The sequence below is a fragment of the Argentina silus genome (genome assembly GCF_951799395.1).
Source record: "Argentina silus genome assembly, chromosome: 1".
Taxonomy (NCBI): domain Eukaryota; kingdom Metazoa; phylum Chordata; class Actinopteri; order Argentiniformes; family Argentinidae; genus Argentina; species Argentina silus.
In genome coordinates this window covers 35,132,649-35,275,653 of record NC_139655.1, presented here as the reverse complement: position 1 = coordinate 35,275,653, position 143,005 = coordinate 35,132,649, and the positions used below count along the sequence as shown (strand labels likewise).

The following is a 143,005-nucleotide window of genomic DNA, read 5'->3' as shown; positions in this document are numbered from 1 at the left end:
GGCATAGCCATCAGAGTGGGCCTGAAGAAAACGATATTCTATAGTACCCTTCAATTCAAATGAAACAAATTGACATTTGATTGGCAGGAGAGTCTTTAGTTTCTTTTGACTGTAGCTCTCCTGTCAACATAGAGGTAGGTTTAAAAACATAAAAATAAAGATAAAAAAAATTAAATTGAATACATGAAGTTCACTGGTCCACGTTTTGGAAACAATCAATTTTAAGCATACAATATTCATTATAGTAGTACTAAAAACGTACAGTTAATAAATCAAGCTAGAAATGGTCAAGTTACTTTGTAACGAAAAAAGTACAACCAATAATAAATACAATTTTATGACCAGTACCAAAAATCTGAGTAGTAAAAATACTGCAACCACAACTGGAAGTTAATACAAAATATATATATATAATGTAAATGTGTAATATATTACCATAACATCCTCAGAAATGTTCAGCAATGGTAAAACAGTATCATCAATATTTCAAATTCACAGTAATTAATTCCAAATTAAAGTTGTCAATCATGACAGAATGTAAGTCTGAACAGTCGAGAAAGCAATATTACATTTTATAGTACAATCCATGTTCAATTATGCAATTCCATAACTCATTCTAAAAATAGCTTGCCACTTCCTTGAAGGAGGTTTAAATATTCCTAAATTCCTAAATTAAGATTCCTAAGAGGATTCCGCAGAATGTTAATGGAATACTTTTTTTTGTCATCCTATCTTTTGTTATTGTAGATTTTCCACAGGAAGAGGCTTGCTACCTCTGAACAACACCAGTGGCTACCATTTTCCCACTCTTCTAAACACCCTCTAGAAGGACATGGTCATAGGGTTGCCTAGTTGCTGCATCAAAACACATGAGGTGTTGCAACTTCAATTAGCCCAAAGACCCTTCTACATTTACCCCTTTTGCAGGGATCCTTTTTTCCCACTAATATAATAATACAAATAATTGTAGCGAATTATCCAGTCAGAATAATGCTTTTTCTCCCAAAATAGAAATTAATTTTAGCCATCTTGATGATTAATTTTTACAATCATGAGTACACAACGCTTCCAGTTTAGAGAAAACCATGCAACCAAAACATATCCTCAGTCAACTGCCCAGACAAGTAAGTGGCTGCACTTGTTTTACAAACACAGAGTGGCTGCTCTATTGTTATGCAACAGAGCCCTCTATTGCACCAAGTCAAAAGTACATTTTTTCTCAGGATCATTCAAATTGCCTCACTTTCACTTGCGAGCTGTTCCTTTGTTTATGCTAGCAAAATGTTTTAGTCTCTCATACAATATCTGATATCAACATTGAATAACCTGATTTACCAGTCCACACTTTTCACGATCCATCCCCCTCTACCTCCACCTTTTTCCCTCTGCTTAATGCTGCAGAACTACTGGTTCACCCTCTCCCAATGGCAGTTACAGATAGGAGCCTTGAGCTCTGCTACCAGGATAATAATCTCTGGATGACTCAACCCAGCCTCTGCATCGATATTCTCTACATCACAAAACCTCTCAATGGTACATTGGCTGAACCAGGCTTATAGAAAATAAAAGCATGGTTTAAACTGTAGAACCTAGCATGTAGAACATAGAGGAGAGTTGCCTCATCTTGTTAATGGATTTTTTGGGAAGTTCCGTCACCCATTAAAAAATGTGAAAAAAACCCTATAAGTTCAAAACCTATAACTTTTGATTGTGGAGTTAGGCAGGCAGAAGGGGAATGCAACCTACTCCAACCCCACCCTCGTGGCAAACCATTGGTGTCATGAATGTCCAGCGGTTGGTTTCGGCATCGTACATCTCTACAGAACTCAGGTTGGACTGTCCATCGTAGCCGCCCACAGCATAAAGCCTGCCACAGTTCGCTACTAGTGAGACTCGGCTGCGCCGTGTGTTCATGGCCACTAGGTGGCTCCACTGGTCCGCCACCGAGCTGTACAGTTCCGCCCCGCTGAGAAACCCAGAGCCGTCGTAGCCCCCGGCAACATATAGCTGGCTGCCTAGGGCTGCAGCACCGTGACGGCAGCGCTTGTTTATCATCCCGGCAACTGGGTGCCACAGGGCCGTGTGCTGGTTGTAATACTCCACCTGTAGGATGGGAGGTATAATGGCAGTAAATCCCAGTGTCAGTAACATGGCCATCTAGTCTATTACACCATCACATGGTTTGCTTTCCAATGAGCACCTTCTGGCCCATTGGGGTTCCTGTAGCTTTGACCCTGAACGTATTATACTAATATTATTTTTTTTAGCTATCACATTTTTTTAGCTATCACAAAAAAAAATGTAGCTGGAGTGGGACTTATTAGATTTCATTATTATTTTGATCCATAAGACTACAAGATCTTATGAATTTGTTTTAAAGAAGTGTTACTGAATGGCCTATCTTGTTGGGGTGTGCAGAGTACTTGGATAAACAAGTATTTTTATGGATTTGGGATGTTTTATGCATCCAATCATAATAAAAGTTAATTTTTTTGTTATTATCTGGAATCTGAAAAAAGGTTTAGATGCCGCAGCTCACAGTATTTAGTTTACCAATAGTTTCTATCGTCTTCTATAGTTTCTATGCGCCTTGTAAACGCCTTTCATTTTCTCTGATCATAGGTATCATCGGATCACAAACATAAAGAACATAAAGACCCAGTTAACGGAAACCGATACAAGTATTGCCAGATCAGCACACCCCTAGCATCCTGTAGTCCTGTGGCAAAGCCATTCTCTGCAATATGACAGGTGTATACAAAATTATATTCTGACCGTGTTGAAAATCTGTAAACCATCATGGCCACCCGATACGAAAATCCTTCCATCAAAAACAGTAACCCCAGCTGCACTGCGACTCGCACTCATCTCTGTCACTACCGTCCACCTGCACAAGGACATCAAGAAAAGCAGATGGGAAAAATAACACATACAGATCAGGGTTTCAATCAAATCCATTTAAATTCAGTCAATTCAGCCTTCAGTGTTCGCAGGGGAAATGGTCCTCACCTGTCAGCTTCTGGAGAGTAACATTCTACAGAGTTGAGAGAGGATTTGCCATCATAGCCTCCGCAGACATATATATGCCCGTCGACGACAACTGTTCCCATTGCACTGCATTCAAGGAAAATGGGGAGAGTCAACAGCAAAGTACATTTTGTTTTTGTAGACCCGTATACCAAACCAAATATGTCCCTTTTAACTGCTTACACAATGTTTTTCCTTTACAGTACAGTACTCTAGATTTACAGTACTCTACCTGCAGTCGATAACCCAAGTTTTTAGGAGCATATTTCATTTTTGTATATAAATAAAACATAAAAAAATGTATAATGGGAACAGGGACACACAGAGAATAATGAACATTGTTTATGAAGTTCAGTACTGAGTCCATGTTGTCTTCTACACAGATACAAACATTATTAGGGAAGGGGCAGGAACCCTATTGTTATTGTTTATTGTTTTCCGTAAAAAAAACGACTGTAGGCCACACCTTATACTAGATATTACCCTAACTGACCTGATGGTGGCACTGTAACTTGCAAATCCATAGAAAGTCAGTGGTACATGCTTGACATGTTTGCCATAGTGAGAGGAAACTTTCCAAGCGAGTTAGTCGATCCCCTCTGTTTATATAACAAAACTGATGTTCAACCCAAAACGTGCTCCTCCAAGACCGTAAGACCGAACAACAGCCCACGGTGCATCAACATGTACTACTGTGAACAGTACTGTACATGGACATTGTCATATCTTGCTATGTTAATGTGATCTCTGTCAAAATAATTGTAGAATATTTTCAACATAATTGTTGAAAATATGAATTTTATCTAAAAAACAATGTGACCCATAATAGTAATACGAAAATTGTGTAAAATGTTTAACATTTTCATAGACCTGCAGGACCTCAACCATACTCCAAAGTCTGTGTTGTACGAGGCCTTGAGTCATTCTTACCTGCGTTGACTGTTCATACTAGCAACACGTGTCCAAGTGTCTGTTTCTGGGTTATAGACCTCCACTGTGCTTAGCCGTGATTGTCCGTCATATCCTCCAATGGCGTAAAGCAACCCGTTGACAACTGCCACACCCACTCGACTTCTCGCAGTACTCATTGGCTGACACCGTTCCCAGCAATTTCCAATGGGGTCAAACACTTCAACTACATTTAACGAGTCACCTGGATGCAAGAATAAGCGCACAACATTTCACATTTACATAGACCTCCACTGTGCTTAGCTTATATATATATATATATATATAATATATAATTATAATAATATTATATATATATATATATACACACACACATTATATTATATTAAGTAAGTAAATATATAAGTAAATATGCTAACCCAGTTTTTGAGATAGCTCAGCATTTATCCCACCATGTGAGAAAGCATTTAGTGTGCTGTTTGCTGTTTTTTTTTTTTTTTATCCCAATGGGGAAAATGTTCTGTATGAACCAGTCACCATTTTGTTCCCTCAATCTCATCCATGTTATAATGTCATGCTTCACCTCAAGATTTCTGTTATGCTAGGCACTGTTTATTAGGCGTAAGGGATAACAAAAAAAAGTGTTACCTGCGCTATTTAGTCCACCAACTGCATATATGAGCCCTGCGATTGAGGTGCAGCATCTTTGCCGGGTCTTAAAGGCAGGCAGGTGAGGACGGCGCTCTGGCATCAGGTGGAAATCCTTTGCTTCATCAACAAGATCCCTTTTGGACAGAACACACAAGATTGACAATGTATGAGGTTTGCAGTTTTTAAAAGCATATTAGCATGGAAGCCACTTGTAACAAATGTGGATTTCTTATTTACAGTATCCCTTCAGATCTGTGGGTGGTGTCGAGGGTTTGGATGTGATTGAGCCCAGAACAGAGCATGTGAGCGGAGTGGAGCGCCAGTGGAGCGGGGGTATTTTGTCTGGAGCATGGAGCACATTTTGAAATAGCTGGAGTGATAGCTTTTTCTCGCGCTCCATTTCCGCTCACCTCACAAGCTCATGGGCAGCAATTTCAAAGCAAATATGGTCTGGTGTCACCTTCACTAGTTAAATATGGTCTGGGTCACCTTCACTAGTTAAATATGGTCTGGGTCACCTTCACTAGTTAAATATGGTCTGGTTTCACCTTCACCAGTTAAATATGGTCTGGTTTCACCTTCACTAGTTAAATATGGTCTGGTTTCACCTTCACCAGTTAAATATGGTCTGGTGTCACCTTCACTAGTTAAATATGGTCTGGGTCACCTTCACTAGTTAAATATGGTCTGGGTCACCTTCACTAGTTAAATATGGTCTGGTTTCACCTTCACCAGTTAAATATGGTCTGGTTTCACCTTCACTAGTTAAATATGGTCTGGGTCACCTTCACCAGTTAAATATGGTCTGGGTCACCTTCACTAGTTAAATATGGTCTGGTTTCACCTTCACTAGTTAAATATGGTCTGGGTCACCTTCACTAGTTAAATATGGTCTGGTTTCACCTTCACTAGTTAAATATGGTCTGGTTTCACCTTCACTAGTTAAATATAAGTGTCATGTTAACAATAGATGGTGGCTCTCTACCATTTTAAAATGACATTCTTGAGCAGCACCATTTTCCCTGTGAGCGCACGGGAGCGGAGCAGGGAAGTGGACTCAGAGTGGAAGAGCGGAGTGTAAACAAATCCTTGTGAGCGATTCGTTTACACTCCAGAGCGAGGAGCAGTTTTTCCGACCACTTAACTCCACTCAAATGTTCTGGCCCAGAAAGTCAGTCAGTTACCTGCATTTGTGGCAGCATCGCACCAGTTCATCCTGCTGAACACAATCCGCTAGGAAATGGGGCCGACAGAGGGGCAGGCGGGTCTTGGAGAGCAATTCAGGCAACCGTGGTTCCCGCTCTTCACGTTCGTGCCTCACCCACGCCAGAACGGCTTCAAACACCTGGTATGGGGATGCGAAGCAAGAAGCGGAGGGTCAATGACGTCCTGACCTAGGTACACAACACTTTGTCCTTTCCTCTGTAGCTGATTATTGTAATTTACAGTTATAAGAAATCTGAGTTTTAGTTTGTCAATATGTTATTGCACTGACTATAATCCATCAAATGAGACCAGTTGTATGGTTCATAGGGCTGGGCGGTATACTGTTTTATGGATGAATCCACTCTGTGATATGTATTTTGACTATACCTTCAACACCAGTTTTGTTCCTCTTCTCGTAACACGTGCAGATTGTGTGCCAACGGTTTAGTTCCTAAATTTAACATTAATATCTGACTCACTGACAACATTCAAACATTAGCTCTCATCCGCGACACACAGTGCAAAATAGCAGAGATTAGGCGAGAGACGTATTAGCGGAGAATTAACATTAATGAATAGGCACAAACTGTCAGTTGAGAAGTAAGGAGTATTTTTTTTAAATCAAGAGGATATGTAGAAAGATATGAGCTTTCCTATTAGAGAAGTTCACAATATATCGCTCCGACCGGAAAAATATAACAATATGTACGTATTAGGGCTGAAAAGATTAATTTAATAACTCAAATAATTAGATTACCAAAAATCCTCGATTAGAGTTGTCTGCCTTGAGTATTCTGTTTTTATTTATTTTTGCTGGTTTTTATAACAAAGTGCTAAACATTTTAGAATTTTTTTTTCTAAATTGGTAATGTTAATTTAAAAAAAAATTCTGGTTCTAATCATAGACATATGTCTAAGGTTCTAAGATGCAAAAGGCTATAGCCTACATCATTTATTATCTTTCTCTCAATAAAGCATTTAAAAAAGCAGTGTTTTCACAAGTATCGACAGAATACTTGATTATCAAAATAACAGTTGCAGCCCTATACTGTATGTATCGCTATTCGATTTGATGATAATGACACAAGATTCATCGCCCTCATATATTGCGCATCACTGACCTGTTCTTCTGCTTTGACGTTCAGCTCATCACAGCCCACCAGCTCCAACACCTCCTCTGGCTGGAGACTGAGGAACTCTTCAGAAACAGACACCTCCACAAAGTGCTGGTGGACAAAACTGTTGGCAGCGTCATACAGCGTGGTGCACATCATGGTCTCTGCAAACTGCCGCACACCCAGACAGTTCTTAGGATGAAGTCTGGGATGAAATAAAAGGAAGAGAAAGTCACTCCGAAACTACACTGCAAGCTTTTTAGTTGTTTTAACACTCGAAGCATAAAAATGGGTAGAAATCGAAAGCACAAGCCACTTCATGAGTTGTAAACACTTCAGACACGTGCAGAAACACTAGAAATAGACTTGACATGTAAAAAGTCACTTGTAGCCGGGTGTAGCCTGTCTAATCACAGTGGTCCGTTTCCACTGCCATAAAAAACAGACGTGTGTGAGAACACACCTGTCCTGGAGGAAGGAGCAGCAGGCGTCCTTCACATTCTGCAGCTGTAGAAAGCTGGCTCCGATCAGAAGAGATTGGACGTTTTGTTGGTCGATGGCCACGTGACCATTATACGCAAAGTTTATCAAGGCTTCGAGCGCGCTGCAGAGGGGGGGAAACAACGGAGGCAGGTTAGTCACAACACACTGGAGGTACTGGCCACATTATGGTCCCATCCATAAACAACCCCCTGGTCCTCGTAGGCACTTCTAGGTCCTTATCTCAAAAAGGATTGGATCAGTGGAGGCTAGTGGAGGTAGAAATCGGAGGATGGGCTCATTGTAATGCAGGAATGGAATGACACATGGTATTTGATACTATTCCTCATTCCATTTCATTCTAATGCATTACCATGAGCCCGTCCTCCGATTTCGACCTCCACTGGATTGGATAGGTGGATAGGTACATAGCTATAAGCAATACAGGAAACGCTTCCACCCAGCTTATCAGAGGGGAGAGTGGAGCTACTACCATATTGCTACCAATCCAGTCCCTTTAGATCTACACAAGTGCCTACTGAGTATGGGCTAGGGGTTGTTTTTGGACGGGCCCATTCATTTTGAGGCCGTAAGTGGGTGCAGGTACGTTACCTAGGGTCCATGCCCTGCATGACGATCTCATCTTGCTTGCATTCCACCATGTCATTGGTGAACATGGCATGGAAGTACGGGATGGAAGCAGCAAGCACAATCCTGTGGGCGCTGAACTTGTGATCTCCAACCTAAATTATAGGTAAGAGGTGTTGTGAGAGTCATTAAATCAGGTTTGTGCTAAGAAGGATATAACCTCGTCCCCAGACTATTGCGTACAGTGCATGTAAGCCTGGAATAACACTTTTGTGGGAGAGAATTTACTGAGTAAAGTAAGATTAGTCAATCACACAACTGCGAGGTGTGGCTCGGAACAGAAACGTGTGGTGTGCAAACAGTGGGGGGAAGTGCTCATTCTAACCAGAGTATGCAGCGATATTGAGAAAACATGTTTCTGCATCTGCACACGAACACAACAATTTGTGAAGGAGGGGTAAAGGTTTGTCTCATAAGTTTACAGTAGCTTGCTAAATGTCCCTACACTACAGAAGCTTTACTGCATGGTGCAAACCACTAGTTATCCTCAAAAAGGATGGTTACAGTTTGCTAAAAAAAGTACCTAAAAAGCCTGCAGAGGTCTGGAAAAAGGTATTGTGGACAAATAAGATGCATATTATCATGTAATGGAGGAGGGAGTGTTAATGAGTGATTGCAAGTGGAAAGTTTGGGAAAAAAAGGCATCTGCATAAGATTTACAGCATACCACCCCATCTGTGAAACATGGTGAAGGCCTAGCAGAGAAGACACCCAGTGTCTGGTGGGGTCAATGGGTCGCAGACTCCAGGCAGTTATTCCATGCAAAGGATTGTCGACCAAATACTAAACATGAGTGCTTAATTTGGACATTTGATAAATATGTCCCATCACTTTTGGGTACCCTGAAACAGGGGGACTATGCATAAAAAGTGTTGGATGATGTATGAACGGTGTAACCAATATGTACACAAATACCATCAAATAAAAGCTGAGAATCTCTACTTTAACCTCATAGTAATTGTTTGATTCCAAATCCAAACTTGCAGTGTAGAGACAAAAGAAGAAGAAATGCTTCACTGTCCCATTACTTACTAAATGCAGTGTATATCAATGATTAGGACACAAACTGATTATGGAGGGAGAGATCTGTTTTCCTCTCAACGTTCGCTCGCGACACAAGTAATTAGGATATGTTTTGGTGTTGTCTTGTTGTGCCATCTGACGGATTGTATAACCGTACGTTATCTTACGTATATTAGGATGCGGTTTACACCGTAGACTTCGTGCCATAGGAGTCAAGCCCCTCGGCAGCCACGCTAGGGCTAGAAGCAGGGCCAAGCGGTTTATGGTCAGGCCCTGGAGTTCACTCTATCTCCATGTCCTCTGTGACTGTTTGCAGTGGCTTCACCGTCCTAAGCAGTATTATGATAAGCTGCATCTTAGGGTTTATACACCTAGCTACATCCATCTGCGTTCCATGAACGACGATAAGTTCCATCATTAATACTTCCGGTTTCATTTTTCGCGACTTCAACATAAGAGAGCGAGGTAAGAGATCAATGGAAAGTGATGGGATCACAATATTGTCTCATGTTTTCAGAGAAATAAGGAAATATTACGTAACAAAATGTATATACTTTTTTTTAAAGTCATTTTCATCATTATAATGTGTACTGTGGCCATACAGCTAATAGTGCCCCATCTGGACTGCATAAGGCACCTATAATGGACTGTACACAAATATTTCACCAAGGCTTAACTTGACATTTACTACCAATCTACTCAGCAACACTTCTAGAACCTAACACTAGTGAGTTTCGACCATGAGCTGTGTCATACAAAATGTTGATGGCTTTTTTTTTTTTAATTTAATTTTTCTTTTTCATATCCTCATTTACATACACCCACAGTAGGTGGGCGGAGTTCCACCCTTGAACGCAGATGCTTCAATCTCTCTACTGTGTCCCAGACCCTGCGGCCTGTGACAGCTGTGGATATATTATACGCACACACAGCTTTACCTGCATCATCAGCTCGCTTTCCCCTCTGGCTTAGTCATTCAAATCCTCCCTGTCTCTACCATGACCCGCATGCCCTCCTGGCCCATAGTAAAGACAAACTCCCAATCCCTTGATATGAGACAAATTGCAAGTCTTCTAGAGTATATTAGAGGCTATCTTGCTTGGAGTTGTAGAAATTGTCTGGTTGGCTAGTCGTGGTCAAAATTAGCCATGATGAAACGCATGACTTAATTTTGTACACTTTATACTTCTATCTGTATGTTTCATAATGGCTAGATCAAAACTATGGAAATGTAACAAATTCAGGCACCGATGACAACTAGCTATTCCTCCCACTTTAATTAGCTAGCTAGACTGTTGGTTTGCTCGCTGACTATGGCATCATTGGCTAAGCAAGCTAGCTAACTAGCTGCTAGGTTAGCTAGCTAGCTATTTAATTACAGAATATTGCGGCTTGGCAACTACCTTTAAGGTGACATCGCAGAGTTTCCCTTGTCTTCGTATCTCCTCCATAACAGCATATCCACGACCTGGTAAATCGTGGACAGAAAAATGCATCAAATCCTCCAGTTCTTCATATATCATATCACCCATCGTCATTGAGAAAAAGAAAATAGCGAATTTTTAAAACGCGCAAGGGGAAGGAGGAAATGATTGACACGAGACACCGTAGTCGGAATGTTTACTAGAGCGTTCGTTTCGGTCGCCCGGGCGACGGCCGGTGGTATTGATTAAATGCAGATTATTTCGATTTTCTTGCGGGCAGCGTCTTCAGGCCTGACATGCGACCGGGTCAAAGCTTATCTAAGGAGTATTAATGTTTCTCTCTCGTTCTCTCTCTCCCTCCCCCCTTTCTCTCTCTCTCTGTGTATACATTTTTAATGTAAAGAGTTTGCAAGTGTTTGCTCTTGATGCGTATCCTCTACTTTATGTGTTTTTCAAACTTATGGAAAAGTGTAAACCGCTGGCGCATATTTCTCTCGTATATGTATGATTTCTCTTCGACCTCAGCCGATCCAAAGACCTTTAATACGTTGACCAAAGGGCTATCCTATAGAGAGCCGAAGTAGTTTTATTTTTGGTACCAGAAGTGCTGTCCTCTCTATTCCTCATTAGCTGGATTTCCAACCTGTATTACAAGGGATCGGCTCAAATCATGCTCCAATGTACTGTATGTGTGATATAACTGTACAACAACACAGTTAGGAGTTGGTAACCGGCGAAGAGCTCTAATGAACTACATTTCCCGTGAGCCTCGCTCCGGTGCTGAGTTTCCTCTTAAACTGCACGCTTGTTCACCATGACCCTTTCTCCAACACAATCATCGCGAACATATTAAGTTGTGATCAGCTGCATATAGCAATCAGCTGCATACCTCTAGTCTAGGCATACAGGAGTGAAGGCCCAGGACACAGACTTCCCTCTTTCTCCCATATACTCTGGATAGACTGATAACAGTGGACATGTCGAACGACAGGTGTGAAACAGTGACGTCTAGCGGCTGAAACTCAGGTGAAACACTCATAAAATTACGAATATAACTCAACCCTTGCTCGTTTCGATCACAAAATTAATTTGTAATATTTATTATAATAACAATGTTTTGTTATTTTTGGGCTGAATCATATTATTTCACCTTATAAAAAGTATCACATCAGGTTTAGTGATGATGTCTTCTGTGCGCCAGTGTTTGGTCTTGGAATATGTAGTTCGTATCGTGCTATTTTTGTACAGTCTTGTACCCTTAACATTTTTACGAAATAATAATATCCTTGGTTGCTTTCCTGTAAGATTGATATGTCATTAATAACACCAGGGAAGTTTAAAACATTCAAGTCTTTGTGAAATCATTGATAACTAGAAAAAGAAGTTCCAGAAGAAACTTCGTGGTCTTACAAAGTTTTATTTTGGTAGTTTAAAGATGGGGTTGGATGCTAGATAGAAATATAGATTTGCTGAGAAGTTGAAAGAAAGTGAGAGTCTTATTTTAGTAGCAGATAAAGTTAAAGATGGTTTGATTGGTGGGTTGGATGGATGGATGAATGGTTGGTTGGCTTGTTGGTTGGATGGATGGATGAATTGATAGATAATAGATCTATAGATATATGTAGGTGAGAGAAGTTTAGATTGATGAGAGAGGGTAAGTATAGAAAGATCTTCATCCCGGGGAGTTTTTCCCTTGCCACTGTGTCCTATATTTTTCTCCCCTCTGGGGAGTTTTTTTTTTTTGCCTGACTGGGGTCTATGGTTCTCTACTAGTTCTGTGGAGTGGGTGTAGAGTTGGTTGGTTAACCGGATGAAAGTTTTTGGAGTTACAAAAAGCTTAATAGTTTGAAAAGTTGAATGGCTATGAGAAAGCTTTTTTCAGGGTTGATGATGATTTTCTGGGTAGTTGAAAGAAAGTGAGATAGGTTGCTTGATTGGATGGATTGATGAATAAATAGATGAAAGAGTGGATCGATAGATGAGAGAGGGGAGGTATAGAAAGCTCAAAACAATTAAGAGGTTAATCAGTATGGGTTATACTGAGTGAAGCAGTAGTGACTGGTGAAAGGAAGAAAGGATGATGCTAGAAAGGCTGGAAAGAGAGAAGGTTAGACAGATAGTATGTTTGAAGGTCATAGATAGATAGATAGATAGATAGATAGATAGATAGATAGATAGATAGATAGGATAAGGATAAGGGGTAGTTCACTGGAGTGGGTAGAGGGTTGGTTGGTTGAGTGGTTGAGAATGTGAGTTGATAGGTTTGAATGAGTTGGTAGGTTTAGTGGTTCAGAGTGGTTTTAGTGGGGTAGAACTAGTAGCCAAGAGAGTGCATTGTTGTGCAATCATTCACAACAATAAAAGTGTTCTGCAGGTCTCCTGTTGTTTTTATTCAAGAGTTGTGAAAGTTCCATAGCTGTTGAAGTAACAATGGGGCTCCCAGAATGTTGGCCTAAATCAACATTCCACCATGTTAACCGGAAGAGTGTTACAAAAAGCTTAACAGTAAAAAGAAAAAAAAAAAGAAAAAAAAAGAAAGAAAAAAAGTTAGAAATTGCATCTTTTGGTTTCAAGACCACTAATTGCTTCACTTTTCCTTTCCCATAGGTATGACTGATAAAGCAAGAGTGAGCAGGACGCAGACAGACAAATACATCTGTAACAAAGTCTGGAGATTACATTGAGTGACTCAAATAAAATGCACTCATTGTATCCATTCAATAAATGATTGTGCTGAATTTGAGAAGAACATTGTTTTTTATTATAATGGTCATCTTGTTATTCGTTGGTAATATCATTTGTCATTCATGGATTTTTGGTTAAAATGCTAGCAATGCTATCATTTGTGGTTCTTATTTTATTTTCATGTCCTCTGTTTAAGCTGATCTACCCCCCCCCCCTCCCTAAATTGCGGTTAGTAACACTGCCCAGATAAACAGAACCAAAGTTTGGATTTGTGAACTCTGTCCTTGTCTATAGACTAATTTCAGGGTCAGTAACCAAATATGTGATTTTGTCAAGAAATTGTACACCTGTGTTACACAACACTCAAAGTAGCTATTTGAAATCCTTATTATGATGCTGTTAAAACATCATATAAAGTATTAACCCTAACCCTTTGAAAGTAAAAACCTAACAGAGATTTGGTGATTTTACCTCATTATCATGATCGTAAAGTAATGGAGCATATAGACTTTATTGTTGTAGTTGAGTACAGTTCTCCACATCAACACAAACTGTTATTGGTTCATTAACACCCAACACAAGCACAGTGATGAAAATGGAAGCACAGTGAGGCACATAGGTGCTGTAATATGGGTGATACGAGCCCTGGATAAAATGGTACTACAGTGGAGTAAGCATATCAATAGTTGACTCAAAAGTGTCTAAAGCCAAGGACCATTTAAAAACACGATTTTGATATTTAAATGTCTACTCTGCTTAAAATGTTTTTATTTTTTTCAACAGTCATTTTTGAAGGTCATAGATAGATAGATAGATGGATAGATAGACAGATAGACAGATAGATAGATAGGATAAGGATAAGGGGTAGTTCACTGGAGTGGATAGAGGGTTGGTTGGTTGAGTGGTTGAGAGTGGTAGAGTTGGTAGGTTTAGTCAAGGCTACTGACTTCATTCCAGGAACTGCCCCAGATACTCTTCCAATTACATATGTAGAACATTCAAGTCTTAGACGACCTTTAAAAGTCTGACCATGGTGCAGCTACATCACCAATGTGTATCACCAAATACAGGCCAATTCTCTTTTACTATAGGCAGTTTTAATATCAAGGCAAGCAACAGCCAAACCACACTTTATTTTGAGGAATTTATTGTTTGGGGCAAATTATATCAAGAGCTATATAACAAGAGGTCCTTTGCAGAATAGATTTTACAATTAAAAAAGGTGTAACCGAATCAAAACTACAATCAGGGAAAGAATAGGAATAAAACTGAAAACAATACAAAAACAAATATCCAGTCCTTCACAGTAGGCCACAGTAATAATAAAAAACAAAACAAAATCCATGAGCGTTTCCTTGCCTTGTCTGTGTCCCGAAACGGGAGCATTAATAATATTAATATCAACATCAATAAAAAAATAATTACAGGTTAAAAAGAGGCCAGCATCACATACAGCAGTGCATGGCAGCTGTGTGTGTACATGTATGCATATGCGTGTGTGTGTGTGTGTGTGTGTGTGAGACCCGAGGTGGTTGTGGCGGTAGTAGTAGAGGGCTTTCTGAACAGTCTATGCGGAGAGGTCGCTGTTATCAAAACGCTCCTGGTCGTACACCTCAGCGATGACCTTGCGGCCTCCGAACCAGCGGTTGTTGAGCGCCTGGATGGCCTTGTCCATCTCCACTGCCATTGAGAACTCCACAAAGATCTTAACGATGACCTCGGCGTCATCCTCCTCACCCTGCTTCTCCTGGTAGATAATGACCCGGTTGACGGCACCAAACTTGCCACACTCCTCTGTCACCTCGCCCTCCAGGTCATCATCAATGTCCTCAGGGCCCACCATGTTCCGCAGAACCATTACCGTCGACTGAGGAGCAGAAAACATGTTCTTATTGTTAAAACAAATGACACAAGCAACACACGGTTCCATTGCCTGTGGACAAATCGTGTCAGGATAATGAGAAATAGGATTTGGGAAACAAAAATGTACTTGCTATTTATCGTTAATGTGGCATACAAGTACCCAACTCATGCATAGATTTCAAATTCAAACTCGCCTCATTAACAACTTCATCACCGTATGAAGCAGTGCGGACACACAAACTCAGACCCACCTCTTGTTTGCGGAGCAGCTTCTGCATGACCATGTGTCTGGCACTGCTGCCGGAGATGCTCATGTGCTCCTGTTCACTCAGTGGCTCCTGGCCCGTCCCGTCCTGCAACGCCTCTTCCTCTTCTTCCTTCTTCCTCACCTCTTGGGCTGCTGCCATTGCGACCGCCAGGACCGGCGGCGAGGCCAATACTGGGTTTACCAGCCCCACCTGAGGCAACACAGGCATGGCGGGCCGCGCCGGGGTCACCCCTGCAACAGAGACGAAGGGAGGCAGGACAAAACGGTCAAACCCCCCCGAGGTTGGACAGCCACAGAGGAGCCTCCCCAAGCCCCAAGCCAGTGGCCATAGTGGGGGGGAGGGGTGTAAAGCCCCTAGGAGCTTTTTCCTAAATAATTGGCAGGGTTGTGTGCTCCAATTTTAGCTCAAAGTTTCAATGTGCACCACAACTCCCCCGCAAGTACAAAGGAGCTATGGAACTGGAGCTAGCAAACATGGTCTTAGGAGTGATGCGTGTCCACTAGCAGGCTGGCAACAATTGTTTTCTTGCATAAGGATAATTCCACGTGATGTTTGGGGTTGGCAAAAGCGAATTGCAAAAGAAGCTCAAACGTTCAATAATGTATTGATGGTAAATATAGATTTTCTTCCCCAGTAACCATCATGAGGGTCAAAGTTCAGCGTGTATATTCGTACTTACATTGGTGCTTGTGGCAAACAGAAATTGTCATACGACGCTGTAATTTAGGGATTTAGAATTTAAATGCTTGGAGTATTGATTTAAATGGGAATAGGGGGGGCATGGGATGCAAACTCAACACTCTTTACTGCAGAGAAGGTAATGGATTCAAATGACCCACTGGCCCCGCCCACCACCCCTACAAACCCTGTTTGTTCATTCTGAATGGTCATGTTGATGCATACCAAAAGTCAACTCCACAAAACACACAGGATCTGAGACTCACTGGCCAATAGGAATGAGGGGCTATGTTTATGAGGGGAGGGGCTAGAAACAGTCCTCTTCACACTTGGTTGGTCAGTGTGCAGCAAAGGGGAGGGGTTAAGTGGCCACTGTCGGTGCGATTGTGGAGTAAAGAGAGGGAGGGGAAGAAAGGAGAGAGAAAAAGAGAGAGAGACAAGGAGAGAAGAGACAATAAAAGAGAAATCTATTAGTTGAGAGGTCCTGCGACAGACTACGTACAACTAATACACTGTGCAGGAGACAACAGCAACCTAAAAAAGGACTCAAGTACAGAGGCAATTCCAATTCAGACAAAATGTGTAGAGGGGTCTATATTGCAATGAGCAAGTGTAACATTCCCCTTCACGCTTTTTTTTTTTATTTTATTTTTTTAAACCAGCCACAGATCACTATTGTATATGTCATGTTCACAGATTAGTCATGTTCAAGAATCCCTGTCAGTCTGCATGTCTATCCACTGACTGAACTCAAAGGGACAATCATTTTGGAATGCCAAATATTTTTAAATATGAATGTGAATATTTATTACCTTCAATACAACATTATCTTACTACTATGAGAGCTTAAGTGGACAACGCCCATCTTATCAACCAGTAGTTGTTGACATAGGCATTAATAAATGTTAATGTAGGGCTTTTAAGTAGTTCTAAAATTAAAGTTTGTCAGATGTTGTTAAACCTCAAGTGGCTCAATCAGTATAGAGATGAACCACATCCTATGCTATTTGTTGTGCAAACAGTACAACACAGTATGCTTAACCCCAAATGGATGGAGAAGATAAGCACTGCCTCAATCCTTCTTATTCAGTGCTTACATTTTCCATTCATGTCTTCGTTGAGACATATAGCTCTATCTACACAACCAGTGGCACGCAACATTGATTCATGTTGACATTAGACCACTTTTGAGGTCTGAAAACATCATATTAACTTTGATTTTAGAGTGAACTATCCTTTTACGTGTAACACAAAGTCATTAAAAATGGGTCTCACATAAATATGTCAATAAGTCAAATGACCCCACTTGATTGAAAAATCTATCTTTAAAAAAAATCTAGACTTTAAAAAGCCTGCAATAAACATGTATGCCCACCAAGTTGATTTTGATAAAATGGCTGCTGAATGACAATGTAACAAACTAACTCTACATAAACCATGTATTATACTGTATAAATATATGCCCGTTACCTGCATTCATCAGACAATTCCCAGTGACCCCACATCCATCCAACCCTGAACTTACCTGAGCACCGAGCCTCTAGTTCATACACACCAACTCTGACTTTACTCTGGATAGCCCATGCAGTGAAGGCATGCCAATAAATGCACAATTCCCTCACAAGTAAGAGGTGTGTGTGAAGAAATGTCTTAAGAAGTAGTTCAGAAGGGACACTCACTCTCCCAGGTGATGTTTACCTTTGACGAGAGCCATCCCCACCCAAAAGACTAAATGCAGAAGACGCCTTGACCAGCTGACCTGCTCCACAGCTTACCCTATTCACTCCTTTGTCCACCCCATCTTTTATTACTCTCAATTGGTCTACAATACTGTAGAACACTTGGCTGCATCTCAAAAGTCTAGTGACATCCTTTTGTTGATGACTTTCCTTTATTTACACGGTTTGGTTTGAAACACTAAAGCCTTCAGGTGAACACAATATCACTGAAAAGCCGAGCAAAATGGCTAGGTTTCATTGCTGCCAAATCATTTTCGATAAGTGAGGTCACAAGGAAATAAAAAATAGGTAAGGAAACGGTACCTTCGTCCCACCTTCCATTCTCTCTTCTGCCCAATCCCAAACCAACCCCAAGCCCTACCACACTTGTACTTCTGAAAAGAATCTGATGGGTGTAAACCACCATATTACTTACACATACACCATATTCCAGTTCTTTCAAATGTACATGGGGTTATAAAGAAGTGTCCAGAGGTATGGCAAGGAAGGAGGTTGATTTTGCACCAGGCATTATTCTCCATGGTCCTCTGATCTCTCTCCCTCCTCTCTTGTTGGTGTTTGTTAGCAGAGATTACCCACATATTGACTGAATGCTCAGTTTGGCATTGTTGTTTCCCTGCACCTGTGGAGGTTTGTGAACAAATCTGTGTGTTATGCCAGCATACCTGTGATGACCCCCGGAGCTTGGGCGGCCATGACCGCTTGCGGCAGGCTGCCCAGCTGCTGAGAGAGGAGGGCCGGCCCGGCCATCGCCCCCAGTACTGATACTCCCACCGCCTCCTGGAAGACCAAATTTACTAACATAAGGGAACATTGCCTGGACACTGCCAGTCTCACAAAACCAAAAATAGCATTTGTTTCTGTCAAATAACTTCAGGTGCACTAGACATACCCTCCACAACCAACCCTGGCAAAGACTACTTAAATGAAGTCCCTGATTAAATATTTACCTGGGCAGTTATTTTGGCGGTGGCAGCAGCAGCCGCCACGGCAGCAGCAGGGGGGAGTCCTCCAGGGGTGGTGGGGGTGAGCAGGGGCATGGGAGGCGTGACTGCCTTGCCCACACGCAGGTACTGGCCCCCCAGGTCGAAGAGGTTCATGGAAGACACAGCATCCTGGGAGGACTGGGCCTTGTCGTACTCTAATGGATGGCAGACGGAAAAAGAGCTTTAAAAATATATATATATATTTTAATATTTCTTGTAAGACCACTATTGACATGGTCCCGGAATGTCGTTATTTTGCACAACATTATCCTAATAGGAATCTTAGATTTACTTCCTGGAATAGTCTCATGATGATGGATTTGGAAAAATTAAGTATGAAATGAAGTAAATCTGAGCTCACAACTAGGATGGTTTGTATGCACAAAGTAATTATATTTTGGGACCATATCAAGAGTGGGCTAATGAGAAATATATTAAATAGATATATTTTTTGTAAAATTCTGCTTTAACACTTAATTACCCATTTGTGGGTCCGATTTTACAGATGCATAACCACATTATATGGTTATAGAAAAACTATAGAAAAATTATAGACAAACAAAAACAACAAACAAACATGGTGGTTAAACGACTAACATAAACATCTCACAGAAGGCAGAAACTGACATTAACAAATGCACCTGTCGTACCCTACCCACAACATTCTGGGCTAAATGGGTCTCAATAGCGAGTGAGAAAGCATTTGCTCGTATCAATGTAAAACCAAGAGACTCAATCTATGATTGCTTCCTGTTTGCAGCACGTCTTGGCATGCACTAGCAAGTCTGCTTCGCAATCATTACATGAGGGAATTGCTGATCTAGTCCCTCAGTTTTACACAAGCACAAACTGGCTTGCTTTAAGAAACAGCACGATAGTGTACAAGCGGCTATGGAACGTGTTGGACTGGCAATCCTGGGCCTGGATTCTGATTTGGGAGTCTTTGCCTGCTGCCTGCCAACCAGTGTACACTTCAAAGGAAGGGTAGAGAATGGAGCTAAAGCCTGTGAGTGGAATAGGTGACTCTACATATAACCCTTCCTCTGCTGCACTGAGGGGGGGGGAGGGGGGGGGGCAGCTTTCCTCACCTATAAAGCCGTAGCTCTTGTGTTTCCCCGTTGTCGGGTCTCTCAGCAGGTTGCAAGACTTGATTCTACCAAACGCCTCAAACACGCTCTTGATGTCCTCGTCCGACAGGTCAGGGTGAACCGACGCAACGTAGATACGGTTGAAGGCACGTGCCTCTTCCGCCAGCTGGTCGATGATTGGCTGGGCCTGCCCGATGTTACTGGGTCGTCCCACCTGACGTGCAAATGGGTGAATACAGACTCTTGTGGTTATCAGGCAGAAAGATGTTTGTGGATGTAGTTATGATAAATATTATAGATAAAACTGAAGAACAGGGTAAATGACATATGTATGGAAAAAGTATTTCCCTGAAACATCTGATGGATACATTTCCTATGTATTGGATAAAATACATTGAGCATTTCACATTGGTTGTACCAGTGACTTGGTATTCAGTGATACACTTTGTATAAATAAAATAAAATGAATACGTTTTAAACTCAGAACCAAATTAAAATGTGATGACCATGCACGCAACTTGACTTTTTAAGTTAAAATCTGAACATTGATCTCAAGTTAGGATTCGATCTTTACTGAGCTGTATTTCAGAATTGGTGAATTCTTAGCGCAGTCTCTGAGATGTAGGCCTTCTTTATAAAGTGGACAGCAGAGCTCACCTTGGGGGCGCTCAGTGGCGTAGCACACTAAGGCTGCATACCATATCATCGCAAGGTCCCTGGTTCGATTCCGGCCATCGACATATCCTGCATGTCATCCCTCCTCTCTCTCACCCATCCTTCCTGTCAATCTCTACTGTCTCTATCCCAATAAAGCAGAAATGCCCTAAAAACATATTTAAAAAAAAAAGAAAGAAGAAGAAGAGCTCACCTTGATATTTCTCCCTCCCAGCATGACGGAGTTCATCTGCTCCAGGGCTAGCTGGGCTGCCTCAGGCACCTCATACTCCACAAAAGCAAAGCCCTGTAGGGAAAAGGAAATGGGTATTTACCCGGGGTTTATTCAGAGCAGTAAAACATTCAGAGGTGAGTTTCCTGAAAGATTATCTTAGTGCTACAAAGCGTTCAGCAAACTCAGCCTCGAGTTGAGTAAATATAGACAGCTGACTGTCTATATTTACCTGCAATTAAGAATAATGTCATTAAAAAGTTAATTCAATTCACACCCCTGCACAACTTTCAGAGATGCGAGTCTGAAATCTAAATATGTTTTCAGAATGAATACCCATGTCTTTGTAAAGTCCCTGAGTTGAATAGTGAATCAACTACACTCTGTTGATCAAGCCATCCGAGCAGACTGAACCAATTGCTCACATTTCTCTATTTCCATCCTGCCAATGACAAGACTGACCTTGTGCTTCATCGTGACAGAGTCCCAGGACATGTCAATGCTCTTGATGGGGCCAAAGGGGGCGAAGGCCTGCCTGACTGTGTCCTCTCCCAGCTCGTAGTAGATGGAGCCCACGTAGACTCGGCACATGATCGCTAACGCCCTCTGTCTCTGGGCTGCCACCTGCAGGCAGGGATATCGCAAATCAGTTCCCATTCTAGTTGTAAAAACGTATTGAGGCACAACTGAATGTTTAATTTCAGTCGAGAACAAAACTGAACCAATGGCGAGAGAATCTTTACAAACATAATGACAACTTACTGATTGTAAAGGCGACAGGGGATCTCCGAAGCCCATTGTCAGAGATGCCATCTAAGAGGAAAAGTTCTCATTAAATTCAGAAAATAGTATTGTCAACAAGGCTGTGCTGCTTATGAGAAACAAAATACAGTATAGTCTATGTCCAGTTAGTGGGTACCCTTGGGCTGGATATTAGCAAGGACCTTACGATACGATGCACATCACAATACAGAGGTCATGATGAAATAGTATTGCAATACATTGCTATTTTATGCATATTACAATACAGTATGGTGATTTTGCCAATCTATTTGATAAGGCAAACCACTCTCTTCTTCTTCTTGTCATCGCTTCGGTAGGTCGAACTTGTATACAATAGTTTGACTTTATCTTCAATGTTGCCTGTATTGGATATCCGATGAATTTATGTGAGGAGGCTACAGCCTGAAATGTTGCGGTGGGTGAAGGGGGGGCTGTTTTGCATATCACATGTTAAACAAGCAATTCTGGTGACTTTTGACGGGAGAATGGGTGAATGGAATATGTATATTAAGGAGGATGGGGGGAAGGGGGGTCCTGATTACAGCTAACCCATACTGCATAAGTCGTTGTATTATTCCTTCGCGCGAAAAATACTTCTTACAATACGTCTCTTCCTACAGTACAATACCCAAGTATTTGAGCAGAGTGGGAGTGAGTAAGTGTTAATGTTAAACTCTGAAACTCGGAATCGGGACAAATAGCCAAAATGCGATGTGGTGTGCAGTGACATACAGTAGGCGCCTGCTACTGTAGATTGCAGCGCATGACAAATATATGCAACGCTTAGCAGAGCTGTGTATAGGCCTTGTGTCAATAACCTGAGAGATGAGATCATTTCATGCGATAAAACTGCCCGTTTGGCTCTGACAAAGGTATATCTTCTCATGTGATATCATCCTCCGTCCGCGATGTAGCGATTACAATTGTAAACAAACATGGGTGTTTTCAAGTGCAGACGCATATCCCATCCTTCACAGCTCTTGTCACCACCTTGTGGTGGCTTTTGGCAACACTTCACACCGCGAAATTTCTGCAGCGGCAGGACTTAGACGTACCCCGCTGAAGTGTCTGCTTGGACCTATTAAACCCCGACCTACTGTACATTGCGATTCTGGATCAAGGCTCCCAGCCCATGTCTTCTGCAAATTCCATTTCTTTTACATTTACACTTTAGACATTTAGGTGAGCACCAGAATCTTGAATCTCTGATGCAAGCTGCTACCGGGAGACAGTGAAGGGTGCCAAGGAGGGGGGTGACATGGGAGCAGCTCAGTCTTGTTAAGGTTGAGCTTGAGGTGGTGGGCTAACATCCAAGCAGAAATGTCTGCAAGACATGCAGAGACACGTGGTGCCACCTCTGAACTGCTATGTAACTGCTATTGCCAAAGTGTGTTTCTCACCTGTAAATTGGTGAGCTGTTGCTGCTGATGGGCCAGCGTCTGTTTGACCAGCACACTCTTAATGCTCTGCTCCATGGCATACTTCTTCGCCTAGATAGAGAGAAAGACAGGGAGTTGTTTACCCCCAAGGTCTCCAATATTCCAGAGTGACTTGTATTCCTAGTGCTTACTGATATTGAGAACCCCTGAGCCCCCGGCCCGTTCCACTTCATTCCTGGAGCTTCATCAGCCGTTATTTTTTTTTTTAATCTGATTCAACTAACAACGTGCTTGATGTTTAGTTCAATAGAAAACATATGCATGCTGGAAAGGCCCCCCCAAGACCAGGGCCATGTCCAAAAACTCATACTGCCGATTGTTTACCAAAGATTTGTACTACATAGCCTATCAACCTTTTGCTATTTAGAGCCTACTGTTTAGTTCTGTCTAGTTAGCTCAGATTTGAGAACAGTTGTTGTGTGCGCCTTACCTTCTGCAGCGCCTCTTGCTGCTCAGGGGTGAGAGGTGGCAGGCCTAGTTTCGAGGCGGTGCTCTGTCCATTCTCCATCATCAGAGCCTCGCCTCCCTGCAGGCACACAAGAGCATGGTTAAGGGGAGAGGGAGGGAGTCCACCCCAAACCCCTACCAATGACACCACAGCAGAATTAACATGAACAAATCATAACCTACTCAATCCCCCACTGGGTTTCAGAGCAAACTCAAATACACTGTGTTGTTTGAGACTACTAAATGTTTGTGTTTAGATTTGTATAACATACATGATATGATATGTGCCATATCATATGATTGAATCATTTTTACCTTGTTCCATTGATGGATTTCTAGTTGACCAGCTGATGTTCCTAGCCAGAATGTCCCTGACAACAGTGAGTCTTGCTGGCACTACAGAGCCTGATTAAGTGAAATGTTACACACATGATCTCTCTGTTGTATCTGAATGTTAAACACACAGTATGCATGTACGTTTTAGAGAGGTCCTACTCCTAATTCTATCCATCAACTCATGTGTTGTGCTTTTATTACACTACCCATGTTTGAAAGAAAATAGGGGCTTCACCATCAAAAACCACTGCAGAACTTTTGAAATGACTTCTTCTCCAGTGCACAAGTGGAATTGAGATGTAGGCCTAGGCTGGCTGAGATGTAGGCTGAGGCCAAAAGCAGTTTTGAGCTTGCTCTGAAACAACCAGCATTACACATATATCCAACACAATGTGCAGGTAAAATTAGAAATTAATTACCAGTAACATTTTATGTTCGACTAAAGATACGGTTAGATGAACCTGCATAGTGTTTTTCCATGAGTTAATATTCAGACTAAAATGTCCCTGCTCCTTGTTTTTGGAGAACAGTGTAGTCGAGACTAGTGTAAGGCCTATGGGATTAAAGATGACATGCAGTAAAGATAAAAAAAATATAGCTAATTATTATTTTTCAACAGAGGAAGCACAGTCACTTCATCAAATATGGGTCCCATGGTGTGCAAAATGCTAAAGTGTGTGCCATGAGGTGCAGTCCCCTTATTGACTACTACACAGAAGAAAACTTTAGTACCTTGGCTCTTATGAACTCCAGAGTGGTGCACTGCCCCCCCTTAAGGAGGTTTGAACCCAACTAGTTCTGCCATTGGTTTTGGAAATATAGTACAGTCAAGAGATACGCTCTACAGCACAAACGACACAGAGAGAAACGACAAAAAAGAAAAAAGGAAAAGAAAAAACATAAACCTACTTAGGTCAAGAGGCACTTAGGTAAGATAGGCAACACAGTGAGCACTGACATCCAAACCGATTTAAATGTCTCGCTTCTCTTGCAGGTTGACGAGCTCACGGAAAGTGTTAGGCTACATGAAAATTACATGCCTTGAAATGTATATGTGCTTGTTGTAGCTGGATAAGACATTGACATTGTTTCCGAATTCATTCCAACTGAGTAAATAAACATATATTCTTTGCACTACCTTCTCAGTTTCCTGCATACCGATGCAACAAGGACTGTGTTGCACATTGATTTCCTATTCAGAACAAGAAACCTGAAAATCAACAATATTCAGCTTTCATTTCATAGAGATGAAGCTGAAGAATTTTCTGCAGGGAAAAATAATTAGTTGATCTAACCAACAAGGACAGATGAGAATGACAATTCATTCCAAATCATTGTGCTAAAGTCTCTAAATTAATATCCTACGATGCATAAGCCATTCACAGAGGATGTTGTTAATACAACACATGCTGCCCCATGTAAGCTAAGCATATTAGCACAATGTGTCACAACTTGTTGGCTGCACAATAAAGTGGTACCTTTCTGGGGACAGGGCTTAATAAGTTAACTTAACTCAGTGTGTTCTTGCTTGAGCTCAACATTCAAAGAGGCTCGACCCGCATCTAGAGATGCAGACTCAGTCACACCCAGGATGCATAATTGTTTACAATGGGAAGGCGAGCCCCTTACCTAGCACCTGCTCTTCGCTGGTGTGTCCTGCAGCAGGCGTTACCCGTGGGGAGATAATTAATTGGGAGAGCTTATACAGTTCAAAACAGAGTCTACAGGGAAAGAGAAATCCTTCAGATAAGTTAAAGCAATTCACCAAAGGTGTGTCTACTCCCTCAGTGTTGTATTAAACACAAGGTCGTGTTGCACGGCAAACATTGAAAATGCACAGATGTAGAGCACAGGCAGCGGTTGGGTTTCATCAGACAGCATTGCGTTTGGACGTGCACAATGAGTAAACTATATCTTTGTATTTACAGATTTTTACATCTTGAAAATCATATTTTCTACAACTTTAGTGACCGACCAACGATTTCATGGTTTGGGTGTAGCGATACTACTACTAGGCCTATATTGTATTGAATGCCGTTGACGTCCTACGCATACACGTCAATAACAAGCTTATTTGACATGTTTAAGACTTATAATAATGTTGTACTATGATAACTATACCAATATAAGCTAGCTACATCCACAGCCTCACCATCACGTCTTGTTGAAACATGGTTTCATTCACGTCTATGGTCACATTCCTTGACTAGTAGTACACAAACTAGCAGTGTGGTCGAAATTAACGCTAATGTGATAGACATTGCTAGATAGCTTAAGCCGAGCAGAAATACCTCCTAATAATGTTAACCATGTTCTAAAATATCGAACAAAACAAACCCGTTTTCTGCAAACTCTTTTTTTGTGTGTCCTCCTTAACCCCCTCTAGCAGAAAAATGAATGGAGGCTACTGTGATCATCATGACAGCGGATAGAAATAGGCTAGCTAGCCATCTTATCTTATCTTTGCTACGCTAGTAGTAGTAGCTAGCATGTAAGCTAAGTTGCCTGGTCGATAGCTAGCTGGTAAGACGGAGATGGTAACGTTATCTCAATCATAGCTAGCTAAGCAGTTCCAGTTCTGTGACATGACTATCGTCCTGAACTAACGTTTAGCAAGCTGGTTGATGAACTAACCACCCGCGAGTATAGTTAGATGCTGCAGCTAAATCATCCTCATGGCTTTACCATCCGCACAGTAGCTAGCTAGCCGAAGCAGCCCAGGCTAATATTTTAGCTTGTTGAAGCTAACACTGAGGTTGAGTGCAAGCTCGCGTTCAACGAAGGACTGGTTTAAATGGGGGCAGTAATCGTTTTTCATCCTATTGCAATATGATAATGTAAATTATTAACAAAGCTGAGCAATTTTATTTACCGCAGAAACTGCCACCGCCATGAAGCACACCTTCTATTACGTGCAGGGCCACACACCAGTGAGTCTGGAGTAAAACAAGTGGTGGCGCACGGAACGGCACGGTGCTGCTGTGGCTTGGGGCAGGGCGGAGACTGCGAAGAAGTTGGTGTGCGCTCCGCTCCAAAAGGATGTGTACTGTATCAGAAACCAAAGTCATATATATATATGGGAGGATATATATGAGACATGGGAGGATTACAAACCGCATAGTTGCAGGTGGGTGCGGATTTTGTGTAGGATCATCTTTGTACACAGGCGTTATTTGTGATGGGGAGGGGTACATAGAGAAATCAGACCTCTAAAATATGAAATATTGGCATAACCCTCCCTGAACTCTATATCAGAGCACCTATACAGTCCGAGACGACATACACTCACCGAACACTTTATTAGGAACACTATATTAATATTGGGTATGGCCTCCCTTTGCTCTCAAAACAGCCTAAATTCTTCGTGGCATTGATTCCACAAGATGTTGGAAACACTCCTTTGAGATTTTGGTCCATGATGACATGATTGCATCACGCAATTCCTGCAGACATGCCACTTTCAAGCTGTGAATCTCCCGTTCTACCACATCCCAAAGGTGTTCTATTGGATTCAGATCCGGTGACTGGGAAGGCCACTGAAGAACACTGAACTCATTGTCATGTTCATGAAACCAGTTTGAGACGACTTTTGCTTTGTGACATGGTGCATTATCATGCTGGAAGTAGCCATTAGAAGATGGGTAAATTGTGGCCATGAAGGGATGCACATGGTCAGCAACAATACTCAAATAGGCTGTGGCATTCAACTGATGATTGATTGGTATTAACGAGCCCAAAGTGTGCCAAGAAAACATTCCAGACACATTACACCACCTCCACCATGAGAAGGTGTACAGGTGTTCCTAATAAAGTGTTCGGTGAGTGTACATGCACCCTCACAAGAACACGAGATCTGCCGCTGTCCATGGCAAGGGGTGCTGAATTCAAAAGACTTCGGGTCAAGTTAAACCATAGCCTAGGTTGTCACGCAGCTGCCTCTTACTGCCTCTGCCAGCTGGGGCAAGATACGGCATATCTTCTGATGTAGGGGGTTAGTTACAGGCTAGATCACATATTTAATATGAAAAAATGAGGCAGACACATTTAAGAATCAATTCTTCATTTTATAAAAAACCGCGCACCCCCCCCCCCCCCCTCCTACGTGCCTGTATATGCACCTATATACTGCTTTGCACATTGTCCCAATGAAAATAGACGGGTAGCCCGACTGGCCGGTAGAGGGTACTGTTTCATTCATGTTTCATTTTGTATGCGTATGAAACAGTCCGCTGAAGTTTAAATGACTGATTCCTCAGCCACAATTACACATTATTGACTTCAGCAGATATCTGAAGTGGACATCAACTTCTCCTACACTATTGGGACACCCTTTTAAATTGCTCATGAAAGTTCTTGACGTTCTTCAAGTAAAGGCGTGAAAATGACTGATTAGTGGAAAGTAAATAAAATAATAGCCTTACGTAGCCTAATGGTGATCGGTTGTTTTGGGTCACGATCAGTGGAATAGTCAGCTAACACCACAACGAAAATGTTAATTTTTCGTTTTTGAATGCTGATAATCATTAAGAATTTAAACATTTTATTCATATGCATACAATGTATTTCTTTATGCTGCCGTTTTCCCACATGCTCGATTGAAAGCTCTGTGATTTGTTTGCGGTCGTCCTAATTGTTGTGAGTTGAAGGACCATGCCCATTCTACTCATTCTATTTTTATCCTAGTGGTTAATAGTAGTGAAAAGCGGTAGTGTAGTATTGGGACGCACCTATAGTCGCAAATCCAGTCGCAAATCCAGATCAACGTCGATCCAATCCCAGATAAACAATAATCTAAATAATCCTAATTTGGCCGGAGGGTCTTGTAGTCCTCTCCCAAGAAAGTAATGTATGCACCTATGGCCTGCGGGCAAAAAGTATTCCGAAACCTGTTGGTCCGGGTCTGGATGCTCCAAACCGTCTGAGGTATCAGTTCAGCAGTCCTATGGCCTGTGGGTAAAAGCTATTCCGAAACCTGTTGGTCCGGGTCTGGATGCTCCGATACCGTCTGCCAGATGGTAGTAGAGAGAACAGGGCATGACTGGGATGGCTGCTGTCCTTGATTATCTTCCCGGCCTTCCTCTTACATCTCTCGGAGTACATATCCAGTAAGGCTGGGAGCTCATGGCCTGTCATGACCTGGGCCATTTTCACCACTCTCTGCAGGGCCTTACGGCCGTGGGCGGTGCAGCTGCCATACCAGGCGGTGATACAGCCAGACAGGATACTCTCGATGGTGACGTTTGTGAAGATCTGGGGGGACATGCCAAATTTCTTCTGCCATCTTGACCACTGTTTGTTTGGAACATCACTAAAAAAAATTGTCAAACTGCAGAGGCTTCACTGCAAGGTGCAAACCACTGGTTTCCTCAAAAAGGATCGTCAGATTACAGTTTGCTAAAAAGTACCTAAAAAGTTGGAAAAAAGTGATGTGGACAGATAAAACAAATATTGTCATGTATCAGAGTGATATACAGCATACCACCTCATCTGTGAAAAATGGTGGAGGGGGTGTTATGGTTTGGGCATGTATAGCTGCCACTAAAACTGGATAACTTGTCTTAATTGATGATGTAACTGCTGACGGCAGCAGCAGAATGTATTCTGAAGTGTACAGAAACATCTTATCTGCTCAAGTACAAGCAAATGCCTCCAAATTCATTGGATGGCACTTCAACATACGGTAAGACAATGACTCAAAACATACTGCCTAGCAACGAGGGAGTTTTTCAGGGCCAAAAAGTGGAAGGTTCTTGACTGGCCAAGCCAATCTTCATATTTAAATCCAATTGAACATGCATTTCATTTCCTGATGATAAGATATAGGCAAAAAGACCTCAAAACAAACAAAGTGACAACAAACTGAAGATGGCTGCAGTACAGGCCTGGCAGAGCATCACCAGAGAAGATACCCAGTGTCTGGTGGGGTCAATGGGTCGCAGACGTCAGTCAGTTATTGCATGCAAAGGACTTTCGATCAAAAACTTAAACATGATTGCTTAGTTTGGACATTATATTAATCTCAATGTCAACTCACCAACCAAATATTAGGAGTGGAAAGAAGGAGAGTGAACACGTATTCCCCAGTTATTGTCCTTGGGGACTTTAACAAGGACAACTTAACTCAAATACTCCCTAAATATAAACAGTTAATCAAATGCCCGACCAGGGAGGAGAAGATTTGGATCACTATTACAGCACTATCAGCAGAGCTTATCATGCAGTTCCCCGTGCGGCTCTGGGACTGTCTGACCACGCTCTTATTCATCTGATCCCGGCATACAGGCAGAAACTAAAACTTTCTAAACCTGCTGTGCGGACATCTAAGAATTGGAGCAGCGTACCTTAGTTAACGGAGCTTGGTTTTCTCCATCTTTATTTTCCCCCCAGTGTTTGTTTGTATGCCGTGCCTCAGTTCGCTCATTAAAGACTCTCCTTGATTTACTTTACGCTGTCGTCTGAGTATCTCTCCGCACTTGGGTCCACTGCATGATCATCGCTAACACGAATACACAGAGTCTGTGATGTCATACATCAGCTTCTGTGAGGACAGATGTATTCCAACATGCACCAGGGTGAATTACAACAATGACAAGCCCTGGTTCATAGCAAGACTCAAACAGCTTCGTTTGGTGAAGGAGAGGGCTTTCAGGAGTGGAGACAAGGAAAGGTTTAGACTGGCTAAGTACACGTTTGGCAAGGAGATTAAGGAGGCCAGACGACAATACTCAAAGAAGCTAGAACAACAGTTTGCAGCTAACGACTGGAAAGGCCTTCGAGTGATCACAAACTGCAAAACCAAATCCCCCCACTCTATGGATGACCTCAGACTTGCAAACGACCTGAATGACTTCTACTGTAGATTCGACAGACAATGGAGCACTCCTGACTCTGACCCACACAACCAACCTTCCCCCACAGCTATCACACCTCTTCTTCCCAGCCTGGACAGAGACACTACCCCCCCCCTACACAATAGACCCAGACAGCCCCCTCCCCCCCATCGCACCTCTCTCCATCCAGGAGAGAGACATCAACAAACTGTTCAAGAAACAGAACCCTCGCAAGGCAGCTGGACCAGACGCTGTCTCCCCCTCCACACTAAAGCACTGTGCAGACCAGCTGTCTCCAATGTTTATAGAGTGTTTATCTTTAACACTTCACTGGTTGAATGAACGGTACCTGCCTGCTTCAAAACATCCACCATCATCCCAATTCCCAAAAAACAGAGGATCACAGGCCTTAATGACTACAGACCAGTCGCCCTGACCTCTGTGGTAATGAAGACCTTTGAGCGCCTCGTGCTCACCCACCTCAAGGCCATCACCAACCCCCTCCTTGACCCACTGCAGTTTGCCTATAGAGCCAACAGGTCTGTAGACGACGCAGTCAACATGGGACTTCATCCTCCAGCACCTAGACTCCCCTGGCACCTACGCCAGGATCCTGTTTGTGGACTTCAGCTCTGCATTTAACACTATCGCCCCAGCTCTCCTCCAGGGCAAGCTATCCCAGCTGAGCGTGCCTGAGCCCACCTGCAGGTGGATCACTGACTTCCTGACAGACAGGAAGCAGCAGGTACGGCTGGGCAAGCTTGTCTCGGAGCCCCGGACCATCAGCACTGGTGCCCCACAAGGCTGTGTGCTCTCTCCTCTACTCTTCCACACCAACAGCTGCACCTCTAGCCACCCTTCTGTCAAACTCCTGAAGTTCGCGGATGACACAACCCTCATTGGATTAATCTCCAATGGTGATGAGGCCGCCTACAGAGAGGAAGTTGACAGCCTGGCTTCCTGGTGCAGCCAGAACTACTTGGAGCTGAACGCCCTAAAAACTGTAGAGATGGTAGTAGACTTCAGGAGAAGCCCAGCCCCAACGCCCCTCTCATCATGTGTGACTCCCCAGTTAACATTGTGGAGTCATTCAGATTCCTGGGGACAATAATTTCAAAGGACCTCAGTTGGGCGGAGAACATCACCTCTACCATCAAGAAGGCCCAGCAGAGGATGTTCTTCCTGCGGCAGTTGAAGACATTCAACATGCCCCAGAACGTGATGGTCGAGTTCTACACGGACATTAAGTCCATCCTCAGCTCATCAATCACCGTCTGGTTCGCTGCCTCCACTGCCAAGGACAAATGCAGACTGCAGCGGACTATTCGGTCAGCCGAGAAGGTCATCGGCTGCAACCTGCCATCTCTCCTGGACCTGTTCCACTCTAGGACCAGTAAGAGAGCAGGAAAGATCATCGCTGATCCTTCCCATCCTGGTCACAACCTCTTCCAGAGACTTCCATCCGGCAAAAGGTTCCGGTCAATCAGGACTAAAACCTTGCGCCACCTGAACAGTTTCTTCCCCATGGCAGTGGGGCTCACAAACAAGCCCCCTGCCACTCACTGACTCTGGGACTTCCCCCCCTCCCCCCCCCACCCTGTCACACACACAATGCACTGACAGTGTAATTTAGAATTATTTAAAATGATTCTAATTTATAGTGTACATGCCCCATAACCATTTCACAGCCTCTAGCCTCATTGCCACTTAGTCTCACACAGCCTACAAGATGTATTGTTCTGCTGCTCTTTTTTGTAAATTTGTTATTGCTATTTTGTTAATATTTTGCTATTTTGTAAATTTCTTGTCAATATTTGCCATTTGTTTTTTATGTCCATGCACCAACCTCACCAAGTCAATTTCCTGTATGTGCAAATATACTTGGCCGAATAAAAGAATTCTGATTCTGATTCTGATCTGTCCCATTACTTTTGATGTCTCGAAATAGGGGGACTATGTATAAAAGTGTTGGAATCTCTGAATAGTGAAACCAAAATGTACAAAAATACCCTTAAATAAAAGCTGACCGTCTCTACTTTAACATCATAGTAATTGTTTGATTTCAAATCCAAAGTTTTGGAGTATAGAGCCAAAAGAAGAAAAAATGCTTCACTGTCCCATTACTTACGCAGGTCACTGTATAATGGATCCACACAGATATTTTACCAAGGCTGCACTTCATAATTTGTATCCATCTACTGATTAACATTTGTACTAAAGCAATAAGTTTCAACCTTGAGCTGAGTCACAGGAAATGTTGCTGGCCGTTTACTGCTGTCAAGATATCTATTTCTTTGTATGGTGCTATCCAAGGTCCTGAAAGCATTTCCCTTACATAATCAATAGGTACTGTTCAAGCAAGTCCAGATGCGATGACAAAACAGATGACTTATTATGAGAAAATATATTTAAAAGAAATGGAAAGATCTACAAACTCATCTAATGTACATTCTAGAAGTGTTGCCAAGCAGACTGGTACCAGAGATGAGTTGAAATGATTTCTGTACAGACCATTTTTCTGGGGCAATACCATTTCATCAGGGTAATTAGGATATTATAACAATTACAAACCGGAAATACTGTACCAAATATGATATGGTGATGATTGAATATATATTTGTTAAGATAATTTGCATATAATTGCACATATACTATGTTTAAATGCTAAATGGAGTTTAACTTGGGCGCTTTTATTTTGAAGAAATCCTCATTTACACTCATTGGTGGGCGGAGTTCCACTATTGGAGCTCACAGAACTCAGATGTGGATGTTCTCATTGGAGCCTCATTGGAGCCCGGGAGGTGACATGCAGAAATATATTATTTAAATTGAGGCCTCGACTTGCTGAAATGTGCCCACGAGTTATAAAGCATTCCCACAAATTGATATAAAACGTGGGAAGAAGTTATAAAACGTTCCTACGAATTGATATAAAACATGCCATAATTAATTCTATAAAAGGGTCTGCTTTACTTTGTTCGATCACTATATGAGATTATAGGACCCCAGGCTTTGATGTATGAGATACTCAATGATGCTTGGACCCCTTACATTTCTGAAATTTGAAGAGAAAATAGAAAAAAGTTATCTTCCAGGGAGGTATAGTTAGTTACCTCTTTGGATGAATCATGAAGTTGTGGGGCAAATGGAAACGGTTGAAAAGGTGCTAAAAAATGATTTTCTGAATCTGAAAACCCAAACAACATTTGCGTTACATGAGAAAAGAATGAACTAGAAGTGCTTCAGGTATTCAAAACATCCAAAGGTGCTCTAGAGTAGGGGAATCATAGTATGGATAAACATGAAAATGTATCCATGACAGGGTGTTTGTGTGGAATAAAACAATCCAGTTTCAGGTACAAGTGTGAATTTCAATATAAAAATACTTTATTTAGTGGGTTTAGAACATTAAAAAAAACCTTCGTCAGGCTGCATTATTTGGCTAGAAAATATTGAAAGAGAGAACATAAAAGGCAAAAAGACTTTAATTATTACCTCTTTTAATAATACAGCATTCATATTAATACATTATTATTGTATAATTTCACATAAGTTGTACAAACAAAACAAGGCAGAAGTGATTCATTATAATGAGTGAATGAGTGACTCCTACAGACTCCTCAAGCTTTATCTCCCTTTCCCTTTGAGGCCCTACACTTCACAAAGTGCAACTTCAAATCAGGATGATGTAAGCTCTTTCTTTCCAGTGATACATTTTTTGTAGAGTCAATTGTAACAAAGGCCTCCTCCACTTTCTTTACCATGATCAATGTCTATCTGTGTAGTGCTGAAATGTAGAGAATTGTGTTCTTTTTCTGGGGTTAAAAGGCACTCCACAACGGCTGGGTTGCAACTTGCTTGAAACTACAGCAAACTCATTTTACACAGGTGGTAGGTTGAGCAGCTGGGGATTATTATTACAAGTTGTTGGTTTACCATAATGCAACCCAGCTGGTTACTCCTGTTTACAAGATGGATAAACATGCTTGACTTGTAGGTCGACAGAGGCACCATGCAGTTACGGCCTTATTGAGCAGCATTAAAGATTAGTTTGATAAAATTAGTTTAACATTCATATATATTATGATGATACGGTGGTACTGAGAAACTAAAAGGTTATTCTGTGCATCAGAAACAATTCATACCAACATATGATAATAGCAGTATCCGTTATTTATGGGGGGGGGGGGGGGGGGGGGAAGAATACATGGAGGGAATCGGACCTCTAAAATAAAAAAAATTGACGACCCTCCCCTAAGCAAAATTCTTTTCACATAGCCCTCCCCGAACAGATTGACCCCTCCACCTACATAAAATAATGATTAAATTATATGATAATGATGAAACACAATCAAAGTGATGCTTACTGAACAAGGACTTGTTTGAGACAACTTTACAGCCTGAATGGGTCTTAAATTCTGAAGCATTGAAATATAGACACATTTTATAAAATGCAAATTGTATGGCTCTCCCCTTGACTGTATAAAAAACCCATATAACCCTCCCCGGACTGAAATGAAAACAGACGACCCTCCCCCAAATCCCTCCATGTATCCCCCATCATAAATAACGAATAGTCCTTAAACTAGAGCTTGTGTGTACATATCAATGTCTATGTATTTAAAACCTCAGTGACATAAATACTTGGATGGGACGGTCACAAAGAATTAATACTGACTTACTAATGGGAGGTCAGACAAGATTCAAGGTCAGAGAAGGAATTGCTGGATTCCGATGCTCACTTTGAAAGTAATACACCTGAAGTAGTAAGTAAGCAACTGATCATGTGTCAACTGATCAGAGTGTTAATGTACTAGGCTGGAACAAAAACATGTATACACTCCTACACGGCCCTCCTTGAATTGAGTTTGAGATATTTGCATTTGTGTCAAATAACATAACATTGATTGCTGGGCACCTCATTACTCTGGGCTTGACTGAGACTTTAGCCCCTGGTATTCTGAATGTTTAAAGGATATTGGAACACAGACTGAATTCAAGTTCATTCAACACATTTGTTCCTAAGTGAGGCACTTGGAGTTTGGATGGACGCAAACGCACAATGGAAATCAAATGTAACAGCACAGGGCTTGTCTCATATGACTCAGTGGGTGTTCATGAGAGAAGAGGTAATGGGCCTAAACCAACCACACAGGTGATATGGTGATTATGATACAGGTGGAATGTAACCAAAACAATGAGGACATGCATTCTGAATATGTGCATCTTGCTGGTAGCTTCATTTCATGCAGCAAATTAGGTTGTGTTTTGAGGGACACACACATTAGGAGAATGGTGAAGACCAAAATGCTAACTGTTTTTATGAATGCTAACAAAGGGGTGAACATTCTATAACAATAATCTGCCGCTGTCAAGCAACAACAGCTGCTGCTGTCTCACCATACTGCAGTAATAGCCTAAAATCAAAAGACGTAAATGGATGGATGGATCAGACTGGATGGATATGTGGATTGTGGCCTCCTTAGTCCCCGAATGTCCCCAAGTTCTTGCCATGGTAGTCCCCCACTGCCCTGTCTAAAATACCTACCGAACCGCACTCTTGCTCTCTCTATTCCTCACTGTCCTTTCTGTTCCATGGTCCGTATTTGAGGTTCCTCTTGGGCAGCAGCTGGGACTAACTATGTGTCAGAGCATCATGGCCATGCTAGTGGAGGACCCTGATGCCCTGGCCCAGTGCTTGCCCAGGGCGTCCTCCAGAAAGCCTGCAAGCTTCTCACAGTCCTCCTGGTGAAGTGAGAGACAAAAGTGAATGTGTAACATTGGTGAAGAGTGGCCCTGTCCAGAAATAACCCCCTTACAGTGGTGTAAAAAAAAAAACATGAATGAAGAGATATTCCTGATAATTAGTTCAGTGGTGGGAGTCCTCTCCCAGGAAAATGTGCATTGCATTTCATGCAATTCTACATCAACATTTCTAAGTAGCAGTTTGCTTGCTACAGAGTCACAACATCCCCGCTATCTTGTGTCAATTTAGTGCTATATTAAAGGCACATATTTCACTTGAAGAGAGCAGAGTCAGCGTGCACAAGATTCACATTGACCAAATATTGAGTTGTTTAAATGTGTTGCACACATTTAAAATTAACGTTGTTAAATGTTATTTTGATTACATTATATTTCCAATGTATCTTTTGATTATTATTGTTTTGGCTACACAGGAACCTACCCATGAATTACTTTAGTACACGCTGCGCAGGCTATTTCATGCAATGAACTATAATGAAATAATGAGTCTAGGCCTGATATAATACAGAATCGAAAGGGATTTTCCAAAACGATGTTTGTAGACCCATAATCACTAAATTGTATGCAGTTATGGTAAATATAGCCCGAGTTTAACAACAACACACTGACACTCAATGACATTACTTTCATATTTCTCTCCAATCCTTGATCCTGCCCGACCGATGTGTGCTGGTAAAGTTACGCCTGCGCTGATCCAATAGGCTACATAACTTTTCAGACGACGATAGCTTATAGGTACAAGTATCTATTTCTAAATGAAGATTACAGAGGGGAGTGTCTACATTTATCTTTGGTTTTCGTGATCGGATCCTTGCTTTTATGGCGGTTTGGTCTTGAGCCAGGGTATGGCAACTGGCCGTATTAGCTGGAGGCCTTATCTGTCTGTGTCATCAGTGATTATCAGTGAGTTACAAGCAAAGGTTGGATGTTGCACGAGGAGGCACACTGCCACGTTCTTCTATTTCAAGACGTTTTGTCCGCAAATGTCTCTTTAAAAAGAAAAAAGACAGGCAGATTTACAGGCAAGAGGAGAGGGTGCAAGAAGTAAAAAAAAAAAAAAAAAAAAGGTAAGGTAGCATAGGTAACAAGAAAACGGTTGCAGAATGTTGAAAAGGATGTAGAATTGCACAGAATGCACTACTAGAGGGGCACATTTTCCTCTTTTTTTGCCACTGCTGCCCTAGGACGTAGACACCAGTGTAAATCTCTAAGTATTGGACAGGTATAACTATATCAGAGAGCAAGGGGGAGGTCCATGTACTACCATATTGCTTATTCCTATCCAATCCTTTCAGATCTACAAGTGTCCAGGGTGACAGGGCTCAGGGTTATATCTGGAAAGGGCCATAACCAAAACCTTGTTGCTCTTAAATCAACAAAAGGTCATACATGTACGTCAGAAATATTGTCAAATCGTCATTGTAAAGATTGATTAAATAACAACTTACCTCACTGATCAAGGCGTAGTGAACGAGCTCACTAGCCAGATCCTTGGAGCTGTCAGCTAGATTTAAAACAACATCACACGGTAGAAATATAAGGATCCACAGATGAAGCTGACTAAAATTCAGACTAAGCTAAGAAGCTAAGAATTTGGTCACACGAATGAAAAGTCCTGGGTCGTGTTCAGAATGCACAAAATGTTTTGAAACAGAGTGCAACTGGGAGGATACTACCTGGATTTGTCCAATAAGAATGCAGATTTACATTTTACGTTGCAAAATGTTGTGCTTCATTGTGCCTTCTGAACACACTACCCGGGACAAGATCAGATAAGATTAACTTTATTGTTCCAGGGGGAAGAAAAAATTAACTGAACACACAATGCCGCAGCATGAAAACTCATTAACATCATATTCCCGTAATACATACATTGAACACATTTCCCGCTGCTAATTACGTCACACACTACACATTCTTCGTGTCAGTACACCTCTACTAAGATTTACATGTCGCCACCACACAATTTCATTTCCATTAAATGATCTCCAGGTTTCTGTCATCTCCGGTTTGAAGTGAGTGACAAGAGTGCCTAATATCTGTTCAGCTACTGTTGCATTGTGGGAGTCTATGAGGAAAAGCTGCTATTCAGAGTAGAGTACATTGGAAGTGTCTGAAATAATTAGGCTTGTCTGATAACGGTTTGCCGCTTGTGCAAGAAATATCATTGTTTTGTTCACTCCAACAACTGTTTTACAGACAAGTGGGTGCTACATATTGGTAGTGATGGGGTGAGTTTTCCCCCATAGAATGTGGACCACGTTGAGTATCTGGAAAAACGCTTATAAAATCCAATCAATTATAGAGCATGTCGTTCCAGGGCCATATCGGTGGCTGGGTGGGAGGGAATATGGCAATTTGCGGAAATCAAGTTATTTGAAACATTGGATTAACTTACAGGGCAGGACATCACAACTCAGCTGACGATGGAGCTTGTCATCCATCTTGAGGAATAGAGAGAGCTGCAGGGAAAGGGAAAGAAGGGGTGAAAAACCTGATAGGGAAAACGCAGGAGGTCATCAGACCATGATTAGATTCTGGTTTCCAAGATTAGGTTGTGTAAGCTTGTACAATTTGCCAGGAAATGGACTGTGAACTCACATGACTTCTGGTGCCCTCCTCATCGAACTCCAAGTTACAATGCATCTGGACTACCTGTAATCCATCACATACAGAAAGAGAAAAGTATGTGCTAAACTAATTTGAACTAGCATTACCCGCAAAGCAAGGTTTCACTACCATACTATAATTTAGTTATGATACCTGTTCTAACCAGTGCTCATCCGAACACACACACACACACACACACACACACACACACACACACACACACACACACACACACACACACACACCTTCCTGGTCTCTATCTCCTGTGGCTCTGGGGTGGGGGTCTTCAGTGTCTCCATGTGCTCCTGGGAGGAGGAAAGGGCTCTGGACATGGAGTGGGGCCAGTGGGACGCAAAATTCATCAGGGGGTAAATCCCATTCCTGTACAGAGCACAGAAAGGGCCCATTGAATCAAATCAAATTGATTAAATTACTGTAGTCTAAAATCTAAATATAACTTAATCTCTATAACATAAGACTTAAAGTAACTCTTCAAAGCACAATCTGGGATCTGGGAATCTGTTCAATGGTCATTTCAATTCATGATTATATACCCATTGATTCTTGAAGAATATAACTTATAAATGCCTCATGAGCACAATAATACCTTAGTAGTATAAACTTGCTTATAAATTATATATGAAGGCTTTTTATTAAATGTTCTTTAAACCTTCAAAGTTATCCTTCCTTTGAAGTGGGACAGAACAAATAAAATATACTTTTAGACAAAAATGAGAAGTTTTATAAAAATAGAAGTCAGACCTCACTATTTATTCTATCCCCAAAATATCCCAATCTTGGTCTTGATCATTTATGTTCAATTCAATCTGAAAGTTTGCAACCCTGTGCACTAGTGCATATGCTTAGTGAACAGTATCTACACAAACTTTTCCCAAATATAGGAGTAAAGCATAAGACTGTTGACCCAATCTCTCCTCCCCAGTACCCACACTTACTTCACATCCTCTAGGAATTTGTCCAGCTCGAGCGGGGAGACATGAGAGTACCTTTGGGAATGATATTTGTAAGTGGGACAACAAATCACCCAAGCCAGTCATCAAAACAGCTTCTCGGATGACATCACCAATTATACACAGATACACAGTCAGTTTAGGATAATCTTCAGCATCTCCAAGTATTATCAACCACATCGTCACACAGGTAGAAAGGTATGTGATTGGCAAAGACATAAAAGGCAAATTAATTGTAGAGGAACTACTTGGCTGCATAAATCACCATCATAATCATCTAATCAAAGCATAAAGCCGACTAGCATTAAAAAATACCAATGACTTGTTCAATTCCCCATCGTCATTCACAAGAACAACAGGCGTGAAAACGATGTTGCTGCCGACTCACGTGAATTGTACCCCGGGCCGGTCGTCATGGTTGATCTCAGCCATGACGCTGTCTGGGTCGAAAGACTTGCTCTTCTCTTCGATGCCGTACTCAGGGAGCAGATCTGTTTAAAGACGGAGTGCACAAGGTAAGGACGTTTTGTATTAACACAGCTGATTTAACTCATCAACAAGTGTACAGTAAACATGATGTCCCCCACAAATGATGTAGTGCCCCCCCTCTGTAAAAGGAGAGTGATGGAGAAGTAAGAAGTAAATTAAGTAAGATGTTTATTCATAAAGTTTTTACTATGACACTCTGGTTGTCTCTGTTTTACAGTGTGGTGCCCCCGTTGCGCACAGGGAGGGCTTTTCTCTTGGAGAGAAACATTATTTGGGCGAAATTAGTCTACTATCATATTAACTCTAATGATATAAGACGCTTTTACTTCAAACACAAATTTCACCAATAGGCTAAGCCAAAATATTTGCACAAGCAAATTATTTGATTACAAATGCCACTATAAACCGAGATTACACAACTCTGGTTTCCGTATTGTTATAGACCAAGTTTTGGTATTAAATTATGCTGCAGACTTCACTCACAAAATATTATTCCCAAATTCATTAGGCTATAGGCCTAAAATATGCAAATGTGACATTATCCAAACATTAAGTACTTGATATGTTGTCCGATATTGACAATGTGTTACATTTGCATTTAAAGGTTATGTTGTAATTTGCATGTAACTTCCAAATGCATTCAACACCTCAATAATTTGCAATATACAGTGCCCTCCGTAAGTGTTGGAAAGAACAAGCATTTTGTCTTCTTTTAGCTCTATCCTCCAACCGTTTGGATTTGAGGTTAAAGTAGAGATTCTTAGATTAAATTCAATATTTTTTCAGATTCACCATTTAGAAATTCCAAGCCTTTTTATACATAGTCCCCCTATTCCAGGGAACCAGTAGTATTGGAAAATTCGGCTTGACAGGTGTTTCTGGTTAGTCAGGTGTGTTCCGTCACATCATTTGTGCACTGCAAGGTGTAAACCACTAGTTAGCAACAGAAATCAGAAGGCCAGATTACGGTTTGCTAAAAAGTACCTAAAAGAACCTGCAGAGTTCTGGAAAAGATCTTGCAGACAGATGAGATAAATATTCTACCAGAGTGATGGCAAGTGTAAAGTAAAAAGGAACTGCCCAAAAAAGGAACTGCCCAAAAAAGGAACTGCCCAAAAAAGGAACTGCCCAAAATCCGCCACTGGAACTTTCTCACTTGTCTTCATTGATGTTCATGTACGGCAGCAGCAGAATGAGTTATGAAGTGTACAGAAACATCTGGTCTGCTGAAGCACAAGCAAATGCTTCCAATATCATTGGACAGAGTTTCATCATACAAGACAATGATCCCAAACATACTGCCATAGCAACTAGGGAGTTTTTCAGGGTCAAAAAGTGGAAAGTTCTGGAGTGGCCAAGTCAATCTCCAGATTGAAATTGAACATGCATTTCATTTGCAGAAGAGGGAACTTAAGGCAAAAAGACCTCAAAACAAAAACAAACATCAACTGAAGATGGCTGCAGGACAGGCCTGGCAGAGCATCACAAAATAATATACCCTGATAGGGTCAATGGGTCGCAGGCAGTTATTGCATGCAAATGATTGTCGACCAAATCCTAAACATGAATGCTTTATTTGGACATTATAGGATTTTTTTCCAATACACTTGGAGCCCTGAAATAGGGGGAGTATTTTTAAAACATGCAGTACTTTCTTAATGGTGAAACCAATCAGAAAAAAAACTGAATTGAACTAAAGCTGATAATCTCTACTTTGACCCCATAGTAATTGTTTGATTTTATTTCATTGTTTGAGAATAGAGCTAAAAGAAAACAAAATGCTTCCTCTTTCTAACATTTATGGAGGGCACTGTATAATATGTGTATATGATATTCTTTGCAAATAATTCTGTAGCTTTAGTTTAGTTCATGGATTTCCCCACTGTACTTTGTATCATCAACTAAATATTCAGGTTTCTCTAAAGATGATGTGCTGTAGCTTATAAATAGGAATGTTTATCTAACAGTGGCTTATATTAGGCTACTGCTTGTACAGGCACGCTTTGAATTTCTACTCTCGAAGAGAGAAGTGTGTTCCATTTCCCGAGTGAACAGATCATTCCATTACTATCTGAAGTTTGCTTGACTCCACGCAAGTGAACAGTTCTGTGATAGACACAGGTCTGTCACATCCAAATCTCCAAATCAACTGAACGAGGTAAGGGAACTTGCTCTCATTTGGAGAATCGCAATTGAGCCTATGCTCTACCCACTGAAATAGGGTTGGACTTCAGCTGGGACAGCCTACTGTACCTTTACACCTTTACCTTTTTGACGCTTAGCAGACACTCTTATCGAGAACAACAATAGATACATAGAACCATTTTTCACACTACTCACACTGGTTGTTAATAAAGCAGTGGGCTGCCAGCAGTTTAAGGGAGTGCACCTCAAACAGAACCCTATGGAACAGCAGGTCATGAGCGGTTGGTCTCATCTTGGCCTCCATGCGCACACATGATTGGGTAAACTCCTGTGTCCATTGCAGAAAACAAGGAAAAGATTTGGCATAGAGAGTTACTACATACAACTAGCTCTGTTCAGCACCATTTATACAGAGACATAGATCCATGGCAGGACTGGGTGAAATGTCTTTACGAGTGCCAAGTCCTCTTGACCTATGTTCAGCATGTCGATTCGATCAATGCAGTCCTTTCCGTATTTTTAATTGGGGTTAAAATTGAGTAAACAATTGAAAGAAGGAAGAAAAGAAAGCACTTAATATAGAAGAATGAAAGATAGAAAGAAAGATAGACACAGTCAAACAGAGATTGATAGACAGATGACACGAGTGCTGTCTCAAGACCACCTCCATTATACTTCACCCCACTTTGACCTCCCCCTTCTCTGCACAGAGACCCCATCTGAGTAAGGGCACCACTGTGACCGACGGGGATCGAACCAGTGTCTCCTGCGCACCACAACAAAGCCTTAGTCTGTTAAGCTAAAGCCCAGTCATTAGCTCAGGGAGTTAACATGTTTGTGCAGGTCTCAGACAAGGTTACTCATCACATCACAAGTGTGCTCTCCAAACCACCTCCATTACATGGATGGTTTCAGTGTTCAGTTCTTATGTTACTTGCCCTCATGGGTGGGTCCTCCAGGGATTGTACTGCATAGCTGATGGCCTCATTTGACACTGGAGTGTCCCCGTTGGCCTGAATCTCCAACACTGCCATCTACAGGAGGGGAGGACACCGAGATTCAAAATACTGCAGGTCAGTCAACTCCTAATCAATGCAATGGCTTGGGTCTGTCACAACTACATGCACTAAACTAGAGAATCCACGCATCAAGGGTAATTAAATTGCAAAGAATGTAACAAATATTGGGACCTGAAAACTTAATGGGTCTGAAAAAGGAGCAAAATCAGGAGTCTGTACAAGTTTTTACAACCCCGGTTTGATCATCAACCCAACAACTTTGTACCACACTAATATGGCACTGACAAAGGATGTGTGGGTGTTTATCATTCAGATGCTTTGAAAGAGAGAGCAAGGTTAGGGTTTGTGACTCACCTCCAGGACACATATGCCAAAGGAAAAGATGTCAATGGAGTAGTCATCTTCAGCCACTAAATTGATAAGTGGGGGACAGAGAGAGGGAGAGAGCAGGAGAGGGTCTGAGTGTCTTGACACCAATTCACAATACAGAGCAAAACAAGCTAACATGTACGCTATATCAAATGTCTGACAGAACAAGGGAGTGAGAGTAGGAGAAGAAGGGAGTGAGAGTAGGAGAAGGGAGTGAGAGTAGGAGAAGGGAGTGGGAGTAGGAGAAGGGAGTGAGAGGAGGAGAAGGGAGTGAGAGTAGGAGGAGAAGGGAGTGAGAGTAGGAGGAGAAGGGAGTGAGAGGAGGAGAAGGGAGTGAGAGGAGGAGGAGAAGGGAGTGAGAGTAGGAGAAGGGAGTGAGAGGAGGAGAAGGGAGTGAGAGGAGGAGGAGAAGGGAGTGGGAGTAGGAGAAGGGAGTGAGAGGAGGAGAAGGGAGTGAGAGGAGGAGGAGAAGGGAGTGGGAGTAGGAGAAGGGAGTGAGAGTAGGAGAAGGGAGTGAGAGTAGGAGAAGGGAGTGAGAGTAGGAGAAGAAGGGAGTGAGAGGAGGAGAAGGGAGTGAGAGGAGAAGAAGGGAGTGAGAGTAGGAGGAGAAGGGAGTGAGAGTAGGAGGAGAAGGGAGTGAGAGGAGGAGAAGGGAGTGAGAGGAGGAGAAGAAGGGAGTGAGAGTAGGTGAAGGGAGTGAGAGGAGGAGAAGGGAGTGAGAGGAGAAGAAGGGAGTGAGAGTAGGAGAAGGGAGTGAGAGTAGGAGAAGGGAGTGGGAGTAGGAGAAGGGAGTGAGAGTAGGAGGAGAAGGGAGTGGGAGTAGGAGAAGGGAGTGAGAGTAGGAGAAGGGAGTGGGAGGAGAAGAAGGGAGTGAGAGGAGGAGAAGGGAGTGAGAGGAGAAGAAGGGAGTGAGAGTAGGAGAAGGGAGTGAGAGTAGGAGGAGAAGGGAGTGAGAGTAGGAGGAGAAGGGAGTGAGAGGAGGAGAAGGGAGTGAGAGTAGGAGGAGAAGGGAGTGAGAGGAGGAGAAGGGAGTGAGAGTAGGAGGAGAAGGGAGTGAGAGTAGGAGGTGAAGGGAGTGGGAGTAGGAGAAGGGAGTGAGAGTAGGAGAAGGGAGTGAGAGTAGGAGGAGAAGGGAGTGAGAGTAGGAGAAGAAGGGAGTGAGAGTAGGAGGAGAAGGGAGTGAGAGTAGGAGGAGAAGGGAGTGAGAGGAGGAGAAGGGAGTGAGAGTAGGAGAAGGGAGTGAGAGTAGGAGGAGAAGGGAGTGAGAGTAGGAGGTGAAGGGAGTGAGAGTAGGAGAAGGGAGTGAGAGTAGGAGAAGAAGGGAGTGAGAGTAGGAGAAGGGAGTGAGAGTAGGTGAAGGGAGTGGGAGTAGGAGAAGCAGGGAGGTGTGCCGACACTTACAGCCGTATTCTGGAGCAAAGTAGTGCCGGTTACTTTGGTCGTCTCTATGCTGGTGGACATTCCCGTAGATTGCCTCCGAGAAAACTGGGAATGGGACAAACACACTAGACTGAAAACAAACTTCCCCTCCTCCACACACATATACGTTGTCAAATGTCTTCATGTTACTTTTTGTATGCTTCTGTTGCTTTTTGTGTGCAAAATGAATCAAATACATACAAATACATACAAATACAAGAATTAGGGATTGCACATTGAGACTCATCGATAATTGAATTCATGTTGTTCTCTTCAGTAACACTGACATCTCTTCCTCATACAGCACTCAAGCGCCAACCCTTTTGCAAAGGACGAAGAATAACATGTGAAAAAACATGTGAAAAAGTATCTTACCATTGACAAACAGCCTGTGCCACACTACAGAAAAGAAAAAGAGAGGGTGAGGAATAAAACAATACGGTGGACTACTCAATTGGACTGCACGAAGTACGTAGAATAACCACAGTTACATGGTTTTCTTGCCATCAACTGTACAAACCTGACCCGATCTTGATGAGCCCATTGTGCTGGATAAAGATGGTGTCACACGTCAGGTTGCCATGGACGATGGGAGGACCACAAGAATGCAAGTAGCTGCAAACAAAGATCCAAAGAGTTGGAGCGCCATGGTGTGTGAAGTGAAGTGGATTGTGTGTGCCTAAGGAGTGGCAGGTAGTGGTGCTTTGGTGAGTTTTTTGTCTTTTACCTCAGAGCAGACAGGATCTGAGTGCACCATCGCTTCCATGCCTGGAACCGGTCACACAAGCACACAAGCAAAAAGACAGAGGGAGACAAGATATACAGGGGGTGTTATAACCTCTATTTCCATTACACAGAGCAGCACTACTTGTAATGGTTTGGTAGAGTTTATTAAGTTGTGAAACAGTATTTACAAATGATGCGCTATCAGCAAGTGTTGGTTGCAGCTAATTAGTTGAAACAGGACGTCTAGTGTCAGCTTATTTAGAGTGGATGCACGTACGACCGAATTGTTGCCGCAGTCGTGTGTTGACAGATTTGTATCTCTTCAATAGGGGCTGTACACACAATATTTCAGTTATCTTGGTCACTGTGTGTGTGTGTGCGTGTGTATATGTCTCTCTCCCGTGACCGACTAGGGGAGGAGGGGAAGATGACAGGAAACTGACTCACCTTCACATTCATGGTCTTGTGGTTTTTCTTGGTTTTCTTTAAGAACTGCTTGAGACTGCCTGATGACATATACTCTGTTATAAAGATAACCTGAATTTGGAGATAAACATGGAAATACAATGAGTGAAGATATTTGTTTTGCAATGCTTGGGGATAAATGAATTTTCATTAATTTTCCATACAAAACCAAGCCCACATGACCACTATTCACTATAAGCAGAATGGTTCTTTATCAACAGTATTTGTACAGTGCTAGTCCTGGGGCTATCTTCCTGTGTGCCAGTTGAAGTATGTTAATGTATGAAACCATTACAAAGTTAAGAAACATATCAATAGGAATGTGTGTGTGTGTGTGTGTGTGTGTGTGTGTTTGCACACATCTCTCACCCTTGACCGACTCTCCTTCATGTCCAGCCAGTAATTGTGGAACTTGACAATGTTGGGGTGTTCTACCTGCATCAGGTTCTCAAACATTTCCTTGATTCGGTCCTAAAAGATTACAAAAATATACAGAATCTCACGCAAACACACCAGGTCTGGGGTCAATTAAGTTTCCATTCAGACAGTTTATTTAATTCAGGAAGTTAATAAAAAATCCAATTCAATAACTGATGTATATAATTAATATTTTCAATGATTTCTCAATAAACTGCAAAAATACTTTTAAAAGTGCATTTAACTATCCACATAAAAACCATGCAGGGATACATATGTTACACTTTACAAAAAACCAACATGACATTTGTCATATCTTAATAATATCAGCCTAGGGATGTCAGTCGATAAAAATAATTAGTTCATTCATCCATTAATTGATTAAATCAACCGATTTTCGCCTTGCAATTTAGGTGGTCAGAGATATTGGAAAAAATGTCTAGACAATAAACCCAAAGTGATGCATAAACAATAAGTGGGGGAGTAATAGGGTACGTTAAAAGAAGGATTCCACTGGCTGATTTTGCTTTGAATTTTAAAAAACATTATTCTGTTTTCTTTTGGTACGATATTTGATTGGTTTGACATGTTACGAGGCGCCACTCATTTCAAATGGATTTCCACCCCTTTGTAGCTACTTTCTGCAAAGGATTTCCCCAGGCTTTGGATTAGGTTTAATATATCATCTAAAGTCCAAACTTCAACTTTGTCAGGAAAAGGAGAGAATAACTCAGTTAATCACAGCCTGTTCTAGGACTACATTTAATTAACATGAAAATACTGGGTTTATGTCCAAAATTAGTTGTCAACTAAAGCATTAATCTGTACAGCCCTACTGAAGGCCATTATCACTAACTTGATAAGGTGAATCTAGCACCTTATTTGATGAAAACAATTAGTTAGCCAGAGAGGAATAAGTGGTAACAAATGTGTACCTCGTGGGATTGCAAGACCTTCTTATCAGAGTATTGCACTTCATTCCAGACCACCTCCACCCCTTCCTCTGTGTCCATGGCCAGGGAAGCGGTCTCAATGCCTGGGACATTCCCCTGACTCACCTGAAAATAGACAGCAAAGGGCTTTAGTTAGTCAGTAGTATTTTCTGTGATGAATGACACTTTGTAATAAATAATTTTGATAATGTTCATATTGTACAATTCAACATGGGTTTCAATGGTCACCAAAAGCTTATTTAATATTCTATTTAAAGACAGAATACTTTTAGCCAGCTGAGCAAGCACACTAAGTTTCTTCAGGAACTTCCTTTTCTAGTTGCATTTGTTATGGAAAATACATTGAGAAAACTATTTTCAGGTTATACACTTTCATATGACTGATACAGTCATATGAAAGTGTCTAAATACTGTGATCACATTTCCTCTTGCCACACCTCTAAATATCTATAGCTATTGTTCTGAGAAGCATATGGTATAATTTACCATATGAACAGCGGTGCTTTCGGAGGGAGTGGTGGGGGAGAGCAATAATGGGGGGACAGACGTATCTTGTCGATAGGTGTGAAATGTTGAACGCCGATTGATCAGTAAGAACGTCTCCCCATTGTTCATTCTCTCCCGCCCTCTTTCACGTAAACACAAGCCCATCAGCCGATAGCCTTGGCGGCGCCTACCATTATGTTTAAACTGTATAAAAGACAACCCTGATAATCGTCTCTTCAGACTTGTGCTGAACGGACCCCCGGATCTACGCTGGGCTGCTGTTATGCTCTTGTCTCTTGTTTGCAAGCAATAAATACCGGACTCAGATATTGTGGCTACTCAGGACTTGTTTCTTGATTGTTACCTCCGAAGAGCTGAAGTACAGAGTAGTAAATCCTAGACTTCCACCACACATTATATTCTGCTCTGATTGGATTTAAGAATAAAAGTGAATAACCGTTAATAGTATAAAGTGTTGACAGCTGATTGTCTTGAATAGGCAAGGACAACCCCAGGTACCCCATTGGATCACAAGTTCACTTAATAATCATAATAGTAACTCATGATAGAACTGCCCACTATAGGACACGCTATAGGAGACAGCATACACACCCATCTTTGCCTGCCCTGCCTTGTAGTTGGGAAATACTGATCCTCCCTGCTGTAAACATACGCCATGGAAATGGCACTGGAACCAAAAACACAATCCTGTTTGTTATACAAACGCTCAAAACTCTGTTCCCGTACTATACCATAAACACAAAATGTCCTTGTCTCCTTGTCACATGTTGCCTATCATGAAGAATCTGTCCTAAAGAAAATGCTCTAAAAACGACACTTTTTTTTTTACTACCTACTGCTGCTAAAATAATTCTGTATATCCTGCATATTTTTATTTGACTGTATTACTGCTATTACTGTTATTTACTGTCATTACTATTCGTGCCTATAGTTATGTTTACATGTTATACTTATTACACTGTATTGCTGGTGTTGATTGATGTTGTACAGCTGCTCTGCCTCAAACATTTTGTTGCATTGTATACACTTGTATATATACTTGTATATATGTAAAGACAAATAAACTTGAAATTTGAGTGACACTCACTACCGCTCAACTGGATGCCATAGCCTGTTAATCTGTTCTTGCTTGCTGCCAATTCTTTCAAGTAGAAGTCATCCCTGCATCCCATGCAGAATGGGTTAGGTCCACTTACATTTGACATTCTATATGTTTTGGCAATTATTTTTAGATTACTTTGAGCCTGAATTTCTATAAACCTAACATAGTCCTCACCACAGCCCAAAGGTTATGAAGCCCTGCCCTAAACAATGCTGTGGGTAACAAAACAAAGAAGTGTTACCACTCAACTGTATGTTAAGTTTACAGTTGCGTCAGTGAGCTGATCCTACTGTCTTTATTCCCTGGCCTCGTCGAAATGTCATAGCCTTCTATGCACTTTAAGCAGTAATGTACAAAGACCTCACAAAAATAACCACAATATTATCCCTGCAATTATGATTGCATGAAGAAGTTAATCTCAAACTAAGGTGGTTCTAGGCATGTTTCCACCTATAACATAAAAAGGAGCTGTAAATCTGATGAATTGGGCTAATACCAATGAATAACAGCCTCTGTTGTGAAATTGTGAACACGTTCATAGAGTAGCTCACTGCACCTTTCTCCTATTAGGCCCAGAAACAGGGAGGTGCTGAATTTCAAGCCTCCCTGTAAAAACCAACAGGCACTCATCAACGCAATGACGACAGCATGTTGAAAACATATCAAGCAAGAAAACATTCAAAACAAACCTTGCTTTCTGCAAGTGACTCTGACCAAAACACACCCCTCAGGCTCATGTCACAATGGTTCTCCCCTACTCAAAAAGGGACAAACATACCTGGCACACTTTTGTCATATGGCTGTACCAATATTTCTAACCGTCTTTGGTCTTACTGCACTGGGTATGAGTGCAAATCGGTGATGGCCCTCTAGCTAAAAATGCTCATGAGGACCTGCCCTTGCTCTGTGTAAAATTACGTGCTTTTATCCCAAAAAGCACAATTTCTTCATAATAAGGCCTGTAGCCACTCGACTACATCAGCTTGGTTCAACTGTCTTACCCCATCAGAACCCAGAATATAAGCTTGTTTTACTTCATTGTTTGTAAAGAATGTAATTGTAAACAGACTCTGTAATACAGCTTTAAAACATGGTTAAAACTATCATTTTGATCTCATAAATGGTCAGTCCTTGCATCCATAGCTCCCTTTATGAATTTGAGAGTGGTAACATTCCTCCTGTTTGAAAAAGGTGGATGTTCCACCTTTTTAATGTTACTTCTAGGTTTGGTCCTGACCACAGTTGATTAACCCAGCCAATTTGTTGTTACATATTTTGCTGCCTTAGATACTCAGTAACATATTGTTCTTATGATGACAACAAAAATGCAAACGTGTATTAAAGAATAACATAATAAGAAAAAATATTCAGGGATAATAAAGGGATTCTGTCCTAATATGAGTTGGATTGGAGTGTCTGCAAGGTGGACATATTTACAGAAAGATGCGTTGTGGCTGTGTAGAATAACCAGCACATACTCAAGTTTACTCCACTTTATTACGGCAACCGATGCTCCTGCCCTAGAATGCTAGAATTAGAATGCTCCTTCTACATTCTACGCTCTGCTTTTTCTCCCCAGAGCTCCACTAGTGACACCAGGAATCAGTAGGATCAAAGGAAGCAACATATGTATCTAAAAACTGTCTGGGCTAATCAACTACAGCTACACCCAAGGTTTAAAATAAGTGGAACATCCCTTTAACCAACCCCATGTAGGCTTACAGTACATCATAGTAACTTTAACTCGGCATTGGATCTCTGCCAAGCAAAGAGTGTAGCTCCTTCAAGATCACCCTGCAGACTTTCAAGTCCATCCATGAAAAGGCCTCTGGACCCAAAAAGCGTATCTCATTGATAGCCTAGAACTGTGAAAGGTAAGGCAGAGTGGGAATCAATTAGCCCAAATTCAATGCCTGATTTAAAACAAAACAAAATAGTTAGCCTGACATGGTCACTACTGATAAATTTAATTATTATGAGTTAAGTAACCTGTGCGCTATATAATATGTCATGATTTTCTTAATTGTGAAATAACATACATTTATTGTAGTTTTGTTTTCAAAGGCACATCTTAACCCAACAAATGCATTATTTACTTGATTGTTGACTTGATCATGGAATGTTTAGGCTAACAGTCTAAATGTATAGGTTAACAGTCTAAATGTATAGGTTGACAGTCTAAATGTATAGGCTAATAGTCTAAATGTATAGGTTAACAGTCTAAATGTATAGGTTGACAGTCTAAATGTATAGGCTAATAGTCTAAATGTATAGGCTAACAGTCTAAATGTATAGGCTAATAGTCTAAATGTATAGGCTAACAGTCTAAATGTATAGGTTGACAGTCTAAATGTATAGGCTAATAGTCTAAATGTATAGGCTAATAGTCTAAATGTATAGGTTAACAGTCTAAATGTATAGGCTAATAGTCAATTTGGGGCGGTAGCATATAGGGGAGATGAATATTCACCACCAACAATGACAGAGATCTGGGTCAAACTGCGTAGACCAATATGTGAATTTACGAATGTAATGGTGCAGTAATACTGTAGTTAAGGAAAGCAAACAAGTGCATGATGTTGAATGCATCTCAAGTTCAGCATATCAAATAAATCTCTCCTCCCGCAAGATTTCAATAGGAGTGATCGGGGAAACCAAACGCAGCCTACAATACGAATATAGAATGATTCTGATAACCTGCAAAGTCTAACCATCCTGTTTTTGTTGTTAGGAGACGCCTGAAAACGCTGATGATGTTGTCCTGAATCTCAACCATTGCAATCTCAATGAGGATCTGCTCCGCCAGAAGCCAAAACCAACACTGTGCCGCTCTTAGTCTTTGACGTGGCGTGAAAACATGCAACGTTTTTGCAGTTCAATGTTCCACATAACTCCACTTTTATCATGTGTCAATACCTAATGTAAAGAAATGAGAGAGACACACACACTAGTTGTTGCTCCCGAAATGTATTAGGACAAGGTTTCGACTAGAATGCAGTTTATTTTTGCTGCATGAAACTGAAGTAGGAATGAGGATCGACAATGTATATGGCTACACATATAGTTATTAAAAATAGTGTTTGATTGAGCACATCTAGCAGGCATTTGCACGGTGGTGGGAAAAGACAGCATTTGGCCAATGACAAGGGTCGTGGGCAGGCTACATTTTCAACCCTGTCAACACTTGCTGCACACGTCTTGTGCTAGTGTAAAACACCAAAATACACTCATGGATTTTCCCATTTTCGATTCAGAAACCAAAATTAAAAAAACAGACTTTTCCACATTTTTTATTTGGGATTTATAACCCAACCTCCAATGAACGGATGATACACAGACCCAGTGGAATACCAGGGACATTTGAAGTTCAAGGGCTAGAATAACAGTTAAATTCCTATCTCTTTTTTGATTTGGGGGGAAATGTAGTGAGTAGTGACAGTAGTTAACTACTGAAAACAGTACTACATTTTTAATTAGTTTAACTGCCACCAAGCTACAGCAACATGTAGTTAAATTAATAGTTGAGCTACATGTCGTGGAACTACTCAACATTCATTTATGCCAATTTGCATGAACAACATGGTTGATCAGATGACGGTTTCAGTATGAATGAGGTGCAGTATGTTGAAATGTGTCATTGAAATACTGTATACATTTTACTAAACAGTATGCTCTGTATACATATTATGGTAAGTATGTAGTAGATACTTTGAGTAAAGTATGAGCAGTATGAGCTTTCGGTCAGCCAAGCATAATCAGTGCATTACTGGATCATCACCGCATTGTGTGTCGATGATAGGCTACCTGCTCCTTTCGCTTCTGCCAGCGGCCGCAAGGACTTTCTTCCAGGATTTCACTCTCATCCTCACTCTCTTCTTCCTTCCCCCCTGATCCCGAATTGCTCTCTGGGACAGACATGGTCATTTTTATTCCGTCGATTTATTCCACTTTCCAGGATCCAACGAGCGCGCATAAAATGCGCTCGAAGATGCAAAATAAAAAGCAGTTCTATTTTCAGTCAGGTTGCAAAAAGTAGTCTTGTTGTCTGGAGATTTGAATAAGAATAGTCAAATGGAACGCAGTAAAAAACCGACATTCTTAAATATGCATGTTGTAGTCCCGCTCCAACTATATAATTGAAAGTGTCAAAAGAAGCTTTCCGCATTCCACAAAGAAGCAGACAAGGGTTGTCATCATGGGACGTGTCGCTACACGCACGCTATCGGCAGAACAACGCGGGAGATGAACGTGGGTAGTTGCACGGTTGCAATACTTCACTTTCTTCCCGTATTTCTTCGGCTGCTCATGACTGCAGACATAAATAATTCCGACTAGCTGCCCAGCCAAGTATATATCACTCTGGCCCAACTCAACACGACGCTTATATCAGAGAGGGATCTGCCAAGCGAGAGACCCAACCCGCCCCTACGTCCCGGGTGAAATTTGACGCTAATATGTTGTGCTTCTTTTTTTTGGTGCAAAACGTATCCCCCCACTAAATGCTGTAAAGACTGTAATAACAGCGCAATACAGATTCTGTTTGTGCATAATTTTCAAGGACTCTCTGCTCCTTCTCAACAATGTCATACTTTCGTATATATTGCACTGCATTTTCTTTGGGGTTGTATACATTTGATAGTTGGAGAATACACAGAAATTGTGTGTAAAAGAACTACCTCGTAAAAAACACATTTGGTGGTAATGTATGCCACATTATGTATGCATGTTCAAGTTTTGCGATATTAAAATTACTAACATATGTATTGCTACTTGTAAAAAAAAATCTACGTACACAATAAATATTGTAACACGTCTTTAATACATGTTTTGAAATCAATTTGTCAATAGCTCAAGTTTTTCATGTTTTGCTCCCTTCACTTTCCAGCCGAGCTGATATACAGGGCTGGCTAGGTACACATAGTTGCTGAAACGGTTTGGGTCGGCCCTGCTTGTGTAAACACCTCTATTGTGCACTGCAGATAGATTAAAAGGTCCAGTTTCTCCTTCAGTGACTACGTTTACATGCAGCCTGATATTCTGTTAATAGTCCAAACAAATAAACAAATGATCTGAATAAAGATTAAGCTTCCAAATGCATACAAAACAATAGCCAAATGAACTGACTGCCACCGAAGCCCATTTTAACGCGTGCGTCATTCGGAACACGATGCAGACTAGTGCAACTGGACCTTAACCGCATTGCGCGTCTGCGTGCACGCGGCGTAACACTTTTCATGAACTTGTACAATTTCAGACAAGCGTGTCATTCCAAAGTTCTGCTTCCATACCTCACTGGTAAATTCCAGGAGCACATCTTTCCCCCCCAGTCTTTATTCAGACCCCTGATCAAGAGTGGGATGATGATTTGTGGTTGTGTAATTGGCAAAAACATTATGAACACGAGCAGTACAAACAAGAAAAAAAGTTCCAGAAGAAACTTTATTAGCTTGCAAAGTCTTATTTTGGTATAATTTTTCAATACACGAGAGATAGATTTTCTGGGTAGATGAAAGAAAGTGATATTGGCCTAGTTATGGCTTCCTTATGCCTGCCGTTGAAAATGCCAAATCGCCTTGGCTAATTTCTCAGCTGCTTGGCCATCGATTTTTATGCCATGTCTACACACCGCCTGAATATTGTAACAATCAGTTCAGCCGTTTTCGTTTAACAGGTACTTTAACAAAGTTGCATATAAATGTATGAATTTCTCTAGTCAGACCTACAGCAATGTCTACACAACCGATTAAGATGCTGCTTTTGGGCCCCATCAGGTAATGTCCCAGAGCATTGCATCGAAACCGAGTTAAGTTTGTACGTAATATAGTTATCATTTCATGTATAAAATATCGTATGCACGTGCCCATTGACGACGCATGGTGAAGACCGAAATGCTAACTGTTTTGATGAATTCTAGTCTAACGTGAACATCCTGACTACGCTGCAGATACAGCACCAACAACACACACTGCTGCTGTGCATTGACACTGACAGCTGTTGAATGTTGATCTGCCAGTGTAGGTTGGATGGATGGATGGATGGATGGATGGATGGATGGATTAATTTCTAGATGAAAGAGAGGATGGATAGATAGATAGATAGATAGATAGATAGATAGTTAGATTGCAAGATAGATGGATAGATAGATTGATAGGTAGGGTAGCATATAGGCAGATCGATGAGAGAAGGTTGGAGGATAGATAGATTGATAAATAATTTGATTGCTCCATAGATAAATAGATGATAGAATCTCAGATAAATGTGAGAAGGTTATATAGATACATGGTTAGATAGATAGATAGATAGATAGATAGATAGATAGGATGAGCCTGGAGTAGTTCAATGGAGTGGGTAGAGAGTTGGTTGGTTAAGTTGTTGAGAGTGGTAGTTGGTTGGTTATGTGGTTGAGAGTTCTAGTTGGTTGGTTAAGTTGTTGAGAGTGGTAGTTGGTTGGTTAAGTTGTTGAGAGTGGTAGTTGGTTGGTTATGTGGTTGAGAGTTCTAGTTGGTTGGTTAAGTTGTTGAGAGTGGTAGTTGGTTGGTTATGTGGTTGAGAGTTCTAGTTGGTTGGTTAAGTTGTTGAGAGTGGTAGTTGGTTGGTTAAGTGGTAGAGAGCATTGTCTTACGTCATGTATCGTCATTCTAGTGTGATGCTGCTTCACCTGTACTACCCGTCTTATAAATTGTGTAACGATCTTGATTTTTAAATATGTTCTGCATCCACGGAAATAGAGTGCCATCACATCAGAAAATATATCCACCCCATTGCTCTCAGTGGCATTACAACCTACTTAGCAAACTATCAAAACTCAATTAAAACTGTTTGCTTTTAAAGAAACTGGCTACTTTTAGAAGTATTATAGGCACTGTTGTATACAAAGAAGTATGATGAGCACCCGTTTTGTTTCTTATGAAATGTGACTGGCTATATCAGCTGGTTAGCTGATCAATCTATGCTAGTTTTCCTCATTGCCAAACATATTAAATATTGCACACTCAACTTCAAAACTCCTTTGCTCGTCATACAATCATGTAATTAAGATATTCGCTGGAAAGAAACGTAAAAATCACTTATGGAATGATTGTTTTGTTGAATAGTCATGACTGGTTTGAGACAGAAACGTTTGTCTGTCCCACTGTAACCATGGTAATGTTTTTGACAGCGCATATTTTGGCAAGGATACTTTTTAACCTTCTCATAATTGCTTGCGAGTTATCAGACAGATCAGTGTGGATGGAGTCGCGTTATCGTAAGACAATGGGGTTGAGAGTGGTTTCAGTGGGGTAGAACTGGTAGCCAAGACAGTTCATTGTTGTGTTCTGCTGGTCTCCTGTTGTTTTTATTCAAGAGTTCTGAACGTTCCAGAGCAGTTGGAGCTCACAGAATGTTGGCGTAAATCAACATTCCACCGTGTTAAAAGATAGTTTTAAAGAGTTTTTGAGTTACGAAAAGCTAAATTGTATGTATCGAGTTAGAACTCTCTACTCGTTGTAAAGTTGGATTGGTGTGAATAGCTTAAATGTTGTAGGAGTAGCGTTGCAAAAATTTGGAAGAATTGGAACTAGAAAAATAAGTTCCTGAAGAAACTTTGTGGGCTTGCAAAGACTGATTTTGGTAGTTCATAAAGTTGTTTGAAAATCATTTGCACACCTTAGCTTGCTCCAGGCTGAAACAAATATTCAATGAGTTTGGAGACCGAAACCTGGCCATCCTGTTTTTGTGGTTAACTTGTGGTTTGCACTTTGCTGTGCAAGTCTTCTCGGGCTCAACACCACGCTTTGTGACTGGATCCTGAGCTTCCTGACGGGCAGACCCCAGGCAGTGCGGATAGGAGGCGCCACATCATCCACCCTGACTCTCAACACCGGCGCACCCCAGGGCTGCGTGCTCAGCCCTCTCCTCTACTCCCTGTTCACACATGACTGCGTGGCCACACACAGCTCCAACACCATCATCAAGTTTGCTGACGACACGACCGTCATCGGCCTGATCACCGACGGCGACGAGACGGCGTACAGAGAGGAGGTGAGAGCCCTGACATCTTGGTGCCAGGACAACAACCTCCAGCTCAACCTCAGCAAAACTAAGGAGCTGATTGTGGACTACAGGAAGCGGCAGGGAGCCGGGCACGCCCCTATCACCATCAACGGGACGGCAGTAGAGAGAGTCAGCAGCTTCAAGTTCCTCGGGGTCCACATCTGCGAGGACCTGACCTGGACTCACCACACCGACGTCATCACAAAGATGGCAAGACAGCGGCTCTTCTTCCTCCGCAGGCTGCGGAGGTTCAACATGGACTCCAGGATACTCTGCAACTTTTACAGGTGCACCATAGAGAGTATCCTGACTGGCTGCATCACCGCCTGGTACGGCAGTTGCTCCGCCCTCAACCGTAAGACATTACAGAGGGTGGTGAAAGCTGCCCAGCACATTACCAGGACGGAGCTGCCATCCATGGAGGACCTCTACACTCAGCGCTGCAGGAAGAAGACTAACCGGATTATTAAAGACCCTCATCACCCCAGCAACAAACTGTTTCAGCTGCTCCCGTCTGGCAGACGCTACCGCAGCATCCGGTCTCACACCACCAGACTCAGGGACAGTTTCATCCCACAGGCAATAAGACTGTTGAACTCCTGAGCTACTTAGCTCACCACAATGACACTTTTTAACTATGCCACTTTATAACATGCCACTTTATAAAATGCCACTTTATACCAGTCGACATCTGGATAAAAACGTCTGTTTACATTTCACTTCTTACATTTTACATTTACATTTATTTAGTTTTGTATTTAGGTAACTATTGTTATTGTTGTTGTTTCTTTTTCTTTTTATTATTTACACTTCTTATTGCACTGTTGGAGGAGCCCAAGACTTAAGAATTTCATTGCCAGCGACTGCTCTGTAATTGTTGTGCATATGACAATAAAACCATCTTGAATCTTGAATCTTGAATCTTCTGCGGACGGTAGTCTCTGACACATTCACACCACGGCTCATAATGGCTTCCCTGACTTTCATTGATGTCTCTTTGGTCCTCATGTTGACAGACACCAATAGCAGACCCCAAAGGCAAATGCAAAGCCTAGAATCAATACTAGACATTGAGAGCACTCTTATGACTGCACAAATAATGTTTGTGCATTGACGGAACAGACCTGACAAACCAGAGACACCTCATAGTAATTGTAAAAAATCCAAACTTTTGGAGTGTAGAGCCAAAAGTTACTGTTACTTACGCAGGGGAGTATAGATAAGTAGATAGATGATAGATAAAAGTTGAAAAGGTTTAATAGGTACTAATAATAAATTAGTCGAAGAACTATAGTGGGACTTGCTGAAGCAAGCTCACTAATAATGTGAAAAACGTGTTGGCCGTTTGTGCCGCAGGACACACTGCGCAAGTCAGAAACTACTTCATTCAGATCATGTTAGGACATATAAACAGGCCACTTGAATTTGCGATCATACAGTTCTTGAACGTAATGTTCGTTCAGAATGAATTCATTCTGAAAGGCCAAATATTGTGCATGGAAATGTAATCATTGATGCAATCATGTGTTTGTCATCTCTCCAGACCCCCCGCAGTTCACCGTCTGTAATTGAGGTCCTGGGCTACTGCAGCCCATGAACAATGCAGTCAAGTTATGTACTTGCTCAAAGCTTCATATTCTATGAAAATGGCACTACTTTAAAAGGGGTAATCTGTAATAGGTACATCAGTTTTTTACTTTTAGATTAATGATAGTGTTTGTTTACAATTGCATTGTTTACAAACAATGGAGTAAAATTCTCTCTTCAAAACATGGTTAAAACTATAATTTTGATCTCATGGATAGTCAGTCCTTGTATCCATGTCTCTGTCTATTACATTTCTCCAGCCCCATCCCTTACCAAAAAAGTGGCCGCTTTGTTGTTGTTGCTGCTTTGATTAAGGTAGACAGTTATTCGACAGTAATTGTTATTTAAAAGCCATCTTCATCATAAGAAAGGGGTACATTTCATTATTTTAAATGCGTGTAGGCTACAATCATGCTCACTTTCTCTGAGTTCGATTAGGAAAGACTTCCGTTGTGAAGCTTTCATCCCCAGTGTCGATGCCCGAGACTAGAGTTCAAAGTTACCGAGAGGTAACATCCCTCTCTGGAGGTACACTCGGTTTCAAAACCTCCTTGTGGCTACTTATGAAGATGCTAGATAGTCCAAAAAATAGCAAAGACATACGTTCGAATTCATGCTTGACAGAACCACCGTATCAAGCGAGGTTCGGCGAGGCAACGAGGACTGGGTGTAGCCAGGCCGAAGACGTCTAGCTAGCTAATTGTTTGTGTTGTGGGCTTCAACTGGAGGCAGAAGTGTTCAATCCCTGCGGATTACCCAAACGTCGAAAAAAAGTGCAACTCATGGCCTCGGAAGAGCTGTATGAGGTACGAAGGCTGCCCAAGATAAACTAAATCACATCGAACTAAGCGCGAGTGCCTTTTCCTCTTCGCTTACCGTATATTTGGAGTTTTTTAAACAGAAAGCTAGCTAGCTATTTGCTTTAGCCAGCTAATTTAGCCGCATCATGTTTAGCTGCATATTTTGCCTTGTACATGGCTTTGTTGTTCGCCAGCTAGTGGAGTCCGAGTAAACCCCACAGCCCAGAAAAACAACGCCGCTTTTCAGTTTTGCTTGTAATCCTGATATATTCTTCCTCGTTGACAATTTAGTGCTTAAACCCAAATAATATTCAATGCTTTAGCGAAAGACCTGTTCTGGAATCAACTGTTAGACGCGTTCAATTTATGTCGCCTGGTGCACCGAGTGGTCGGAATATGAGTTGTATCGACCATTCCATCTGCCCCGGTGCGAACCCCTCCCGTCCGCTACAATCGGTGAGCTAAATTGAACGCACCTGTTGGTTCTCGCTAACATGTCTGAGGCTAAAACTCCGAATATTGGTACATAATCATTTCCCGAAACAAACGCGTTTCCTTTCTTAGTCACTTGGCTAATGGTCAGGGGTGTACGAACGATTCTTGCGCTGAAAACAACACAGGACAAACATAGTTGTAGCTACACGGTAAGTGTTTTGTGATACATTATGGAACTTTTGTCGCTAATTCTTGACATAACACTTTGGGCTTTGAGTGTTGACTGTATGGTTCATGATCTAACGTGAATTGTTTTCTTATCTCATTCGACCACACACTCCATAGTTGGATGAACAGACTTTAGACCTCATGGTGCGTTCATGACAAGTCGGAACCTCAGGGTTAAAATTAACGTAAATTATTTGCAAATGCTTCCTATTGGTTGATCCTGATACTCAAAGTGGGAAACTCATGGTATCATCTTTGTACAACAAGTTTCCAAGTCTGCTGTAGATGAACAAACCTTTGCTAAATAAGCTTTTGCTCATGAGTGTGGGGAGGTGTTCTCCTGTTTGCCCAATCAGATAATTTCTTGACTATTTTGGTCTATTTGGGGGACCCACCTAGTCAAAGAGCTCCTCCAGTGGCTGAAAGTTCCATGTAGTAACTGTAAGAATGGGCATTTTTAAAAAATTATTATTATTGTTATTATTGAGTGATATTTGAAATACACGTTTGAATTGGCTTGAAAGAATGGTGGGGTTCTATCTACTTGACTACCACAATGAAAACAACAGTAGAGATATGTTCCATTCTTATACATTTTGAAGGAATTGTACCTTTTGGCCGTAGCCACTGATTATATACAAATATATAATATATATATATACAAGTATATGAATACAGTACGTGTTAATAATTGGAATGTCACACGCGGCCCTACCGATTGATTTAAGTCATTGTCCAAAATTGTGCCTCTTCATTTGTAGCAAACTATGATGCATGATATGACTAAAAAATATTTACATTGATCAGAATGAGTCAGACAGAGAGAGAAACAATACATACTGTAGTAAAAAACAATAAATCAAGCATGATGAGTCCCAGGTGGGTATGTGGCTATGGGGAGGGAGGGAGGGAGGGAGGAGGGGGGGGAATAGGGTGTGGTAGTAGCTCAGTGGTGTAGCGGTGCAGGTGGACAGCACCCTGGTGCTGAAATACCTCCAATGCAAAACACACACACACACACAACAACAACTAACGTCAACAAAAAAAGCCACAACGGGCTGGTAATGCAACACCATTTCCATCCAGTGACATGAACATAGGGTTCTTGCATGTTTTCTTGAATTGTGCATTTTTGGTTACATGATTCGTTACCACTTGGTGTTGAACTCTCCCTAGGTTGAGAGAATCGTGGATAAACGGAAGAATAAGAAGGGAAAGATTGAGTACCTGGTGCGCTGGAGGGGATACAGCTGTGAGGGGGACACCTGGGAGCGCGAGGCACACCTCTCCAACTGTATGGAGCTCATCCACGAGTTCAACCGCCAACCAAGCGAACGGCAGAGAGACGGCACTTTCTTACGGTCCACACGCAGCTCCCCCACCGCAACCCACAGTCAGGGCTCCAGCAACAACGCCCGCAAGCAGATCTGCCGGCCACAGCCGTACCGTGTCAGCAGCGGCAATGGCAGCAGTCACACAGGGAGCCACAGCATAGTAATTCCCGGGAATGCCTTTTCACCCACCACAGCAGCCACAGCTGGTTCCAAACGGCAGCAGCAGTTGCCACCACTTGACAGAAGTGACACGGACACTAAAATGGACCCGCAGCAGCTCATCACGAGCGAAGATTACCATCGCTCCACCTACAGCGCCATGTCCAGCACAGGCTTCACCGCCGCTCCGGTTGGCACCGCACGACGGAGCATGGATCTGGCCAAGTCCGGGATCAAAATCCTGGTGCCCAAGAGTCCAATGAACAGCCGGGCCAACTCTGAGGAGTCCCCGAGCGAGGCGGCCCACAGTCTGGAGCAGGGGGGTCAGGAGCCAGACTCTGTGCCCCCGGAGGTGGCCTTGCTAGAGAAGCCTCTGGGGGTGCTGCTGGGGCCAGGAGAAGAAAGGGCACGAATGGGGACCCGCCCTAGGACTCAGGCTCAAATCCCATTATCTCTTCCACAAGTCCCTATAACACCAGCAGCGATACGGACCCTCAACGGCAAAGGTAAAAGACTGAAAGAACTGTGTCTTTATCGTAATGGGATTATTGAACTCTGATCTTGTTTGTAACTTCAAATATTCATGTCAAATAATATCAATATTACATTTACATTTATGGCATTTAGCAGATGCCTTTATCCAAAGCGACTTACAACAAATACATTTGTCTTAGTAAGTGAATCATCTATCCATCAGTCATCATAAGAAAAGGTAATCTATGCTAGGACCAGGGGCTATTGGCAGTCACAATGCTAGCAGAAAGGGCAGCACCCAAGCATTACCCAACCCATCCACCCCCCTCCCCAAGCAGCACCCAAGCATTACCCGACCCAAAGAAGAGCTGACTTCCAAAGGAGTAAAATTATACGTTGTGCTAGCAAGGATGCAAAAGCAATGATGTCTGCTTATTTGGAGTCTAGCTATTAAGTTGAAAAGGCAGGTCTGTCTGCTGGAGCTGCAGTGCTGCTTTATTGATTGGAAAGTACTCACTTTTCTGTAGATTTAGCTTGTATGCAGCGAAAGAGCCAACGTTTTTTTAAAATAGACAGAATAGTGGGTATACCAGCTGCAGGGTGACTCACATGAAGTAATACATCATCTGTATATAATGACAGCCTATGTTCCACTCCTTTCCGAGTTACACCTTGAAAAAATGGGGATCTTTTTTTTTTTTTTTTTTCCCAGGAGAGAAACTTGCACAGGGGGGGTAATATGAGAGCTAACTTTCCATGCAGTGTAGGAATCCAAATATGGAAAAATGTTTTAATCTAAAATTGCTTATTTTAGCTATTTACCCATTTCTGGCCACCTTCAGTGTATACAGACAGTAGCATCCTCCTGATTCTCTATTGGCTCTTGTTCGAGAATTTAGGAATATTTCACATTCCTGAAAATATGTGTCCTCATTCAGGCATTCTTAACTCCACACCAGATTAAGTTCTTCATTTCTCTCTGGAATTTGTGCTGATTTCATGACACATCGTTTAGCCAATATGTACCAAAGATTTAATACCTGGTTATTTTCTGTCTTTATAAAATGTGTCGTCATCTGCATGCGAGTTCCTTAACATGTTTTTTATTAATGTGTTCTATGAACCAGGTACATCAACACTCAGGGAGGCCCTGGCAGCCAATGGGGTGGCCAGCCTACAGGGTGCGGTGGCAGGAGGCAACAGTGCTTCCGGCGTGTCAGGGAAACGACGCTTTGAGGACCGCTCAGCCTTCGACAAGCGGCTTCGGTTCAGCGTCCGGCAGACAGAGAGCGCCTATCGCTACAGGGACATTGTTGTCAAGAAGCAGGATGGCTTCACACACATCCTGCTCTCCACCAAGTCCTCTGAGAACAACTCGCTCAATCCTGATGTGAGTCATTAGTCTGTCTTTTAGGGCTGTCAAAAAAAAGAAATACTGTTAAAGAGGAGCTGATGCAAAGAAAACTACTTTTCCTGTTGAAACCCGCCTATGTAGTAGTCATATATCCTATGTCCCATATCATATATCCTCTATCTTACCATTGAAGGCAGGGTTTTGGATGGTACATCAAATCACACACCTCTAAGAAACAAATTCTCAGTTGCATTTTTGGAAAATGAGGAGGAAAATCAAGATGAAATCAGCCACTGCAGCAGTCTCTCTTTTAAATCTTTTTAAACATAATTCATAGCATTTCCTTATCTTCACCCTTGCAAACACTGAATTAGTAGTAGTAGTAGTATTGATATTTGATCCCTATAGTGATCCCTATTGATATTTCAGCCATAACTAGTTTTGAGTGCTCTTTGGACAAAACAAATCAAATTTGTTAGTACATTACTACTCAGTAGCAAGCTGAGTTTCACCTATTTTCCGAGCTAAACACACTATGTGGTTGGACCAATCAGTCGCCTTTAAAGGTATTTTCACATACAGTATAGTCCCTTTTTTTAAAGTCAAACTCAGTCCTCTTTAAGTGAACCAAGAGGAGAAAAAAACGGTAAAAGAACTGAGAAGAAATCATATTTTTGTATTCACACTGCCCTTCTGTTTGAATGATGACTCATTTTCCTCGCTGGTCCATTTTAACAGTGATGAGGTCTCAGTCCACTTTGCTTTCATATGGCAAGGACAGAGGCCCAAGGGAGTCGTGCCAGGATAGGACACAGTGTTTACAATGACAAGGACCGGGAGTGCTTTGCGCTCACATTGCACCCAAAAAAAACGAAAGTGAACTGAAGTGAACCGACCTCACATCACCTCCCGATATGGTCTCAGTTAGGTTCGCCTTAGAGGGGTCTGAGTTCATTTGAAGCATTCACATATGCATGAAACCGTTGACCAACCGAGTTAACAAAATTGGCTGAAAGGGACCAAGTGTGACAATACCCTTAGAGTGTCATGTCAATGAGCAAAACAACATCAGTACTGTTTACCGAATTCATTCTAGAATGGCAATATTATCAGATTCGTTGAGCGGATAGGCCTACATGAGCTGTTCACAAAACCGGAGCATGTTGACAGTTGGTGAGTGATTTTAGAATTTGACTGGTGAACCACTGCCCGTGTCCCATTAGCACCCTTCCCACGCATCTCCCTCTCGTCTGCTTCAGGTAATGAAAGAGATGCAGAGTGCCATGGCCACTGCAGCAGCTGACGACAGTAAGCTGGTCCTGCTGAGTGCGGTGGGCAGTGTCTTCTGCTTTGGCCTGGATTTCATCTACTTTATCAGACGGCTCACCGATGACAGGAAGAAGGAAAGCATCAAGATGGCAGAGACCATTAGGTACAGAGAGACGGAGAGCTCGTAGTTCATGTTTAGCTCATGGCTCGTCTTGAGCACAGCACAGGGAATTATTTAATGTTATGTATGTGAGTGTATTATTTAATGTTATGTATGTGAGTGTGTGCAAACCAATGCAAAGACTTGGCGTGAAGCAGCATACCTTGCCCTTTTGTAGCGTGTGTTGTGGCATCAAACCAATGTGTGAAGACTATAATGTTCTGCATATAGGTTTCTGACCACGTACTTTGGTGTTTTTGAAGCTATCAAACTTCAGACCCAGTGAAAACGACATGCAACTTACATGTACATGTTGCTTAGTTCAGTTCAATGGAAACTCTACATGTTTCTGTACCATAAGCATTGATAGCACATGTTCAAGAGGATAAACATCTGTTTTATGACTTTGTGATTATTAAATGCCCAACAGAAAAAGTAATGTTAGTTTGGCAAGTAGAAAGATAAAACACTGACACATAAGCTCCCTTGAACCAGTAGTTGTGCTGTTGGTCTGATTCATAAAGATAAAAGGTGATAAAAATGCTCAGTCCCTCATTCTGATCCCCAGGACATTTGTCAACACATTCATCCAATTCAAGAAGCCCATCGTCGTAGCCGTGAACGGGCCAGCAGTGGGCCTCGGGGCCTCAATCCTCCCGCTGTGTGACGTGGTCTGGGCCAATGAGAGAGCCTGGTTCCAGACACCCTACACCACCTACGGACAAACACCAGATGCCTGCTCCTCCCTCACCTTCCCTCGCATCATGGGTGTCGCCTCGGTGAGTTTCCGTGTCGTCATGCAGGGGAGGCTGCTGGAGGTAGAAATCGGAGGATGGGCTCATTGTAATGCATGGAATGAAATGAGGAATGGTATCAAACATTTGATACCATTCCACATTCCATTTCACGCATTACAATTAGCCTGTCCTCCGATTTCTTTCACCAGCAGCCTCCACTGGTGTCATGGCATTGCCTATGTAAGTAATTTGGACAGTGAAACATTTTTTTCTTCTTTTGGCTCTATATTCAGTCAGGTTTGATGAAATCAAACAATTAATTTGAGGTACTGATTGTCAGCTTATATTTTAGCATATATATATATTTTTTTTTACAAAAATCTGATTCAACATGGAAACAACAACAGAGTCTCCCCCTTCCCCCTATTTTAGGCCACCAAAAGTATTGGGACAGATTAATATAATGTCCAAGTGAAGCACAAATGTTTTGTGTTCGGTTGCATATCCTTTGCATGCAATAACTGCCTGAAGTCTGCAACCCGATGACCCCACTAGATACTGGGTATCTTCTCTAGTGATGCTCTGACAGGCCTGGACTGTAGCCGTCTTCAGTTTGTTATTTGTTTTGAGATCTTTTTGCCTGAAATCTCAGCTTTAGAAAATGAGTGTGTTCAATTGGATTTAAATCTGGAGATTGACCAATATAGCTGGAGCAGTAAATGTTCAGAGAAGTGGGACAATTATCAATTCCATCTTCAGTTATTACCAGTAGGCGAAAATAGACACTTATTTGATTATAACGGGCACAGCTGTTGCCAGGGATAATCCCTCATACCACCAGTACATCCTCTGCAAAATACATGGACGTAGGCCTCGTGTATATCGTCATCGCATTATGAAACTCATAATAATGTTGCATCCATCCATTGCCTCCACACTGTGCCAATTACCAATGAAATCATGCAACTGTGCATGTCTCCTTCTATCCCTCTCTCCTCCCCCGCTCCTCCCGCCTCTCTTCCCTTGGCTTGCTTCACTTACTTGTCTCCCCCCCCCGCCTTAATGATGTCTTCACCCAGGCCAGCGAGATGCTGCTGAGTGGGCGGAAGCTGACGGCCCAGGAGGCCTGTGCCAAAGGCCTGGTGTCCCAGGTGCTCTGGCCGGGGACTTTCACTCAGGAGGTGATGGTTCGCATTAGGGAGCTAGTCTCTTGTAATTCAGTTGTAAGTCATCCTTTTCCTTTTGATTTTGACGTTTTTCAATAATTTGTGGCATCTCTTTCACAGTCACAGACCACCACCACCCCCCCCCCCCCACCCCCACCCCTCGTCCTCCTGATTTAGTCTTTTGTTCTCTCGCCTTTGTCTCATCAAATCCATACACAAACACCCCCCCCCCCCCCCCCCTCCACATGCACACAGACATATACTCATGCATTCTCCACTCCACACCACACCATATCTAACGACAGAGTCCACTTGAATTGTTATCTCTTCAATCTTAACATATATGCTTTTATCATTAAATCGAGTTGAGACAAAATATCTGTCTCTTGATGTACAATTGCTTTGTCTATTTTAAATGAAAGTTACCTCTGCTGCATCTGCCATTGCAGTCATTGTAAATAACAGGTGAACTGTCATATCCCACATTTATAGGATACTGAAAGTAAATGGCATGCCGTAGATGGGCACATATTGTGTGAATTTGCTTGGTTTTGGGAAACATCCCCCCACCAGCGATACCCTTCATCAGACTACAATGGAAATGCTAGGGGGCAGTTAAGCCACCGTGAACAAAGGCTCCAAAAACACACAAATACAGTATGTCCTTTTTGAAACCGCAAAGCTCCCAGTATAGTGATGCAGGTCTTTACTGTAGATGCTGTCCATATGAAATTGTGGCTATCCAAACTTTGAAAAAGTGCAAATTATGAAGTCATTACTCAAATCTGGAGCCATTGTTCACTTGCTTATTGGCCCTAGCACTGCCTTTTGTCCTTTTTTAAATGTATAAAAACAATTGTTATGCTGATTATTTTCCTTCTTTCTTTTGCCTTTCCCTTCTCTTTTGTTTCACCTTGGGGGTGGGGGGGGGGACCTCTGCTTGTTGCACCGTAGGTCCTGCGAGAGTCCAAAGCACTGGTGCGGAACACAAACCGGGCCGCCCTGGAGCAAGTAAACGAGCGGGAGTGTGAGGCGTTGAAGAGGGTGTGGGGTTCCTCACAGGGGACGGACTCCATCCTCAAATACCTACAGAAGAAGATTGACGAGTTTTAATGTTTGCATATTCCCTTCCATCCTTGCAGCGGAAGATAGACACAACCCAAACTCTGAAGTTAAGATATGCAGCCATGCTACCTGTGTGTGTTTATGGACTTGGTTGAGTGTGTGTGTGCACACGTGTGCATTGAAGAGGAAGGGGGGTCCTTTAAATCTCCCCTTCCAAGCAACCTTATGCTCACCGTTTTACCCCGTCACCTTGGCCTTTTTATAAGACAATTCCTCAATGCTCCATAACAGGTTTGATAGAAAGTGGCCTAAATTCAAAAGGATGAAGGGGATTGGGAAGACATTGATGATTCCACATGAAGTGTCTTACATGGCTTGGGATAGATTTAGGGTAGATGTTGTATCAACATGAATCAGCATTTATTTATGACACAACGAAAGTGCACAGTGAAAACTACAACAAAACCAAGTGACTTCCAGTGTGGAGCATGCAATAAGATGTTTCGGGGTTTTTTCACCACATTGAACCTGACCAGTGGATTCGGGACTTATTGGATTCTCCATATTGGCTTACTTTCTTTGGACTCTTGAAAGACTTTCCATTCATAAGACAAATTGCAATGTTTGTTTAACTGGACAGCTTAAATATAACAGAATACAACATGATAACTTAAACAGTTCTTGTTTGTTTCATAGTACTTTTGGGTGGGTGCTACACATTGGTAGTGGTCATCAATGTAAAGCGATTTGAGCGTCTGAAAAAGTGCTACATACAAAAAGTCAAATCCAATTGATTGATTATACATTTTGGTTCAACTGATATTTGTTGGAGATAATTCACCCAGGCAGTGGTTCTTCATCTTTTGGCTATACAGTAATTCTTACCAAATATTTTCTATGGAAAATGTTTTTGTTCTAAATTAACAGAAGCACATTAACAGTATAACTTAACTAAACCTGCTGCAACACTCCTGCATTGTTCCTTCCATGAAATCTACATTAAAGGTTTAGTTCACTCTAAAATCAAATGTCTGTGATCAACCAAATACCTTTTATCCAGTCAATACACTCAATATCCCAGTTATTTAACAAGTTGCACTTCCACATTTTCCAGTACAATGGAAGTGAATGGGGTCCACCAGATGGCCTTTGGGTGGACCCCGTTCACTTCCATTATATTGGAAAATGTGCAACCTGCTAAATAACTGGGATACCGACACAAAGTGGTGTATGGACGGGAGTGAATGTGACATTTTGGTGATTTCAGTGACCTATGACCTATGCCCTTTAAAGAGACAATTGAAAGACTCTTGGTGCAAAGTTTATGCATGCAGATATGTCAGTGCCTTTCCTTTAATCCTGTGTCACTTATTATTTCACATTTGTGTTCAGAACCGACCCAATATTCATTGAGAACAGGCTATGTACAGTGGAATTGGCATGATGAAGTTTATGAAAGCACAATGTTTTACGTCACATGTTCAATAAACATCAGATCTTCAGAGAGAAAAATCAGTATTGAATAGTTGAGCATTCCTGTCACAATATGTCCAATACTAAGAAAATCTACATTGATTTGGAGTTACGCAGCATCTTCAACACTCTATGTACAACCCCCCTCCCCTTTTGCATTGGGCAATGGTTACCTTAAGATCATTGTCCATTACATTAAGATTTATCAAAAGTCCTGAAAACAGTTACAGCTTTGATTTTGTTGAGCAAAAAGTGTTGTAATTTCCACTTTTTTTTTCTGTCACGGAGTGACTTGTGGCCATTACTATCATTTGGCCATTTATCATTGTTTTTCATTGGATGAATAATCGCAGCAGAGCTCTTAATATGTAACAGTTACAAAATATTAACCAATATCTGGCATTGTTTTAATAGGGACTACTGTTATCCCTGTCTCTCCATCTGAAGAGTGACATTTGTAATTATTTATATTGTGCAAAAAAATATATGACATATTTAAATATTTAAGGCAGAAATGGGTTGGACAAAGTAGTGTTTTGAATTGTTTTAAAGCTATGTTTAATAATGTTTTAGTGGCTCATGGTTTGTATCACAACTGTTTTTCTAAATGTGAAGTAACGTGATGAGATGGATTGGATTAGTCTACTCATGGATAGATTGCTTCTGGCTCCAATGTCTCCTCCATTGGAGCAGTCTGTCTTTTCACTATCCTCCTTGTCAGAATTCAGTTTTAACTGCTGTCACATCAACGATAACTTACTAAAACATCAGCAACAAGGGACAGATTTGTTTTCACCTGTCATTTTCAATATGCTAGAGAATATAAGGAGTAAAAAGCTTGTTAAAGATTAATAAGTGTTTCTGAAGACCGTTTCATGCTTTTACATTAGATTTTAGTCGTTTTCTACCAAGTGAAGGGGGTTGTTTGTCACCCAATTTCCATAAACTGTTGATATTTCTTACATGACCTACAGTATAGACCGGTAGTGCTACTATGAGCCTTTCATTACGTTGCTTCAGCCACTACAGGCTATGTCATAAAGCCCCTCATTACTGACATAGGTTCAAATTGTTGTATATGAAGGCATAGCCAAACTGATTCAGGGAAGTGAAACAGGCGCCTGCACTCAAATTTGGTTGAATTATTTCAAGGAGAGGAAGCACTGTTATGCTTGCTCCATCCTTTCTACAGTATCCAGCAGAGGAGGATGCATTACATTGTGCATTACAGTGACCCTGTCTTCCAATTTGTACCACCACTGATACCCAGGGGAAATAGTCATGGAGAAAACCCTTCGTTAGTGAATAGAACATGACTAGATGTGTGTGTGGGAGGGGGGGGATATCACTTCTATTGTACTTCAGTAAAATATTATTTTCTTAATTGGAAACTAAGGCACTGGATGAGTACTTTAATCCTCTGACCCACATTTTCCAAAATTTTCAGCTGAAGAACTGTATGTGTTTGTGTGTGAACTGCCTTAAGACTGAAATCCTGGTACAATATTTTTGCATCATTGGGACCTATTATTTTGTAGTTGAACTGATATAAATACTGTACAATCTGTAAAGTTTTTTTGTTTTTTTTATAAATGACTTAAATACTCCTCTGTGAAATAAACTGGCTTAACCTGTTGAAGGAAAATGTTGGTGTGTTGATATTGTGTGGAGCCTATTTTAATTTATAAAATAATTCCTTGAATTGACAGGCTATGTTTACACTTGGATTGGATTTGCTGCAATGGTTGTGGAAACAGATTACACTACAGTTGAGAATTATGTACACAATGTGTTGAGATGTTCCTGTGGGTCCTCAATACTCAATTACAGCAGTGAACTCTTCTCAGGCTAACATCACGATTAACCAACTGGCTATGCCAATCTAGTGGACTCAAAGTGAGCCTCACCTGTGATTAGCAAACGACAATCTTACACCACCTCGAAGACATGAAGTGTTTTCTTGCATACAGTATCTGTTGTCACACAACCATTGTGAAAAAATGTGTAGTGCCACTGTTGCTCAATGCTTGAGTGGATGTAGCCATAGAATGAGATTAGATTCCAATCCCAATGTTGGAGTCTGTTGTCAAACAAAACAAAGTGAGCATGGCGCAGGCTGCTCAGGTAAATGAACTGTGATTACATGGGGAGCATCATGTAGTCAACTTCCTTCATCTTCTGTGATTTGAGTGGGTTCACTTGTGTAGTATCAACTCAGCTGCAGTGTCTCAGCTTAGTCATTTATTGGCAACACTAGATGGCATCATGCACCTGAAAGCCATTTATAGATAAACCTATTGAAGAAGAATGCATTGATCCAATTGGCAGATGCCGTCCCAACACCTTAGTTGACTACATGGCTCCCCGCATGCAATGAATGGGAAAGATAGCAGGTGCTTACTCTACGCATCTCTATGATCCACCCATCCACCTCTCATCCTCATTCTCCCCCACCCCCATCTAAGAAAAGAAAGGAATTCCACTCTGCTTTAGAAAATAAGGAAATAAAAACACAATCAACAATTTACCTTTAGCACCTCATATAATCTAGCAGACACAATAGATTATTTATTAAACAAATAATTGAAAGTTGTGCAGGATCTGAAGTTGTCGTTCATGAAACATGAGTATTCTTAAAGGTAGGACTCTGGGATATGACGCCATGCCAGGAAGTCACAGCAACTTAAATAAAAACATAGATATAAAACCAAAGATATTTGAAGTAAAGACGTGAACAGCGGTAGGTACTCAAACATCGGCGCATGCAAACCGTCACGATATGCGTGCTGGAGTTGGTCTCCTCTCGTTTCTTTATTGTCTCTGTTTTGAAATTATCTCCAGTAGCGTCCCTCTGCTCTTTTCCCATTGACGTCACATCCCAGAGTCTACCTTTAAAACCGTTACCTTCAATTGTCACCATGACACTTTTCAAGGTAGTAAACACAGGGCCGCCATCAGGATAGCAATGAGGCTTGTACGCACAAAATGAAATATATTGAGACCATATTAACTGAAGTGACCAGAAATATATCAAAAATGGTTTCACAGTAAAATGTCCCTTCAACGTCATACGCTGATCCAAAAACATTACAAGCAGTGACATTTCTTCGCCTTGCAGTAAGCACAGGTCACAGTTGACGTGAAATTTGCTCGCACTATAGTCACATTTGACCATACGATTTTTTTTATAGGTCAGGGCCATAGGTGCCACCCCTCATTACCTCAAATACACCCCTCATTACCTCAAATACAATACACGCTTACCCTCCGTTTGAAAAGGGGTTAAATGAGAGGTAACATAAAAATGGAGAAGTAATTTTGGGGGTAGTTCTCTTGTGCACACTACGCCTTATTCTGTTTAAAGGTAAACTCAGTGATATGACGTAGCCACAAAATCGTGAGGTGACTACAGAGAGAGATAGTTAGCGTAAGACAATTCACTCAGCAGCCTTTTTGTCTTGCGGCAAACACGTTGCACTGCTGTGCTCATGCTCTGACAGAATCACTCCGAGTGGTACGTCCTGCTTGGGTGAATCTGAAACATCATCTAACCTCCTGTGATAACGTCACATCACTAAGTCTGTCTTTAAAAGTGAAGCATGTAGTTTTGCGCTTTTCTCCTCTGGCTGCACATATGTTACGTTTTCTAATAGCGCCAATTGTGTGCATATCCAATGCAAGCAAACAAAACGTAAAATAGGTACGTAAAATCAGTGCTCACCGCAACACCAGATTTTAGAAAGTGCTGATTTGGACCAAAACAGTACACTGCACTGAACTTTCTTTATCATGTGATCCCATTTCTTGATCGCTACCGATTTAGCATGGCCATTTAGCACTATTTTAAAGCTCAAATCTACATTCTGGACTTTAAACTTCTGAATTAAACAGGATAAATAATGCATGTTGCACGTGAAATCAAGAAAATAAACATTTTGCATGTGGTCAGGGGGGGCATCCATCATGGAAGCCAGTACCCATGTGTAGCCAATAGTCCTGGTTCTTGAAGAGGACAAGGCTGTAGAAGTTTTCACCCCCTTTGTGGAAGCCATGTTCCGTGACTCCCCAGGAAACAGGACTGTCCATGAAGCCATGCATAGTCAGTGACAGCCAGGAGGTGAATTTGGGCTCGTCAAAGTACTTCCTAGGTTTAAATGGAGACCAGAGTAACAGGAAGTCAGATCCTCCAGCCAAACTCAATTCTTAGAAGAGTAGGCTGTTCATGCATTGAGGTACTGTGCACATACAGGTCATCATACAACTGTTTGAAATTAATGTACACAACAAAACTGCATCACTCATTCAGAAAAAGGTTCACAACTAACAGAATGACAGCAACCACACAGAAACTGACTCCTTACAATACATATACCAGTACAATGGACTAGAACAGGTGTGAATGCTAATGTACAGTATACAGTATATTTATATATATAATGTGAACATACCGAAGCTCCTGTAGCAGTGTGTAGATGTCTTCAGGCAACAGAAAGCCAGTGATGGTGCACTGCAAGGCTTGGCTCACTGGCATATTTGGCTCTGGACAATTGTACGTTGACAGGAAGCTAGCTTCTGTATTGTCACTGTAAACAGTCAAAGCCACATCCATAAGTATAGCAAGGGTTTTTCCTCAAGCGGGTTACAATTGTATGGGGGATTTCTTATTTCGTTAAATGAAACTGGAAAGTGGAAGCAATTCATGTGCACATTCTAAAAATTGGGACGAGAATAAGAAAAAGGAAGTAAAAAAAGAATGAAAAAGAAAAGAAAATCTCCCTGTTTTACAAAGATGCGTACCAGCTGACACCGGTGCTTAGGGCCCCAAGCCACTCCAGGAACTCAGATGAGCGCTGCTCCCCACAGAGGTCAGAGGGGTGCAGGGTCGGGCAAGACAGGTCCCTCAGGGTGTGGGTACTGACGAGTGGCCTGTGCTCTGTCCACTGGTAACGAGACAGGAGGCTCTCCATCTCGACCCCTGCAGATCAACACAAACACACCAGTTGTGTTCAGTGGGGCACAACGTAGCGAGACGGTTTGCATGTTCTACCTCCTCTGTTTCACTTCTTTGAAACATTTTTTACTATGATATGAAAAATTGTCAAATTGCAACCAGAAGGCATGCCTGCCCCAAGGGTGGGAGCAACCAGACCGAGTGTTCAATGGCTGTCACAAACATTGTTGTCACATGAAATATATTCATTCCAGTCAAAGATAACTAACTCATAGTAGTTTTAACACAATCAACTAACAGCAAAACAATAGATTAGATATAATAGATAATAGATATACATGTGTGTTCACCTCAATGCACATTTTAAATATACGTTCTTGTACCTGAATTGTGTCGTGCCAGCAGGAAGTCACTTTTGAGAACAACCCTTTCTTTCAGGCTGGAAAGAACCCGCTGGTAACGCTTCTCTCCTGCAGCCATGGATTTGTCCGTCAGGTCGATGGTCACCACTGCACAGAAATAGGCATTATGATAATTGCTGGCATTTGTATTTGTTCAACCAGGCTAGATTTCAGGAGATCATGCCATCAATCACACAAATGGAGGCTAACCATAGTTGACATCGCCCACTGCCCATGGTTCTCACCATATCTCATGACCTGTCTGTGATTGTACTGTGATGGCTTTCCTTCGAGACCCAACAATTCATATGTGTCCTTGTCCACCGAGAGTATCAGCTGTCCTTTGATACAAAAAAAAGAGGTTTACATACAGACCTGTCAATATTACAGGGCCCTATTTCTTCAAGGGATAGTTTACAAAAAATACAAATTGTTGCTTTGGTTGATTCACCAAGAAAGTTTTGGAGATAATTAGTTCTCTAGACACCTCATAGCCATATTTTGTTTTGTCATCACCATGGGGTCCCATTCATTTTGAGAGTCTATCTAAAATGTCTACAGAAACAGGTTGAGAGTAGCACGTAATTAGACTCACTGTTTGGGAGAAGTGCAATGGTGTTGTCCTGGTCGATTCTTGTCTTGAAGGAAAGAGCATAAACAGCACCTGACAAAGAGACAACAAAACATTGGCATATCAAGCTAGACCTGGGACGCTCCTGGGACATGTACAGTAGATGGTCTTGTAACCTGGCGAAGCAAGCCGCTTTTCAACCACTCCACTGGCCCACCACAGTACCTGACTGTTATTGTTATGGCTTGTCCTCATCATCAAATAGGAGTTGAAACGTCCAATGGGAGGGAGGGATTCACACTAGTTCAATAGTAGAATAGAATTGGTAGATAGGGGGGCATATGCCGCCATAGCCGAAGTAGACTCTACAGGCTTTTGTATGGCATCAGATTACTGCCAAATATCAAGCATGCACGAGATGTAGCTGTCAAGCAAGACACTTCAGCTATCAAGAGTATTTGTTTGGCATAAGTTTGAAAGTGAAAAATACCGTCCCAGGGTCATTCTGTTACCGTGGAATTGCCCATACGTGTACATAGCAGATAATATCAACGATTGTTAATTTCATGAACAAATGGAATGTTTCTTTTTTTTCGTTTGCAATTAATACATGTTGGTTACTGAATCAATATCAGTAAAATAAACTGTCTAATATCTATTTTCGAACGTTTTATTAAACTTTTTATGTTTTGAGGGAGCGATTTTATTTTGAAATGTTTGCCAAACCGGAAGTTCCCTTAAATCAGCTGGCTTCAGAAAGAGGTAATCGAATGAGAGAGGGATATATACAGTCTCATCGAACGCACATCCTCACCATGTTCTTTCTTTTTTTCTTAAGGAATGCTGTTGTAGTAGCCTCTACATTTCATCACCCATACAATCCATTAAAAAGAGGAAAGGAAAGACGTGAGATGGACTTCCTTATTGATCACATGGCACTCTCATTACCGCTTCAAGACAAAAACTGATGGACTGTATAGGTGATGAAATGTATTACACTGTCCCGTCAAAGCCATATCAGATTAAAACGTTGTGCATTTGTATACAGAATGAGAAGACTCGTTTTACTTACCATTCCACACAACATTCTTCAAGAACTCTTTGTCCAGAAATTCATATACGGGTACATTTTTGATTAGGTAATACTTGTTGAACCCATTAATTATACTAGCCAGCTGAGAAGTAATGGCACCGCATTCGGGTATGAACAGCGTCACCTGAAAAGGGATCAGTAAAAAGAATACTTCTAACACCACGGAAGAATAACGCTATTTAAATAACAACATAAGCTTCAACAAACACTATACTAAGTCATCCAACTAAACCGGTAGTTCTGCTTTGCTTACCTTGTGGTTGAAATAATGCTTTGACACGTGGGTGTCATACCTAGATTTTTCATGCTCAAAATTAGATTTCTCAGAAATAAGTAAACTTCTTGGACACCTCTGCAGCTGCGTGAACATTGTATCGGCGATCTGTTTAATATTACAACAAATGTTTACAAACTGACTGACTAGCAAGCGACACGTGCTAAATGCGCATCTGTGTTCTCTGAGCTCCAATAGTGGAACTCCGCCCACTTTACATGAGGATTTCTTCAAAATAAGAGTGCCCAAGTTAAACATTATTTAGCATTTAAACATGGTAAATAGGAATCAAGGAACCACAAACAATATGATAATCATCTTATATATATATATCACCATATAATATTTGTACTATATATAGTATTGCCCCAGAAAAAAATGGGCTATACAGAAGTATTTTTCAAAGATTTCAATGAATCTCTGGTACCACTACTCAGCAACACTTCTAGAATGCATATCAGGTGATTTTCAATCTAAAGCAATGTCTTAGCAAATGTTAGAGAGGGTTGACAGTCAATATTAATGGCTCTTTACTCCGGCCATACAGATCAAAGTGGCCTATCTGCAGGTGTATGGCCGGAGTAAAGAGCCATCAATATTAACTAGCAACCCTCTCTAACATTCCTTGACCATTCTGTACATGCTACTTCAGTGTCTACTGGGAGGCATGTGCGTTCCATTCATTCAATCTCACGTTTCTCCACAACGGAAGGTTGAAACAACTTTATATATATATCACGTTAGTTACAAAACAAATGTATTGTATGATATAATTAAGAAAATTAGGTCGTTGTCGAGCTGTTTCTTTACAAAGGGCCCATTTGCATGTCTCATTCACTTTCCCTGGCCTCCTGAGAACCTTGTCTCCTCATATACCACAATGCACTCCGATGTTAGTCGTTAGCAACGTTACCCCAAAATGCTAAAAAGCTCCCTCTCTTGGTTTTATTTTCTTTGTTTTAACCACAGAAATAGGAGGAGCCAGAGGGTTCACTCGCCATCCATTTTTCGTTCCACAGTCTGTGGCGCAGTAAGAACTGGGCCGTATTTTCAATGCTGGAAAAAATAGGAGGGCTGTGAACATTTGTCTTTATTGATTTAAGCTAAACGTGTGTAATGTCCAGGGTCTTATGATATTTTCGCTGCACAGAGCGGAGCATGTTATCCCACCAATCGATAAAAAAAATGACTTTATTTAAGCAGAGTGACTGCTACACACATGCGCAGTCTGACGAGATCCCCTGCTCTCGTGAACAATTGTCGATACGGAAGAAAAAACATTTGTGACACAATTTAAAATATCTTCCCACTTACTTGCACTTCGTTGTCCAGCTACTTTCACAAATGTATATTACAAAAATATGAAACCTATCAGTGACAAAACTCTGTGCATGTCTGCAGTGGCTAGGTTGCTCGTTTCCTGGGCTACCATTGGATTTCGAGCCAATCAACCATCTTCTAATTATAAACAATCTTTGCTGAACGCGGTTCCCACTCTCTTTGACATAGTCAAAGAGGATGAAACCTGCCTTAAAATACACAAATTCTCGCTTGGAAGTGAGGTGACCCGGATGTGATGCATTCTTTTTGCCTCCTGTCCGGCTTCACACAGGTCCAACACGTAGGTGGTTTGCTTGACGAAAATTATAACCACGTATTGTAGTTTACTGTAGCTAGAAGCTACATCAGGGCAATAGTTTTTAGAGGATTTATCAATTTACCGTTACATGTTCGAATTTTGGGGGACTTCATGAATGGGTATATCGTCAACTTTGTCAAAGCTTGATCATGACCCCAGCATTTTGGCATCTCTTTTTTCTTGCCATCAGTATTCTCACTGCCTACCCAGCTCCTACTAACGCATGGGATTCAGACCTTGAGCTATTCGATCTAGTGGAGGAATTTCCGCAAAACTTTTATGAATTCCTGTCAGTGGAGCAGGTAAGGTTGACCTTTTCTGGTTAATTTAGCCAGATGATGGTCCTTCGTCTTCCCGGGTTTGACTAATTCCTGGAAAATGTCATGTTTGAAACATCATGTCATATGCCGGGTGTGTGAGGAACGTCAGTAATATAAAATATTATACTATTTTATTTTGACGTAAACCATTCGTTCATGTCAATGGGCGCAGATCTCAAATTGGTATTCGGCCCTATATCATCTGTGACATTAGCCGAAGTCGCCTCTACAGCCTTCTGTATGAGGTATCCTGTTTTATAGCTCAACTGTAGAGATTTGTATCTAAATTACTAAACGAGGAGCAGATCACAGTGAATAGTAATATGGTCACGCTTAGTTCGACTCACTCGCCGGATGTACAGTACAGAAGCCTGTAGGCTTTGGCCATTGTAAACACACGACTGTTCCTCATTGTATTATTATAGCTAGGCGATTTATCATTACATCTATATGTGGTGATCTATATTTGCATTATACTAAAGAAATGCTACGGGATTATTTGTAGAATTTCAGCCTACAATTCTAAAAGTAGCATTTGTGCGTGCCAAACTTGAAAGTGAACGTGTAGCCGATTCAACATATTGGCGCTGATAAACTAGGGTCGGGATTCCCGAGGTAAAACAATGATTCACTTCATAGATTTTATGTGTATGAACTATACATTGACCATCCGTGCCCAGAACGAGATTTAAGAAAATACATAGTCCGAAAATCCCGTAGCGGCACCCCATCCTAAGAACAGTAAATCATTGGATCGATTCATTTGTTTCAATGCCAATTCAATTTTGTTTGTAGAAGTAGTGGTGGTGATTTGTAATCACGCTTTCTTGATGAGGTCGCCCCTCCTGAGACATGTAAACTCACTTGAGGATGTCCTTTTGGCCTGATGGTAGACGCTTGGGTCTTCTCAATGACTAAATAAGAATGGACAAATTAAAGTCTGACATCACCTAACCGTGACCCCAGGCTATATAAGCCTGGAATAACAACGACTCAAACCTGGCCTTAGTGGGAGTGAACTTAATGAATGAAGTATTTGTAATTGTTTGATTTCAGCGAATCACAACCTCAAGGTAGCTCCGAATCAGAAACGTGTGGCGGTGAAGCATTGGGGGGAAGTGCTGTTGGAGATGATTCATAGGAAGTAAAGCCAATGGCTGTGCGCCGTCCGTTTTCAACGCTTCTTCTATTGTCTTAATAAAGGCCAAGTTTGAATTTGAAAGCAATTGTAGGACATGAAAGTCATGCTGGACTTGATCTCATGTGGCCAGGAACAACACTGTTTGTTAGCTGCTAGGTTTTCCTCGCTGCCAGCCGATTGATCCTCTTCTGTGTGGGAGACCCGGGTTCGAACTCTGCCCCTAACATAGGCTTATAGCAATGTGTCGTAAGACATTGTCACAAAATAGCTTTACATTGTTTAGCCCATCCTGTTAATTTAGATCAGTCTAACAATGTTTCCAACGTCTTAGGCGTAGACCTACCCTTTTCATCTTGCCTCATATCGTCCAGTCAAAGTAGGGCTTGCCTGTAGTTGACGTTTATAGACATTATAGTGCCGATTTGATACTGTGATGTGGATATATGAATTTCACTTGCCTTATTTTATAGCATTATTTGAAAGCAACCCACAGATTTGGGGTGAAAGTCATAAACGGCAGAGAGAAATGCACAGGTGAATATTGCACTGATAATGGCGGGTAATGTAGTACGTTTACAGTTTTCAAAACAGCCTACAGTGATGTCACTATAGCGCTTTTGACCCGCATTACCGACCACCGGAAATATAAAAAAAAACCTGTCAATGCTGAAAACCCAATCACTGCTCATGGGCAGCCCAATTAGTTTGACCCCAAACTCACGTTAATCGGCCCCAGAACTGCACACCCCTGGCTCTTAGAGCATTATGTAATAGATGTTATACTATTTGGTTATGGCTGCTTATAGCAGGTGTTGCATTTTGATATGTGTATCATAAAGAACTAGTAAATTCATTGTGCCTCAGACAGTGTTGCTGAAATGTTTGACTCTATGCCACAGTAGAAGCGTCTGAGAAGCAGTGCAAGCTAAATTAGTTTCAGGTTGACAAAAAGCACCATTATCTCTTCTTACTCATCCTCCTTTCTTCTGACTCCAGGATGCCTCGTCAGCAGATATCAGAAAGGCGTATCGCAGGCTGTCACTCACTCTACATCCCGACAAGAACAAAGATGAAAATGCTGAAACACAATTCAGACAGGTGAGACATTCAATGTGTTTTCGACACACTTTGGTTGTTTAACCATCTTAAAAGTATTGGCGCTTGTATTTTACAGCCTATGGTAGCTAAATGGAAAGATCATATGCACTTGTATTGTGGAATAGGATGTTAAAGGGAGGACATTAATGGAATTGGAAAGCCTTCTTGCGGGCTTGGTTGATAGTAGCCCTGAAGCTTGAGGGCTACAAAATTGTGGAGAAATTAGATTTTCATCACCAAGCCCTACTGCTTGGTTGGCTGGACTCAAACAGTCAGAATAACTAAGAACGCAAATCTTTTAGACATTCAGTAGCCTTGTCATTCGCCGTCTTGAAAGTACTGTGTTTCATTCTCCCAGCCCACCCGTTCAACTTCCAAAACAATGTGCAAGATCAGGCTTGTGGGTGCGGAAATTATCGCTGACAGCAGCTTTACAGATAGACATTGTTGGACAGAGATTTGGTTTTTGTCCTTCCAAATTTTGAATGTTGCAAACCTATACATAACATGCATGAGAGATAAGAAAAATGAAAAGTGGAATATATCACAATATTTATGTCGCGATACAGTCCTTTGCCATATCTTCCAAAGAAATACATTTATATTGTGGAAAAATCAAAATGCTGTCCAGCTCTGGTAGATATTGATTTGGATATTTGTTTCTTGCACTATTTTCTTGTATATGTATTTGCATGTATGATTGTGTGCATTGTCCTAGAGCAACCCTTTGGCCAGGTCTCCCTAGTAAAATAGGTCTCTTGATAAATAACGGTTAAAAAGAAAATATTGTTGTCTTACTGATCGTCTTCTCTTATAGCTGGTGTCCATCTACGAAGTACTAAAAGATGAGGAGAGGAGACAGAGGTCAGTTTATCTTCTTTGTTTATCAGTTTATCTTCTTTGAAATGATTGTTCACCCAATTTCCATAAATCGTTAATATTTCTCTCAACATTAAAAGTGGTTTGTATAGACCAGTAGTTACATCATCCACCTCAAAGCAATGCATTGCATCTTAAATGGGTAGCTATAAAATACAAATTAACAGGATTTTCAATGTACCTTGACTGTGGTCGATTCACCAAGACGGTTCTTAGGTTTTTAGTTTTTTTCTAAAAGCCACTTGATTGCACTATAACCGACTTTTGAATTGTTATATTGTGATGTCATCAAAACAACAATGTTGTGTAAGTGTATTACATGTGTCTCTCCCACAGGTACAATGATATCCTGGTCAATGGCCTTCCAGACTGGAGGCAGCCAGTGTTCTACTACAGACGGGTCAGGAGGATGAGCAATGGGGAGCTAGGCCTTCTGCTGTTCCTCATCTTGACAGTCGGCCACTATGCAATCATCTGGTCCATCTACCTGGAGAAGCAACTGGTAAGTGGACCATGACCTTGCAGTTAATTCTGTGAATAGCCTCTGTTAAGTAAGTAGTAGCCTCTTTTCACAGGCGATATATCTCAGACACAACGCCTGTTATCCTTATATTGGCATTCAGAGATCCCCAAAAAATAATCCAACGTGATTGGATTTTCCACAAACACAGAAGTCAAATTTCTATTGGGCCTGAGGTAGCTACTCCCCACCCCCACGCTGTTATTTTTTCATTTCATCTTAGAGTTGTTTACGAAGCTAGCGAGTTAGTTACAAGTTGGATGGAGATGTCCAACAGTCTAAAAACAAAAAGCTTGTTTGAAGTTTTTAATTTCAAAACAGGATGTGCTCACTTGTGATATATGATTGGTGCTAAGACCTGTCAGTAATTTCATTTTGAACATCAACTGCCCACCCACTTCTGACTGCTCGGTTGCCATTGAACAAGCTACAGTGTGCTTGACAGACTCTAGAGTGTGGATCATGCGGAGCACTCAGTCTGTCATCGAGAGACTCACCTAGCCATCCGTAGGCCGATAAATAATATGTGACGAATAATAAAGTGCTGTGGAACAGCTGTTAGTCATTATGAAAGCAAAACACATTGAAGAACAAAAACAAATATTTGTAAATATCTGATCATCCACCTCTGATGTTTGATGATGGTTGGATAGAAAACAAAAAATCTGACAGAAAATGAAGGATACTATTTCTATCTCTTATTAGTGTGCTATAATATCCTAGCAATGTCATTCACAGCAAGACAAATATGACGATTTACAAGATGGCTATTCTGCTCTGAGTGGAAAATATACTTTGATGAAATGTGTGTCTTTTTGATAACATTTGATGAACTGAGGTAGTTTGGGGAGTGTTTCCATTCCTCTTAAAACATTTTAATGGGTCCAGATTTGATCGCATATGGTGCTTTTCTTATCAGGATGAACTTCTCAGCAAGAAGAAAAAGGAGAAAAAGAAAAAGTTGAGTTGCAAGAGTGCTGAAGACATGAAGTTTGCTGGTCAGGATAGAGTTGAGAGGTAAGTCGACATTATGGCACATCCATCCCTTCCATCATTTATAAAGATAACATGACAACAATAAGTGTGTCCTTTTCCGTTATACAGGAGCAGTGGTGCGCTTCTCCAATGTCTTTAGGAAACATATATGCTACTTACAGTGCCCTGCGAGAGTAATGGGACAATGAAACATTTTTTCCCTTCTTTTTACTCTATACTCAAAAGTTTGGATTTGAAATCAAACAATTACTATGAGGTTAAAGTAGAGATTCTCAGCTCTTTTTTAAGGGCATTTGTGTACATATTGGTTTTACCATTTACAAATGACTTGAAGAACACTTGTTATACATAGTTCCCCTATTTTAGGGCCCCAACAATAATTGGACAATTGGTAAGTCAGGTTTGTTCCGTCACATCATTTGTGCAGGCAAAAGAGAGCTGTCAATGTCTAGTATTGATTCTAGCCTTTGGTGTCTGTCAACATGAGCACCAAAGAGGTGCCGATGAAAGTCAAGGAAGCCATGGGCTTGCCAAAATCAACAGTTTGGAACATCATTAAACCAAAAAAATAAAGCACTGGTTAGCTCAGCAATCGCAAATGGGCTGGTAGAGGAGGAAGACTTCTACAGTGGATGACAGAAGAACCATAATTAAGAAGAACCCCAAAACAACTGTCACACAGATCAGGAGACTACCATCCGCAGAATAAGTCACCAGCCGAACTACAGAGGCTTCACTGGTGCAAATCACTAGTTATCTTCAAAAAGGATGGTCAGGTTACAGTTTGCTGAAAAAAAAAAAAAGTACCTAAAAGCCTTCAGAGATCTGGAAAAAGTAATTGTGGAAATATTAGACAAATATTATCATGTACCAGAGTGACTGCAAGTGGAAAGTTTGGAGAAAAAAAGGATCTGCCCAAGATTTAAAGCATACCACCTCATCTGTGAAACATGGTGGAGGGGGTGGTTTGGGCATGTATAGCTGCCACAATAACTGGCTAACTTGATGTAACTGCTAATGGCAGCAGCAGAATGTATTCTGAAGTGTACAGAAACATCTCTGCTTGAGTACAAGCAAATGCCTCAAAATTCATTGGATGGCGCTTCATCATACAGTACAATCCAAGTTGGAACTTTCCACTTTTTGGAGGGGCAAAAATTGGAAAGTTCTTGACTGGCCAAGTCAATCTTCAGATTTATATCCAATTAAACATGAATTTAATTTCCTGGTGATAAGATTTTAGGCAAAAAGACCTCAAAATACGAAACAACTGAAGATGGCTTCAGTACAGGCCTGGCAGAGCATCACTAGAGAAGATGTCCAGCATCTGGTGGGGTCAATGGGTCGCAGACTTTAGCCAGTTATTGCATGCAAAGGATTGTCAACCAAATACGAATGGTCAGGTTACCAACATGTACACAAACACCATCAAATAAAAGCTGAGAATATATACTTTAACCTCATAGTAATTGTTTGATTGAAATCCCAACTTTTGGAGTATAGAGCCTAAAGAAGAAAAAAATGCTTCACCATTAATTACGCATTGCACTATGTATGTATGTATGTGTGTAATATATATATATGCCATTAGCAGTTACATATATATATATATATATATATATATATATATATATATATATATATATATATATATATATATATGTATGTAACTGCTAATGGCAGCAGCAGAATGTACTCTGAAGTGTGTATGTGTATATATATATATATATATATATATATATATATATATATATATATATATATATGCCTAAAAGAGGGAAAAAAAGAAAAGCACTCAAAAACTGAAATTAAGCAGGCGGTTTGTGAGATCATTATAAATCATTATAAATAAATAATTCATGAATGCATTTTTTTTCTTACATTTAGCTGCCTCCAACTTGTACGCTTTGAACAGGGCTCCAGACTTTGACCAAATTATGTTACTCTGCAACTTTTTTAACTGGTGACTTTTCCCATGCAATTACTTTTCCCAAGTAATGTGCTAATGTGCATGATTTGGTCAGAGAATGGATTTTTATTTGGACCATCCTGCTTAGGCTACATCACATCATCAGCCTCTCCACTGCAATTTATGGGAATTAATTGGAATTTTGAAGTTATTTGATGCATTCGTTCTCTTTGTCCTCTGACATAATTTTCCATACAAATCAGAATGGGTTTTCTTACATTTTTATACATATTTCACAAACAAATGTTTAAGTCAGCCTATGATTGTGGCTAGTCTTTCAATGCACTTCTCTGAAGCAATCTGTAACTGAGGTGGTTTGCTGACCACCCTATATATACCAGTCAAAAGTTTGGACACACCTTCTCATTCAATGGTTTTTCTTTATTTTTATTATTTTCTACATAGTAGATTAATACTGAAGACATCAAAACTATGAAAGTTTGACATGGAATTATGTAGTAAACAAAAAAGTGTTAAACAAACCAGAATATGTTTTATATTTTATATTTTTCAAAGTAGCCACCTTTTGCTTTGATGACAGCTTTGCACACTTCTGACATTCTCTCAATCAGATTCATGAGGTAGTCACCTGGAATGGTTTTCAATTAACAGGTGTGCCTTGTCAAGAGTTAATTTGTGGAATTTCTTGCCTTCTTAATGTGTTTGAGACCATCAGTTGTGTTGTGCAGAGGTAGGGTTGGTACACAGTTCTATACAGCGAATAGCCCTATTCGACTACTGTTCTAATCCATATTATGGCAAGGACCACTCAACTAAGTAAAGAGAAACGACAGTCCGTCATTACTTTAAGACTTGAAGGTCAGTCAATCCGGAACATTTCAAGAACTTTGAATGTATCCTCAAGTGCAGTCGGGAAAACCATCAAACGCTATGATGAAACTGGCTCTCATGAGGACCGCCCCAGGAAAGGAAGACCAAGAGTTACCTCTGCTGCAGAGGATAAGTTCATTAGAGTTACCAGCCTCAGAAACCGCAAATTAACAGCACCTCAGATTAAAGCCCACATAAATGCTTCACAGAGTTGCAGACACATCTCAACATCAACTGTCCAGAGGAGACTACATGAATCAGGCCTTCATGGTCGAATTGCTGCAAAGAAGCCACTACTGAGGAAGAACAACAAGAAGAAGAGAATTGCTTGGGCCAAGAAACACAAGGAATGGACAATAGACCAGTGGAAATCTATACTTTGGTCTGATGAGTCCAAATTTGAGATTTTTGGTTCCACCCGCCGTGTCTTTGTGAGACGTAGAGAAGGTGAGCGGATGGTTTCTACATGTGTGGTTCCCACCGTGAAGCATGGAGGAGGAGGTGTGATGGTGTGGGGGTGCTTTGCTGGTGACACTGTTGGTGATTTATTCAAAATTAAAGGCACACTTAACCAGCATGGCTACCACAGCATTCTGCAACATGCCATCCCATCTGGTTTGCCCTTAGTGGGACCATCATTTGTTTTTCAACAGGACAATGACCCCAAACACACCTCCAGGCTATGTAAGGGCTATTTGACCAAGAAGGAGAGTGATGGAGTGCTGCGTCAGATGACCTGGCCTCCACAATCACCCGACCTAAACCCAATTGAGATGGTTTGGGATGAGTTGGACCGCAGAGTGAAGGTAAAGCAGCCAACAAGTGCTCAGCACCTCTGGTAACTCCTTCAAGACTGTTGGAAAACCATTCCAGGTGACTACCTCATGAAGCTGATTGAGAGAATGCCAAGAGTGTGCAAAACTGTCATCAAAGCAAAAGGTGGCTACTTTGAAGAATCTAAAATATAAAACATATTCTGGTTTGTTTAACACTTTTTTGTTTACTACATAATTCCATATGTGTTCCTTCATAGTTTTGATGTCTTCAATATTAACCTACAATGTCAAAAATAATAAAAATAAAGAAAAACCATTGAATGAGAAGGTGTGTCCAAACTTTTGACTGGTACTGTATATATATATATATATATATATATATATATATATATATATATATATATGTATGTATACAGATATGTATATGTAGATAGATGTATATACTGTATATAGCTAGCTAGCTAGACATGATAAATATATATTGGGTAACATTTCCCTGTTTTGTGTCATGCATATTTCTGTATCTCTGGTTCAAATGATTTAACATGGTTGTGGACTCTCCCTCCTTTTCATTTCAGGTCCCTGGACAAACCTCATTGGCAGGATATCCTGCCACTCAAACTGAGCATCTGGTTATATCTCTCAGTCAAGTCCCTTCCGCATGTCATCCAGGTAGTCACCCTATTGATTTATTATTTAACACCTTTCCTGTAACTTTGTTTTGAATTTTGATTGAAAAGCAAGCAATTTTAACGAAGAACAAGAAAAAACAAGAAGATGACTTCTATCGGTCTTGAATTAAATTAGATGAAATGTGTAAATGTATATCCAAAAACTGCTTTATAAATGACAGATTGTCACAAAGGAATGGTTCACACCTGGCTGTTGGCATTCGACTGTTGGCATATTTGATTAGAATTTAATTTAATGTTTGAATAGGAATAGTCAATTGAATAACAGTTAATAGTATCCAAGAGTTCAAGCATCAAAGATTAAGTGAATGTCAAAAGGATTCATCAGGCAAACATTACCATATTGTTTTAGAAGATGCAGGTTTCAATAAAGGCACCAGTATTGATATTACTAATACTGATATTGATATACAGGATGTGAAGCAATATTATGAAGATTATAAAGAGATGAAGATCAAAGAGAAGGAGGAGGCAGAAGCCACGGCAGAACAAGAAGCTACACAAAGTAATTACTTTTTTTTTTCACAAACAATAGACTCCATGCTCAATGTCTGTAGCATTGCATTATGTTGACTATTACGTTTGCCTGGTAAATGCTAAATGGATCAGTGTGCTACACAGTATAAATTACATTTTCTTCAGTCATGTCTTGTCGGTTTGTAGATGTATCCTATGTATCCATTTTAGGAAATCCGCAGATTTAAGCTGAAGGTGTGGCATCACTGCTCACCTCAAAGGTTGCCATTCCTCAATCCTGAAACAGTGCTTTACGGATTACAACTTAAGCCAGGTGGACACTGTGCGATTTTTAGAAACAAAACTATTCCAACCGATGAGTGTCTCATACTGCAAGACAAAAACGTCACGCTGTCTTGATGCATTGTACACAGCATGAGCAGATCCGGTGGTAGCTCTCACACTGGCCTATGCAGCCGAGCCCCCTCTTACCCGCCATTTAAATGTTTTCTCATTGCCAGGGCAATGGCAGAAATGGCGCTGTCCACAAAATAAAAATGTAGCCAAAGCCTTCTTATTTCTTTTATATTTTATTTTAAAAAAGCGTACAAAACTGAATTTGTAACGGTCGTGATCATTTTCGCTAGATACAGCGCCCTGCATAAGTAATGGGATAGTGAAGCATTTTTTCTTCGTTTGACTCTATACTCCAAAAGTTTGGATTTGAAATCAAACAATTACAATGACATTAAAGTATAGATTCTCAGCTTTTATTTGATGGTATTTGTGTAAATATTGGTTTCACCATTTAGCCAACTGTAACCTGACCATTCGTATTTGGTTGACAACCTTTGCATGCAATAACTGCCTGAAGTCTGTGACCCCACCAGACGCTGGGTATCTTCTCTGGCGATGCTCTGCCAGGCTTGTACTGCAGCCATCTTCAGTTGTTGTTTGTTTTGAGGTCTTTTTGCATAAAATCTTATCAGCAAATGAAATGCATGTTCAATTGGATTTAAATCTGAGGATTGACTTGACCAGTCAAGAATTTTCCACTTTTTGTCCCTGAAAAACTCCCTAGTTGCTATGACAGTATGTTTTGGGTCATTGTCTTACTTTATGATGAAACACCATCTAATGAATTTTGAGGCATTTGCTTGAACTCAAGCAGAGAAGTTGTTTCTGTACACTTTGCTGCCATCAACAGTAACATCATCAATTAAGACATGTTAGTCAGTTCTAGTGGCAGCAATACATGCCCAAACCATAACACCCCCTCCACCATGTTTCACAGATGAGGTAGTATGCTGTCAATCTTGGGCAGAACCTATTTTCTCCAAACTTTCCACTTGCAATCACTCTGGTACATAATAATTTGTCTAATTTTTTTAGGTACTTTTTAGCCAACTGTAATCTGACCATGCTTTTTGAGGATAACTAGTGGTTTGCACCTTGCAGTGAAACCTCTGTAGTTCGGCTGGTGATGTATTCTGCGGATAGTAGTCTCTGACACATTCACGCCTGCCTCCTGGAAAGTGTTCCTGATCTGTGGGACAGTTGTTTTGGGTTTTTTCTTAATTATGGTGAGCATTTTTCAGTCATCCACTGTAGAAGTCTTACTTGGCCTACCAGTCCGTTTACGATTCCTTTTTAATGATGTTCTAAACTGTTGATTTTGCCAAGCCTAAGGTTTTGGCTATCTTTCAGATTTTCTTCTGGTTTTCAGCCTAATAATGGCTTCCTTGACTTTCATGTTGACAGACACCAATAGCGGACTCCAAAGGCAAATGCAAAGCCTAGAACCTATACTAGACATTGACAGCTCTCTTATGCCTGATGTGACGAACACATCTGACATGTCCCATTATTTTTGGTGCACTGATGCATGTACACATATGCCCAAAGATGAGAATCTCTACTTTCACCTCCATAGTAATTGTTTGATTTAAAACTTTTGGAGTGTAGAGCCAAAAGAAGAAAAAGAAATGCTTCACTGTCCCATTATTTTTCTTAAATTTCATGGTTCCTACTCCATTTCATATACATTTTGCCTGAGGTTTGAGGGTTGATGGATGCTACACCTCGGCTTAAAACTGAGGATGTTGTCCTAAAATGGATTAGCCTACTCTTATGTCCACACCCACACCTGGCTTATCAACCCACAGAAGAGAAGCGACCCAAAGTGAAGAAACCTAAATTTGAGTTCCCTGTTCATAAGCCCTCGACCACGGACAGCGCGTTCATACCGACATATGATCAGGGCACATCAATCGAAGAGATAGAGGACCAGATGGATGACTGGCTTGAGGATAGGAAGACTCAGAAAAAGAGGGTAAGTCTGGAATATTTAACACTGTATTCTTTTATATGTTCATGTATTTTAACCCACACACAAGAACATAAACAACAATACATATCTACAAAATATGTTTCAAGGAGCACTTCACAGATTTTTTTTTACTTCATATTTATTATGTCCAGCACCATACCAGTGTCTACATACTGTATGGGAAAACTTTTGTTGTTCTCTAGTAAAAAAGATAAGAAAGAAAATTACCCCTTATGATGTTATCAGGGGTAAAAAAAGATAAAATAACAAAAGAATCATTGATTCCCAAAAACTACAATGAGTTTCAAGCCATTTCTCCAGCCCAATCCAGCAGTTATATACCAAAACAAGTGGTGGTGCAGTGTATGTTAAAACAAATACCTGGATCCCAGCCAACACAGCCACGTTGTTGAAACCTAGTGACAACAACTGATTTTGGTGGCAGCAACATCGTTAGATAAGAAGTCAGAATATACAAATGAAATACTTTTTAAGGGTCGTGACAAAGTGTGAAGCCTTTTGCCTGCCAGGAGACAACCATGAGCAAAGTTGCCATTAGGTAGTATCATCAAGACGGGTACTCTTTCTGTCGACTCAGTTCGACATCTCACTATGGGATATGCACCCTTGCATACCCAATTGGCTGAAACCCTATTCAATCACGCCTAGGAACAGGCCGGATCGCTTTGCATGGCTGACTCTGCCCCAGCTCAGTTTGTAAAAGGTCATGCACAGTGCGGCCATTTCATTCCTTTCACTCTTCGCCTGTTTATTGGCAAGCCTGTCTGCAGTGTTCCGGGTTCGCTGTATAGTGGAGGCATACAGTTCTAAAAGCCTGCATCCCCCTTTGAGAGTCAGGGTGCATTCCGCTAGGAATTGCTACGTCTTGGGCTCTGTTTCTGAGATTTGTGCTGCAGCCAGTTGGGCTTCCCCTCTCACTTTCGTGAGATTCTACCGCCTGGATGTCACTGCACCTTCTTTGGCACATACAGTCCTTGGCACTGGAACTGAGTAGGGTGAACCAGGTACATTTCCATGTACTCAGGTTTTCTGTATGGGTATTGGCAATCGAGGTGTTGTGCAAATGTCCCATGGTGAGATGGCGAACCAAGTCGACTGAAAGAACTTTGGGTTACAGTATGTAACCCTGGTTCTCTGAAGGAGATGAGGGAGACATCTCACCAGATTGCACCTCCTTTACAGGCCTGTGAAGGGGTGGTTCACAGAATGAAGTGGGTGCAATGTGCATGAGCTTTTATAAGCTGGGCTGGGGCGGGGTCATCCATGTAAAGTGTTCCAGGCGTGATTGAATAGGGGTGCATATCCCATAGTGAAATGTCTCCCTCATTTCCTTCAGAGAAACGGGATTACATACCGTAACCCAAAGTTGTCATGCTGTTGTTGGCACCAGGATGGCACCAACCTTAATGCCACCACAACACTATGTTAACAGATGATAACCTAATGACTATGTTGACAACAAGTTTGCCACAACCTCACCAAAGCCTTACTTCAATGTTGTCGGTATGTACTGCGGGGGGGCTGGGGAACCTCATGAATCTGTTTTTCATGTATTTAATGCTTTGTTTGAAATGTCCTCAGGCTCCTGAGTGGACAGAGGAAGATGTCAGTCAGCTGACCCGGAGTATGGCTAAGTTTCCCGGGGGAACGCCGGGGCGCTGGGAGAAGATTGCCCATGAACTGGGAAGATCAGTGTCTGAGGTGAGTCTACACTAGCAATTGTAAATGTTAAGTGGGATCCTTGGGATGGCCCAATTTTGATTTCACACCGTTAAGGTTAGTGTTAGGGAAGGGACTACACTCTCTCATCACAATTACTGATTGTACAAAGACCTTTACTGATCTATTTGCAATTTCATGTTAATTTAATAACTTATTTGTCTCTCTAAAAAGACCATAAATACTGATGGGAGTCCTTTAGATTACAATGAAGAACATTACCCATCATTATTGCAGTTTGATCTACGTAATGTGATGGAAGTAACGGTACTGCTGTATCTTTAACTTTACTTCCCATACTCTGATGATACCAGTCTGATTCTAACCCACAAACACTAATCTCAGAAACCAACACTGGCATAGAAAGTATTTCTAAGTTGTTTCAACTTAAAGGTCCAGTATGTATATTTGAGCTTTAAAATAGTACTAAATGGCCATGAGAAACGGTAGCAGTCATGGAATGAGATCGCCTGATAAAGACTGTTCAGTAAAGAGCGCTGTTTTGATCCAAACAAAGTGTTTTCTTAAATCGGGTGTCAATATCCAGCACTGGCCTGTACATACCATTTGTACGGTAATGATTGATGTCACCTTTCTCCACAGGTCACCTTAAAAGTTAAACAACTTAAAGACTGTGTCACGAACACCTCAGGTAGGTTGGTTGTTAGACTTTGTTTTGTTTTCACTGTAAAACCTATTATGATACATTTTATACCATGGAATGAATGAATATGTTGTCACATTCAGTAGCATTCATGCTTACATTTTTTTTACCAAAAAGCAGCAAATGACTAGCAGCAAATGAAGTAGTGCTGAAGCAGACTCTTTTGTGAAGTGAAGCAGACTATTTTGAAAATTGCTGTTTTTATTGTTTCTACCTCTCTGATGCAGGACTGGTGAAGCTCTCTGAGCTCAAGGGGAGTTCTCACACAGGAAAGGGTTCCAGAGAAGTGGCTGGAGTTGTACCAGATAGCCTCATGACCCAGCGAGAGAACTTTCAACCCCAGCATTCAGCAGTGCCGGGCGGGGCAGATGAGGCAGAGGGTGCTCAGGCACTCAGGAGGAGACCCCGGAAGACGGGGGGCGGGGCAGGGGAGGACAAGACAAAGGGCCGGAGACAGATGGACTTCGACCCCACAGCTGAGGAGGACAGCGAGGAGGAGCAGCAGCAGCAGCAGAGTCCACCAGCCCCACTTCAGCCAGTGCCTAAAGAGAAAGCCAGTGCAGCTGATGATGTTTGGACCCAGAATCAGCAGAAACTCCTGGAGATGGCCCTGCAGCAGTACCCACGCGGCACCACAGAACGCTGGGACAGGATCGCTAAGGTGGTGCCTGGAAAGAGCAAGGTGAGAGATCCCACAATCCCACAATTTGGGTGTCAGCAAAACTTTTTGTCAGCAAAACAAAAAAAGTTTTACTGACACCAATATATATTTTGTATAAAGTGTACATTGTAGTAGCATATAGTGGTAGTTCTGTGGCTTTGCCTCTATTGGCTGTTGTCATTACGCCTACATTACTCAGTTTATGATTTAAATACTTTTAGCAGTTAGCAGTGGGTAGAACCAACCTAAACTGTCATGAATATTGGACAATATCAGTACAATATTACATGTACCTATGATTTTGGATGGTGAATGACCTTTACCCTTTTCCCATGATTCTTTTCAGGAAGAGTGTATGATCCGTTACAAACTTTTGGCAGAACTGGTGCAGAAAAGGAAGCAGGTCAAGAGTTGACTCCCCATGGATGGCCATCAATAATATTACTTAATGACTGCGGTTCATTTTGGCCCCCAGCCCCTTTTCCTAGCTACTATCCGCTCAAGGTGCCTAGATCTGAAAGACCTGGATGGACAAAAGCAATATGTTGAAAATACATAGCATATTGCATAGCATTGGACTACATATAGCTTACACCTATCCCAGTCTTATCCTTGCGGTCAAAATTGGTTAGAACTTATTCTGGTCATGTACTGGTACTGTTATTTGCTTATATAATAATCATTCTTGAATATGTAATCAATCTTGATGATCATTATTGGCCCAACAATGTGTGCCAGTGGATATGTACCGTTCTTCACATAATCATTGTCTTTAATTCATCATTCTGTTACGTTATGGTATGTTATTTCACCTTCACTTTTTCCGCTATGAATCGTGATTAAAAATGATCAATAACGTGCTTGCAAAGGAAAAGGCGACTTTTCTCTTTGTGTCAGGCAGAAAATATTTTTGATCAGCCTTTGTCAAATGTATTTAGTATTGCGACATTTGATTGACAATGACACGTTCACATTTAGTACCGTTGAGTCTTGGATAAAAGGGACAATGTTTCCTCCATGATTGGCTATTCCATGATTGGCTATTCAAATAACGAATATATAGGAGGAAACATTGTCCCTTTTATCCAAGACTCAATGGTATTCAATGTGAACGAGAACCATATTCTTTCCTTTGCTGTACTTCTTTTGAATCAAATTAATTCCTGGTTGATAGTGGGCCTAACCAGCTTCATAAAATCATCCTCTCCCCTATTCTGAGCTGGAATATTTTCTGGTCCTAGTAGGACTTCTATCATGATTCCTACGACCTTATCTGAGGAAAAATACATAATCATGTCTAAAAGCCACATTTTACCCGCAGGGTTCAGACCTGTGAACACTACAGGGGCTAGGGGAAGGGACATGGGGTAAAAATGGAACCAGCCAATCCTCTCACATCTGTTACGTGCCTTAGCTGCGCCCCAAAGCATGCCATCCAGCCTCCTCTCTGTGGACTGCCATCAACAAAACTTCAAATTTTGTACTTATTTAGACTTTTGCTTTGCTCTTTGCTTCTTACATCACCAATGTACTGAATATAAATCGTATGAAACAATTAAATAAAAGGTTTTAGTTATTTTCAGGATGGCATCTGAAACCAATTTACTATTTTGTTTCTATATACCCTATTTATGTGTGTCTGAAGACCAGACAACAAATGTTTTTGACTGGAGGGGTTCTGTAAGAGATAATTGTAATATGGTAGGATGTCAAGGGGAAACAGGCTATGCAAGACTGTTCTTCATGTTAAGATTTTATTCACAGATGCAAGTGTCCATATGTACAGGTGAATGCAATGTTTAAAAATGAATCGTCCCACAATGATAACATGAACGATGAATGATAATTAAGTCTGGACCTCCTTTTTGAGTTATAATTTCTCAAAGTAGAAAGATAGGCCTGTTCAATCATTTCTGTCCACTTTTATAGTGTAACTCCGTTGTTCCCCCTTATTCAACACATGTATATCATGAACTGCTTGTACTGACATGTTGCTTACAGTATGGTACCAGTGAAAATTGTACTGTAGGTACATCACGAATGCTGTCTCGAGCAATGCATTTTCAAATTGTTAACATTAGTTGTGAATGTCACAAATAGACATCTCGAATGAAGATGGAGCCCTTATGTGGAGTTGTGGACGTGTTTTGAAAACTTGCCAAATGGCTGGCCCGGCACTTCAGGTATAGTATGGAGTTGAGAGATGCACGGGGTGAGGAAACTCTGAAATTCATGGACGGAGCTCTTATTGCAAGGACTAACAGTCCGTGATATTGAAAGCATAGTTTTAAACATTTCAAATACTTGTATATATTCATATTATATACTAGCCTATATGCGTTGTGTAACATAGGCTTAACGTTTCGTGTACGTTTTCTTCTCTGATTAAATAGCGTTTGGTTCATGTCAGCGTCTTTCAATGATTTTGTCTCTAAAGCCGGCAGACACGATTCCAGAGTTTTTTCCCGAGTTCGCACTGACATTTACGTATCTGCTGTAAACGCCTTCTCACAGTGTTGGTCAACGACATGAAGATGTTATGTTTTTAGGTTTTTTTCTCGGCGCATGAGAAGACTGACCAGCGCCATTTCTGTTATGTGCTGGCAATGGACAAACATTGTCTGGGAGGTTGAGAGAGAGAGGGGGGGGGGGGGGCTCGTTCGCATCGTCCAGTGTGAGCTACCAAACCGCTGGTGGAAGTTGCTATTGACTATTGTTAAATACCTTGACTTCATTCACTCATGTTTCTCTTAAACGGAAGGTTGAAACAACTTGATACATGTCATGAAACAAATGTATTGTATGATATCATTATGAAAAGTAGGTCATTGTCGAGCTGTTTCTTTACAAAAGGCGCTTGGATGACCATTTGCTGTGCATTTCTTATTCAGTTTCCTAAGTCTCTAACAGGGGTCTCCAACCCGTCGATCGCGAGCTACCAGTAGCTATAAGTAGCTCGTCAAGCAGTTTTGAAAGCACATAACACATTTTTTTCGCGCTGAAACACAAAAATTCCCGCAAATAATCAGAATGCTTGCGGCTTCCATCGTAGAGTAGCGGCGAGCCGCACTTAGCGGTGATCCCACCCCTGATTGGCCATGGTTGGCTGAAACACATCTGCCAACCTGTCCGTGTTAAACAACAATCGCGTACAATACAGTCTTTCGAACTTGAAGCTGGGAAAGAGTAATGTGAGCGCCGTGGAGCAGTTTTAAGCTAACTAGCTAGCAGAAGCCAATTTCGTTTGAACACGAATGCCGAGGCAGTGCCAGGCAAAATTAACATTTTCACCAGGAGTGGGAGAATTAGTTTTTATTTTGTTGTGTCAAAGGAAAGTGTGTGCTTCATTTGCGGTGCTGCCGTTGCTGTTGGGAAAAGAAGGAACGTCGAGCGCCACTATCGTCGTCGCAACGGAGGTCTCGTTTAAAGAGGCACATTTTTTTGGCCAAGAACAAAGTCATTTACCGACGGTAGCATTGTCAAAAATGCCGTGACACATCGCCGAGACATTGTTCAAAGACCACAAGAACGGGACAGAAATCTTGTCCGCCATATGGGACGTTCAACTTGATGGTGAACGCCGTTGCTCTGAGGATTTCTGCCCTATAAGGAGACGTTCAACAACAGCGAGAACGGGGTCTAGGTATATGCTCTTGGTTTTTGATCCAATGCGACGTCGTCAGTTGATACTAGCGACACAGCTCAGTTAGGCTTGGACAGGAGTTTGAGGAACATTCAGTGACTTTCACAAACTGGAGCCCTGTGTGGCATTCGTCAGCAATCCCTTCATGGAGGTGGACATATCTGAAGTGTCAGAAACATTGAGTGAAGCTTTTGATGTGGATGCTACAGACTTGGAACTGGAAATAATAACATTGCAAAACGACGTCGCGCTCAAATCGCATCACTCTGCCCCTAATTTTTGGAGCCTTGTTGATAATGGAAAATACACCAACATCTGCATAGCTGCACAGAAGTCAGCTTCTTTGTTTGGCTCAACATACCTGTGTGAATCCAGCTTCTCTGGCATGAACATCATCAAATAAAAATATAGAACACGCCTCTCTAATGAACACCTGGCTGACTCTGTGTAAACATGTCTGGATACACTCCAAACGACAAAGCTCTGGGAGACAGCATGTAGTGTCAACCCCTCTCACTAGCATGGCAAATATACCCTTATTTCCTGTAAATATCAGAATTCTAATACAGATGAATAGTTCATTTGGTAGCCTAAAAGTTTTTTTTATTAACTATTATTTCCCCTTGTCTGCCCTTGTCTTTTACAGAAGGTGGAGAGGAGAGCAGAGCATGTGGTGTCAACCCACTCAGGGGGGAGAGGAGACAATAGTAGGAGAATGTGTTTTTGGAAGCTTGAACATGCAGTGTCATCAAGCCTGTCATTAGTAAGTCTCATGGTAAAAAAAGAAAAAGGTTGGAGACCCCTGAGTAACACACTACCATGGATAGCAAGCTAGATGTCTGGTTTGTCAGGCATACATTAAAGTTAGAGCATACATTGCTGTCCCAGCATACACACCCCTTTCAGTAATGTCATTATGATGATCTGCCTAGCTTTCACATGCATACTGTATAGTTCTCTAGGCTACAGCTATAGTTTAGCTGTGAAAATGTCGCCCATGGGGCTAACTGTGATGATAACGTTGTTAGTTATTCAACGAAAATAGTTGCAATCACTCGCAAACCACATGGTGTTGACGAAACCTTTTTGTGTATTGATTTGATCTCATGGAATATTCGTAGCCAAGCTCTGATCTATCCATCCATGTCTTGAGACTAGATGGCAGGGCAGCACATTCAACAGCTGTCGCAACCAGCAGCAGTGTTGTTTCTGTTGTATTTTGCAACAGCTTAGTTCGAACGTTCAAGTTAGACTAGCATTCATCAAAACAGTTAGCATTTTGGTCTGATGATTTGCATTTTGGCAGATGATGATAGTGACACCGCTATAGCTAGCATAATTAACATAATTACGTATCCCAAATTGAGTACTGTTGTTTGGTGTGTGTATATGCAGCGTTTTTTGATCTACAGGTCAAACCAAAGATCCTCATAGAAACCATGGAGTTATGGAGTTTCTGGAGTCATCCATTGACCGCTGCACGAACACATCTGATATATTATTCAGGTGAAAATGACTTTCTCAAGGAACTCATGTTGGTCTTGGTTACAGCAGCGTGTCATTTCAGTCAATGCAGAACAACAACCAAACATATCCAGTGCAGGGGAGGCTGGTGGAGGTAGAAACAGAGGACGGGCTCATTGTAATGCATGGAACAGAATGAGCTCGTCCTCCAATTTCTACCTCCACTGATCCAGTGTAGTGGTCTCTATCTGGCCCAATCATCCACAGTTAAACCCAAATCATTAAAAGTGAAGCATGCTGGAGAGAAAATAACGGAGGAATTACCCTCACAATTATTTTGAGACACAAGAACGTAACCTTGATTTGTACACTGGAATTCATTTTGTCAATGTTTTAATTACAAATCATTGTGAATTATCTTACTATGCCTTGAAAATAACAAATAAGAGTACTGCCGCCTTTTGAAAACAAAAGCCTCTGTGGATATGCCTTTCTGTTGACATCACTTTTTACACAATCCATCATTTCTAGGCTTGCCATGATTTTGCTAATGGTAACAATTTCCATAATATTTGTATGTCTTGGTCCATAGGAATTAATTTAACTATGAATGGAGAGTGGAGAATAGTGTTTGTACACCTGTCATTGCAACAGCCCTTGCAATGTTGCCCATAGCTTCAAAGAATGATACATGGTCAATCTTTGTCTGTGCTTATACACAAGGCTGAATAAAGCCATTCTTAGTTAAGCTACTAGTACTAGGAAAGACCCATCTGTAAGTAATTCTGGTGCTAGTGTGAAAACGTGTTCTTTATTTGAAAGAGAATACAAACTACTTCTTTCTTTTAGCTAGATGGTTCATATTGTAGTAGAAGTGTAGTGAAGACATGGTCATTCCCCCCTGGAACCATAAAAGAAAACATGTTCCCAGGCACTAAGGCAAGGGTTTAAACAAAAAAAGTAGGGTATATAGAAAAATAATATTCCCGCAAGTTGAATTGTAATACTTTTATTAAGTGATAAATCTAGAGTAGACAAAAAATAAGTACTGATTTTAATGAGTACAGTACAGATAATAGCCTGTGTATGGGGCAAGCACAAGCACTGTACTATACACAGTCCTGAGATGAGAAAAAAGGGGTTATTGATGGATCTACCAAAGGTATCCCTTTATTATTACAACTAACAATAAGGAGTTCTAGGAGTTCCGAGTTGTTGTTGGTTCTCCTAGGTTGATTTCCGTCCAGGCCATTCTCTCTGTGACCAAGGCCCTCTCTGCCTTATCCTCCTCCTTACTAGTGCCAGGCCTAATTTGAAAGATCAAGCGTAGCACCTGGAGCTTGGATTTAAAGGTTTGGTGGTCAGAGAGAAGTTGCTGATGCTCTTTGTGTTCCGAGATCCCCAGGCCCCCAGACCCCCAGGGCACGGTGCTCATCGATGATCCTTCTTGAGCTTGTCCAGGGCTGCTGTGGCGTTCTCCAGTTTTTGCAGTCTGGTCAAAAAGTCCTGCAACTGGCTGAAGATGTTCTCCGTCTCAGCCAGCTGTTTGACGACAACCTGCTCCAGTACCCCATAGGCATCCCTTGCCTCCTTCAGCTCCTTAGCTAGCTGGCTGCGCTACTCTACCACCCTCTGTTGACCAGAGAGGGCAGCAACAAGGTCGCTGAGGAGTTTTTTTGCTCTTTCTCTGCTCCTCATCAGTCACCATCTGATTTGCTCTCAGCTTCAGTGTGTAGCTGGAGCACTGCATCTGTTTAAGAGAGGCATGCAGCTCGTCGATCCTGCATGCAGTGTTGCTATCCATAGTAAGCTTCTCATGTTCAGACTGCAGGGCTTGGTGGTCAGCAGCCATTGTCTGGAGTACGGTCTGGAGGGTCTGATGCTCAGAGAAATGTTCATGATGCCCAGAGTTCATCAGACCCTGGTGCTCGGCCATTAGAGAGTGTTTGGAGAGGAGGTCTTTACTCTCAATCACCAGGGCCTGGTGCTCCGACGACACCCCCTGGAGCTCCAACCTCAGGACCTGAATGAATGATAGAGTGAATGAATGAGAGAATGAATGAATACTTTATCAATCCCCAATGGCAAAATAGTCTTGCCAGATATCAGTATCATATCAGATCAGATAGATAACAGAACACACACATGGAGGGTTTATCTTAGGTCTTGATTCCCTTTGTAAATAACTGTAAACACTCAGTAAATCTGGCCTAATGCATCACAGTCATTGAAATATCTTACTTGTTTAGCGGTGGTCTCAGCCTGGAGGCTGTCAGTCAGCTGTGCGTTCAGCTCTTGCAGCTCTCCGATCCTGGTTTGGCTATCCATTGTCAGCTTCTCAGAGCGTTTCCACTCTGCCTACAGGGATGACCTAACTTTACGCTGGGAGATGATACTCTTCTCCAGGGCTACAGTCTTCTTATAGAGCTGTTGGTCCCAGTCCTTGAGCTGGTCTGAGATTTTCTCTGGCTCTGCCATCTCTATGGCCACAGCCTCCTCCAGCTCAGTGCAAACCTCTCTGGTAACCTTTAGCTCCACAGTCAGTCTGTCACATTCGTCTAGAGCCATCTTCTGCCCAGAGAGGGAAGCCTGGAGTTCGCCCCGGAGCTTTCTGCTCCGACCCTGTTCTTCTGATAGTTCAGAGGCCATCTGAGTAGCTCTCACACTGACCTCAGAGAGACTCGCATTGCTATCTGCATTTTGCTCTTGCAAGGCCTGCACTTCACAGCTAAGGGCCTGCTTCTCTGCAGTCTCCTTCTGGAGCCCCTCTTGCAGCTGAACTCCTTTCGCCCTCTCCACGTCCATGGCTGTGGTCAACTCCAGGAGCTCCCTGCCTGCCCACAGCAAGCAGTTTTGAGCTCCCCCTGGAGCTTTATGGTCATGCTCTGACCCTTTTTCAGCTCTGAGGCCATCTTGTTGGCTCTCATCCGGATCTTGAGGTAGCTGCACTGCCCCTGGTCCAGCAACGTCTAGAGAATGACTTTGGTTGCCCTCTCCTTTTCCAGAGCCTTTCTTTGTGAAGCAAGCTCGGAGTCCTTGCCACAATTCTGAGGTCGGTTATTTGGGGGGGAGACAAATGATCACTCTAATCACGTACCAATAGCTATAATAGTTATTGAGTTATAATAGCTATCAACTCAATATGAATTTAAATTCAAGCTCTTAACTCTTGACATTATGCTGTACATAACACTGGGTAATTACTTAGTAAATACAGTACGGTAACTGTTGTGTACAGTATGCACAGTGTAACAAGTGTTGATTTATAATTGCTATAATATACAGCAGTAACCATAACATAAGTACATTCTTAGTACACTGTAATTAGTACACAGTTATGAGAACACTATGAAGTGTTATGGAATGATTCTTACCGCTTTGCTAACGGCTTGAGGGGACTTGGACTTGGAGGCCTTGTCGCAACCCTCAGTAGACACGTCCTTTCCACTGAGTCAGGCTAGCCGTCACCAGCACACTGGAAGACACAAGCAGAGGGAGTGTCATGTTGGATGTCTCTGGAAACAGAGGATTTGGACTTCTCTCTCTGCTCCTCACTTTGCTCCTGGTGAAACATGAGAGAGATGTTTCTAATGTTTCTAGTATGGATCCAGGTGGGGGTCAATTCACACGCTTTCAGTTCACACAATTCAGAGAGTGAAGTGAAATTCAATGAAACAATTGAAAAATCCCCAAGGGCAATTTACAATTCCTAAACATAATATAAAATCACTTCTGAATTGACCTCTCCTCATCACAATCCTAGGGAAGAAACATCACATGACAGAGCCATAGTAAACATGGTGGCTACTCTCCGATTCATCTCTCCTCGTCACCATAACGGGACTTGAGACACTATAGATGAATGGTGTAGGAGAATATGGGTTAAATGTCTTCTGCAGTAGTTGTCGTCAAAACAGTTGTTTTAGGGTTGGCTCTTCATTCTGATATGTCTTATCAACTACCTCAGGCTTCTCTGATCTCTGGCTTTGTACACAGTAGCTAGTCATATCGTTGGTGTAATTGTAGGATTTTGAGGGCTCTTCTTCGATGTCCTCTGCAATGGAGGCCTCTGAATCTCTCTCTGCTCCTCAACAGAGTCCTATAGGGTACAAGTAGATGTATCTAATGTTAGTATGGGGCCTTAGAAGCAACCCATCAAAAACCCACTTTGAGCATATATAAATCAAATCAATTATTATTATCCTTATTATCCTCAATCCAGGAGAGTAACTCTCACCAGTTGTTTGAGGGATGCCTGTCTACTGGTACAGGACTTGTCCTCTCCCATAGCTGGTGTCTCCAAGGCTCTCTTGCTCTGGGCAGAGGAGGCAGCCTGATCATCTGCACTATGGTTGGAGAAGGCAGACGGCTGGTCCTGCAGGTCCTCAGCCATAGAGACCTGTTCCTCAATCTCCTCAGCAATGGCGGTCTCAGAATCCTCTTCTGCTTCTGATCCCAGTCCTGAGGTAGAGGTATATGTTATCAAGAGGCCTGACTTAGAGCATCTTCACCCACCACTAAAACAAATGACAGTTTTGAATGAGCCACTATACTATGAATAAAACCTCACCAGTTTATGAGGGGATGAGTCTTCACTCTTTGAGGGCTTGCCATCTTCCTCAGTTGGTTCCTCCACTGCCTGGGCAGAAGAGGCAGTCTGGTCACTGTGACTGACTGGACGAGGCAGAAGACTGGCTCTTGATGTCCTCGGAGATTGAGGACTGGTCAGAAATCACCTTGGCGATGGAGGAGTAAGACTCATCCTTCTGCTTCTCATCATAGTCCTAGGGAAGAGGTATCTAACATTAGTATTGGCTGGGCACATAGTGTAGGTGTATGACACTGAAATAAAATCTTCTTTGCTTTACTAATCACAATCAATCCAATAGGGAAAATCTCACCAGGTTTTTGAGGGATGACTTCCCACTCAGAGAGGACTTGTCATCAACCTCAGGTTTGTCCTTTTCTCTCTGGCTGTGGGCGGAGTAGCTAGCCACATCACTACTGTTAATGTAGGACTATGATGGCTCTTCCATCTCCTCAGCGATGGAGGACATAAATGCTTCTTTCTGCTTCTCTGATCAAGGATCCCCTTAGCTTTGGAGGAGTGTGACTCATCGTGCTTAGAGGACTTGTCATCGACCTCATGTTTGTCCTCTTCTCTCTGGCTGTGGGTAGAGTAGCTAGCTATGCCACTCCTGGAAATGTAGGACTTTGATGCCTCTTCCATCTCCTCAGCGATGGAGGACATAGATGCTTCTTTCTGCTTCTCTGCAGATCCCTGGGGCAACAGGAGGCAGAGCATATCTAACATTAGTATGCACATTATTTTAAAACAACATATTTACCTTACCTATAAATAGACTAAAAAGAGGGTATTCTAGAATGACACCTGGTCCTTGACGTCTGCAGTGATTGAGACCTCTGCTATTGAGGAGTTCTGTATGTCTTCAATTTCCTCTGCAATGGAGGACGAAGACTCCTGGACCTACTCTATATCCTTAGCTTTAGAGGATGCCGGCTCTCTCTGCTTGACTGCAGAGAGGTTAGAGGTATCTAATGTTAACATGGGGCCACTCATAGAGCATCATTGCCTACCGCTCTTGCAGAAGGAGATTTTTAATCTCAATGAGGCAACCTATATAAATAAATGACACAAATTAAAAATCCAATGTTTGAGACGTATGGTAGGCTCCTTGCTATAGGAAGGAGACGCAGACATTTCAATGCACACACCGAAATCTTAGAGAAACTTTACCTTTATAAAGTGGGAGATCCTCCAATAGAGCTCAAAATCCCCTCAAAATCTGAAAGCACTTCAAGAAGACAATGTGCAACATTAGAACATAGCCTTTTCTTTCTCAAAAGGTGTACACCAATAACCACAGTTAACATGAAGGGAAATAACGTTTTGTTCAAAGCTACCTTCATGAATGGGCAAACTCAGGACATCCCCAGTTGTGTTGTGGCAGCTGGTCTCACCATGATTAGAACACTAAAAGGATAGAAAGGAATAGATCACATACACCAAGACCAGACAAGCAGAACAAAATGTTTCTGTTATACTGTATTCAGTCAAATAAGGCTCTTCACTGTTCTATTCACCTTGTCAATCATCACACACTTTGTCCAACAATGCACTCAGAGCACAGCTGTTACTGGACTATGAGTTCCGACAGTATCAACCTGTGATAGATACTGAAGACAGAAGCTAGATAGATATTCCTGAATTACCTCCTCAGTAGGAGGCTTTATTGTTCTCCTGGCTGTTTCGGCCTTCAGGCTGTGGATCAGCTTCTTCTGATGAGCCAGATGTACAAGCAGGACACCGTTTTGGTCAGCCTCTTTGTTCATGAACTGCGGCTGCGGATCACCACACACAAATGGATTATGGACTGTAATATCATGGTTTTCACGGAAACCTGGCTCAACAGCGAGGTACCCGACAACGCTATCGAGCTAGCAGGGCGCTACGTTCTCCGAGCAGACAGAACAGCGGGTGACTCCGGTAAGACCAGAGTTGGAGGTTTGTGCATCTATGTGAACAAGACGTGGTGCACGGACACTACCATCACCGAGAGTCACTGCTCAGCTAACCTGGAGTTTCTCATGGTTAAGTGTAGACCTTTCTATCTGCCCAGAGAATTCACGTCAACTGTTATCACGGCAGCCTATATCCCCCCGGATGCTAATGCTAAGATTGCTATGAAAGAACTGCATACTGCCATTAGCAAACAACAGACTCTGCACCCTGAGGCAGCCTTCATTGTCGCGGGTGACTTCAATCACTCCAATTTAAAGACTGTACTGCCCAAATTCCACCGAAATGTCTGCACCTAGGTGACAACCTACCAACCCCTGCACCCCCTGCGGCTGTCACCCTACTGAACTCGAACCCTGCACCTAGGTGACAACCTACCAACCCCTGCACCCCCCCCCCGGACAATTGCACTACTCTTACAGTATTCACACTTGTACAACCTGCTCTTACTCCATACCACTGCTCTTCTGTACATATCTGTCTATACTGTTCATAATCTGTCTGTACTGTTCATAATGTACATATTCCTATATTTTCTTTAATACTACTGTTAATACACCGCACATATCTGTACATACCTGTTTATACTGTTCATACGGCATTCCATATTATATTTATTCTGCTATCTACCCTAATGCTACTGTTAATACATATATACTGCTAGATTGCATTGCCTATACAGCTCATATGCTGCTACACTGTTCATACTGCAACCTATTTATTCTACTTATAATGCCACTGCTAATTCATATACTGCTTACACTGCACTACTTGTACTATACTGCACTACTTACTGCTCATATACTGCACTACCTGTATATACTGTTCATTGCACTTTCTGCTTTTTTGCACTTCTGGTTAGACGCTAACTGCATTTCGTTGTCTCTGTACTTGTACTCTGCACAATGACAATAAAGTTGAATCTAATCTAATCTAATCAAGGGGGCCAGTTTAATAGCCTGTTTGTAAAAAGAGAACATAGCACAATAATAAGGGTCTAATTATAGTTGACTTTGAGCCACACAATATGACTTGTTTAGCTAAATAAAGGCTTCATATTGAATATGAAGATACAGGACAGTTAGCACTCGAATTGGAAACTTCTTTCTCTCAGTCTTCTTTGCTTTCTTTGGCTTATCCTGTGAACAACATTAAGTGGCATTTGACAGTATTTGAGTATGAGTGACTTATGACATCACTAGGTCATAAGGGTCCTTCAATGTTAAAATTGGCGTTTATCTTCAAAAGTAATGAGCAAGTGAATTTGTAATTTGGTCTTGATTTAGGGTTAGGCTTAGAATGCTTACTGTAGCCATAAAGTTAGAAGGTTAAAGAGTAACTTTGCGGTGACTCTATAGCCTGAACATGTTTTACCAGTCAGTGGTGGCCAGCGCAGTGCTGTACGCGGTGGTATGCTGGGGGGGCAGCATCAAGGAAGGTGACACCAAGAGGCTGAACCAGCTTACTAGGAAAGCTGGTTCTGTCCTCGGTGTCACCCTGGACACTGTGGAGGTGGCCAATAGGAGGATGAGGTCCCAAACTGCTGGCCATCATGGACAATCCCTCCCATCCCCTACATCACACTGTGGCAGAGCAGTGTTGCACTAAGGAGCGCTATAGGAGGTCTTTTCTGCTTGCCGCAATAAGACTGTACAACTCCTCCTCCTCCGGCTGGCTCGATCGGGGTGATCAGAGTCAAGCTGGGGGTTGTTAAATCATACTGGACTGTTGTTACTGTATATAATGTTAATAATCACAAGTCTATTTTATTATATTATTCTATTGTCACTTTATTTTGTTGTGATGTGAGCTGCTATAACGGCTTAATTTCCCCTCGGGGATCAATAAAGTACCTATCTATGTATCTATCTATCTCTATCTATCTAGATGCTACTCATTGGGTAGCACGAAGCAAGGGCACAGAAGCCCCCAAATAAGCATCCAGGATATTAGGATTGATATAGGACTGAGGTTTTAGGTGGGGCACAACATAACTATTCAATGCTGGCCTGCATATTCTTCTGTATGCAACCTGACCTATGAGTTTGTATTTTCACTCTGAGAGTATGAATTAGGCTGTTTGAGAGAAGCTTTGAATCCTAAGCCACCTGCCCAGTGATGAGTACATGTTGTTTGAAGCACAGTAGACCAACATCACTACATCACTATAGCAGGTATCAAAGCTGTGTGCTGGAAAACCTTCTTCGTGCTTAGGATTCAAAGCTTCTCTTAAACAGCTAGATAATAGGTAAAGTTATGGGTGGTGGTGCTCATTTTGAATTGAACTTTTCACTTAAATATAGTTTTATAGTTAATTTGCATGTTTTTTTCCCCCAGAAGGTGATCTGCTGTTAAATTACAAAAATGTGATCCCATCAATATCCTGCAAGACAATTAAAAATCCTATTGGAAAAGCAAAAACATTTAAGAACGAGGCATAAATATGACAGTGGCAGACATGTTTGGACACAAAACAAAACTTCAGCCACAATAGGTGAGCAACATGCAACAATAGGCCGGTGAGATGGCGACATAATATTATGGATTTACATATTAATTATTATTTAATAACAAATTGATTGAAACCAGCAGTCAAGCTCGAAGTTTGGACAGTATAAATAATGTAGTGACCCTCTGACATGCTACCTGTGAACTAAGGGGGTGGATCTCCATAATACAACAGTAAAACTATGGGAACAACGCTGACCCTAGCTTGTGTTGTTGCCTTTCGATGGTGTTTGAATCAATCTTGTTTGAAATAGTGTGTTTATTCGGCATGGCCTACGGTCACAACCTATTTGTGCTTAATTCAGATTAATTCGAAACGTTCTACCCTAGTCTGAAAACGTACTAAATGAATGGCGCAAATTATCTGCGGATCGACCGAGGTTGCTATGGTCACCCTGCTGTAAAAACCATCTTACCAGCCAATGCTGGAACCAGTTTACTGAGAGCAGGCTGGTACCAGGGTGTGTTTTTAGACATGGTTTTGATGGTAGCTGGTTTGATGCTGGTCGCAAGCTGGAACCAGCTGGTTAACCACCTTTCAAGCTGGAACCAAGCTGGTTGACCACCTTCTATCTGCCAGTTTGGTTTTACCATCTACCAACTCGCAGGTTTTGTTTCACCATCTACCAACTTATAGCTGTTTTCAGCTTTCATAATATTGTTTTACAGTTGTAGCCATTTTAAAATGTACAAATTCCTGTGCATTATGTTGATTCATGATTGCATCATGCCTTAACATCAAAGGAAGCATGCAATAAATGCCCAAAAGAAGGAGTTGTTTTGATGCCACATTAATGTGTAATGTCAACAGTAGTTCCCAGCAGGCGAATATGTGTGAGTCATGTTGCGAAACTGAACAAGCCACAATTGTTACTGACTGCGAAAGAAAAATTGTGTGTGACTGTGTGTGTGTGTGTGTGTGTGTGTGTGTGTGTGTGTGTTACTTATGTTAAAGTACAGTTTTTTGTATGCGCACCCTTGCCACAATATTCACATAACATGTAACATAACAATAACAAAACAACACATAAAAAACACAGTTAAATACAGAAATCAATACATCATATAATATCACAATATATTAGGGGAAACAATCATATCCTTCACCAAGGAGGTTCTCAATTAACACCCTAAATTGCCAGAGCGGCACCAGAACATCCAACTTAAATGTTTTCTGTAGATTGTTCCAGCACTGAGGTGCACCATAACTAAAAGTGGATTTACCCAATTCGGTGGAGACCCGAGGAACCACAAGAGTTAACCAACTCTGAGAACGAGTTAGGTTATTTATGTTCTTGAATTTCAATAATGAGGTTAGGCAAGATGGGAGTTTATTCAGTAGGGCTTATACACAAAAAGGGAGCAATGAAGAGATCTATGGGACTTTAATGAGGTCCAGCCAACCTTTGAAGAATGCAATGATGAATATTAAAACTATCACCTGTGATAAAGCGAAGGATGCTATGGTAGATGGCATCCAAAGGTTTAAGAGTAGTATAGTCCAACAGTGGTACAAACAGGTAAAAAAACCTTTAAAATTCTGATTTGCATAAAAATATTATTTCATATTCTTGATCAGCTGGCCATGCTGAGTGATATAAACTTAGTCTTAACATTAGAGACATTTTGCTCATTTAAATGCTTATAACTAACACATGTTAAAGGGACATACCACTGTAGTTTGACATGTTTATCACTCTTACCTTGATTGGAGTTCATTCCTCATAACCTTTTTTATATTAGTATTGTAAGTCTGAATAACACCAAAGTCACCACATTTCATCAAAATATCATTGTGACGACAATGATTGCACTTTGGTTTTGACAAATGTTGCTCCATTGTGCGACTGGTTAATCCTGTATAATTCTGATAATCCCATATGCATATCACACAATGGAACAACATTTCAAGTGCAATCATGATATTTTGAGTGTTATTTCTAGTTGTATAACTATGTAATGTCGGTGATGATTTGGCAAATATATCTCAAAAACTGAACAAGATATATATATTAAAAAAAAAACTTTTGAGGAATTAACTCCAAACAGAGAGTGATAAAGGACCCACATGATCAGGCTGAACGCTGTATGAACCGTATGTACAGTATGAAAACTCAGTGAGTAGTTACAGTAGCTTCTTAAAATGTGCTCAGAATAATAATAATCTATTATAATAATAAGTATGCAAGAGAATGGGTTGTGCTGCTGGCACACCTAAAAAGATAAAGTATTTTACGGCTCCATCTCTGTCACTGTCAATGTCTTCTTCTTTGCTTTATTCAAGTCCTGTATTTTCTGGGACACAAAGTGTCCCACCCTGCCTCCCTTGGTCTACAGCTTCCCTTCATCAAGGTTCTTGCCACAAACCCACTCAATGAAATAACCTTGAAAAATAAAAACATCACAATCAGAACGACTGAAATGTCCTCAAAATCCAATACAGCCAATGCAGTAGTCTTGAACATCCATGCACGTGTAACAGGGCCCACTCTGTGCTATGTTACACACACACACAATCATAGTCATTTTTAACCTGATTTCTATAAGTAATTCTGACACGCTTTGTAAATACTAGTCCTGATCTTTAATATGTAATAAATTAAAAACAAATATATAGATTTAATAAATGAGAACATGTGTTTACCTTTCAAGGCAAGGTACTTGTGAAGGATCAATGGGGGTTGGAGATCTTGGTGCTCAGACACTCCTTGCCATCAAGGTTGTTCTGCGCCAACGTAGCAGAGCCCCAAATAGACACAGCCAGCTCTTTCACAAACAACAAATCTTTCCTGTTCCCAGAGATCTTCTTCCATTGTTCATTTTGATCCACACACCTTCCACAATGTGGATCTACAAAAGGAAAACTATAGTGTCAGATCAGGACGTGAAGCCAGAATGCTAATTTTACTAGAAGTGACTGGAATACAGCTATGGACCAACTGAAATGTGACAAGTTTGGTGTGATTTCAGGGTGTTTAATGTCCTCAGAGAGTAATAACCACAGGTATTATGTCCCTTTAATCATGTCAGATTAAGGTCCCTGAGACCGAAACATCCCACTTCTGTTTTATTTAAAATCCCAAATTGTGGAGTATTGCACCAAAAAAGGCAAGGTGCTTGTTTGTCCTAATACTTATGGACGTAACTGTAGAAGGACCATACATTAAGGTATTATAGAACCATTTGTTCTCAGGGGTCTTCAACTTTTTTCCAGTCCAGAGACCTGAGCTAGCTATTATCTTCTCTCCATCTCGACAAGCAGTGGCATATTGCCTCGGGATAAGGTCTTTCTATTTCTCCCGGGTGGCCACGGGATGATGTGATTACATATACATGATCTGAAAACCATAAGGATAACCCAAACCAATGAGAAGGCCATTTGATGAGGCCTCTACAGATCAGCTCTAGGCCTAGTATCTATAATGGCCGACAAGGTAACGTTGCTAGCTAAGCAGTTGTATCATTGTCCAGGACCACCATCATTTATAGTAATAACATAAGATAAAATCGTGTAATGGAGACGGGACCATGCCGTTCGAGACCGCGATTGACTGTTTCAAGCATACTGTAACGACCCTGTTTAAGGCCAGTGAGCAGCTCCGCCAAGGGAGTTAACGGTCTTGTGCGGCGGTTAGTAAGCGGATGGTCGTGAGTTCGATACCCGCTTAGGGCAAGCTACACATTAGCTAACATTAACGTTGGCTAACATTAGCTAGCGAACGTATCTAGCATAACGTTGGTTTAGTAAGCTGTTTATAATACTCTTAGTAAGTATCACCTTTCATGAATATGATTTGCGCTTTGAAGCCCCTCCCAGCGCACCCAATTGTCTTGAGTTGAGGTTTTTGATGTGTTTTGACGAGAATGCCTGTCTTTCGCATTTACTGTGGTTTTCACACCGTGTTCATACTGGACCGTTCAAGAACATATAGCACCTAGTATCGCGCCTTTAATTAAAAAATAATAATAATATCTTAGTGGGCGGGAGTAATCTTGCAAGATTCATAAATGATCTGACTCAATTGTCAAACTCAATGTAGCACTAACAATAAATTCATTCATGGTAATAACAATTACATTGTATTATGGTGTTTTCATAAAAACCTTTCACTCTGAAAACCACAAGGCAAAAGAATAATAGTTCCATAGCCATAAACTCAACAAGATAACTCAACAGTTCCACCAGGTTGGTCAACTAGCGGAACTGGTCTTTCAAGCTGGGCCAGGCTGGTTTTACCAGATCACCCAGCTACCACCAGCTAGGCCAGACTGGTCTACCACCTAAACCAGTTTAATACCAGTTTGACCAGCATAAAAAACAAACTGGTCTTAACTGGATTTTACTGTTTTGAATGCTACGGGGAGGGGCTTTCCTCCAGGAGCCTGGCCACGCAAATGATAAATTACAGAAATTGAGTTTCCCCCATCAACCCTAATACAAATAGCTTACTCTTGACCACTGTCGACATTTGCTGTTGTTGTTATTTTTTATGTTTCAATAATAAAAAAAACAACAACATGGGTTTGGGGTGTCATTATCGAAATAGTAAGCTCAATCATCCGCATCATAGTTAAAAGATAAGTGTCCTGCCGCCAGTAACATGCTAGTAGTTGACACAAACACATCGTCGCATGTTTCTTCTGGCTCCTCCTATCTCTGTGTCTACACTGAGACACATAGTAAACACTGAAAAAGTAAACACAAATTGATCTTACAACCTGGACAATAGGTTGCAATTGAATAGGTGCTTTTGACACAATTCTTGACGATTGAATGGATGATTCATGAGAGATCGAGTGCACATTTCTAAGTGCTCAAGTATTTTCGATATTACGGTAATAGAGTTAGAGGCAGAAATGTGATGGTCCCAGCTCCAGGGTGACAGACGGTACTCTTTATCTAATGGCAGAGAACGGCGCACAGGTACGTAAAGGCACGGGCTAACCTAGCCATCAACAACCCATTCAAGCTGGCAAACAGTAATATCAACCTGAAAAATTACTACGCTAGAAAGCCTTCGCTTTCGGATAGTATCTTTGATGTTATTTTTTTTCTAACTGTAGTCGTACAATAAGTAATGGGGCTGGAACATTTCCATCCCCATCCTCATCCTGTACCTGACTTTTGCAACTTGCTGATTAGACAACGTAGCGGTGCTCAGGTGCTCAAGTACAGCCCCGTTGAGGTGATCTGGTAAAACGTGGTTTTGATTAGACCCCACACCACTATGGTTGGAGAAATATCAGCAAGTGATAGGTTGTTCTGTGCTGTTTGTGTGTTATATATGAGGGAGTGTTTTGTTTTGTTTGAGTAGAACTGCCGGTGCGGGCGAAAATCCGACTCGGCTGTCACAATCTAATCGGGTAGCTTCTGTTTCCGGGTCGTCCTAATTTGAGTTTTGATATGAAAGCTGGGGTCCTTTCCATTCCAAATGTCTACACCCCCATCCTTTACTCCCTCCTAGATCCTCACGAAGTGACGTTACACAGTTGCCATACATCTCTACTGGGTACGGAAGTGCGGTTTCCAATGGTTTTTCCTATGTGTTTTCCAGTGGGGTACAATCGTCTTTTAACTATAATGCAGGTGATTAATGCTGATGACTGCTAACTATTTTGATAATAACACCCCAAACCCATGAAAAAGTTTATTGAAACATAAAAATAACAACAGCGAATGTGAAAGTGGCCAACAGTAAGCTATTTGTAGCAAGGGTCAATGGGGAAACGTGATTTCTGGGATTTGAACGCTTCCGGCATGAGTACATATCAAGTCTTTATTTTTATGTTTCAATAAACTTTTTCAGCAGTCATTATTATCAACCACCTGCTTTATAGTTATATAAGACAATTGTACACCACTGAAAAACGCATTGGAAACCGCACTTCCGTACCCCAGTGGAGAGGTCTTGCCACTATGGAACGTCACTCCGTGAGGGTCTATAGCTGACACACTTACACTTCAGCTGTGAATGTAAACAACAGCAATGCCCAGAAATTACCTGGAAACAGAAGCTGGCCGAGTCAGATTTTCTCCCACACTGGTGTGACTGCCCAATTTGACTGACCTGCCAGATATGACTGACCTACGTCAGAGAAACATATTTGATGTTGATTTCCCTCTTCTATCTTCATGACCCACGTGCCAACTTCTGCTAAACTGAGTTAGTTGGATAGCAAGCGCTCAATAGCTATCTTGTTTCCATATACATTTGTGAGAAAACAACAAATACATTATCCGGCGGCACGGTGTATTGTGCAATATCCCAGGCATGGATTTGGCTGATTAGGCTGCTTTTATCTGCTCTATTCCAACATGAATATCCCTGGCCTGTTAATCTACTAAAATATCTTATCAAAAAAGGGATTTAATCTTGCTGCCATTTTAACAAAGATGCTTGAAACTCGAAATAGCATAGCAATAACTGTTCCCATTGCTAGCTCTACTGCTTGCTTGCAAAGTGGCTAGCTTGTCAGAGAACAGGTATGGCCATACCTGAAGAAATTATTGGTGCAAAATCTGATGGCCCTATGGCTAAAATGTTCCTTAAGACATGCCGTTCCTCTTTGTAAAATGTGGTGCTTTTATCACAAAAGGCACAATTTCTTCAAAAATGTTGCCCCACTATAAATGGTACACCAAAAAATGGCTGCCAGTACACCCACCATGGAATGTTGATTTGAATGGTCATGTCTGTTCTACTCATTCTATTTCTCTGGTTTTCACAATCAATTAGAGAGGTGTTTCTTATAACCTAATCTTGGTGATTTCCCCCCTCAGTTGTTTGCCAGGCTGGAGGCCAGAAGGTCTCTAAGGGACCTCGAAGCTCACATCTTCCCTAAGGATGCTGGACTAAACCAAGGTCCAATTTGACTGCACTTTCTCTAAAATAATAACAAACCTATAAGAACAACCAGTTAACTAATTTACAGTCTCTTTAATCATCATTAGGCCTATGTCCACATATGAATTTCATCTTATCTTTTGATTTTCTTCTATCCCCAGGTGATGTAGTTGAGTTCCATGGTACGGAGGGGACAGGTAAAACAGAGCTACTGTACCACCTGGTGACCCGCTGCATCCTCCCTGCTGACACAGGTGGACTGGAGGTGGAGGTGCTCTACGTCGATACTGACTACCACTTTGACATGCTGCGGCTGGTCACGATACTGGAGCAACGCCTGGCTCAGCCTGGGGAGGGTGCCAGAGAGGGGGACTCAGAGGAGAGAGTGCGAGCCTGTCTTGAGAGACTATCTGTGGTCCACTGCTCCAGCTCTGTCCAGCTCCTCCTCACACTCACCTATCTGGAGACCACCTTCTGCAGCCGGCCAGCACTCTGTCTGCTGGTCATCGACAGCATCTCATCTTCCTATTGGGTGGACCGCAGCGGGGGCGGGGAGAGCCTGGCCAAGCAAGAGGTCAACCTGCAGCGATGTGCCGATCTCTTGGCCAGACTCCTCAGGGATTACGGGATAACGTTGTTTGCCACCACACATGCCATCATGAGAAACTATGGCCACTCCACAGACACGGCAGCCATGGTGTCTGGCTCCTCAGACACAGCCCCTTCCTCGTGGAGGAGATGTTCTGACTTTGATAAGCCCTATCTCTGTCGAGCCTGGCAGAGGCTTGTCACCCACAGACTGCTACTCTCTAAAGTTGTCAATCACATTTTCTCTCAAGCTGAACAGACTAATCACAGACAGGTGTCCTCAGCTGAGGGAACGAATCACAGTTTATTCTCAGCAGTTTGCACCACCACCAGAACACGATGCTGTAGGAGCAGCTCCTTCTGTGTTACTGAAGGAGGGGTACAGTTCCTCTGAAGGGTCTAACTGATGTATCATTATTTGTAACATGTTAGTTGTTACACATTGTCAATGTTCAGTCCACCTTTTTGGGATTTGTATTGCTCATTGTTTTTTCTCAATAAATTGTATATATGTATATATTGTTTTGCAAGAAGATTTAATAAGTCCTGCAACAGCAGTTTGAACACTGCCCACTAAAACACCAGTTAGCTAAGAACACATACATACATACTTTATTAAGTGCCAAAATCTAAACACAAAATATGTATCTTCCTTCATAATAATAGGATAAACAAAGCCTTTGACTTCTGATCAAACATGTGGAAAAGCATCTAAAAAAACATCTACAAGAAAAAGTCTTTAAAGATGTTTAGAAAAACATCAAACCTCATTAATGTTCAAGTATAGACCCCGGTCAACTAATATCATCACTTATATTTAGTTTTTAGGAACTTAAGTCAAGCTTCTGTAAGTCAAGAATCATTGCCCAGCCTCCGGGTCATTCTGTTCTGTTAATTTATCTGCTTCATGAGGATCAAGGATAATGAAAGTTAACAAAAGTAACAAGTATAGGTAGATACCAAATACTTGTAGTGTTTTACTGATATAAATTTTGTTTATGAACTAATAAGTGATTAAAACTGGTCATTCTGTTACCAAACCCCAAAAGGGTTCCAAAAGGTTTCTTCCACAGGGACAGCTGAAAAAAACAGTGGGAAATTATACAGTAGTAGTTACAAACCACTACATCAACATCCTCACCAAGCATAGCATCAACATCCTCATCTCATGCTCCACAAAATGGAGACTTCATTACAGTGGGGAAAGCATGATGAGAATGATGACATACATACACTTCTACAAAAAAGACAACAAGGGATTTGTCTTCATCATTAAAGACCGCACTGACACATATGGTCTGGTGTCCCTAAGACAGATTCTTAGGATCCTTCCCACACCAGTTGCAGACAATAAATAAACTTATCTTTTTGTAGAGGCTATCTCTGAGGCAAACTAGGAGCAAATTGGTTGTCTCTGTGTGTGTGTGTGTGTGTGTGTGTGTGTGTGTGTGTGTCTGTACATAACATACTGTAGGCCTACTTGTATTTAATTTTTTCAAAATCAGTTTTTTTTGGTGCCAAAAGTGTCGGCTATTTTCTTTTGGTATATTGAAGAAAAAGCCTTCAAAACCACACGTCATTGATTTAAATCACAGTAAGTTAAGATTATTTTTTACGTTTCTTGTGTTTTGTGAGTTTTTATCAATTTCCTTTTTTAATGTTATATATCAGTTGATAAAATAATACATTATTACCTAAATGAGAGGGTCTATTGTGTATTTCTATCTTTGTTTCCCTATGTTAGCTAAATCATCATGTACAGGATGACATTGAAACCCATAAATCATGCATTTCTGTGGGGGACCCATGTAGTCATTCTGTTACCGTCATTCTGTTACCGGATGTAAATCCACTTCACTTACTGTAGCTCAACAACAAAAATAGATTGTGTTTGAACATATGAAAGCTGACACCCCATGTTTTATGCAGACATATTCAAATCTTTATTTGGAGCAGATATTTTGGAGAAATGTGGTGACATAATAAATGTGATCATTCCGTTACCTAACTTTGAATCTGCATAATTGCCCATGTACAAGAGACAAGTGTGAGTGTGTGTGTGTGTGTACATGCATTAAATCTACTGTCAACGGCTACATTGGCTGTGAAGCTCCAGCTGATCATAACATGTCTCTTGAATGTTAAACCACTGCCGAGGGCTACAGTACACAAACAGGTGTAACTGAGTTGAGATGGTGAACTCACTCTTCAGGTCATCACCTGTGCCATCGAACTGCTAGCTTTTTGGTGGCGTAACTCATTCCCTCAGGTATTTAGGACACGGTCACATGGGTTGTCAAAACAAAGGATGCAGGTTCGAGACTCGTGTGAGCTCGGAGTGCGAGGAAGCAATGCTGTTTGCAGCAACTTGATGTCTGTTTCACAGACACTAATCAATCTAGTATGGTGTATGTTCAACAAGGATTCTTTAGTTCTTTTGAATGATGCTGTGCTTGTGAAGGGAGAGCTATTAGGTCTGGGCTTGTATAATACTGTAGGCAGAGAAGAGTCCAGAGGAGCAGTCTTGTAACAAGGGGTACAGAGCCTGCCTCATTAGCAGTTCAATATGCATCTCATATTGTCTCTAAATAAGACCCTCCAGGAATTCATAAGAAATTGTTTGAGAAGACAAAAAAAAATAATTCAATAAAGCTTTCTGGGGCAATGTGTCTTGTATAATGCCAGTTAATGCAACGTATGGCACATATAGTGTATTTAAGCAGCAAAGAGAGATAACAATCTAGGTAGGTGTATGAGTGTCTGTAGACAACAACCTAAAGCCTCATTGTGGTTTGCAGTAATGACGACATATACTGGTGGACAGAGACAAACAATGCACTGGATAGAGTCCTACCCCACTCAACACACTTCCAACACACCTCCCACATACTCAACACACTAACCACACATTTGACAAACACATTGTTTGGACATGTTCCATAAACACAAACAATTATTAAACCATAAAAAACGGGGTTACTCTCGGCTTTGAGCTAGTTTTTACATGTTTTTGAAGAATACAGGGTTGAGAACATTCTACCCTGATCTATCACTGCAGAGAAGAGGATGACCTCTCTCTCTTTCTCACACACACGCACACGCACACGCACACGCACATGCACACACACTCTCTCACACACACACACACACAGCTCAAGGCCCTTGGTGAATCAGAGCAGCTCTGTCCTATCAGACAGTGGAGGCTCTTCAGACCCTCAGAGCTCATTTCCTCCTGCTGCACCTGGTCCAGCTGGGCCGTCCTCCTCCTCCGCCTCCCACAGTTAACTGCACACTAATCAGACAGAGAGAGAGGGCTAACACAGAGGGCTGTGCAAAACAAATAGTACAGCTATCGTGGCAGCAGACTGATAATGTTTGATGCTGTGTTGACATATGTCTGTTATATTTCTCCCGTCATTAGATACATGGCAATGGTATCTATATTTGTGTATCCCATTTTATGAAGATGTGAAAAAAAACACATAGCCTCTAATAGTGTAAACTGTAAAATCAGAAAACATCAGCTATTATACACATATCTATGGCAGTCATCATCTTCAACATGTGAAATACTCACTCAGTATATTTTATGCATGTATGCAGGTAAAGCAATTATGTTTCACACAATGCGATGTCTCATAGATTTGGACGGTAAATTAATTTATGTGCACATATATCTGTGATATATACAAAATAATAAACATATTACACTGAATAAATTATCTTATTTATTGTCCATAGTCTCACAGACAATCCCGTCCACAACTATTTACAAAATCCAGATCCGTACTTTCAGAGTTCTTGGCTGATGACTGAGCGGTCTCTTTACTTGGAGAGTACTCAAGTGTATCACTCCGCAGGGTCAGCGAGACTTTTTTTTTCTTAAAACGTTTACTACGGGCCCTGGCCTTAGAAACTGTATGGTCCTCTAATTTGAGTCATTCCCGTTGTGTAATTTCATTTTTCATATATATTTGATTACAGTTGGGCAATAATTAGTTACACCTCTAACTGAATGTTTACTTGGACCTATTTCTCCTACTAACGTTGACAGGCAGTACTTAGGTCTCTCCTAAACATGGCCACCATGATGGAGTAAACGCTTCAACTTTAAATTTCACATTTTAGCAGAAAACTTATTGATTTTCTGTACTCTGATAGTAACGTTTCTTCGGATTTATACCATATGTAACATAGAAGGCATATGCAATATTTAGAAAAAGTTTATTGTTGAATCTAACACTGGTTTAAGTTAGCTGAAAGCTGGGAAGAAAAAAGAAGAAGAATTGCATCAAATCTAGAAGCTTTTTCTTTTCTCTCGATACTTTTAATGCTTCTTCAAGCCGTGTGAGATGATTTTCCAGTTGTGGAGGATAGCTTGCTAGCTATGTTTATTGCTATATTTTTTCTCGTTGATACCGTCGGTTGTAACTCCCCACTCTTTTCGTTGTAAACGAAAGTATTCCATTTTTCATATGGATTTAAAGGTCATGAAGGAAATACTTTTAAACATCTAGGGTTGAAAAGGTAAGTTCTATGTTTTGTTTACCGATAGTTGTGTGTGTTTCGTCGTTTACGGAGAACCAGCTGGTACTAGCTAGCCACCTACGAGACTACGTTTCCGTGTGGCCACTTGACAGCTGCTGTCATGTGTTTTGTTTTTATTTTGTTGGCTTGGTCACATTTCTCGTAATGTTCCCTTGTAGTATAGACGCTTTTGAGTCTTCCAAAGGCGTAGCTATGTCGGATATATCTGATATCTGAATTCAACTAGAACGCAGTTAAATTTCTGGTAAATATGCTATGAACCACTATCTTGGGGCCCGTCTAATTGCTGAAGTGCAACATGCAAGTCTATGGAACGCCAACGGATAGCTATCAGACGAAACCAACAATCATGAAATATAAGGCTAGTTTTCGACAAGGCTACTTATTTACATTAAATAAGAACTACGCTTTTGCGTGATAGGAGCAGATTTAACTTTTCACGGAACGTTTTCGTGTCGCCAAAGAAGATGCACATCAAGAGGCGGGACAAGTAGCATTCTTTGGGTACACTGCTAACGGCTAATATCGGAGTGCATTGTGGTATACAAAAAGACACGGTTCTCATTAGGCCAATGAATGTGAACGAGAAATGCACAACAAATGGTCCTCCAAGGGACTTTTGTAAATGAAGTTCTCCACAACTACGTAATGTCCTTGACAACATAAGACACTTGTTTTCTAACTAACCTGACATCTTTTAAGTTATGAACCCCCCCCCCGCCCCAAGACAATCCATATCAACAATAAACAGTTATCCAAACTGTTCCCCTACAAAATGCATTACAAAGAATGGCCAGGGTTCTCTCCAGGATTTTTGAACAGCGTGTTGCTGGATCAAAACCCGGATCGCGTTTATTTATGTCAAAATGCGCAAAATAAAAAATATTTGACGAACATCATAACACTTTCAGTTTCGTTTTTAATAACAATGTTGTTGGCGATCAAAGATAGTTACTCTATAATTTCTAAGTATATAGTTTAATTTGCCTTGAAATGTTTAGGTGGTGCAGCGCCACTCTTGCATTCTTTGGGGGAGAAGCTATAGCGATGCTGGTAAACTCCAAACCGGCCATATCAGCAACTGTTAGTCACAAACCACCAAACAGTAATTCTTCCCACTCTTTGTTGTTGTTGTTAGTAGTTAGCTTTTAGCCTGGAATATCAACCACTAAAAGTTGGCCTTAGTGGGAGTGGCCAGAGAATGGAAGTGACCTTACTGAGTATAGTATTTGTCATCATTTAAGGTTATCACAGGACTGAGAGTCAAGGCTCCAAATGGAGGTAGATCCCAGGCAGGAACTTGGTGTGTTAGCAAAAAGCAATTGCACGGCATATCAGCTGTCTGTCAGGCCATAACATTTTCTTGTTGTGAGTGAAATGAGCAGGGATCATTTTGAGCGCTGTTATATCAAGCAACGTCTCTCAGCTGTTTGTTGAAGCGACCTGGATCAGACAACTGGTTACCGTTCAGGAGGGTTCAATGCGTTGCAGATAGAAATAATGAGCAGAGTAGACCAGATTCATTACTGTGTATTTAAGAGAGGCATGTCTGGTCAACAGTATATTTTGACCTAAATATTCCACACTGTTGTGGCTGCATGCTCCTCGCATGCAAGTTAATGTTTGACAAAAATAGAAATGTTTTGTTTTCAATGGAGATAATTAGTTGAGAACTTTATTCGTAAGAGGAGGAGAAAATGTACGGACAGCCTAGGACAAAAGACATAATGGGATATTTACAACCTGTGTTGACTATTGGTTGTTGCAGCCCAACAATAGATTTGATCTTTATATTACATTAAAACACCTGAATGAATTTCACAACCACTGGGCTAGAACAAGTGTACTGGTAGGTCACACGGCTTTCTTGGACTGAAATGTTGTACCTCTTGATTAAGGAATGTGCGAGGAACACAAATAAAAACAGAAACAATCTGCTGTTATGTTTACTCCTAAATTTCGTTGTTTGCTCCTAGATTTTACAATTTAGGAGCAAAGTTGCTCTTTCGGAAAAAGCTTAGTGTGGAGCCCTGTGATGGCTTCACCAAGGAGAAAAAAAAATGGATACACCGTCAAAATCTGGGGTCGCGCTTGTGGGGAACACTACCACAATAGCAAGTGCAAACATCCAGTTGTGTCCCCTAACCCAGACTCAGCCAGTGTGTCTAACCAGGGGGAATAGTCATGTAGAACAGACCACCAATGCCATGGCCACATATTCCCATTTCATTCGCTTTAGCTATGTCCTGATTAAGTCAACATGAGTGACCAGTGCATTAAGTTAGCCTACTTGCTGCAATAGCCGGTAGAGGAGAAGACATAGTCAACAGTATAAATACAAACGGAGATATAGATAACAATACCTTACTTACTATACTAACTATAGTTAAGGCTCGATTGGCTTCTCCATTGATCGTTGCCAACAAAAGTCTCGGTTGAGCCATCACTATCCTGAAGTCTCCGTTTGCAGTTTTACTGTCCTGGTGTTTGTCTCTGCCAGCGATCGCAGCAAGTATCCGTTTATTTTGCAACATCTTTTCTTGATCCACCGTGATTGACAAAAGGACATAACACTAGTAGAATCTGATTGTCTGGCCATTGATTGGTGGCCTTCGGCTAACACAGAGCGTAGTGTTTGCCATGCCTGGCATAACCCATTGGCAAGCAAGCAAAAATATCTCTGTTGGACACCAGTTTTCTCAAACAAATCCTCTGTACATCCTTTATTGATGTTAATGCATGCAGTTTGCACAGTTATGACAGAACTGCATCGTAAACCTCCATGTCCATGTTGCAAGTAGGCAAACGCATACCAGGGAAACTTAAACAGGGGGGGAAGTGTTGTTGGCTGACAGATTAAGCCAGTGGCTATGCGCTGTCCGTTTTTGCTGGTCTTTCTATTGGCTTAAAGAAGTTTAATGCGTTGGTCCACCAGACCTTTGTCGTATTCGGACTGCCCTCCAGTTCCGCACTGGAATGTTTGGAAAGAACCATTCAATGGCTCACACAGTTTAATTTACAGTGTCCACTCACCCAGACAGAGAAACAGTCTCAGGTAAGGTGTAGGGGCCCTAGCCTGTCATAATGAACTACTTGAAACGTAGGATCATCCCCCAATGGACTACAAAGCTGATGCGTTACACCAACCTCATATGCTATCCATTCTGCGCTGTACGAGAGATATGGGCCTTTACAGTGAGGGGCACATTTCAGCCTACTCTCTCACAAGGTCCCCAACTTCATATGTTTCATCTGTCGTTGTAGTGAGCTTTCTGTCTTTCATGAGCACAGACATTATTATCCCCAGCATGTTTGAAAGCTGTTTCCAAGCCCACAACCAGGGAACCAGCAAAATCCCATGGAGAGACACACACTGGATGGCCTTGTGTCAGGGGGCTTAGGACAACACCCACTGGGACTGTAGCTTAAATACTAATAACTCTAGATAAATCCACAGCATAGACCTCCAAGCTTTTGGTTGCATTTCGTGGTCGGGCAGTGAGAGATGTTTGAAAGTAAAGGAGGAACTGTTTCTTTCCGAAAAAGTGTCCATCAACTTGCCTTTCACGCTGTCATAATCACATTCATTTTCTCTTGATAAACTATCCCCATAGCAAAAACCATGCACCGCCAAGCCGGATGGGCAAAATGTTTGTGAAAGTGGCTGCAATTTTTATTAAAATGGCTGCAATCTATTCCCATGCTTCTTACAGGTGTATCCTTCCATGCAGCGCTACATTGACATTCATCTTCCTCCTCTCCACAGTCACTGCGAAGTCCTCGTCCACACGTATTAGTTCTTGTTCAGTCCAATCCACGTTTATGTCGTCAAAAAGTTAGTCCAGCTAGCTCCCACTAGCTACTCCCTCATTGAATCCAAGTGAAGTTAACGTGTAATACTCCACGTGGGTGCACCTGCTAGCAAAGGAAACGGCTAATGTCCGGTTATTGTTCAAAGTGGAAAAAGAAAGTAGGGGATCGCTTAATATAACTTAAAGAAAACAAGAAGGAACTCTTAAAGTCTGCTACACATTATAAGTGACGTTCTAGGATCAACGCAAGGTAGGCCACAGTTTGCCCCACCACCCGCAGCGCCGCTTAGGAAACAGCTGATTAGGAAGGGCAGCCGCGTCCTCCGTAGAGTCCACCTCAGCACTCTGCACATCTCTCCTGACTCCTCCATGCAGGGAGGCAGCCAGGCATGACCAGTCAATCCATCAATCAATCTGAACTGCTACCGTAGCGCACTGAGGAGTAGGAAGTTTAAGCTTCCGGCAAAGTTTAAGCTTCCCTAAAGTCACTTAAAGGATCTGCCACACACCTGACTGTAGCTGAGGGTGAAGAGCAACACTGTCATAGAAACTCAGGATCAGTGCAAAAATATCCCTAAAATCACACCATTCGCCCCACAGCAGCATTTCTCCACCCTACACAACTACCGTGTATCGTAAAATAAAATAAATCTATTGAACATCTATACAGCGTTCAACTTGCTTCTCAAAATATGAATACTAGTGTTAGCAGTACTAGTAATGGTTGTTTTAGTTGAGCTAACAGTTACTAGCCAAGCCAACCAAAACAACGTCTTCTACAGTGGGTGGGTTACTCGATACTCTATGGAAAATGCTAACAGTGCACATTCTTTTCTATGTATCCTCTTTGGTGTCGCTCTGCATAATTAAGAAACAAGCCGTGGCACCGGTCAGGATGACTCATGTTACTTTGTAACAAGTATGGAGACAGAGATAGATGGCTTAATTGTTCTAATTTCTGTGACAAACCCTCAGCAGTTTAGTGACCATAGCAAGATGCAATTCCTCACGAAATATGGAAAATCACCCCCCAGGAATAAAATGGAACTGCAGAAGAGGAGTGGAGCACTCTGTCAGAACTAGGTGGACGTTGACGACGCGAGCACGTCAGAAAACATTATTGATGTTGAGGCAGGAGTTGTCCCATAGGCCTCCCGTGGTCATTCAAACGGTTGTTGTGATACGTCTGGTGTCTGGCTCAGACAACACGGCATCATGTGTGAATGGGGACCGGGCTGTCTCTGTAACATTATCCAGGATGATCACAATTGAGTCTGATGGCTCTATTTTACCACAGCGAACAGGCGATATGAAGCATGTGCTTCCCTAACCCGGGTAAAATGAGATGACGCCGGTCCCTCGCATCTGTGTTGTGATTGGTGGAGGCAGAAATCGGATTGTTTCTTGCAATGCGCCGAGCCTTTTTCTCAGGTATGCCAAAGCTCTTTTACCGATATACACTGAGCATACGTGTCATTTTAAACATAAATACAGTGAATGACATGAAATCCAGATGTTCTGGTGCTTTGTGTTAATAGAGCGCGAGGCTTCTGTGTGGGTGAGTGGGCATCAGGCGTGTGAGTGTGTATATAGTGAGTGTGTATCAGGCGTGTGAGTGTGTATATAGTGAGTGTGTATCAGGCGTGTGTGTTAGGCCTTTACATATGACAGGACTGACTCTGACCTTTAGGATTGTTGCTCAGTGAAACCCTCAAATCAACGTTCAAATGCTGTTATGCACACCTATGTACATATATAAATACAGATGTTAAAGACTCACAGCTACCAACATACATATAAGTACAGATGGTAAAGACTCACAGCTACCAACATACATATAAGTACAGATGGTAAAGACTCACAGCGGGGCGCCCTCGTTTTCTTCTCTCTCCTTTTGTCTTCTTTTTTTTTTTTTTTTTCTTCTCCCCACTCTTTCTACCATGGCATGACTATGCTGAACAAAACTGCTTTAGACATTAATTTAGGCCAAAGCAATGCTCCTGAGTGCCACCACTCAAAGAGGAGAGGAGCGGACATGAGGAGAGGAGATGAACAGAGAGGAGTGGTGCAGAGCAAAGAAAGGGAGAGGACCAGGCCAGAGAAAAAAGGGGGCAGAGAGTACTGTACTTAACCTGTATACCTTTTCATACCTGTCCTGTATACTTTAGGCCTACACCCGCAGCTCAATTTGATGTGCATCACGGGGACGTAAAGTAAATCTGTCTCTTCACCCCTCCCTTGTATTCCCTCTGCCTCTCCCCCTTCCAGAATGTCATCAGAGGACCAGAGTCTGCACAGTTACCAGCGACCGTCTCCTCCCCTGAGCCGAGCCCCGCCCTCAGACAGCCATGCTCCTGCCCCCACAGACAAGCGGCCTCGCGGCCGGCCCCGCAAGGATGCAGGCTGCAGCATGTCCACACGAGCTTCCATCCCCAGCACGCCCACAAGAGCGCCCCCGCCAAGAGCACCCACACGAGCATCCATGCCCAGACTCAAAAAGAGGTAGGTGTCTTTGCTCTCCAACTTTAAGTTTGGCATGGCAGACTAATGCGTCTGTGACTGTGTTATTAGGGTCTGTACTGGGGGGGGTCAGGCAGGCCTTTTATAATCTGGTAATTTCTTCTGAAGTAGTAGATTTATTTCAGTGTGGGAAATTAGCCTCTCTTTCCCCCTACTAACCTCCTAAAGTCTGATAAATCAATTTATTAAGAAGCATGAATTATTAAATTTGCCAACGTTGTAATCTCTCACTGTGAGGCCTCCCAGCTGAATCATGTGAGAGCCAGGAAAGGATGACCCAAGGTAACCCCTCACACACTGCTCGTGGGTGTGTGTGTGCATACGTGCGTGCATGTGTGTGTGCGTGCATGTGTTATGTGCGTGCGTGCGTGGAGCCCAGCTGAGAGGGAGAGGAGACGCCCGCCGAGACACTGCCGTACCTGAACACATCCTGGGGTCTTTGCCCCAGCTGGGTTAGAGATTCATATCCAGCAACTCCCACCCGGGACGGATTTTTTCATCGCTGTGGAGTTGTTTAGGTGTGAATTGGAATGCGGAGCCGTCCGGTTGGGTCGGGATGCATAAGTTCTTATTGGTCCCAACTTACGACCACGATACTCCGAGTCAGGCTTTGTGTTGGTCCGCCCTGAGCGTTGATAATATATAAATAACAAGATGAAGTGAACTCCTTGGAAGTGCGTGTATGCTTGTGACGCGGATTTAGTTTGCTAAAACAACAACAACATACGCTTGTAACGTTACGTGGCTTGTGGGCTATGGAAAAAAAAGTCAGTCCCAGGGAAAAGACAGATATTTGTGATGGAAATAAATCTTCTAACCTGTGCTGTTTTTCACACTGTCTCCTTTTCTGGGATGATGGGGAAAGCAAGATGATGAACAATAGTACATTTTGTGACGGTGAAAGCTAATTTTGCAGCCAAATATCAGCATGTCATGTCAGTGTTCCAGCGCTGCATGCTTGTTTGTGTGTCTCTAGTGAGGAATGCAGCACACTGGGAGAGGTTCTAAGATTTGTTACAAACCTACTGTATGGAGTGGAAAAATATCTTCGCGTTAAGCCTTGTGCAGGACCCTGTGTAACCAATACCCCCATCAGAGTATCCCCAAAACCTCTGTAGAACCTCTTTTTATCTTTCCCTGGTATTATCCTCGGCATTGACTGACTGTCCAAACAGTTTTTCGTATTTTTCTCCCTTAGATACCGAGTGGTCATATTTGTTTCTGGAAATATCCAAAACACCTGGCAGACACTCGGATCATAATTTGTTGACAGATAAAAGGTGATCTTAGTGCTGTGAAGCTTTGAGGAGGCTCTCCCCAGGCAGTTCTTTTTAAGTAATTGTTCCTTATGGTGAGTCTGCTCGTGATTGGAATACATCAGAGGTTTCAAGTCTCAGCCATTGGTGTTCAGCAGTTTAAACGTGGTGTTATCATGGTTGTGGAAGTTGAGAGGAAGGCTTGTGTGCAGCACTGGAGTGGAAGCACTTCAATTGCATGCTGGGAAACAGTGGACCTGTAAAGAAGGGGGTGTGTCCCATCCCAGCCAGCCAATCCAGGCCAGGATTTCACCACTTCCTCAAGAGCTGGAACTACTTCCATCAAGCCCCCTCTCTCTCTCTCTCTCTCTCTCTCTCTCTCTCTCTCTCTCTCTCTCTCTCTCTCTCTCTCTCTCTCTCTCTCTCTCTCTCTCTCTCCATTACCCTGTAAATTTCTCACTCTTGGAGTTGGAGAGACTTAGCATTTTTGTTGCTGTGCTTTATAGCGCATACTTTGGGTGACACACTTGCATGAGACACTGCAGGAATGAAGACACGTGGATTGACAGATTAGTTTGGTGTGGATTTGTCTTTGGAGGAGAACTCTTTATGGGGCTTTACACACCACACGGCCAGCTCCGTGCTGGCCTGGCCCCATTCATTCTGAAAAGGTCTAAAATATATAATTTTTAGATTAGATCAGGATTGGATAGATCAGCTCTAACTATTACATCAAATAGTGTTCCATCAAATAGTGTTACCTGCATCATATCCAATCCTTTTTTTTTTTTTTTAAAGGGATGGTTCAGCCTATTTTCATGTTTAGGTGTAATATCATCTTAAATTTGGCTTAACCGTCTTTTTAAACACATTTTTCCCCCTAAGCCCCAACCGCTTCCACACCTACGGTGCTCTTTTCCCCACCCGCCCCAGGTAAAACATCCATCAAAGACAACGATACAGAGAGAGTATATACAAAAGAAAGGAAATAATACAAAAATACAAATAATAGTAATAGGAAGAATCACAGGAACGATCCACTACAAACCCAGTGAACAGACACACAAAAACAATGATGTAAAGAAACGGCTTAAATCAAAAACAAACACACACAACAACATAAAATATATATATTATGTTGTTGTGTGTGTTTGTTTTTGATTTAAGCCGTTTCTTTACGTCATTGTTTTTGTGTTTCTGTGTGTGTCTTATATATATAATATAATATAATACTCCAAAGAACAGTAGTAGACAAAGAACTACAGGACAATACTGTACAAAAGAGAACAAAATGAAAGTAATCGTAACTAGACAACACAGTACCATCCGTTGCCACCTGCCCATCCTTCACACCTGCTTAGGCGTCCCCATGTTCTTTTGTGTTTCTGTGTTTTCCCATTTTGCTTGGCTATTAACAACTCCAATAAATAATAATGTTCAACTGTTGTTTTAAATAACAGGTTCCCCAGCAGAACTATCTGTGGTGAAATGTTGAAGTGAAACAGGGGTGGCAGACACTTAGATTCTTTTGTCCAGAAATGTGCCACCATCATAAGGCATGTCTAAAACACTTAACAAACATGCCGACTTCTGTCACAGTGGTATACCTATCTGAATCTCAGTGTGTTTTAGAATCCTTTTTGTCACTATTGCGCTTTAATCCACTTTTGAATATGAATGTTTATTTTTCCCCATGTTTTGCCTTTCTGTAAATGAAACTACGTTGGTCACCAAGCTGACAAGCAGCTGAGCTTTAGTTGCGGGCGAATTGTTGTTTCAGTCCCATTGGCTGCTCAGACCTTCAAGCACACCTTGTGCTGATAGAGTTGGGGGGGAGGGGGAGAGAAAGTAGGGACAGCTTGGAAAACCAGAGAACAGAAAGAGACAGAGAAACGTGCGAAGGTGTTTCTGTGTGTACGAGGCAACATGTGAAGAATGAGAGACACAGGAAATGTAGCCCCTCCCCAAAACAGACCATAGACAAACCGCACACACACCAGCCCTACATGCAGACTCAGACGAGTGACTGTTTCCCTCTTCCTGTGTGTTGAAGGGGGCGAGGCCGTGGCAGAGCAGTGGCTGCAGATGATGTCAGCGTCGAGGGGACAGAGACCCAGAAAACTGGTGGGTTTTACACACACACACACACACACACACACACTCCTGACCTTTTAAAGGTGCTACAAATTACATTTTGTACTATTTTGTACACTGTACTACAGCCCAATGGCCTTGAAATCTGCTCGGATTATGAAGCGATTGTGTATAAAAGTAATAGCTTCCCGCCGATCTTTCGGCTGCCCACCAATGTTTTGGCTGATATTGATGTATTGATTTCTTCTTTATTGCTCAGTTGTCAAATCATAGCTTGTTATAGAAAGTAGGCAAATCGGAACTATCCGTAGCAAATCTTTATTATTACCTGTTCACATGACATGTCGGGATCTTATCTCATTGGTCTAGATAGCTGATCTCATAATAGAAGCTAACTAGTATGTCTGGCGACTCATCCTGAATTTGATTTCATTCACTCCATTGTTCTCGCCATACAATTCAGTAGGGATCTGCCACCTTGGAGGTCCATTGTGACCATGTCACACTTGAGGGGCGTTGTGCAAAATACATTAATTGGCGATTGGATTGTCCTAAACCAAGTCATTTGTCAAAGGCTTTTGAGTATCAAAGCCTTTGCCTAATCGGAAGTGCCACGATCAGAGTGTATACAAATGAAGGCACCCCAGATCATCTCATGAGAGAAAAGCTAAATATGTTTTCTTACTGGACATTTTGTGCTGCTTTTGTGAAAGCCTCGGCTCTGTAAACATAATGTGCAAGCTAGATACAATATCCTTGAGTTTCCGAAATGAACACCTGACAGACGCAAAATGCGGGTAGGCTTTCCTTGTGGCGGGTCAATCACGCAGTGATCACCTGCCACTCTGACGGGTGCTTGTGAATGGTGGCACTTCATTCAGTATCACAGAGTAGCACAGAGTTTCTAAATATCTATTTGGTATCATAATTTAGGGCTAATCTCACTTAGTTCCTTGGTTGGACAGATCGAGGCAGTTAGCCTAACTTGCAGCGAGAGATTGGTCAGTGTGTAGTTTTCCTTTCCAAATATCAATGTAGCAAATAATTTATTGGCAGATAATAGTTGTTTTCATGTAGTCCTATGGCTTTCCCTTCAGCAGGCGAAAACCACCAGAGAATCGTTTTGGAATAGCGGCGATTCTACATGTGACTTGTCAAGGGAAATACGCAACAATGTTTCGTCTGAGGTCCAGTAAACAGTTGAACGTATAATTTTATGCATAGCATCACTCGTAGGCTTTAAGGTTGCTACTAGAACAAATTTACAACGAGAGGGCTGAATGAATATCAAACATGTTGCATTATAAAAACATTGTGTCGGCTAATGAGCACTCTGAATGTTTTTGCAGCCCGCACCTGGTGCAAACAACATGTTTTTTGATGTGTCCCTGGCCTAGAATCTTATCTGCAGCTTCCAATTTAGTTCTGCAGTTTGTGACCAAAGACCCGGCTGGCCTTAAACTTCAGTGATGTCATTCTGTGTCTATACAACATAAAGGAGGAATAAAGACCCAATTTCTCCATCAGGGCTGTCGCAAACTACAAGGATGCATTTTTGTCTTCCTCTCTGGAGTGGATGTCGTCGCTGGTCCCCACCTCTCTTTATTGAGGCTGAGAATCACTTTCGGGTCGGCGCTTCCAAACAATTCATTCAGCTTTTCAAACCGCGCAGTAGAGCGAAAGCAGAGCAGATGATTTCGGAAGTGTTGTGAATGCATGAGAGAGGGCAAAGAAGCCCACTGTCCCCGTAAGACAGTTGAAAATAACGTCTGCAGGAGTAGAGGACTGCAGGAATAGCAGGTTAGAACTGGCAGGCAGGTGAGTGGGGACTGGCAGGCAGGTGAGTGTGGGAAATGGAAGTTGCCATCCCATGGGAAGTAATGGGAAGGGGTAGTGATATCACAAATTAGGAAGCACTTTATAGAGGATGCTTTTTAATCTTGATGAGTTCCACGTCCCACAGGGCAGGTTGGTCAGGGGGACTGGCGTTGTGTAGAAGGGATGCCACACTGACACTGATCTGTGCCTTGCTTTCTAACAACGTCATCTTCTCCCACAGAAGTGAAGGAGCTGGTGCTAGAAGTTGGAGAGGAGACCATTCTGGTCCCCACCACCACCCCCAGCCCTAACCCCACCCCCAGCCCTAACCCCACTCCCAGCCCCACCCCCAATCCCAACCCTACCCTTAGCCCTATCCCCAGCCCTATCCCCAGCCCCCAACATAGCTCCTGCTCCACCCCCACCCCCATCCTCGATCCCAAACATAGCCCCTGCTCCATTGCCACCCCTGTCCCTAGCCCCATCCCTACCCTTAGCCCTATCTACAGCCCCCAACATAGCCCCAACCTTAGCCCCTGCCCCAGTCCCAGCCTCAGTACTAGCCCTATCTTTAGCCTGAGGGAAGACAGACTCCTCTCCCCATTCTTCCAGCGCTCTTTATCTGAGGACTCTGCAGGATCCTCCGCTTCAGCCTTTGAGTATGCCAAAACAAGGTAAGTGTCTGTGTCTGTGTGTAAAATGGAGCAGGCGGGGGGGGGGGGGAGGGTGGTGGTGGTGGTGATGGGGGTGGTGGGGGCGGAGGGGGAGAGAGAGGTGCATGTTCGAGAGGGCACAAGGCGTGTGTATTTTTGTTTTAAAAACACAGTCGGCCGTGTTTGTGCCTGCCATACAATGTAGCACACGTCATGTGGCCGTTGTAGAGGATGCAGTGGTCAAAAAGACCAAAGCCGGCAAAGAAAAGAGGGTGAGTGGTTTCTTTTTCTTCAGGAGAGTGTCAGTGGAGGAGGGGATGTGCACTTGCCTCGCACGCTCGAGTGAGTCAAAGCGCCGGGGAGGAGGGAGAGAGCTTAGAGAGGGGACTCAAGTTAGAGGGCAAAGCATGCTGTGTTGGGAGCATGTCTTGAGGCCCACAGCGGTAGCCAGGAGTGAAGGGCTGCTAGTGTGACCAGGGGAGGGAGAGAGGAGAAAAAAAGCCCAATGAACACGGTAAGGTACTTCGAGGCCCTAGCAATACCTAGAGGGAGGCAGGAGGACACTCACTCACTCACTCACGGTCCTGCAATATGGGGTTAGGGTCCAGGGTTAAGGTTTGGGCTCAGAGGTTAAGGTGAGGTCAGAGTTTGAACCCTTCTCTGTCCTCCCCAGCGAGAAGCTGTGTGCCTTCTGCTACTGCGACGAGAGGAGCTTCCTGGGCCAAGGCGAACTGAAGGTGTTCGGTCCGACACCAGGATACGTTCCGCTGCACATCCGCAACAGGAGGGGCAGCTCGGAGAAGGATAACGATTACCATGACGACGAAGACGACTTCCAAGACGAGGACCATGTCAACAAGAGCCCGGGGCAACGTGAACTGGGTCTTAAAAAGTAAGAGGGGAGGAGTCGGTTGATGATGCATTTGGCCGTGTCGGTTCCCTTACAAACGTCACTGTGGAACATGGATGACATGTTAGTTACTGTAGCTATGTTACTGCATTGTGTTGATGAGAGAGAGAATGTCATGACCCAAATAAGTAAGCACTTGCTAATGAACCCAGACGCAAGACATGATTTGGGTCAATTAATTTGGTTCCAAAATGGCTCCAATGATGAGTCACTAGCTGCAGGATTCTTTCTGCCCTGGTCTCACTCATCTTACTCATCTCCTATTGAGGCTCTCACCTGTCTCATTCTCGCCCATCTAAGCTCTAACCTGTCGTCGTCGTCCCCCCTCTCCAGGGTCAGCTCTCCAGACAGCGGTCTCCACTCCTCCTCGGCCCCTGGTAGCAGTGACCCTTCTGGGGAGGAGCCGGTCTCTCGGTTCTGGGAAGAGCTGGGCGTCATCGGCCTCCCGGTGGATGTCAACGTCCAGTCACTGTTTGACCCAACAGGTAGGTGGCGCTGTAAGGTTAGGGGGGTCTTTTACACTACAGCCCGATCCCAAATCAACCTCTTGCCCCCTACAGATGAACCATTTTGGCCAAAACGATCCAAGTGCTCTCTCTTCACGATCGCCCAACACCACGAGCATCGCCACGAGTCCTGTTCATATTACTGCCAATCACGTTAATATAGATGCAGTTTGAACAATGTCACTTTTCAGTGGTCAGAACATGATGAATGAGGCCAACGACAACTCCCATGTTCCCTACAGGGCAGTGCTGCGCTCACCTGCAGTGTGCCGCCTGGTCGGAGAGGGTGTGTCGCGGCGAGGGCCAATCGCTGCTCTACGTCGACAAAGCCATAGACTCAGGGAGCACCCAGGTGAGTGAAGGACAAGCCGTCGCTACGAAGCTTCAGTCCACAAGGTTTCTTTCTCTTCTTTGGACAAGCGCGGAATCTTCCAGTTCACAAGGTTTCTTTCTCGTCCTGGACAAGCTTCCCATCCCATTCCTCTCTTCTGGTGTGCTCCATTTGGAGTGGAGCCATTTAGCCTCTTTGTAGTGTATGTGAAGGGGGGCCGGAGACCTGCCTTGGGGGATTGGAGAGACAGCCTGCTACATGGAAGCCTGCCAGTTAGCACATTTACATTTCTGCCTGACGGGTTATGAAAGAGACGCAGTAGCGTATGTAGTTTTGTGTTTGGATGTTTTACGTAAGAGACCCATCCGCGTACCAGGGATGTTAACATTTAATGTGGAAATGGTTAAATGATAAGGAATTCCTACTGTAACTGGTTAGAGAAAATCCCTAAAAACAAAAACATGAATTTTCCTATCTGTTTTTTGCCACAGAAATATACATTTGTCATGAGAGAAGGTTATGCATCATTTTCAAAGGTGAATAACTGTCTCTTTATGAGAACCGAGTATTGCCCCCCAATAATGGGGTTAGTGTATTTTCTTGTGTACGCACTCAGATTCCTGCTCTCTAGTGCATTCCTGCTCGCCCAACGCAGATTCACTTTCTGAGTTATTGTATTTTATTTTGAGTTGTTTGTGGGGGGGGGGGGGGGGGGGGCTGCCTCAGGGGGGCCGCCTCACGTTTTACTAATCACCTATGTAAAACGCGGTAATCGGTGGGAGACGTAATGAATGAAAATATTTGTCAGCTTGTAGTGCTAGAGGAAGAACTTCATCCCTAGGCTACAGGGTGAGCGCGGCTGTCTCAACCAACCAACAGCCGTGTCTCATCAAGAGACACACTGTGCCTGCCTGAAATCCGTGCCCTCGCATGCAGACTTTCACATGAACAAGTTAAAGTTTTAATGCTTTAATGCAAGTACATTATGGTACATAATTGATACATGATACATAATTTTACATTGTGGGTCGCCTGAAAAAAAAAAAGTTAGAAAACCAAATCTAGCGGTCAAATGCTCAAGCCGATGTTTTCAACATCTCTACCACGTACCATTACTACGGCCCTGTATCATTATTCTGTCAATAACTGGCACTCATGAATTAAAATGTGAGGAGTTATTAACCTTTACTGCTGAGGTGGTGCAAGCAACCTTAAACTTGACTAATAGTAGAAGGTTTTCCAATTGGGGCCAGTAGTAGCCTGAATGATGGCAGCAGGTTAAAATCCCAGACTTATTACAATACCTTATTAATATACCTTATGACTTATGCTATACCTCTGTTGAGGATACTGGCTGAGCAAAGTTACATGAACAATCTAGGGAGCTTCTGTCTCTTCTTCTGTGGTTGTCAGTTCTGTGCCTACTGTAACTGTCTTCTGTGGTTGTCAGCTCTGCTGTAACTGTCTTCTGTGGTTGTCAGCTCTGCTGTAACTGTCTTCTGTGGTTGTCAGCTCTACTGTAACTGTCTTCTGTGGTTGTCAGTTCTGTGCCTACTGTAAGCGCCTTGGAGCATCTATTAAGTGCTGTGAGGAGGGGTGTTACCGTGCCTACCACTACCCCTGTGCCACGGCTTCCGGAACCTTCCAGGACCAACACAGACACGCCCTCCTCTGCCCTGTCCACCTGGAGCTCGCTACACACACATGTGAGTGGACGCCTAACAGTCCCTTCCACAGCATGCGTATGTGTGCGTGCGTGCGTGTGCGTGCGTGTGTGTGCGTGTGTGTGCGTGTGTGTGCGTGTGTGTGCGCGTGTGCGTGCGTGTGCGTGCGTGTGAAAGACTAAGTAATGTGTGTCCTTCTACAGTCAGAGACTCTGTGAGCTGCGTTGTGTGTGCCAGTCCTGGGCAGCTGCAGGACCTGCTGTTGTGTACCAGCTGTGGGCAGCACTACCACGGGGCCTGTCTGGGCACCATCCTCACCCCCCTGAGGAGGGCCGGCTGGCAGTGCCCGAAATGTAAAGTCTGTCAGACCTGCAGGTGAGAGTTCACACTGCTCTGCCCCTGACCTCTGACCTCACCCTCTGGACCCTATGCTCACTGCTCTGTCTACTGGTGTACAGTAGAGCTTTTAGAGCAACTTTTAGAGCAAACACACAGGAGGATGGGCTTTACTGTATACATAAAAAATACAGTGTTGCGCTGAGCTCTCTTGCTAACCTTGTGTGCTAACCTTTTGTAGGAACCCTGGGAATGACAGCCAGATGTTGCTGTGTGACCTGTGTGATAAAGGTCACCACTCCTTCTGTCTTCTCATGGAGGCCGTCCCCAGCAACACTTGGAGGTGTAAGGTAAGACACAGACACACACACACAGAGCTGTCACGGTAACCACACTACCGCGTGTCAACGCACTTGTGGGGGTCGAGCAAACAACCGTCATTGTTGTGTTTTTCCCCCCGTTTTATTAGTTGTTTTCCACTTCATTATTGAGTCAATTTTATTCGATGTGTGCCTGGTGTAATATGAAGACTCCAAATGAAAACAACAGGCTACAGGCAACAAACTACAGTGCTTTAGCTTGTATTTATGCTACTGCGAACACAGGCATTTATAGCAAGAGGGGGTAAAATACATTTGTAGTGTCTTTCAAAAAGACGTGTATATTTATTTCAGAAACTGTAGCGGAAGACATCCTCATAATGTGTGTTTCCTCTTTTCATGGTCCAAGCTGCGTTGTGTTCTCATTGCTGATCTCGTTTCTGTTTTTAGCTACATAGCTTTCATTTGTCTTGTATCTGTGTCATCTCCATCAACGTAAGTCATAATCGGCCTAAAAAAATGAATACGTTTGTTCTACCACCGCAAACTGCATATACGCGAATACGTTTGTGCTACCATTTGGGTTATCATGTCAAGCTGCGGTGGGTGGGGGGGGATTCCAAATCACTACAGCCCGACACAGACACACACACACACACACACACACACACTCTGTTAAAACACCAACAACACACTTAGTTGCCATAAAGAGAAAGTACTCTGCTGCCAGTGTACTTGAACACTGTAAGAAAAGAAAACTCTCAACCTAAGCTTTTAGGTGAAAGTCCGTCCCAAACTCTAATCCTAACCCTTCTACCCTCCTCTCTCATCCTTTACTCCCTTCCTTCCTCCCCTGTTCATCAGTCCATAGTCCCTTAAGAGTTTTTTACTTTGAGGTTGAAAGACTTTGGCTTTTAGTGCCTTTTTTTTTTTTCTTTTTTTTTTTTTAGCAGCTTTTAGGCCCAGAGAGGATCTGAACCTCATACATGCACAATGCAGTATGGAGATGTGGTGTGGAGATGTCTACTGTGTCTGTTTCTTGCACATATAAAGGTAGATGGACAGTAGTGGAGTGAGCCCACAGGCACGCCTGATACAGAGATGGAATCCACTATAGGACATCAGCTCATCACCATCACCTGAGTGAAGCCAAGTGTAGAAACTTCCGCCATTGGTAGCCCCTAGAGCAACGCTAGAGCAACCACTACCTCCTTATAAGGCTGTGATGATCGTGACAATTTGGGTCACAAATAACCGGCATAACTTTGAGAACAGGGATGCGTGGTAAATAAGGAACCTTGTTTATAAAGTTTAAGACTTGAGTCCTCTCTCTCTCCTCTCTCTCTCTCTCCTCTCTCTCTCTCTCTCTCTCTCTCAGAACTGTCGGGTTTGTAGCCAATGTGGAGTCAGGGCTGCTGGCCAGTGGGCCAGTCACCTCACTCTGTGTGAGGGTTGCCAACCTGCCCTGCCCTGCCCCCTCTGTGCCCAAGCTCTATCCCCCGACGCCTCCACAGACCACCTCACCTGCCACACCTGCCACAGGTACAGTATGCCATCTGATGTATGCCCCCCCCCCCCATCCCTCCCCAAGGTTGGAGTTGTTTATGATGATGAGCTTATCCAGTACACCTGCTCCGGGTGATATAATGTGGTTGATGTTAGTCTGTGTTCTTCCAGGCTAGGATCATGGTTAGGGAGAAGTGTCATACAGTACTATTACTGCTGGTCTGGGTTGGTAATGTGCTGTTCTGTTTCATCTCAGGTGGTTTCATGTGGCGTGTGAAAGGCAGGCTGGGGGGGACCCTGAAACCCCCAAACAGGACGGCTACGTCTGCACTGGCTGTGAACGGGAGATGGAGATGGGCAAAACCCAAGTCAGCCCCACGCACACCCAGGCCAGCCCCACGCACACCCAGGCCAGTCCCACCCACACCCACGCCAGCCCCACGCAGACACAGGCCACGTTGACCCAGGAGGCCATTGAACCAGTAACGGATCCCCCTATGGGTAAGCACCTAACCCTGCATATTGTTGAACGGGTAGCTAGCAACCTGGTAGTAACAGCTATAACATTTTTTTGATGAGATGGACTGTCAGTCAACCACCAAGGATACTGAGTTAAGGAATAATCTCTATATTAATAATAATAATAATTAAGCAATAACACACACGAGGGTGTGCTACATCATGGATATCGGAGCGGCTGTGATGTGGGCATAGCCATGGGGAGCATCACAGCCGTTCCAATATTCTAGATATAGCACACCCTTGAGTGTGTTCAGGGCAGAAAACGAACATTTTGGTCTACCAGCCAAGGTGTCTGGCCAGCCAATTTTGTTTTTAAGGCAAGGATCACAAAAAACCCATTAGCAGAACTCTTGACACATTGAAAATGACTCGCTGCACAGAACAAACCTCCTGTAGTAGGCTTTAAGTTATCCCCATCCCTGTCAAAATACTGCTAAATATTTAAGGAAAATAAAGAGATGTGTTGCAGACAGGAAAAGACCGGGCAGGTTTATTTAAACCAGGAAGTAAGTTGTCCTCGCTTTAGCCCGCTGTTGTCGCTGCCTGGAACCGTCTGCGTAGCGATCCGATGAGAATGGGCCTCCTAAATAGGGGGTTGTCATGGAGATGTGTCCCTCTTTGGGCTTTACTGCATACTGCTTCTACGCTCTGACTCAGGAAAGAGGGATGAGAGGAGTGGGCAGAAGGAGGGGGGGAGAGGAGGATCGGGAGGAGGATGATGGGCAGTAGGCGAGAGAAGGACGGGGAGGTAAACAGAGGGGGGGGAATGGGACCTGAGCGGGGAGAGGAGGGTGGGGATTGCAAGAGGAAAAAAAACAACTAGGAACTAGTTCTAGATTCACAAGAGTCTGCTTTAGGCTAGACACAGGGGGATTCTACTGTAGACTACAACAGTGACATTGTTTGTCACTCTTCTGTATGTTTTGTCCACCAGATGTCTTCATGGCAGTGACTGAAAAGGACGTGCAGCAGGAGGAGGAGCAGGCCTGTATCAGCCCTCTAGAGAAGCAGGAGGAGGTGCAGCAGGAGGAGGGTGTGCAGCAGGAGGAGGTGCATTTCTGTACCAGAACTCTAGAGGAGGGAGAGGTGATGGTGCAGCAGGAGGTGCAGGCCTGTATCAGAACTCGAGAGGAGGAGGAGGAGGAGGTGATGGTGCAGCAGGAGGAGCAGGCCTGTACCAGCCCTCTCGAGGAAGAAGAGGGTGTGCAGCAGGAGGTGCAGGCCTGTACCAGCCCTCTGGAGCAGCAGGAGGTGCAGCAGCAGGAGGTGCAGGCCTGTACCAGCCCTCTAGTGCAGCAGCAGGAGGAGCAGGCCTGTACCAGCCCTCTAGAGCAGCAGGAGGTGCAGCGGGAGGAGCAGGCCTGTACCAGCCCTCTGGAGCAGCAGGAGTTGCAGCAGGAGGTGCAGGCCTGTACCAGCCCTCTAGTGCAGCAGCAGGAGGAGCAGGCCTGTACCAGCCCTCTGGAGCAGCAGGAGGTGCAGCAGGAGGTGCAGCAGGAGGTGCAGGCCTGTACCAGCCCTCTGGAGCAGCAGGAGGTGCAGCAGGAGGTGCAGGCTTGTACCAGCCCTCTAGAGGAGGAGGAAGGTGTGCAGCAGGAGTTGCTGCAGGAGGTGCATGCCTGTACCAGAACTCTAGAGCAGGATGAGGTGGTGGTGCAACACTTGGAGGAGGAGGTGCAGCAGGAGGAGCAGGCCTGTACCAGCCCTCTGGAGGAGGAAGAGGTGGTGGTGCAGCAGGAGGAGCAGGCCTGTACTAGCCCTCTGGAGGAGGTGGAGGTGGAGCAGGAGGTGCAGGCCTGTACCAGCCCTCTGGAGGAGGAAGAGGTGGTGGTGCAGCAGGAGGTGCAGCGGGAGGAGCAGGCCTGTACCAGCCCTCTGGAGGAGGAAGAGGTGGTGGTGCAGCAGGAGGAGCAGGCCTGTACTAGCCCTCTGGAGGAGGAAGAGGTGGTGGTGCAGCAGGAGGTGCAGCGGGAGGAGCAGGCCTGTACCAGCCTTCTGGAGGAGGAAGAGGTGGTGGTGGAGCAGGAGGTGCAGGCCTGTACCAGCCCTCTGGAGGAGGAAGAGGTGGTGGTGGAGCAGGAGGTGCAGGCCTGTACCAGCCCTCTGGAGGAGGAAGAGGTGGTGGTGGAGCAGGAGGTGCAGGCCTGTACCAGCCCTCTGGAGGAGGAAGAGGTGGTGGTGGAGCAGGAGGTGCAGGCCTGTACCAGCCCTCTGGAGGAGGAAGAGGTGGTGGTGGAGCAGGAGGTGCAGGCCTGTACCAGCCCTCTGGAGGAGGAAGAGGTGGTGGTGGAGCAGGAGGTGCAGCAGGAGGAGCAGCAGAAGGTGCAGGCCTGTACCAGCCCTCTGGAGGAGGAAGAGGTGGTGGTGCAGCAGGAGGAGCAGCAGGAGGTGCAGGCCTGTACCAGCCCTCTGGAGGAGGAAGAGGTGGTGGTGGAACAGGAGGTGCAGCAGGAGGTGCAGCAGGAGGTGCAGGCCTGTACCAGCCCTCTGGAGGAGGAAGAAGTGGTGCTGCAGGAGGTGCAGACCTGTACCAGCCCTCTGGAGGAGGAAGAAGTGGTGGTGCAGCAGGAGGTGCAGGCCTGTACCAGCCCTCTGGAGGAGGAGGTGGTGCAGCAGGAGGTGGAGGAGTCCAACTCCCAACAGTCTCCATCAGGTACAATGATAACCGTCACATTCCAGGTCAATGTCATTGCAGTGGCCTGACAAATCTCACTACAGGTCTTGAAAAAAATGTAGCAATGTTATTCAGTGGCTTTGGAAAGTATTCAGACCCCTTCACTTTCTCCACATTTTGTTGTGTTATAGACTCAATTTAAAATTGATTAAATTGTTTTGCTTGGTTGTTATGGGGTATTGTGTGTGGATTGATGGCAAAAAAAATAAATGTAATCCATTTTAAATTGAGTCTATAACACAACAAATTGTGGAAAAAGTGAAGGGGTCTGCATACTTTCCGAAGCCACTGTATTCCATTTTGTGGGACTCAGTGATAACGCACAAATGGTGAAGTATCACTTCACGTCTCTGTACCCTTCTACAACATCCCATTTACATAAAAAAAATTGATTTGGTTAAAAAAAAATCGGAACTTATCCTTTAAAGGACATTCACATGATAAACGCAAGAATGGCATTACGCCCGACAAGCCATTGTTATTTCACAGGAAGACCCGGCTGCGCTTCCTAATCAGTTGTTTCCCAAGTGGACGTTTGAGGTTGAGAGTTCAAATGAATCGGATTTCTCAATAGCTGAGCTGTACTTGACGTCGCTTATCATGTGAATGGCCTATTAGGCTCTGATATCTGGCAGTTGGTTTTGAGAGGTAATTTGAATGATCTTGCCATAAATGTCACTTATGAGACTGCAATATTGATTTGTTTATATTGTGTAATCATGATTGGTTGCCGGTCTATCCCAGGTGCTGACTCTGCCCAGGAGATCCAGGTGACTGTCACCCTGACAGAAGATTCCGGGTCGCCCCAGGCGGCGGGGTCAACAGCCACTGGCTCCTCCATCTCTTCCCAGGATCCCGCTTCACTGGGGGATGATGAACAGGAACTGGAATTAACCAATGAATCTGAAGCAGAAAAGGGGCCAGTGCCAGCGGAGACATTTCCCAGTGATGTAGAAGAGGAGACCCAATCAGAGGACTCCAAAAATATTTTAACTACGCCCACCAAAGAGATATTCCATGAGCCTTTGGAGGAGACTCGAGAAGAGGAGCCTATCGAGGATGCACCCTCAGATCTGGCCTCTACTGAGGAGGCTTCAGAACTGGCCTCTACTGAGGAGGCTGCTCCTTCCGAGCTGGTTTCTACAGAGGAGGCTTCTCCTTCAGAACTGGCCTCTACTGAGGAGGCTGCTCCTTTAGAACGGGCCTCTACTGAAGAGGCTGCTCCTTCAGAACTGGCCTCTACTGAGGAGGCTTCTCCTTCAGAACTGGCCTCTACTGAGGAGGCTGCTCCTTTAGATCTGGCCTCTACTGAGGAGGCTGCTCCTTTAGAGCTGGCCTCTACTGAGGAGGCTGCTCCTTCAGAACTGGCCTCTACTGAGGAGGCTCCTCCTTCAGAACTGGCCTCTATTGAGGAGACTGCTCCTTTAGAACTGGCCTCTACTGAGGAGGCTGCTCCTTCAGAACTGGCCTCTATTGAAGAGGCTGCTCCTTTAGAACGGGTCTCTACTGAGGAGGCTGCTCCTTTAGAATGGGCCTCTACTGAGGAGGCTGCTCCTTTAGAACGGGCCTCTACTGAGGAGGCTGCTCCTTCAGAACTGGCCTCTACTGAGGAGGCTACTCCTTCAGAACTGGCCTCTATTGAAGAGGCTGCTCCTTTAGAACGGGCCTCTACTGAGGAGGCTGCTCCTTTAGAACGGACCTCTACTGAGGAGGCTGCTCCTTCAGAACTGGCCTCTACTGAGGAGGCTGCTCCTTCAGAACTGGCCTCTACTGAGGAGGCTGCTCCTTCAGAACTGGCCTCTACTGAGGAGGCTGCTCCTTCAGAACTGGCCTCTACTGAGGAGGGTTTTCTTTCAGAACTGGTTTCTACTGAGGAGGCTGCTCCTTTAGAACTGGCCTCTACTGAGGAGGTTGCTCCTTTACAACTGGCCTCTATTGAGGAGGCTGCTCCTTCAGAACTGGTCTCTACTGAGGAGGGTCTCCTTTCAGAACTGGTTTCTACTGAGGAGGCTGCTCCTTTAGAACTGGCCTCTACTGAGGAGGCTGCTTCTTTAGAACCAGCCTCTACTGAGGAGACTTCAGAACTGGTTTGTACTGAGGAGGCTTCAGAACTGGTTTCTACTGAGGAGGCTTCCAAGCTGGTTTCTCCTAAAGAGTCTGCTCCTTCCGAGCTGGTTTCTTCTGAGGCTGCTGAGGAGAT

At 42.4% G+C, this 143,005-nt stretch overlaps 8 protein-coding genes across 16 annotated transcripts in view; 4 read left to right on the top strand and 4 right to left on the bottom strand.

Moving 5' to 3' along the window:
• The window catches only part of klhl18 (kelch-like family member 18), a 12,506-nt gene extending 1,878 nt beyond the window's left edge, over positions 1-10,628 (bottom strand). The window contains exons 1-10 of the mRNA XM_083671661.1: positions 10,463-10,628; positions 8,001-8,131; positions 7,372-7,512; positions 6,915-7,113; positions 5,772-5,932; positions 4,585-4,721; positions 3,958-4,180; positions 3,010-3,114; positions 2,776-2,887; positions 1-2,103 (exon numbers count right to left, since the gene is read on the bottom strand). The exon at positions 1-2,103 is cut by the window's left edge and continues 1,878 nt beyond it. Coding sequence (XP_083527787.1) covers positions 1,717-2,103; positions 2,776-2,887; positions 3,010-3,114; positions 3,958-4,180; positions 4,585-4,721; positions 5,772-5,932; positions 6,915-7,113; positions 7,372-7,512; positions 8,001-8,131; positions 10,463-10,597 — 1,731 coding nt within the window. The 5' untranslated portion in view covers positions 10,598-10,628 and the 3' untranslated portion in view covers positions 1-1,716. The remainder of the gene's footprint in view (positions 2,104-2,775; positions 2,888-3,009; positions 3,115-3,957; positions 4,181-4,584; positions 4,722-5,771; positions 5,933-6,914; positions 7,114-7,371; positions 7,513-8,000; positions 8,132-10,462) is intronic.
• Positions 10,629-14,298: 3,670 nt separating this feature from the next.
• Positions 14,299-26,643, bottom strand: puf60a (poly-U binding splicing factor a). 7 transcript variants are annotated; one of them, XM_083671572.1, is made up of 14 exons: positions 26,555-26,643; positions 25,312-25,403; positions 24,821-24,892; positions 24,415-24,523; positions 23,330-23,425; positions 22,861-22,950; positions 21,440-21,490; positions 21,140-21,301; positions 20,660-20,752; positions 19,792-20,005; positions 18,668-18,858; positions 18,383-18,497; positions 15,283-15,530; positions 14,299-15,035 (listed from the first exon to the last, which is right to left on the bottom strand). In XM_083671572.1, the coding sequence occupies exons 5-14, from the start codon at positions 23,408-23,410 to the stop codon at positions 14,736-14,738; spliced, it is 1,545 nt and encodes a 514-aa protein (XP_083527698.1). In that variant the 5' UTR covers positions 23,411-23,425; positions 24,415-24,523; positions 24,821-24,892; positions 25,312-25,403; positions 26,555-26,643; the 3' UTR covers positions 14,299-14,735. The 7 variants fall into 7 exon arrangements, with proteins under 7 accessions (XP_083527698.1, XP_083527695.1, XP_083527697.1 ...); XM_083671569.1 differs by lacking the exon at positions 24,415-24,523; XM_083671571.1 differs by lacking the exons at positions 24,415-24,523; positions 24,821-24,892.
• Positions 26,644-34,693: 8,050 nt separating this feature from the next.
• Positions 34,694-53,856, bottom strand: nrbp2a (nuclear receptor binding protein 2a). Of its 2 annotated transcripts, none has more exons than XM_083671624.1 (18): positions 53,275-53,856; positions 47,844-47,966; positions 46,861-46,962; positions 46,474-46,563; positions 46,028-46,068; positions 45,821-45,915; positions 45,676-45,699; positions 45,283-45,366; positions 43,867-43,922; positions 43,432-43,527; positions 42,689-42,821; positions 40,248-40,350; positions 39,845-39,895; positions 39,134-39,269; positions 38,880-38,933; positions 38,677-38,740; positions 37,727-37,782; positions 34,694-36,257 (listed from the first exon to the last, which is right to left on the bottom strand). In XM_083671624.1, exons 1-18 carry the CDS (start codon positions 53,392-53,394, stop codon positions 36,159-36,161), a joined length of 1,527 nt encoding a protein of 508 aa, XP_083527750.1. In that variant the 5' UTR covers positions 53,395-53,856; the 3' UTR covers positions 34,694-36,158. The 2 variants fall into 2 exon arrangements, with proteins under 2 accessions (XP_083527750.1, XP_083527751.1); XM_083671625.1 differs by lacking the exon at positions 53,275-53,856 and adding an exon at positions 51,209-51,263.
• Positions 53,857-59,588: 5,732 nt separating this feature from the next.
• On the top strand, positions 59,589-71,371 carry cdyl (chromodomain protein, Y-like). 2 transcript variants are annotated; one of them, XM_083671539.1, is made up of 7 exons: positions 59,589-59,897; positions 61,731-62,553; positions 63,649-63,911; positions 65,135-65,307; positions 65,873-66,083; positions 67,121-67,222; positions 68,162-71,371. In XM_083671539.1, exons 1-7 carry the CDS (start codon positions 59,874-59,876, stop codon positions 68,318-68,320), a joined length of 1,755 nt encoding a protein of 584 aa, XP_083527665.1. In that variant the 5' UTR covers positions 59,589-59,873; the 3' UTR covers positions 68,321-71,371. The 2 variants fall into 2 exon arrangements, with proteins under 2 accessions (XP_083527665.1, XP_083527664.1); XM_083671538.1 differs by having other exon boundaries at positions 67,121-67,264.
• Positions 71,372-72,289: 918 nt separating this feature from the next.
• Positions 72,290-77,186, bottom strand: rpp40 (ribonuclease P/MRP 40 subunit). The gene is made up of 8 exons (XM_083671673.1): positions 77,015-77,186; positions 76,741-76,885; positions 75,693-75,761; positions 75,343-75,438; positions 75,080-75,205; positions 74,543-74,720; positions 74,194-74,328; positions 72,290-73,889 (listed from the first exon to the last, which is right to left on the bottom strand). Exons 1-8 carry the CDS (start codon positions 77,129-77,131, stop codon positions 73,691-73,693), a joined length of 1,065 nt encoding a protein of 354 aa, XP_083527799.1. The 5' UTR covers positions 77,132-77,186; the 3' UTR covers positions 72,290-73,690.
• A 1,475-nt stretch (positions 77,187-78,661) lies between these two features.
• On the top strand, positions 78,662-95,326 carry dnajc1 (DnaJ (Hsp40) homolog, subfamily C, member 1). Its single transcript, XM_083671557.1, has 12 exons — positions 78,662-78,976; positions 81,132-81,233; positions 82,051-82,097; positions 82,449-82,614; positions 83,552-83,649; positions 87,783-87,876; positions 88,311-88,401; positions 90,518-90,684; positions 92,284-92,403; positions 93,025-93,073; positions 93,313-93,767; positions 94,093-95,326. The coding sequence occupies exons 1-12, from the start codon at positions 78,824-78,826 to the stop codon at positions 94,159-94,161; spliced, it is 1,611 nt and encodes a 536-aa protein (XP_083527683.1). The 5' UTR covers positions 78,662-78,823; the 3' UTR covers positions 94,162-95,326.
• Positions 95,327-112,805: 17,479 nt separating this feature from the next.
• On the top strand, positions 112,806-115,812 carry xrcc2 (X-ray repair complementing defective repair in Chinese hamster cells 2; the record flags this gene model as incomplete). The annotated part of the gene is made up of 3 exons (XM_083671684.1): positions 112,806-112,826; positions 114,684-114,765; positions 114,909-115,812. The coding sequence occupies 3 exons, from the start codon at positions 112,806-112,808 to the stop codon at positions 115,727-115,729; spliced, it is 924 nt and encodes a 307-aa protein (XP_083527810.1). The 3' UTR covers positions 115,730-115,812.
• Positions 115,813-119,426: 3,614 nt separating this feature from the next.
• LOC310818642 (histone-lysine N-methyltransferase 2C-like) overlaps positions 119,427-143,005 on the top strand; it is a 68,929-nt gene continuing 45,350 nt past the window's right edge. Inside the window, exons 1-16 of the mRNA XM_083689638.1 lie at positions 119,427-119,862; positions 125,964-126,197; positions 129,525-129,595; positions 131,625-132,057; positions 132,710-132,928; positions 133,280-133,431; positions 133,695-133,804; positions 135,327-135,489; positions 135,651-135,822; positions 136,025-136,133; positions 137,482-137,645; positions 137,866-138,110; positions 139,066-139,235; positions 139,344-140,411; positions 140,502-140,784; positions 141,550-143,005. The exon at positions 141,550-143,005 is cut by the window's right edge and continues 445 nt beyond it. Of these exons, the coding sequence (XP_083545764.1) occupies positions 125,965-126,197; positions 129,525-129,595; positions 131,625-132,057; positions 132,710-132,928; positions 133,280-133,431; positions 133,695-133,804; positions 135,327-135,489; positions 135,651-135,822; positions 136,025-136,133; positions 137,482-137,645; positions 137,866-138,110; positions 139,066-139,235; positions 139,344-140,411; positions 140,502-140,784; positions 141,550-143,005 (5,048 nt within the window). The 5' untranslated portion in view covers positions 119,427-119,862; position 125,964. The remainder of the gene's footprint in view (positions 119,863-125,963; positions 126,198-129,524; positions 129,596-131,624; positions 132,058-132,709; positions 132,929-133,279; positions 133,432-133,694; positions 133,805-135,326; positions 135,490-135,650; positions 135,823-136,024; positions 136,134-137,481; positions 137,646-137,865; positions 138,111-139,065; positions 139,236-139,343; positions 140,412-140,501; positions 140,785-141,549) is intronic.

Bases quoted from the DNA above. Each gene is read 5' to 3' on its own strand.
- nrbp2a (XM_083671624.1), bottom strand. From the start codon at position 53,394: ATGACCATGTCTGTCCCAGAGAGCAATTCGGGATCAGGGGGGAAGGAA. The intron at 43,923-45,282 runs GTAAGTGTCGGC...TTATCAATTTAG, and splicing joins CTTTGCTCCAGAATACGGCT to TGGCTGAAGATGACTACTCC. The intron at 39,270-39,844 runs GTAAGTGTGGGT...TGCTCTGTACAG, and splicing joins AAATTCCTAGAGGATGTGAA to GAATGGGATTTACCCCCTGA.
- dnajc1 (XM_083671557.1), top strand. From the start codon at position 78,824: ATGACCCCAGCATTTTGGCATCTCTTTTTTCTTGCCATCAGTATTCTC. The intron at 83,650-87,782 runs GTAAGTCGACAT...TTTTCATTTCAG, and splicing joins GGTCAGGATAGAGTTGAGAG to GTCCCTGGACAAACCTCATT. The intron at 92,404-93,024 runs GTGAGTCTACAC...CTTTCTCCACAG, and splicing joins TGGGAAGATCAGTGTCTGAG to GTCACCTTAAAAGTTAAACA.
- cdyl (XM_083671538.1), top strand. From the start codon at position 59,874: ATGGCCTCGGAAGAGCTGTATGAG. The intron at 62,554-63,648 runs GTAAAAGACTGA...TCTATGAACCAG, and splicing joins ACGGACCCTCAACGGCAAAG to GTACATCAACACTCAGGGAG. The intron at 67,265-68,161 runs GTAAGTCATCCT...GTTGCACCGTAG, and splicing joins TAGTCTCTTGTAATTCAGTT to GTCCTGCGAGAGTCCAAAGC.
- puf60a (XM_083671568.1), bottom strand. From the start codon at position 26,575: ATGGCGGTGGCAGTTTCTGCG. The intron at 23,426-26,554 runs GTAAATAAAATT...GTGTGCCTGCAG, and splicing joins TGGCGGTGGCAGTTTCTGCG to GGAGGCGAGGCTCTGATGAT. The intron at 21,491-22,860 runs GTGAGAAACACA...TTTTCCTCTTAG, and splicing joins AACAGCTCACCAATTTACAG to ATGGCATCTCTGACAATGGG.
- rpp40 (XM_083671673.1), bottom strand. From the start codon at position 77,131: ATGTTCACGCAGCTGCAGAGGTGTCCAAGAAGTTTACTTATTTCTGAG. The intron at 76,886-77,014 runs GTAAGCAAAGCA...ATCCCTTTTCAG, and splicing joins AGCATTATTTCAACCACAAG to GTGACGCTGTTCATACCCGA. The intron at 75,439-75,692 runs GTGAGTCTAATT...TTTGTATCAAAG, and splicing joins CATTGCACTTCTCCCAAACA to GACAGCTGATACTCTCGGTG.